We start from the raw sequence: 144,179 nt of genomic DNA, 5'->3' as shown, positions 1-144,179 counted from the left end.
TACTTTTTAATTATTCATTACTTTCTGAATAGGCTACTATAGAGTTTTGTCTAATGTCAATGCTAAAAAGCCACCCCCACAATCTTTTATATTGAAAGATAGGAATTGTTGTCTCTCCTTATATTGCTCAGCCAAGCCTGATCAGACATTGGAGATTAGCAGCACGGAAATCAGATTTTTGCTAGAAGAAATGCAGAAATAGCAATTTCACAACCTTCCAAAAAGAGAGCTACAGTATTTACACAAATGTTAAATAGATTTTTCTATTACTTTGATGGTGTTAATAGATTCCTGGACTACTGTAGTGTAATGTACACCCTGAAGGAATAGTTTCAGATAAAGAGAATTTACATCAAACTATATTAAAAATAGCTTTGTTTTAGTAATAATGTAGTACAGAACAGCAATTACCAAGCATGCTTAGTTACGAAAAGCAAAGAAGCTGCACTGCTGATACTGATTTTAGTGCTCTGTTGAATTTATTCTTTTCATATTTTGTTTCTACTTTTTATAGGGCCTCTTAGGAGTTAATAGGTTAGCATGGTGTTAGATAAGGGGTTAATAATGAGTAACTTGATTTTTAAGTGCTTCTTAGATTCGGAAGCACAAATTATTACTTAAAAGGATTCAGTAAAATGTGCCTGTTGCTAAATCTATGAAGAAAGATAATTTGCTATATTTTTAAAGTCATTCAAACCTATTAAGCTCTGGGGGTAGGTATCCTGCCAAACTCTGGCATTTGGGAAATAGGCTGATTCAGATGAAGTGTAATTGATGGGCTTTTAAGGGAGACACCAGATAGGCTTTAACAGGGCAGTATATCCACACTGTGTTTAAGCACAACTCTGGTTTTACAATATGTTGTCGGTACTGTAATATCCTATGATAAGTGTCATACTTGTTATCCACAGCAACAAAAGATCATTTGACCTTACTGGCAGAACTGCATAATGCTCTTCTGTGTCTACTATATACTGGGTGAAGACTACCAAGTTCATTCTACTTTGTGATGTTAGCCAGAAGCTTGACACAACTCTCTTGCTACATAGAAACTAGTTTAACATTGTTGGATTCACCATGAGTGATATGTTGGTGCTATTGATATCTACTATTAAGAAACATGGTGACACGTTTATTTTAGAAAAAAAGATGAAAAAACTAGAAAATATAATACAAATGCAGTTAAAGAAGATGAAAGAAGTATATTAACATACTGTACACTCTTAGATGATGCCAGTGTTTCATGTTGAAGTCAATGAGCACTGAAGGTACTCAGCAGCTCCCAGGATTGGACCTTCTGCTCATATCAGGAGAGATAAAACAGGATTGAAATAAGTAGCACCAGAGGTTGCCTAGAGATATCCCCCAAATACCTGGCTACTGCTTCACCAGGTACAGCATGATGAACTGTTGGAAACTGTCAATATTTTGATGTCATTCACTGGGCACTGCCAGGAAGGAAATCACAGTGTCAGTCAATCCACATTGTTAGACATTCAACATCATTTCCAGAAGCAATTTGTTAGGAATGGTGTGTAACAAGGTGATGGTGTCCCCCAGTTTAAAAGAGAGCCAAAATATCTGTATATTCTGTGTACAGAAAATGGAGATGAGATACTGTATAGCTGAACCCAAACTTTACTACTTTAAACTATTTATAGTGTAGACTAACATGAAGGATTAAATGAAAGTAGCTTCTAACTTCTGGATGCTCCAGAGGATCTCTGTCTAAATATAAAATCTTTGTTTAAGAAGGAGACACTGGTTTCTATAACACCCACTGTTATAGCCCTGCCAAACCAGAACAGCCAAACACCCCTACAGCCACACCATCTTCCATCACCTTCACTAGCTTCATAGACATCACTCAGTCTGATTCAGAACTGGCCTGACTGACTTCAATAGGAGTTATTCACAACCTGAGGATGGCAAATAGAGCCAAAGGGTTTCAAAGCTCAGCCTCGATTAATTGTACACATAGTCTCTATTCTCATAGCTGCCCCAGTCCCCTCTGCTCCCCCAGTTTTATCACTCACTCTATCTCCCCTGAACAGTGACTCTCATGTGTCTTTTTCACTTTGACTGCCTCCCTCCGGTTCCTTCCAAGTTTCAAATACCCCATTAAAGCTGTCTTTTTCTTCTAGGCCTCAGACTGGCTCCAAGCCCCACTCTTCGTTCTTTTTCTCATTACTACAGCCTGATGTTCTAACCTCAGAATAATTCAGCTGCAAATATACTTGTTTTTACCATGTTTAGCCTTCAACTTACTTTTCATTTACTCTACTCCCTTTGTACAACTTCCCCTTCATTCTGCCTATGTGAGCGTCACTGTTGCAGATGACTAACCCATAAGGGCCTTCCCAAATCTTCACACATCCCTCCCATCCCACAAAACCTTCTCCATATTTAGAAGAGGGCTGGCAATTCTCTACCTTCCCCTCTCAGTATGCCATCCCATTAGAATCATAGAATACCAAGGTTGGAAGGGACTTCAGGAGGTCATCTAATCCATGGTTCTGCTCAAAGCAGGACCAATCCCCAGGCAGATTTTTGCCCCAAATGGCCCCCTCAAGGATTGAATTTACAACCCTGGGTTTAGCAGGCCAATGCTCAAACCACTGAGCTATCCTTACCCCCATTGGCATGTACTCTTTATGAGGGAGTGGACATGAATCTCTTCTATTCTTCAGATGCTGGGGGAGAGCCATCATAAGCTACATAGCTGGATCCTGTTGCAGCAAGAAAGCCAAGCTGTGATGTTACCTGCCTTCTTGCCACCCAGCTGCTGCTTCCACAGTGATGTTAGTACAACTCCAAGCCTTGCCCTGGAGAGGAGTTGCCATTGTAGGAGGCAGGGCAGATAGCTACATCTTCTGGGAGGGGTGCAGGAGAGAAGACTTGAAATGGTTCAGTGTGCTCATATTCCATAGGCTTCAGCTGAGTACCTGGACTTTGTGATGAGTTTCTGAGCTGTAGCTCTGCCCTTTTTGAGGTTAGCTCACTGCTAGCTGTCGTGCCCAACTCTTCACCTCTCCTCTCTCTCTAGCATATCTCTCACACTACAGTGTTTGGTGGTACTTTGAGTGCAGGAGCCCCTGTACAAACAAGTCCTATTGTATTGTATTGCCTCCTTAAAAGGAATCACAACATCTCACCCTCGCATATTGCTCAGCCAGGCAGCATTTCAGCAGAGCATTTTTTTATTTTTTTTTGCCTTCAAGAAGCAGCCTCAGTGTCTGAAAGTTCTGTGGTTTGGTTTGGAGTTCACTCATCCCTACAGAGAGCTTGTTCTGCCAATCGCTACATACATGTCAGCCTAAACAGCAACAGATGTACAGTACCTTAGATGTATAAAATTTTCATAAAATATAACAAATGCTGTTTTTTCCATTTGGGATGAGTCATTAACCATATGCTTGCGATGCTGTTCTCTTCATAGGAAGATCTCAGTCCTACACAGGGTGCTAGACTGAACTCAGCCCTTGGCGGAGATTCAGGAGAAAGGGGTCTGTCCCTTAAGTCCCCTCATTCCCTTGCGCATAGGCTGGTCGCAATCCCAGTCCCAATCCTCATGTTTGGGGAGCGCATGGACTCTCTGAGTCTAACATCAGTCGCAGCATTGCACTGCCCAAAGTGCGTTGGTGAGGTAAGGATGAGAGGAGGGGAGTCATGGCCCCCCCAAAACCTGCCAAAATGTGGGTGGGTGTACATGCTGCACCCTTTACAGGGTGTCTGGGTGGCCATGGAAGGCATTGTGCCTCTAGCTTCTGGGTGCTCCCACTAGGGAACACAGCATCTCTACACAGCTGTCAGTGGGAGGGGACGGTGGCTTTACAACCTCAGTCTGTTTGGTCCTTTACCTTCCAATGCACAGTATCTAATTACAAATACCTTGATCTATTTTACATGTGTCTGGAGAGGGGCCTGATCCATTTCCCATTGCAGTCCACCATACACGTCAGCAGTGTGCCACTGATTTCTATGAGCATGCTCATCATAACGTCTCCAACTTCACAGTCCTGGGCCAGGCCCCACACACGACATACAAACTCATGGATGGTTTTGCTGGGCTGTGGGTGAGCTTGAAAAAACATTTTCCTCTTTAGCAGAACAGAATCGCCAGTCCCCAAATACTCGCTGAGGCGCTGCTCAGCCGCATCAAAAGAGGACTTGGGCTCCAAGAATCCATCATAAACATCACTGCCGTCTCAGCCCAAGCAGTTCTGCTGCAGTGATAACCTAGCAGCATCAGAGAGTTGCAGCATCTGCACATAGTTCTGAAAATTCCAAATACAGCATCGCCAGTCAACAACTGAAAGATGTGCAGGCAGTATGGGTTGCAGAATAGAAGCACTCGTTGCTGTAATGTTACTCATGATGCATCCCAGGACAGCAATCCCCAAAAAACAAGGACATCAAAGCAAAGCGCACAGGTAGGTGGTCAATCAAAACATGTAAATAACCATGAACCGGTTTGGCCAGCAACAATCTGAACAAAACATAACAACAGCCCAAATGGCTGGGCTGTAGCAGCAGGCCCTGAGTAACTGCACACACCCATTGCTAGGTACCCACACACAGAAGAATAGAAACTAGAACACTGAGTTTAGGGAGCAGGAAGCAATAAGCAGGAAGGCAACACACACTGTTCCCCATATAGCTTCTCTGCTATAGGTTGCAATAGTGTCTTCTGGCTTTAGTGGGGGTTATATTTTTTGCACATCTGCAGTACAGAGGATAAAATTGGTACAACTGCAAGCAATGTATTTAAAGCTGGAAATCTGGATAAAATGTTGTCATGTATTCTGCTGTCAGGTAACTATTATTTAGTTATTATTAGGTAGTGGGGTGTAGAGATGGGCCATGATGTGACAACTCTTGCCATTTTCCTTTAATTTTAATATGAACTTAAAGTCTCGCTTCTCTTCTGAGACCTGCTCCAGATGCCATTGAAGACAGTGGTAAAACCTCCGCTGACTTCGGTGAGATTTGGATCAGGCCCTGTGTGAGCATAGAGCTGTGTTAGGCGTCAGTATGGCTCACATGAGAACCTACTCAAGTACATTTAGTGGGTTTCATTAATTCCTCTGACCAAGGGGAGGAGGTTCTCCTGTCCAGATTATAAACAGATGGGCCTTAATTTTATTCAGCAGATGACTGGAAAAACAAGTAATTCTTAAGTATCACACATCCCAGAAGGACAAAGATCATCATCTGATCCAAACACCAGTGAAGAGATATGCCCAGGACAGCATTCCACAACTACGTGGATGTGCCAGATCTTTGCCCAGGTCGACCAGATAAAGTGCACTCAGGTGTTAAAATGGAGAGTGAAAGGCAGGAGGACTGAAGAAAAGGAGAGAGGATAAGCCTGCAACAGCTGTGTCTTCTTGGCAACTCCTATGAAAAGAGACCGAGACCAGAATGGGATGGTAGTGTGCCATTTTGAATTAAATAACTGCGATTAATGAGATCTCATAGCCCTCTTTGCAGGTGAATCTTCTTTATTAAGTGAGTGGGTCTCAAAAGAGATCCCATTTAAGGGCCAAAAAGAGAAAGTGGTCAGAAAGGGGCAGGATAGTAACTGGTCATCTGAGGATTTACATAGTGTAAGGAAATCCCTGAGTGGGATGCTTGCATATCAGGCTGTACGCCATCCCCTCTTCACAGCTGCTGGTGTGGGGGGTATGATCAGAACACTAGTGCTCCCTGGCTGGCATAATAGCTCCTTGTGGGTCATTTTGCCCACTCCACCCCACTGTCCTCAGCTCCTGAGGCCACTGCAGGGTTAGGACCCAAATGTTTAATTCTATTGCTATTATGTTATTGGCTGGGCACTGTAACACAGGCTATATTTTATTATTACTTCTTATTTCTTTTATTTATTACAGACACTTAGTGGGGCCCATCACCATAGATTCTAGGTTTATCTTTCTTGGCTTCTGCTGAGTCATTATCATGTTAACAGGAGCAAACTGTCATGCATCCCTGTTGCCCGAAGCTTTTAATCTGACCAGACAGCTCGGAACCTAGGATTTCACTGTTTAAACAGACTGAAAGGACTGAGCAAAGAGGTGTATCTTGCAGCTCCTTCTAAATACAGCTTAGTTCACATTCAAGCATATTTCTGAAGGTGTGAGCCTGAATGCCCTGTAAACCTCACCTGTGGGACATAGGGGTCCAACTTTCCAGATGAGACTAGATTGTATGGCAGATTGGAGATAGTGAAGCTGTTCCTAAAGATTCTGGCCTTTTGCATCTAGTGACCAGTACCTTGAATTCTACCTAGTTATCAAGGGGTATCTAGTGCACAGAGCAGAGCACAGGCATGGTATCATATCGGAGCAGCCCATCAGAGCATCATTCCAAGAATATTCTCCATGCTCTACAGAAATATCTATTAGACACCATAGCTGGAGAGTGTTTGGAATGAAACAGCAATACCTAGGGAAACCTTTGTCTCTCTCCAAGAAATGCCAGGACGATGGTACTACCAAGGTTCCACCAGGGCACCACCATCCCATCTGGAGCTAGTGGGGTTGAACAAGCAGGAAGCGTTTGCAAGCAGTTTCTGTGGCATCAAAGCCACCTTGAGTTATAGACCCGTGCATTCCCAAATGACTAGTTCAGTGGGATTTGACAGATGTTAATGAGGGCAGACTTAGGGTCTGTCCACACTTATAGCACCGCTTTAGCGCTTCGTGAAGAAGCTACCTACGCTGACAGGAGAGCTTCTTCCATTGGCATAGGTACTCACCTACCCAAGAGGCAGTAGTAGAGTGACCAGATAGCAAGTGTGAAAAATCAGGACAGGAGGTGGGGGGTAATAGGAGCCTATATAAGAAAAAGCTCCAAATATCAGGACTGTCCCTATAATATCTGGTCACCCTAAGCGGTAGCTATGGAGGTGAGTGAAGCCCTCCTGTTGCCATAGCACTGTCTACACTGGGGAGTTAGGTTGGTCTAACTGTTGCTCACAGGTGTGGCTTTTGCACACCCGAGTGACATATTTATACTGACATAAGTTAGTAGTGTAGACCAAGCCTTAGACCCAAGGTTGGCAAAGGGTTAGAATCTAGCTAAGGGAAGTACTTAGGCAACCAAAGTTAATTCAGTTGCCATAACAAGGTAACTGCCTTGCTCTCAGTGTTCCCAGTTCTGCCCTATTCTAATCCATTCCCTAATAACTAATGGCCAGTCAAGAGAATGTGGAAGAAGGCACCCGGGAGTCTTCTTTTATTGCGTCCTATAACACTGCCCTGCTTCATGTCGTTGACATATCAGTGTGGGCCTCCCTCTCGCTACAGAGGTGCTGAGTGTTCAGCACCACAGCAGTGCTGTGCAGCATTATCAAGGAGTGAAAAATAAATGTTGATTCTTACACAGACAACTAACTATGGACCATAGCTTGGGATCCAGCACCCAGTCTGAGCAGCAGGCAGTACACTGAGTGTCTCTTGGGGGGGGACTGAGGTGAAGTAGGCCTGCAAGGCCACAACACACTCTCCTGACAGGGCAAAAGACCGGAGGATCAACACAGTGGCGGATCCTCTGGTTGTGGCCCAGCCCTGTTCTACCCCCCTCCTCCTGCATGCTACTCAACATGGAGTTCCTGAAGACCTGAACTCCATACTGTTCGGGGAGCTGTGTTCCTTTTCTTCTGCCCTCAAATCCATCCTCAGTCCTGTTGCCAGGGGACTTGAATGTGTGGAGATTGGAGTAGGACTCCCCCGCCCCACGACTCCTACTGCGGGAGACAGCCGCTGTTGCAGTTCCTGAGCTCTCACAGGTGCTGGGAACGCTCCCTGCTGGTGTCCCCGGGACACAATATACCTCACCATGCCTCACTGCACTTTTGCTGGGGTAGTGTGGCTACACACTTCTCCAGACATGGGGTGATGGCTGCAAGGAACAATCCAGCCCCTAGTATTAGAGTAGCCACACACCAAGTTCTCCAAGGGTGAAAGGGTGTCTCTGATGCACTGCCATCTGTCTCCTCCAGTAGGCTGGCCTATCTCTAGTTAGAGATAACATCCAAGAGTAAAAGAGAGGGACTATGCTCAGGAGACAGGCATAAATAGATCACAGTTTGACACAAGGGTCTCACATTAATAGATGGGATGTGCCCAAGCTGTCCCACAAAAAAGAATCTGGCATGCACTGAAAAAGGGCCATTACATAGGCATTGGGTAGGTTCCAGCTATTGCTGTCTCTGTAAGCAACACCAACAGAAAGATACTGGATCCTCAGCAGTTGTCATGCAAAATCATTCTCAATCAATTTTGTCCTCGTGAGGGCTGTTGTCCTCTGCCTCACCTTCACAAAAGACAGTGATAGGGGGAGCATGACTAACCAGGGACACTTTTTGACTGAGACTGCGTTTTAAGACAGGAGAGGTCTCAGATCAACACATGCTTGTGAAATGGCCTCTAAGGTGGCAACAGCACAGACTAGAGCACTGCAGATTGGAGACGTAAACCCGAGAACGGCACAAATATTAAAAAAAAAAATGACAATGCAGGGAGAGGAGAAAGAGTGTATGTGGCGGGGAGGGGGGCAGGAAAGGAGTGGATGGTTTGTGAGTTCCTTCCCCTCTACTCAGAGTCAGCTTAAATGCAAACCAGGCACGAGGAGTATGATTCTTCGGGAGAGCTGTTGTCCAAACAGTTGAACAGAAAGGAAACCTGAGCTGGAGCGGGGTCTGGGCTGAGAGCTTTGAAGTGATTTCTTTTGGTAAGGAAATCATTTCCTTTGTCTGTACATATTCAGGAAAGCTGCCTCATCAGAGACTGGTTCTCAGGCCATTCAACTCACAATTGTTTTGTCCAGAACAGAACAGTTTTGCATGTGACTGGAAATGAGAAAAAAATTAGAGAGCCAAAAAATATTTGTGACTATATATTACATCACATACAGAAGGAGAAAACCAGAGAGAACAGTAAGAGAGGGAACAATAAGGACCTAATTCTGATCTCGGTTACATTAGTCTCACTCCACTGGAATAACTGAGATTAGAATCAGACTAAGGCGACAGTACTGAAGGTTAAAGCAGACACAGCTCATCTAGAAGACAATGTTCTGTTTGGGGTATTGCCTTTCGTAGTTTTTAAAACCATGTATTGTTGTGACACCTCTGCAACACAAAGGAACCAAAAAGTGAACAGCAAAGCTTTCTATAAAATAATCCTGGGTTACACATTGACAGATGTGGACTTGATAGATAAGACAGGAGAGGGAAGGAATATGCTGTATGTATTTAAAGGAACTGCAGATGTGGCCCGAGCTCAGGTTTCTTTTCTTTTCAGTCATTTGTTTCGACAAGTGCTCTCATGTTCTCTGTTAGTCAGAAGTTGAAAGTGTTTCCCCCTCTGCTTCTCTATTAATATATTGTGATAGGAAGCAGTCCTGTTTCAAGGCTGTGTATTTGTTGCTTGTTATGTTCTTTCCATTTACACACACCTAAGAGCTTTGGGTTGGACTTTAACTACTACTGAAGTCAATGTGAGGTGAGGGCTGCAGGATTCAATGTTCCCCAGGGTGATTCCTAATATTTTCTTTTCTAACATTTCTCTCTCTCTTGAGGACTTAACAGAATCATAGAAATCAAATATCCAAAAGGCCCGCCCCACTTCCAGGACGTGATTACTCCCTGCAGTACATTTTCCAGTGCTCTGTCTAGTCCAATTTCAAATGCATCAAGTGTTGGTGTTTCCACTGCTTCTTTTGGAGGACTATTCTACTGTCTAAGAGCCCAGACTGTTAGGAACATTTTCCTGATTTTCAGCCTAAACATTCTCTTCTAAAATTTCATCCCATTTGCTCCTAGTGTTCATCCTATTGGAGATGGGCTCGTATGAAAATTTCTTACCAAGTCTTTCCCTGGATATATTCACTAGAGAGACAAGGTATGTGAGGTAATACCTTTTATTGGACCGACTTCTTGAAAGCTTGTCTCTCTCACCAACAGAAGTTGGTCCAATAAAAGCTATCACCTCACCCATCTTGTCTCTCTAATATCCTGGAACCAACATGGCTACATCAACACTGCAAGCAATATTCACTGGGCACATTTACACAGTAAAAATATAGAATTATCCCCAAAGCAGAGAAATGTTGCTACAACTCTCACTTCATAAAAATAAATTTGAATCCTCAAAGGTGCTGGATTGATAGACTGGAGCCTGAAGGCCACTGTTTACATACAAAGCAGGCACATCATTTGTGGCAGCAGTGCAGGCTTCCTTTATACCACCCTGCCAAAAGGCTCTTCTAGAAAGACAACATCTAAAAGGGTAATTTATTCTTTATGTCTCATGCAATCTTTAATCTCTGCAGAGACGGCCGAGCTGAACATAGTTGGGTGAATATGCTGGCGATAATTTTGGCTCCTATTCAGCAAAGCACAGGAGCGCAGGCTTAACTTTAAGAGCGTGCTTTGCTGAATAGTTAGTGAGCAAAGTTCACTAACCTTTATTTAATGATCTTTCATCCTGAGACATATAACGATCCAGTGAAGTTAGTGAACTTTGCCTTTGTGCTGTGGACACTTGTCAAACTGGAAATGGATTAAGAGCACTAACCTGTTTCACACAGATCACCAAATGGTAGAGGAATTCAGTCACTCCCAATCTGTGCCACACAGGAAAATTTCAGTCAAGATCTCAGATTTGCAGTAAAAAAAAAAAAGAGTCATACCTATGGATGAATCAATGGGAAATTAAAATTCAAATTGTCTTTGAAAAGTGGTGTTAAAATATTATTTCTAACATGTACAGGTTTTGGTTTGTAATGGATTAGTTCATTGGCACCCAAACAATCAGTGGTGGGATTGTTTCCCTTTAAAAAAAAGCGATGTCAGACAGTAGAGGCAAGGGAGCAGCAGCAGCACCCATTCTCTAGTTGAGGGAAATGCTCTCTGTTCTTAAAGGTTTCAGATACATGGCTTCACTGGATCGTTATATGTCTCAGGATGAAAGATCATTAAATAAAGGTTAGTGAACTTTGCTCACTTTGTTTTTTTTCACATAAGAACGTCAGTTATTTAAACAATTTATTCCCTCACCCCCTTCTTTAGCTCCTTCTTGGTTTGGAGAGCTATGGTACAAATACCGGCCTGGAAAACGATGTGGGAGAGGGCTCTGAGGGAGGAAATCACTGTGAGATTCCCCTCACAGAGATCTCCAGCATCATGTCATTGGGAAGGCAGCATTTGCTCCCTGTGGTCTTTTCTACAGGTCCCACCCCAAACTTGATGGTTCTTCGGCAGATCCTTGACGGTCAGGGGGAGGCCCAGGGTATTCTGTGTGGAAGCCTTGCATAGAGACACCTGCTCTGGCCCCTGGAAGACCCCTCCGCCTACTGGCTCTATTGAGGCCTCATTACCAAAGATTCCTCCCAGCTGTGGCTGCCTCTGGGACTCCCAACAGTGTCTATGCAGAAAAGCCCTAAGCTACATTATATTTTCTGACTAATTTCCTCAGGTCCAGAGGGAAGATGATGTGCTCCCCCACCCCAGCCCCATCACCATCCCAGCTGCCCTGCCCAGAGCCCGTCCAGGCCCCACCTGCTCCCTCAGCACAGACCCACACCACATAGAGATGCCAGGGAGAGAGGAAGGGAGATAATGTCATCTAGGCAGCTGAGTTCTCCATCTGTGTGGAAGAGGAGAGATCCATGCGGGGAGGTTCTTCTCTGTGCATGGGTCTAGGGAACACTTACTAGTATTATGCAGAGAAACTACTGTACACATATACAAAACAAGCCCTTGAATAATGGGTGTGGACATTAAGAATCACCAAATTAGATATTGTTTGTACAGTACTTTGTAAAAATGTAAACAGCAACATAAGCATTAGGTGTTACGTTAGTGATATTACATAGGAGGCAGTGGGCTTTACATAGGAGGTGAGTAACATTGTCCCCATTTTACAGCACAGCACACCAGTGGCAGGGCTGGAAATAGACTCTAGGTCGCCTGCCTTCCATGCCAGTACTCTATCCAGTAGGCATCACTGCCTTCCTCTATGTGAGTGTAGTTCTCATACTTCTCTATTTGCAGCCTTTTCTGCTTGCCATCTTAGGAATCTTTCTATCAATGTCAATGGGCATTGGGTGAAGCCCTTAGAGCTAAACAGTTCATGAGATCCTCACCTCAGAACCCTGTTCAGCTCCCAAACTTAAAGTCCCAAAACAAAGCCTTGAGTTAGGCTGGTTTCCCAGAGCCTGACAGAAAATAACCACCACACACTGCAAGCCCAGCCAGCCCCTCCTTCCTCTTCCTATTTATATAGCCCAGTCCTTGGGTAGGTCAGGGCCTCCTTGATTACACCCCAGGGTGTTCCAGCTGTGGGCTCCAGGCTGTCCCTTAAAGAGCTAGTACACGCCTTTACAGGCCGCGATCCTGACTGAAGTCTCTGGGCACTACTTTAAAGTAAATCAATTGTAGGATATACTCTATGAATTACTCCTGTCACTGAACATCTTTGTCAGGTGCCCAAAGCTGTTGGCTGGCTATGGTATGTAGGCCCTTCTCGGCCTCCCTGTTTGGCAGTGGATATTTTCTGTGTCCGGGTGCCTGTGTGGAGTGCATCTGCACCTTTCAAAGAGTTAAGCAAAGCTTGGGCTGGGATCACCATCGTGTTGCTGAACTGTCTCTGCTCACTGAAAGTGTCCCCAAATGGTCTAGTGGCTGTACAGACAAGTGTGGACTGAAAGTGTGTTCACGAGATGTCCTGGGCTGGTTAGGGTCATTTGGGCATACCCCCACCCTGTGCCTACATATAGACACTGTTCTCTAGATCTTGTGGTAGAGTAGGGAATACCATCTCCTTCACAGCCTGTGGTACTGTTAATGCTTTACCAGACCCAGCTCATCTTTCAGGTCTCTTTTTAGCATGGGATGTAATAGGTACTGTGTGCATACAGCCTGAACGTTTTGGGGTGACTGCTGACATGTCCATGCATACGGATTGTGCATCAGGGTTTTCTCAGCTAGTTACCAGCTTTATTCCTTCTGGGTATGAGCCCTTTTCTCCTACATACCCTAGTATGGGTCTTAGTGTATTCCTGACATGAATACTTCCTCTGTACACACTATTGGTTGGAGATTTGGCTTTACAATTATAGGACACAGGAAGACTCCATAAATACTGTGGTAGCACAAAGACTTCCGTTCTGTCTATAGTCCTCACTTTTAGTTTACAGAAAAGGAGTCACAATAGAAAAAGGTGCGTGCACATGTGGGAGTGAGGTTTAATGAAGATACCAGATGATGAAATCTATTTTTCACTTTTTCCCTGTTTGGCCTGATTTATGAATAATATGTGTTCCATTACAAAAATGAGCTTTATGTGACTTGCACTGTGCCCTGAAATTGTTTTAGTGGCAGATCATAATTTACGGTTGGGGTTTCGGGAGTCTGTGCAGAGCACAATGCCATCTCCATATTCATATTTCAGAGCTGTCAGAACTCCCAGATTGTTCATGTGATCAGCTGGATTTCCATTCCAGTCCTTGAGAAACAAGAAAACTTGCCATCACAGTCAGATCCTTGACAATTAAAATGCATAAGAGCTGCCACTCTCAGGGGATATCTTCTGGGTTACCAGGGGGGACAGGGATTGGAATGAGGTTTAATCAGGCACTAACAGCACCTTGCTGGGAAGTCCATGGCTGATAAGGACAGCAGCATCAGACCACATAGCTCCTCTCTTTTTAAAGAGAAAGCAGCCTCTTTTGAAACGTAATAAATCCCATGAAATTTCCCAGTATTTGATAACTGAGAAGAAATAGTTTCTTTCAGGAAAAATATCACATGTCCTAGTTAGTTAAAATAGAGTGAAATATGAATTCGCAGTAGTGTAGCTGCATGTTAGAGGTTTACAGTGTGGGTTTTATTGCTTATATTTTGTCTGTGCAGTTGCTATCAGTATGATATTTGGATTTTTTAAAATTGATTTGGTAGTAACGTTGGTGCTACTGAAAGGTGACAGATTGGCAGCCTGAAGTCTGAAGTCTTTTATTTATCCCCAGAATGGTTATAGCACAGACAGTGGCAATGCAAGCTTCCCCACCCCCGTGCATCAGCTCTGCACCGGGAGGACCACAACTAGGCTGCAAATGCAGTCAAGTCTCCATGGTCTCTTAGCTGAGGCTGTCATTAAAGGAGTCAATTAGTGCCCTAGGTAGTGGAGTTTTTGTGATATAGGAGGCACCGTTGCACTAGGAAATGGATTGACACTACAAAACTTTTCCTCATAGATCACCAAACAGTCATTAGCTTGTTACAACATTCAGCCATTAATAGCATGGGCTGGATTAGAGGCCTTGTTCTTTATTTTAGCAAGGTGCTGAGTACTTCCAAGAGGTGGTGTGTGCCCTTAATTTCCAGTAAAGTCAGTGGGACTTCGTGGGGCCTAGCGCTTTGCAGGATCCAGCCTCACATCTCCTTATCAATCCAGAGAACCATTTACACAGTATTTTCTAGCTATTTTTAATTCCTATTCCTAAAAGCCTGCCCCATATTCCTCCACGTTGCTGACAATGTTTAGGTGTTGGGAAATGGAAGTATTAACACCTCTCTCCCCAAAATGCTGAAGGATTGCTCCCTCATTTATACATTTTCAGTGGTGTAATTTAATGGGTTGTAAAATATACAGTATGCAGTGCTTGGAGCATTCCTGTGTGCTAGGGTTTTCCTTCAAGAAGACTTGACGGTTACTGTACTGTATCTTAACTGTCAAGCTATTTTTTCCTTGCTAGGTTTCATTTGTGTTTTTCTTCACCTTTTGGAGACCCCTTACCTCTCCCCTCTTAAATCTACACTCACCACAGAGCAGACATAATCCCAGATTTTCAGTAAATCAACACTATATGCTCCCTACTGACTAAGAGAATTTGATACTGACAGATTGTTACACCTAAAAGAAAAATACTGCTATAGTTTCTCTAAGATTCTTTGCCTGGAACAGAGAGCAGAGAGGGATATGTGTGATATCCATTATGAGTGTAACAATACAGGTTATATATAATACAATTATTTTTAATTTATATTTCATATAAACATAGCTGAGAACATAGGTGCAGCCCTGAATCACTGTCCCTGTCTTTAACATAACAAAAACACATTGTCCGTAGTGTTTCAAAGGTACAGTTAATTCTTTTCCTCAAGGACAGTTGGGATTTTAGTCTTGAGCAGTTCCATTGTTTAGGCTCTGCATGTATATCGTCTAGCCAATAGAATAACAATATTTTGCATTTATATGGCACTTTTCATCTCAGTATCTCAACATGCTCCACAAACATTTAATTCACATCCCCTTTCCATGTCTCTGTGCGGTGGGTAAATATTATTATCCTCAGTTTACCCACGAGGAAGCTAAGTAAAGTACTAGGTTGCCATGTGGAGATGATATGATGACTCACCACTGCATAATTCTCCCATGCACTCAATGAAGCAAGTTAAATGGATTTCCCACCCCAAAGTTCCTAGTTTTCTTAAAGGGCTACCACTGTCTGCATAATATTCACTCTCTGACTGTAAACCCTTTGGCCGTGCTGGGGCTGTGTGGAAGGGCTGTATTTTGGTTAGAGACTCATCGTTCACAGAACAATCTCTTCATTTTAGTTTGGTGTTTTCTCTGCTTTATTTTGAAAGGGACCTGGCCCTCTTTTATCATTTTGCAAAGACCATGCCATGCTCTCTGGGCAAATCCTCCTCTACTGCCTGCCCCTCGATGAGAGCAGAGTGTTCCAGAGAGGGACGGAATTTCAGTGAATACCACAGAGCCAAGCTGGTGACTCTACCTGCCTCTAGAAAGGACAGATGCTAGCATCACGGAGCCTGTGCTGATCTCAAGGCTGTTGAAATGGTACTTCAGCCTCAGAGCAGATTCCTCCACCTTACACATGGTGAGGTCCACGCTGTTCAGTCTAGTTACTCAGTCTTGGCCCTGTGCGAGCAGCCCATCACTCATGAACAGTCCCTCCAATAATGAAATAGTGTGCAGGCATGAAGGGGAAGGGAATAGCCCCTCAGCTGGTTTTTCAGTGGGAAGAGGTGATTAAACACTTCCACTCGGTGCAGAGTATTTGTGAAACATAACACCAAGCGCTGGTAATACAATGATAACATAGACGTACAAATTCTTATCCCCCACAGCCACAGTAGGTTCTCAGCACTGCAGCACTGGTGGGAGCTGGTTCCGCTGGCACAGTGGAGCTGGATTTGGGTAGCAAACACCCTGTGCAAGGAACAAGAGTTGAAGTAGGCCAGAGGACAAGAAGGAGTTGGGCCAGTGGATCTGCAACTGCATGGACCCACTAGCCAAAGCATCACCCCACCTGGGAAGAAAGATAGGTCATAGTCCATGGGTGGAGAGGGTGTATTTCAGCTATGGGACTGCAGTAGAGGCTATGGAACAGCTCCACTGCTACTCTGCGGCCTGCTCTGTGCGAAGGAATCCTTCCTTAGATGTCCTTGTAGAGTAGCCCTGGGCACACCCCATGTACTCAGGCTGTGTACAGACCCCAGGATTTGCCCCTGCAAGAATAAAACTACATTGAATTTTTGACCAAAATACAACATTAGAACTTTTAAAATAGAAGGCAAACCCAGTAGCTGGACAGTAGGTTAGAGATTACATATGCAAATGTATAGGTGTTAAATTGGACACCAGAGGGCTTCCATATTGTTTCATGAAGGAATATATTGTGAATTACAAGACCATTCATACTAAACTGAATTGAAGGACAATAGTGCTCAGAAAAGCATGTTCTGCAGTCTGTACCAGGATCTATATGGATGAAGGGTGACAGGAAAATTACAGCTGAGTGGAACAAGAATTTTTCTACAGTTTGAGTCAGATTCACATTGAGTTTACTCATCATGGAAACGATGGCACCAGCAGCAGTTCACTGACATGTACTAACATACTAGGACATTAGTTAAGCCTGTTGTGCCACTGGACTCAGAGGGAGGAATGCCACTGATTGCTACACCAATGCCATCTCTTGTAGCACTTGAGGTTTTCCTTCCAGGGCCTCTGTCCAAATACTAACCAGATCCAACTTTTACATTGCTTACAAGATTTGACAAGGCCATCTCAGCCCAAGATAGCATGGCTATGGGCATCATGGTGTGCCGTGTAATTTAACCAGCTGTGCTAAAATAGTAGGAGCTAGGCTGTTAACAATAACACCCTAGACAAGCAAAGTGGCCAAAAAGAGAGGATGAGGGTGTGGAGAAAGAAGAGGTGGAAGCAAAAAAATGGTTCTGAAGTGAGGCTAAGCTTTGGTGCTGATGCTAAATGCTCTCTGTCTACAATAAAGTACTTATCTGCAAACACTGGACTGAATTTCAGAGCACAACCAAAACCTAGCTAACCATTGCTTGTGGGATATATTTAGCGCATAAACCCATAGGGGTCAGATTCAGCTCCAGAATGAGTAAATTTAACTCTACTAAAGATAATGGATTTTCACCCACTTATGCCATGAATTTTGCCCTTGCAGAAGGATAATGTGATTTAATCTCTGATTTCCTGTAATGGAGAGTAGCACAAGTAATCAAGATAAAAAGACAAGCAGAAAATCAGAAGTATGTTTTAAATACGACATACCTCCCTCACCCACGTCGCCTTCATTCCCAGCAGGTTTCCCGTTATTTCTAATTGTCTGAGGGGCTTTTCACATGTGTTATCATTGTTAACATTACTTGTTAGTGGTTATAGTACAGTAGTGTCCAGAGGTCTTGAGTGGGATTGGGGCCCCATTGGGCTAGGTGCTGTGCATAGGTGAAACCCCTGCTCCAAAGTGCTTACAATGTAAGGCCTTGGTCTTGCAATAAGCTCTGTGTGGGCAGCCCCCTGTGCCACCACAGAAGCTAATTGGAGTCCATGAGTTCAAAGGGTTAAACCACACAGAGCTCATTGCAGGATCAGGGCCTAGAGAAAAGATCATTTCTAGCTGCAGAACAATCATTTCTGGGTGACTCAGTGTGCAATGTTTGTATTTCAGATATACTAATCTCAGATTCAATATGATGAACAGGGCAAATGAAAAGATTATATATTGTATCGTTTCCACGTGTCAGTGTCTATAGAGTAATAAATTGATAGGGGAAAGGAACAATACAGAAATTAATAATTAGTGCTCATGTCTACAGTCTGTATTGTGCTTTGGAAAGCACTTTGAGTTCCTCAGATGAAAGGTGCAATATAAGTGCAAAGTATTATTATGATGATGAATATAAGATCATTTGGATTTGGAAGCTAACCTCTGCTGCAACCTGGCTTATGAAAAGTATAACTAGAGGTTTAGCTAATGACAGTTGACCTTCAAATTTTGATCTTGGAGACAAATTTGCTGATGTGGAGGCTGGTGATCCTTGCACAGGTACAAGCTCATATGTGTGTGTGTGTGTTCTCACAGTGATTATTGAATGGTGATTTGTATGAGGGGCTAATTAGAGCATTCCCAGAGTGTATGTACAATATCAAAAACAAGAATTAAACAAATTGGCTCAATGCTGATAAAAGATTGCTTTAAAAGTAACATTGGGCCAGATTTTGGCCTGTGTGTGTCCCCTTTGTATCACTCCAGAGGTACAAAGGAGATTTAAACCTGCAGTGATGAGGCAGCTGACGTCTCTCCTAGCATGATTGACTCTCAGCTGGGTTAGAGCCAAGATAGCCAGCTCTATGCCACCCCGCTTCCAGCCCCCTCCAGCATGGGTGGCATTTCAGATTCTTGCCAGGAAAGGGTAAGGACTGCTCTTAGAGGACTGCTAAAATCTGGCACATCTTAGAGCAGCCCTGAGGCTGTTCTAAGTTGCACCAAGACTTAAGCTAGCCTCCAGCCAGCCCCAGGATTGGGGCTGGAGGCACATAGATTATGGCATGGATCCACCTTTGCAAGGTGACATGCACATTCGCCCAGTCCACACACACAGTCACGGTTGTTGGAGCAGGAATGAAGGAAACGCATTTGCACTTTGACATGGGCCTCTGGTTTTGAAAATTCATTCCACTCTGTCCAGGACTGGATGTTTCTAAATCTCATTAATTATTACTAAAAAAAAGGGGCTAACTGGGATGGCATCGAGTTAAACATTTCTTCTCCTTGATGAGCTATGACTAGGGCCCTACCAAATTCACGGTCAATTTTGGTCAATTTCAGGGTCATAGGATTTTTAAAATTTGCAAATTTCATGATTTCAGCAATTTAAATGTGAAATTGTATGGTGGTGTAATCGTTGGGGTCCTGCTCCAAAAAGGAGTTGTGTGGAGGGTTGCAAGGCTATTGTAGCGGGGGGGTTGCGGTACTGCTACCCTTACTTCTGCACTGCTGCTGATGGCGGTGCTACCTTCAGAGCTAGGCAGCTGGAGAGTGGCGGTTTCTGGTTGGGAGCCCAGCTCTGAAGGCAGAGCTGCCACCAGCAGCAGTGCAGAAGTAACGGTGGCATGGTATGGTATTTCCACCCTTACTTCTGTGCTGCTGCTGGTGGGCGCTGCCTTCAGAGCTATGTGCCTGGCCAACATCTGCTACCCTCCAGCAGCCCAGCTCTGAAGACAGTGTAGAGGTAAGGGTGGCAATACTGTGACTCCCCTAAAATAACCTTGCAACACCCCTTCCCCCCCCCCGCAACTCCCTTTTGGGTCATGACCCTCACTTTGAGAAACGCTGGTCTCCCCGCATGAAATCTGTATAGAATAAGGTAAAATTAGGGGATTGGTCCTGCTTTGAGCAGGGGGTTGGACTAGATGACCTCCTGAGGTCCTTTCCAACCCTGATATTCTATGATTCTATGATTCTATGAAAAGAACACAAAAGACCAGATTTCATGGGGGAGACCAGATTTCGTGGTCCGTGACATGTTTTTCATGGCTGTGAATTTGATAGGGCCCTAGCTATGATGCATGGTACCCAAAGAAATATTGGGCAACAACCTTAGTTCAGCTTTCATTGTTCCCTTCCTATTGTACAAAAAAAGTATGTGGCCATGGAAATGTTATTGGATATGGCTGTTGTACTTCCATCCATGTACCAAATCCTTTGTGATGATGCCCGACCCAACAAAGGGAAAGATGATGAAGGTAAGTGTGTGAAAGTGAAACCTAGACACTAATGGATGGTTTATAGAGTATCTTATCTGGGTCACATGGCTGAAGGGAGGGAAATCCAGCTATTAGAAAGAGACAGGTATTAATAATGGGTGATTCGATCATTAGAAACATAGATAGCTGGTGTGACAGGGTCAGGCCAGATGGCTACAAGAGAGTGATAAAAGGCAGATATATTAGCTCCAGATTAAGCAGGTCCCTTTTCCCTGGGTAAGGTAACAGGGGCGGTTCCAGAACAATCAGGAACTTGCTGGAACCAATTAAGGCAGGCAGGCTAATTAGGACATCTGGAGCCAATTAAGAAGCTGTTAGAATCCATTAAAACTGGCAGGCTAATCAAGGCACCTGGTTTAAAAAGGACCTCACTTCAGTCAGTGAGGGGCATGCAAGGAGCTGAGAGTGAGAGGGTGTGCTGCTGGAGGACTGAGGAGTACAAATGCTATCTGGCATCAGGAGGAAGGTCCTGTGGTGCCAATAAAGAAGGTGTTGGGAGGAAGCCATGGGGAAGTAGCCCAGGGAGTTGTAGTTGTCACACAGGTGTTACACAAAACACTGTAGACAGCTGTGATCCACAGTGCCCTGGGCTGGAACCTGAAGTAGAGGACAGACCCGGGTTCCCCCCATCCCCTCAACTCCCTATTGGAGACAGGAAGAATTGACCTGGACTGTGGGTCCCACCAGAAGGGAAGGTCCCTGGCCTGTCCCCCGACCCACTAGGTGGATCATCAGAGACTGCGGGGATTGTTCTCCTCCCTTTCCCCCAGGCTGGCCAGTGATGAGGTTAGCTGAGTGAAGGCAGGTTTGAGCCACTAGCAGAAGTGGCCAAACTGAGGGCTGCCATGAATCTCTGAGGCAAGCAAATCTGCCAATAAGCGAAGGACCCACCGAGGCACAGGAGGAACTTTGTCACACTGGGTTTGCAATGACCGGGAGAACCGCATAGTGACTTGCCTGCCTGGTGTGAAGGTTGCAGATCTCTCAAAACATCTAGACAGACTTATGTGTGGTGCTGGGGAGGAGCCGGTGATCGTGGTACATGTAGGTACTAATGACATAGGGAAGGAAAGGAGAGAGGTCCTGGAGGCCAAATTTAGGCTGCCAGGTAAGAGATTGAAGTTCAGGACCTCCATGGTAGCATTCTTTAAAATGCTTCCAATTCCACACACCGGGCCAAGTAGAACTGCGGGTCTCAATGCATGGATGAGATGATGGTATAGAGAGGAGGGGTTTAGATTTATTAGGAACTGGGCAAACTTTTAGGAAAGGGGGAGCCTATACAGGAAGGATGGGCTCAGTCTAAACCAAAATGAAACCAGATTGCTGGCACTTAAAATTAAGAAAGTTGCAGAGCAGTTTTTAAACTAAGAGCTGGGGGAAAGCTGACAGGTGTGGAGGAGCACATGGTTCAGTCAGAGACATCCCTTAGGGGTGGATCTATTAATGGAGATTCTCTATGTCAGGTGTCGGCAACCCTCAGCACACAAGCCATCAGGGTAATTTGCTGGCAGGCCATGAGACATTTTGTTTACATTGACTGTCCAGAGGCACGGCCCCTCGCAGCTGCCAGTGGCTGTGGGCAGCAAACCACGGCCACTGGGAGCTGTGGGGAGCCATGCCTGTGGATGGTCAATGTAAACAAAATGTCTCACAGCCTGCCAGCGGATTACCCTGATGGGCCATGTGCTGAAGGTTGCCAACCCCTGCTCTGTGTCCAAGGAAGGTGGAGAGGATGGAAGATGATAAAATACAGGTAAGATCTGATGAGAAAGAGTCAAATACCAATGCTAGAAGTCTAAATAATAACATGGTGAACTAGAGTGCCTTGTATTAAATAAGGATATTGATATAATAGGCATAACAGAAATTTGGTGGAATGAGGATAATAATCAATGAGTCACATTAATACCAGGGTACAAAATATATCAGAAGGACAGATTGTGCTGGTGTGGGAATGGCACTATATGTGAAAGAAAGCATAGACTCAAATGAAGTAAAAATCTTAAATGAACCAAACTGCACCATAGAATCTCTATGGATTGTAATTCCATGCTCTAATAATAAGAATATTAGTAAGGATATATTATCTGCCACCTGACCAGGATAGAGATAGTGACTGTGAAATGCCCAGGAAGATTAGAGGGACTATAACAGGGGTTGGCAACCTTTCAGAAGTGCTGTGCCAAGTCTTCATTTATTCACTCTAATTTAAGGTTTCGCGTGCCAGTAATACATTTTAATGTTTTAGAAGGTCTCTTTCTATAAGTCTAAAATATATAACTCAACTATTGTTGTATGTAAAATAAATAAGATTTTTAAAATGTTTAAGAAGCTTCGTTTAAAATTAAATTAAAATGCAGAGTCCTCCGGACTAGTGGCCAGGACCCCAGCAGTGTGAGTGCCACTGAAAATCAGCTCGCGTGCCGCGTTTGGCAGGCATGCCATAGGTTGCCTACCCCTGGGCTATAAAAATAAAAAACTCAGTAATAATGGGGGATTTCAACTATCCCCATATTGACTGAGTACATGTCACCTCAGGACAGGATGCAGAGATAAAGTTTCTTGACACCTTAAATGACTGCTTCTTGGAGCAGCTAGTCCTGGAACCCACAAGAGGAGAGGCAATTCTTGATTTAGTCCTAGGTGGAGCACAGGATCTGGTCCAAAAGGTGACTATAGCTGGACCCCTTGGTGACAGTGACCATAATATAATTAAATTTAATATCCCTGTGGCGGGGAAAACACCACAGCAGCCCAACATTAATAGCATTAATTTCAGAAAGGGGAACTACACAAAAATGAGGAAGTTAGTGAAACAGAAATTAAAAGGTACAGCACCAAAAGTGAAATCCCTGCAAGCTGCATGGAAACTTTTTAAAGACACATAACAGAGGCTCAACTTAAATGTAGACACCAAATTAAAAAACATAGTAAGAGAACCAAAAAAGTGGCTAAACAACAAAGTAAAAGAAGCAATGAGAGGCAAGACATCCTTTAAAAAGTGGAAGTTAAATCCTAGTGAGGAAAATAGAAAGGAGCATAAACTCTGGCAAATGAAGTATTAAAAATGTAATTAGGAAGGCTAAAAAGAATTTGAAGAACAGCTAGCCAAAAATTTAAAAAACAACAACAAAAAAAAGTTTAAGTACATCAGAAGCAGGAAGTCTACTAAACAACCAGTTGGGCCACTGGATGGTCGAGATGCTAAAGGAGCACTCAAGGATGATAAGGTCATTGCAGAGAAAGTAAATGAATTTTTTGCATCGGTATTCATGGCTGAGGATGTGAAGGAGATTCCCAAACCTGAGCCATTCTTTTTAGGAGATAAATTTGAGGAACTGTCCCAGATTGAGGTGACATTAGAGGAGGTTTTGGAACAAATTGATAAACTAAACAGTAATAAGTCACTAGGACCAGATGGTATCCACGCAAGAGTTCTGAAGGAACTCAAATGTGAAATTGCAGAACTACTAACTGTCATCTGTAAAAAAAGAATTTAAATAATCTTCTGTACCAAATGACTGGAGGATAGCTAATGTGATGCCAATTTTTAAAAAGGGCTCCAGAGGTGAAACCAGCAATTGCAGGCCGGTAAGCTTAACCTCAGTTCCGGGCAAACTGGTTGAAACTATAATAAAGAACAACATTGTCAGACACATAGATGAACATAATTTGTTGGGGAAGAGTCAACATGGTTTTTGTAAAGGGAAATCATGCCTCACCAATCTGCTAGAATTCTTTGAGGGGGTCAACAAGCATGTGGACCAGGGGGAATCCATGGATATAGTGTACTTAGATTTTCAGAAAACCTTTGACAAGGTCCCTCACCAAAGGCTCTTAAGCAAAGTAAGCAGTCATGGAATAAGAGGGAAGGCCCTCTTGTGGACTGGTAACTAGTTAAAAGATAGGAAACAAAGGGTAGGAATAAATGGTCAGTGTTCAGAATGGAGAGGGGTAAATAGTGGTGTCCCCCAGATGTCTGTACTGGGGCCAGTCCTATTCAACATATTCACATATGATTTGGAAAAAGGGGTAAAAGGTGACGTGCCAAAATTTGCAGATGATACAAAACTATTCAAGATAAGTCCCAGGCAGACTGCAAAGAGCTACAAAAGGATCTCTCAGAACTGGGTGACTGGGCAACAAAATGGCAGATGAAATTCAATGTTGATAAATGCAAAGTAATACACATTGGAAAACATAATCCCAACTATACATATAAAATGAGGGGGTCTAAATTAGCTGTTACCACTCAAGAAAGAGATCTTGGAGTCATTGTGGATAGGTCTCTGAAAACATCCAATGTGCAGCGGCAGTCAAAAAAGCAAACAGAATGTTGGGCATCATTAAGAAAGGGATGGATAATAAGACAGAAAAAAATCATATTGCCTCTATGTAAATCCATGGTATTCCCACATCTTGAATACTGCATACAGATGTGGTTACCCCATCTCAAAAAAGATATATTGGAATTGGAAAAGGTTCAGAAAAGGCCAACAAAAATTATTAGGGGTATGGAACGGCTTCTGTATGAGGAGAGATTAATAAGATCAGAACTTTTTAGCTTGGAAAAGGGATGACTAAGGAGGGATATGATAAAGGTCTATAAAATCATGACTTGTGTGGAGAAAATAATAAGGAAGTGTTATTTACTCCTTCTCATAATACAAGAACTAGGGGTCACCAAATGAAATTAACAGGCAGCAGGTTTTAAACAAACAAAAGGAAGTATTTCTTCACACAATGCACAGTCAACCTGTGGAACTCTTTGCCAGAGGACACTGTGAAGGCCAAGACCATAACAGGGTTCAAAAAAGAACTAGACAAATTCATGGAGGATAGGTCCATCAATGGCTATTAGCTAGGATGGGCAAGGATGGTGTCCCGAGCCTCTATTTGCCAGAAGCTGAGAATGGACGACAGGGGATGGATCACTTGATGATTACCTCTGGGGCACCTGGCATTGGCCACTGTTGGATGACAGGCTACTGGGCTAGATGGACCTTTGATCTGACCCAGTATGGCCATTCTTATGTTCTTAAGGGTCCATGTCTCAGCTCTTCTAATTCTTGAATTAATGAAGTTATTACATCCATTATTTTGTTTTTGTTATCACATGCAGTTCCGAATCTTGAGATGCCAAGCTGAGTGATGGGCTTCAAAGAGATGCTTCTCCTTTCTCTGCAGGAAGGAGCTAGCGAATGTGATCCTTGCCTCTGTAATCCCAGGAATATGAAATATTCCAGTGATCCATTGTTTCTGACTCTCACTCTTGCTGTTACCTATTCTTCCTTGTCAGCTCCTATGCATGGAACTCAGTCCCCGATTTCATCTGCCAGCCTCCAATCTTTGTCCTCTAAAATCCTTCCTTAAAACACCACTCCAAAGTGTCCTATAAACCCCCCAGCCCTCAGAAAGCTGGCATTAAACTAAACGCACATCTTTGCAAAATTAAGAATATATATCTCATAAGTAATAAGACACACGCTATAATTCTCCCAGTCATGCCACTGCTTCTGTAAGCCTTGTCCCTCTTCATGCATAGATGTGCAGATACTGTGATGGTGAGGGTCATATAAGTACAGAGACTGACAGCTAGCAAGGCCAGATTGTTTACTACATAGGCTCCGATCCTGCAGGCAGATAGGTAGATTGTTGTCCACTTAGGCTCCAGTCCTGGACCCCCACACTGCTACAGAATTCTATCAATTGAGCTTCTGTGTGGGCAGATTCCTGAATAGTTTGTAGGACAGGGACCTAAAATTGTAAGCCAGGGGATAGGAAATTGCCTAGCACATTCCTGGGACAGTACAAAAATAAGACAACAAAATCATTCTTCAGTAAATCCATATGCAATCTGTCGCTCCGTACTCCTGTGAGTTTACTTATTTATTCAAAGATTTGGTTTTATGAATGATTTGCCATTAATGGAGCAAAGCGAGATTAAGAAACAAAAACAGTAGTTTCAATCCACCATTAGGGAATTAATCAATTGGCAGCCTGTGCAGACAGCTATTTAGATATGTGGCCTGAACAGCTTAATTGGAGGAAGTATGTTAAAAGGGCTAGATTGATGTTCAAAGTAGCATAAATTAGTACTCTTTGGACCCATCACCTGGCTTATTTTAACAACTTCTATACTTTACAGTTTGACAAGAGATGGCATCTCCTGAGCTCCATTGCAATTCCCTGCCCCAGGTTAATTTTGATGGGTAATTTCTAATTCCATCAGAAAAATGATTAATAAAATAACCACGAATGCTACACCAGGTCAGTAAAAGGGAAAAAGCATGACATTTCATTGAAACTGTCCGACGAGCTCTAAATATCATTACATAGAACCCTGTGAGATCATCATCGGCCCCATTATCTTGGGTGATTGCACCTCCCTACCACATCTCATTTACTTCGATGGAGCTATTCATGGGAGTAAGAGCCGCAGGTTCATACCCATTACCTTTAATTAGAGAGGAGCTCAAATCCATCATCCCAGATGTAAATGCCCTCAAAATTTGGGGCTGTCTGGGCTCTGACCGTTGATCCGGACTTGGATTTTGCAAATAGCCCCTGTCTTTTAATGGCTGGATCAAATGCCAATGAATTCCCCAGACTTTTAAGGTATTTGAAATCTGGGACTAGATCAAGAGCTAAAATGGTTGGCTTCGGCACATCTATATTGCTAATATAATCAATTACCTATATGTTACATTATTCCTCCAGTTGAAAATATAGTCTTAGTTCCTCATAACAAGATTACTTCTGGTTACCTATCACACACTGTCAGAATGAAGCTGCCTAAAGACTTGGAAACAGCACCGCTTAGCTATAGGGTCCTAAATGTTTCAACATCTCCGTGAGGCAGCACCTTGACAACATAAGTAAACCCAACTAACCTTATAAATATATCATACATGACGTTTATTTTGGAGCAGACTTGTTGCCCTGCATTCCAAGCCTCAGGAGGCATCATGCCATCCTCTTTATTCATCAAGAGTATGCCTAAATCCCAGAGTTGGCTGATTTGCAGCATATCCACATGTTTCCTGTCTCGGAAAGAAAATGCAGAACACAGTATTCAGGTGCTATCCCAATACAATTGTTGCTGGCTGAGTAGGATTTAAGGTGCTTCCCGACAGTGGTATTGATAATTGTATGTTATTTTAAGCGTTGACGGAGATTGTGCTTCATTCCGTGCAACAACTGGCCTTGATTCACGGCTCATGGGTAAGATCAATTCTGTCTGAGGGTTTTAAGGCCCCCAAGCTATTTTGCATTCTACTTGCACTGTGCCAGGTTGTGTAAAGTTAAGGGTGTGTCTACGTTTGGAGCTAGGAGTGTGATTCCCAGCTGGAGGAGACACATTAGCACTAACTCTCATCAAGCTAGCATGCTAAAAATGATAATGTAGCTACAGCAGCCACTCGAGGCTGTACTCATGGGGTCCAGGTGGGTTTGGACTCAGGGCCACTAGCCCCTCCTGCCATTCACCACCGCCTCTGCTATCATGACTACACTACTATTTTTAGCACACTATCTTGATGACAACTAGTGCAAGTATGTCTCCTCATGGTGGAAATCATAACCCCAGCTCCAAGTGTAGACACTCCCTTATTCACTGAATAGCAGATTCTGATCTCAGTCACTTTGGTGCAAATCCAGAGTTACTGATCTGGTTTCCAATCCCTATCAAAGTTGTCTCTGCTAAGACTGACACGCACGGCTTAAAAGCAGTTGGCATTTTTAATAGCCTTTGCATCCATTTACCCTCAGCTACTTATTTCCAGGTTGATATTTGTGACATGAGTCAGTGTGGTACTACACAGATTGTGTATTTTGATAACCAGACCAACAGCCAAGGCCAGCTGCAATTTGGAACATATCACTCTTTATATCTCACTCTTTATTTCTCCGGCACCGGCTTTAAAAATAGATTGCGGGTTGTTGTTTTCTCTTCACAACACAGTGGCAGGTACAAAGAAGCAATGACACCAAAGTTGCAGCAAAGTCAATACACACTGAAGAACCTATGCATTGAAAAGGCAAAGACTGCAAAAGTACGTCTCCCCATCTTGCCACTCAAACCACCAGGACAACAAACTGTGTTCATGGTCCGGTGGCAGTTTTTTTTATAATGTTTCTACAATCAGGAAATGACATGCAGGATGTGAACATCAGGCCCGATCCTGAGCCCAGCACCTACCTCATGTAGCCAAGTAGGATGCTGGGCATATGCACAAAAGGAGGGAGGATTCCAGTAGCAGGAATAGCATATGGCCACTTCCTTGGCAATGGATGACAAGAGGACCCACACAGTAACATATCTTCCGGCTCTACCCCACACCCAGTCCATCCATATCCTCTCCGACTTGTTCTCAGAGAGCAGCCCTCCCAAAATTTGACTGCCTCCTTCCCACTGCTGGGGGCCAGCCCCTCTGTGGCTGCAGAAGAGGCAATGAGAATTGCACCATCACACATAGCATCTATCAGCTCAGGAGTACATGTTCATTGCATGCATTGCTGTCCATCACAATGGAGTGGCCTTGTGGTTTGGACTCTGGACTGAGATTCTGGAGATGTGGGTCTGATTCCTGGCTGGCTCCATCACATATATCTTGTGTGACCTCCAGCAAGTCACTCAGCCTCTCTGTGCCTCAATTCCTCATCTGTATAATAGGGAAATGTTACTTCTCTGCCTTACAGGGGTGTTGTGAAGGCTGATCATTAATGGTATAAAGTGCTCTGATATTTCAGCGATGTTTGTCATGTAAATACCTAGGCAGATGATTGGATGACCTCACAAACTCTCACTGGGATGAAAGGGTATATTAATTCCAATGAAGGTTTGGAAGAGATGAATGAATTGTGGGTAAATTACCAGGAGGGCTGGGCTACAAAGGGAATCAGGAACTAAACTTTCCCCACCCCTCTTTCAACCCCATACAAAATACTGCACAATTCGCTGGGTGTGTTATCTGGGTGTTCCCCTAACGCTGCAGACTCAGATACAGTATTGGGTACTTCTGGAGGCAAACGCTTGAATTTAGTACTGTAAATGAACACAGTCCTTTATAAAGGAAATAAGACGACCAGGTTTATTCCCCAAAGAGTTTACTACCTAACCACATATATCAGTGGTCTGAGTCAGTAGCGCAAAATCCATGTTCCTATACTTTGGTAGGGCTTTTGGGGGAGCCATCTAAATATTTCAAAGTCCATTCACATTCAGTGCTGTTGCCTTAATATTCCAACTGCAGGAAGATTTGTCTAACCAGAAAAGTTACAGAAATAAAAACCAAGAGAAATTGGAGAGCATGGTAAGGAAGTGATGAAAAATGAAGTGGCATTTCATATTTTATCAAATTCCCACCTCTTCACATTTTTTTAACCAGCTATGTGTTTTCTGTTTCCCAGGCTAACTATGAAGCAATGTTCCGAAATATACAAGACAAATAACAACCTCAGTCAAAAACAGCTACTGAAGATAAGTGGCAACTTACTGCGCACAAAGATAGAGCAATAAAGTAAGTCACATGACACATTTCCTCTGTAGACTGTCTGCTGTATTTCTTAGCTTAAAGAGAAACACCACTGTTCTATCACTAACTTCCGTAGACTGAGGTAAAATACCCAACTTCTGTTGCACTACATTCTTGCCACTTCATTTTGCACACTTCAACCCCAGAATCTCGCTATGATCAACCATTTCCAGAAAACAGCTTCTCTTGTAACAAAGGCAGGCAAAAAATATGAATACCAATAGACCTGTTTTCATTCAGAGCAGATCCTTTTTGACTTAAAATGGCTGTATTTCACTTAAAAAAAATCCAAGCCAAATTTTTCATGGTAATGGAGTCCATTTTCAAGTTCACAAAGTGAAAATACTGAATTTTGAGTGGTTTGGATTTTGTCATCCTTATTTTGCCCACATCAGTATAGCACTACCCTACATATACAGTTCCTTCAAAGATATATTTCCCTCTAAAAGTGGTGTTTACTCAGCTCCCTGACTCTGAACAACATGAGCAAGAGATATGCAAGTCTTAAAACAGAATGGTACCTGGTTTATAACACCACTGCTAATTGAAGAAATGTCGTCAACGTCTGAATAGTATATTACCTTCAGTAGTCCAGGAAAATTGTATGGCAGCTACCATTTGATTTTCTCTATATTAGCAATATATACTAGAAGGAACCATTCGGTAGCCAAATGCATATTATTGTGTTGTTTGTGTTATGGTTGGTGACTAACCATTAGACTACATAAATATGCCACTTTGAAAATGCTCCATGAAAGCCGACTGACTGTGCTTGGAACCTTGGATAATCCTTGAAGAATCCAGGTCCAGTAGGATAGATAATGTTTGCTTTTCCTTCTACATTTTCTTACCTGTGAGTCAAAAGATTCTTTGAACTATTTTTTCAGTTGAAGACGTATGAGAGTACTACAGGAAGAAATCAGCCAACACTTCAAGACTTTATCAGATAAATACAGGTTCATGACCTCTCTACCCTCAGACTACATCTCTGCTCCACTATAGCAAGTACTAAATTATTCCTGGCTGAACTACCTTGGACCATGAATCACCTTATTAACCAGGCATGTCTCTAGTCAGCTTCAGAACTCAGTACATACTGCTGTGAAGAGCTATCAGCCATCACGCAACATGTCTAGGACAATATAATTCATATTATGTGCCATGCATATTATATATATACAGCCTCTCTTTATCAGAGATAGTGCCACCAACTTGTGTGTTGATTGGCTCAAATGGATGAAGCAAAGCAGAGGTTGGGAGGAGCTATCTGATTAGTAATAAATAGATACAATGATTTATGATTAAAATAGAGCATCTTAATGATTTACCATAGTTATGAAACCAATAGGCTGGTGTTCCAATCCGATAGCCACAAATTTGTATAATCCTCAGGGTAAAACAATTTAATGTGCTGTCTCTTTTATAGTTACAAAAGGCCTTTCATATGATCAATTATACATAAGAGTGTAATAAATGTAACTTTCTTCATACTAATCACATCTAACTTACATTCTCTTGTTGGTCTTTGGAGTGTATGTAGCATTCCCCATAAAGTTTTTAGTCTAAGCTCTTAACAAAAGTTAATATACCCAGAACTTCCAAACAAATCATCAGTATAAGGGTCTTCAAACTAGTAAAATTGTTCAAACAATGAAGTTTATTACCAAAGTGCAGCCTCCTCCTATGCAAACTCCTTGCTTAATACACCAAACCTACTGCTTCCTATGAACTGACTGTAGGGGGTTTGTCTAATCATTAGGGCTCTGTTTTGCTGAAAAGGCCACAGCTCTGGTGAATAACAGGATTAGCACCATCAACTGGGATAAAACAAACCTGGATAAATACTATAGGAATGGAACCACCCACAGACACACAGGCTAGTGACTGCTCTCATGAAGCACATAGACTGTCCTAAATTCTTATACTTTCAAAATTGCTATTTGTTTGTGTTTCATTTTTTTCTATTTCTGTGTTATAGTAAATGATAAATGATAAAATGGACCAAGAGTGTCATCCTCTTAAATGGGCTATTTGAGCTTTAAACACGGGATACAACACACACAAAAAGGAGGCTTAAATCTCTGAGGGCTATGTTGTAGGATATCAATAACTCTCAGAGACAAAGAGGTAGCCAGAGAGAGAGAGGTCTTTGTACTATACTCTAAATGTTTTGGATAGGCACTATTCTTTGGGGTACACATCTCCAGTATGACATGTGCACTCATTGCTAACCCCAGCTCAGCAAAACAACTGCCAAGCCTACTCAGTCCCATAACAGAGTATTCAAAAAGGAATGAAATTACTGGTAGGAGGCAGATGGAGCCTGTTGGACAGATGCAAGAAAAGGAAAGAGGTGAGGATTATTACAGGGCTGAAGGGAGGAGATTTGGCAGCTGGTTGGAGGTTTCTGGGGTGGGAAGGAGGAATCTGGGAGATGGGTCTATGGAGGGTATTAGAGAGAGATGCTCAGCATTTTGGAAAAGCATTCATCCATCAGGATGCTTATTGAACAAACCTGCAAACTTTAGTCTTAAAAGTGCTCTGTTCCCTGTGCTTCACCCTTTTCAAGAAAAAGCAGCAGCAGCATCTGGAAAAACAAATAGGTCCAAATTTTCACAGCTGAAGCCTTGAGGTCTGTGTGCAAATATGTACACACATAAAGTGTTTGTGAATGCAGTTACTGCAGTTGTGCACAACACACCAAGGCACCTGGGCAGGCCTGTAGATAGATAGAAGTCTGTCTTTTGCATGTGTAGTTACAAAGCAGTGCTAACTTCAGGTGTTACAAAATCATAAGTCAGGGCCCCAAACATCATGAGTTTGGCTTGAAAATCATGGTACTTCAAAAAATAATACATTTGGCATTCTTTTTATTTGCCTTCTGGTCTCTGAGTCTTTTGAATTCATGTTTTCAAGCTTTTCTCTGCAACCACAAGGGCTAGAACTTTCTTTCTGAAAATAAGAGCTTAGATTCTGATGTATTCATCTGACTCTGGGAGCCGGAGCTTTATGAAAAACATCAAGTATTGCAAGACTCATGACAAAAATCACACGAATTAGCAACACCAAGTTACTTAACTAGCAGAAGCTTTTGTGGTAGCTGTATGCCCTGTCATTGGTTTATTGTTGTGAGTGGACCTGGCTTTTAAAAATGTTGCCTTTAAAGTCTGGCGCATTTTTGGAACCAAGCTGTCAGTGAAGGAAAAATGAACTGGAACATCATAATCTGCTTCAACCACAGTAAAGAGAGAGACATCTGGTAGGCCACTTGGCAGTCAGCCAACAATGAAGACTTCAATTAAAATAATGAACATGTTCTCAGGAGTACATCTCTGAACTCAAGAAGTTACATGGCTAGCATGCTGCTTGAAAGTTCTCTACAACTGGAAGGTATGGGTCTAAGCAGTGACATGGCAGTCCACCTATTCACTAGCTTCATTTGTGACACAACACGTCATCATAATATCATCAGACTAAACACACAGGTAGGGTGCTAGAGAAAATAGAGATGCAAGTCACAGAGATGGAGCTGGAATTGGTCTGGCACTTCTTATTGCTACCCATAACCTAGGGCCAATTGATGTTCTCAACAGAGAATTGCTCTAACACAAAATTTGGGCTAGAAAGCAGCCCATTTCTGGGTGCAGGAAAAAAGTACTGACATCGGCTCTGATAAACAGAAGTTTCAGGTATCCCAGACACCCTTGTGTGCTTCCTAGGGAATCAAGGTGTTCTGAGATTTATGATTGCAAAGGGCAGGGCTATGTGTGTAGTGGCCCTCATTCCCTCCCCCACTTGCTGCCTTTGATGTATAGAAAGGAAGGAAAACTGGGCTGGCTATTGCCTCCGGGACAATCCTATTGAAAATTCTATTTATCTAGTTCAAAAAAGAACTAGACAAATTCATGGAGGACAGGTCCATCAGTGGCTATTAGCCAGGATGGGCAGGGATGGTGTCCCTAGGCTCTGTTTGCCAAAAGCTGGGAATGGGCAACAGGGGATGGATCGCTTGATGATTACTTGTTCTGTTCATTCCTTCTGGGGCACCTGGCATTGGCCACTGTCGGAAGATAGGATACTGGGCTAGATAGACCTTTGGTCCCCAGTATGGCCGTTCTTATGTTCTTATGTAATGGAGTGGGAGCCCAATCTACCAGCCCCAAAGAGGCAGTGGGGTGAAATGGCTAGCCAGTGTCTCGCTGGGGAAATTGGGGTATTAGGCAGTATAGGGATATGAGTCCTCTCTCAGATGACAGGAATGAAGAGTGGCATATTACTGCTATCTTGGTTTAGAGGCCAGTTCCAAATTCAGATCTTGGCTATTGTTGGGATTCAGATAAATATCCCAGTGCTAAAGTCTAACCTTGGGCAACATCCAGATCTGGACACTTCCAGGCCTTCCTATCGCTAACAAAAATGTGCAGTTGTAACAGATTCTCAGTAGGTCATTTACGAGGAAAAAGACAAAAATGTCATGTGTACATAATAAAATATTAGCCCCTTCCCCAGCTTTGGACTTTTAAAAAGCTGTAGATCTCCAGTAAGGATGATATATTTAGATGAGGGATTGGACACAGCAAAATATGTTAGCTAATGAGCCAGCACAGAAGTTCCTTCTTAAGATCATTTAGAATTTGTAATAGTAATTGCTTTATGGCATTGTGAGGTCATTAGAATGTGAGATTAAGATGGCCACATTATTTCAGTGCAGATCTTCAGAGACCCTGTTACAAAGCTATTATGAGGCAATGTTACAATGGAAAAATGATTTCAGTGAATGCCTTGGAGAAGACCCCACTATAGTGCTGTTAGGGTAAAATTGCACGGTGAGATTACAATGAGAAGTAAGAGTGCAGTGCAAGTCTGTGGAGATTAGACTCAATTATGATGTCAAAACAAAAAGGAAACAATGTCAATGCAAGTTATGCCATTCAGGTCGGGAGTTAAACCTAGGAAAGCAAGGAAATTCTGAATTAAACCTGCCACATTACCTTTAAGTCACACCTTTGTGCTAAGGTGTTGTAGCATGCAGAGTCCTTTGTTAAACTGTCTCACAGCTCTGGTTATTGTTACGCACCACAGATGATCTCTGGATCAAATCATTGTAGTTGCTTTGTACAGACACATAAGCGATTAACCTGAAAAGCATAACCGGTAACCAAGGATTCAATTAAATTAAAAGTAAACGGGGGAACTCCAAGCTAACAATTTATACTCTAAAAGAACAGGAGTACTTGTGGCACCTTAGAGACTAACAAATTTATTTGAGCATAAGCTTTCGTGGGCTACAGCCCACTTGTAGTCTCTAAGGTGCCACAAGTACTCCTGTTCTTTTTGAGGATACAGACTAGCACAGCTGCTACTCTGAAATTTATACTCAACTCACCATTGTGCCTGGGTGTTACAGGTGATAGTCCCCTGAAAAGGCTTGGTCTTGTACATTAATAAATTGAAATATTGAGACCTGATGAGATGAGTTAAGAATTTGCACTCTTTAATAATAAGAAGAAGAATTCTTATTATTATTATCTGTATTGTGATAGTACCCAAAAGCCTTAAGCTAGATCAGGACATTGTTGTGCCAGGTGCAATATGCACACACCAGTAGACACTGTTCCCTTCTGAAGAGTTTACAATCTAACTTGAAATGAGAGGCAACATAGAGTGTGACAAAGTCCCCATTCTGGCACTGTGTTTTGCAAGGCTGGACCCCTGTTGAAGTCAGTGAGGCTCTGCACAGGTGCAGGGGTCTGTCTGAATGCAACATGCAAGGGCCGAAAGGAGAGAAGGCAGACAGGAGGGTGAGGGTAAGGAAAATAAGACTGTGCCATTACATAGATGCACTTCCATGGAGAAAAACCCTGAATTCAGTCCCTTCACATAGTGATTGCAACTACTTCACCTTGCTGTTTGGCTTATTTTTATCATTTCATCAGAAGTTTAAGGGTGCAGAGTGCTTCATGAACCCTAATGAGCTGACAGTTTAAGGCAGAGGTGGGTGAACTATGGCCTGTGGGCCCCTCCTGCCTGGCCCCTGAGCTCCTGGCCTGGGAGGCTAGTCCCCAGCCCCTCCCCTGCTGTTCCCCTTCTCCTGCAGCCTCAGTTCACTAAGGTAATAATTGAAGATATACCAATCTCCTAGAACTGGAAGGGACCTTGAAAGGTCATTGAGTCCAGCCCCCTGCCTTCACTAGGAGAACCAATTTTTGCCCCAGATCCCTGAGTGGCCTCCTCAAGGATTGAGCTCACAACCCTGGGTTTAGCAGGCCAATGCTCAAACCACTGAGCTGACTGCGAGCTCTTGCCAAGCACTACAGCTGCAGAGCCAAGGCCTGACATGATGATCTGTGCTGTACAGTGGCGTGGCTGGCTCCAGCCAGGTGACATGGCTGCCTGTCCTGGTGCTCTGAGCTGCGCCGCCAGACACCGATGCTCCAGGCAGCATGGTAAGGGAGCAGGGAGCAGAGGGGATTGGATAAAGGGCAGGGGAGTTCAGGGTGGTGGTCAGGGAGTGGGGGGTGCGGCTAGGGGTCGGGGCAGTCAGAGGGCAGGGAACAGTGGGGTTGAATGGGGGCAGGGATCCCAGGGGGGCAGTCAAGAAGGAGTGGGGGGTTGGATGGGGTGGCAGGGGGCAGTTGGGGGGGGATCTGGGGTTGGTCAGGGGACAGGGAGAGGTGGATGGGGCAGGGGTCCTGGGGGCAGTCAGGAAGGAGTGGGGGTTGGATGGGGCAGCGGGGGCAGTCAGGCTAGGGGTTCTGGGGCGGTCAGGGAGAAGGGGTGGTTGGATGGGGCAGGGGTCCTGGGGCGGGCAGTCAGGAAGGAGCAGGGGGTTGGATGGGGTGGCAGGGGGCAGACGGGCGGGGGATCTGGGGTTGGTCAGGGAACAGGGAGAGGTGGATGGGGCAGGGGTCCTGGGGGGGCCATCAGGGGACAGGGGGGTTGGATGGGGAAGGATTCCCAAGGGGAGCCATCAGGGGGCGAGAAGTGGAGGGGGTTAGATAGGGGGCAGGGGGTGGGCCACACCTGGCTGTTTTGGGAGGCACAGCCTCCCCTAACCGGCCCTCCATACAATTTCGGAAACCTGATGTGGCACTCAGGCCAAAAAGTTTGTCCGCCCCTGGTTTAAGGATTCAGTCCAGCAGGATGCTAAGCAGCTTCTGCAGGGTGCTGAGTACCCTCAGCTCCCATTGAGTTGAATGAGGTTTGAGAATATTCAGCATCTCTCAGGAGACACTCAGCACCAGAGAGGATGGCATCCTACATTAGCCATGACACAGTAAGGAAATGCAAACAAGAGGACCCCTTCCTCACAGCCCTTGCTCGTGTGACTAGTGCTTACTCACCAAACACTCGCAGTGAACAGGACTAATCTTGTGAGTATAGACTGCTCAGGTGACCAAGGGCTGATAGGATCAAGCCCATAGTGTGGTAGCTGGAGGACTGGCAAGGGAGGTGAGTATGGGAAGGTTGAGATAACAATGGTAAAAAGGCATATGCTTGCATCCGAAGAAGTGGGTATTCACCCACGAAAGCTCATGCTGCAAAACATCTGTTAGTCTATAAGGTGCCACAGGATTCTTTGCTGCTTCTACAGAACCAGACTAACACGGCTACCCCTCTGATACTTTAGTTGTGTGCACACCTTGTTAGTTCCTTGCTCTGTGATTTGTGTATATGCATTTTATAGATCTTCTTTATGTTAAAATACTGGTTCTTATGCCAATTTACACCAGGTGAGACTGTGCCCCAGTAACTCTGGCCATGGTTCTTTTAGAGCCCCTCAGTTGCTCCAGAGCTGATAACTGCTGTCTTACAGGTTGTTGTTTTTCTTGATACCATGCGTAGCAGAGGTGCACAAAACCCACTGGATTCCATTTGCTGCGGTTCCACTGTTTGTTTTTTACTCCTGTTTTCCTTCACTTGTGTTTGGCAACTCTTGAGGTTTCCTCTGAGATTCGGGTTCCTTAGAACCACAGCATCCCATCCCCCCTTATAGCAGCTCACTGCAGGAACGACCGACTTCGAATGGTGACCATTTGAATGATAAAACCAGAAATCACTCCAAAGTCAGCTAAAACTTGTCCCACATTCACCAAAACACACGTGAGCCTGGCCCAAAGTTTGGGATTGTAACGAAGGCCTGGGTCCTCAAAAGCATTTAGGTGCCTAACTCACTGTGGGAGTTAGGAGCTTAAATACCTTCAAGCCCTTTTAGGTTTTGTAATGAAAGTTTCACATAGTTCTAAATACACTTCCTCTGCCAGGGATATGCAAAGAGTTAATCTTTGTTGTTTTAGATCAGTATTATCCACTGGGATAATTATACTGGTATCACCATGAACATATTGATACCATTAATTAGCAAAAAGAGTTACTCCTCAAATTCACATGGCAGTGTGTCTCTGTGACTCATTTGCCATGAGGGTAATATAAGTGAAGTACAGCACAGTAATATACCATATTTAGCTTCTGAGGTGTAATCATCTTTATTAATTGCCTAATGTAGCAATGCCTGGAGTAGTAAGTGCCATCCTGCAAGGTGCTGAATGGCTCCTCTGAGGTGCTGAGGCAGCGGCGGCTCCAGGCACCAGCGCACATGCCTGGGGTGGCAAGCCGCAGGGGGCACCCTGCCGGTCCCTGCGAGGGCGGCAGTCAGGCAGCCTTTGGCGGCTTGCCTGAGGGAAGTCCACCGGTCCCGTGGATTCAGAGGCAATTTGGAGGCAGGTACACTGAAGCCGCAGGACCGGGGACCTCCCGCAGGCGCGCCACTGAAGGCAGCCTGCCTGCCGTGCTTGGGGTGGCAAAAAAGCTAGAGCTGCCCCTGTGCTGAGGGCTCGTAACTCCCGCTGAAGTCATTGGGAGTTCAGGGCACTCTGGCTCTGTGAGAAGGGGCTCAGGATTTTGCAATGTTCCAGCTCTTGATGCTGTATGTACGAGGCATCTCTGCTCACAGGAACACAGCCCTCTTGTTTTAGGTCACCTGGGTATGGACACTGAGGTGAAAGGTATTCAAATAACTTTTAGTCACCGTTGTGCCTGATGATTAACAACCGAACAAAAGTAGGTGCTGGTTATACCAATTAACCCTTGAGACTCCCATGGAAAGGTGAGTGATCTGAATTTAACAGTAATAAATGCATGAAAAACAAACAAGAATGCCATATTACCTGAGCTGCAATCTCCATTAAATCCTCATCAGGCTCAAGAAAAAAAAATTAGAAGAATGAGGAAAGAAAAGAGAGAGCAACAAGGTGAGGAGGAAAACGAGGGGGGAGACGGGGAAAGAGGAGACAGGAACGGGGGGCGCTCTCAGATGGCACAGTGAGGTTCATGACAGATAATAGATAGAATAGGATAGAATAGACAGAAACTTGAGGAAGGGAAAGAGAAAGAATGATGGGCAAAAAACAGGATGAGAGATTGTTGGAGAGCAGGAAGGGGATAGAAAATGAAAGAGAGAGAGAGAGATCTTGAAATCTTTTTCTTTGTGGATGAATAGCAAACTGGAAGGCACAGCATAGATCAGAGGTGGGCAAACTATGGCCCATGGGCCACATTCGGCCCACAGGACTCTCCTGCCTGGCCCCTGAGCTCCTGGCCCGGGAAGCTAGCCCCCCGGCCCCTCCCCCGCTGTTCCTCTTCCCCTGCAGGCTCAGCTCACCGCGTCGCTGGCGCAATGCTGTGGGTGGCCGGACAGCGCAGCGACCCGGTGCTCTGTGCTTCGCGGTAAGGGGGCATGGCTGGCTCCAGGCAGAACCGCACCGCCAGCCACCGGTGCTCCAGGCAGCACGATAAGGGGGCAGGGAGCATGGGGGGTTGGACAGAGGGCAGGGGAGTTTGGGATGGTGGTCAGGGAGTGGGGATGAGGATAGGGGTCGGGGTGGTCAGAGAGCAGGGAATGGGGGGGTTGAATGGGTGCAAGAGTCCCAGGGGGCAATCAGGAAAGAGGGGGGTTGGATGAGGCAGCGGGGGGCAGTCAGGGGCAGAGGTTCCGGGGGCGGTCAGGGAGAAGGGGTTGGTGGAGGGGGCAGGGGTGCCAGGGGGGCATTCAGGAATGAGAGGGAGGTTGGATGGGGTGGCAGGGGGCGGGGATTCTGGGGGTGATCAGGGGACAGGGAGCGGGGTGGGCGGATGGGGCATGGGTCCTGGGGGGACCATCAGGGAACAGGGGGGGTTGGATTGGGCAGGAGTCCCGGCGGGGTCTGTCAGGGGGCAAGAAGAAGGGGGGGGAGGATAGGGGGCAGGGGGCCAGGCCATGCCTGGCTGTTTGGGGAGGCACAGCCTCCGCTCACTGGCCCGCCATACAATTTCTGAGACCTGATGTGGCCCTTGGGCCAAAAAGTTTGTCCACCCCTGGCATAGATGCATTTCCAAGCTAACATTAAAGTACTGAAATTGGTTCTCCATACATTATTTCAGATAAGGTTCCTGAGTATGGAGGCACCAAACAGGCCATTTGATTCCTCACAGCTGCTGTGTTAGTACTCAGTAGGGGATGCACCCTGAACTTTTTTTATTATTTTACAGATAATGGTTCAGTCAATGGTTGGACTGGAGAAGCCTGCAGAGCTGAAATCACAGCTGAATCTATAGTTTAAAGGCAGCATAGAGAGAACTAGAACTCTATAACTAAGTATAACTTTTTCCGCTAGATTTATGTGCTGATGATCGGAAAGATATTCTTTTAAGCAGATGTCACAGACAATGCAGATCTTCCTGTGCCTCAGTGCCAAGACCCATCCCACTTACTCCACAGAAAGGAAAGTTAATGCTCTGAAATGGTTTTTGTGATTTCAGGCCCAAAACCTTGATGTGCCTGAGCAAGAAGAAAGTTTAGGTCATATCCCAGCTCTTGGCTCCACACAGGCGCAGCATGGAAAAGCCTTGGCAAACAGTTTTCTGCCCTGCTCCTGCCATTCCTCCCCACTCTAAAATTCCTCCCTGCATAAGACCATAATTGAGCTCACCAGGGCAAGTTCTAAGCCAAGGGGAACAATCTGACATTTAAGCCAGTATTGCCCTGCTCTGGCCTCAGGCATACTACTCAGTCTTCTGCATGAGTAATTATCATGGGGAGACCGGAGCCATGACCAGCTCTACTCAGTGTCCCAGTCCTCTAAGCGATACGTACTTTTACTTGACTTGACATCAAGCTGGAAAAATAGACACCTCAGTCCAGATCCTGGGTGCTCGGAGGTCGCGTGGTTCAAAACTTACTTTGGCACACACCTACTCTTCAGGGCCTGTGTATGAAAGGCTGGTACTGTGGGGCTGGTAAGAGCAGCTTCAGGTTCCTCTAATTTACACTACCCACTGGCAGGGTCCAAAAACACCCCCAGGGAGTGTTTCTCTTGCCAGGGCCCTGGTGCTGGCAGCAGAAAGGCAGTGGTACAGGAGGTTCTACATCACCAGAGGTTCCCATGTGTAGTGAGGCTGATCCTCTGAGGGCTGGTACATTCGCTCTCGTGGCTAGAATCTGCAGGTGTTGCACTGGAAAGCAGCCACACTGCACCAGAGAATCTGGCCACTTGATTTCTCAAGTCCCTCTTACAGCTGAAGAAAGCTAACAGCTAGGCCTGCCTGGATCCTCGATGCTCTGGGGTAAATGCTCAAAGAGCTGTGTAAAGACTTAGAGTGCATGAGGAAGTAACATTAACAACAAGCATAAATCCCTGTGCACCACTTTGAAAATGCATCCTTATATGTGTTTTATCATTTTACTTAAGGTATCATTAATGTGGAATAAATACATCTCCAAAGTAAAGAATTGCTTCTAAAACAGTACCATAGTTAATGTTTCCATTATTGATCTGCACAGAGCCATTTTAAATATATGGAGCTGCTTACTCTCTCATTCACAGCAGACTGCATCTGCTTTTGGCACGTTATGAACTCACACATTTTAGGCAGCACTAATTTGAAGTGAATGCCTTATAAATAATCCACGCAAACAATCTTTGACATTAATATACATTTAGTGATACTAAACCCAAGCAGACAAAGTTCACAGTGGTTCAAGAAGAAGACCTACATCATTTCTGGCCTTTAAATCCCGTGAGGGCTGAAGCAAAACAGAGATGAACAAAGACTATGTTCTTGCCACCTCCAATTACATTTTTGTTCCTGTTTATTCCCCCCCCCCCGATAAAAATAGGCAGTTTGTTTTTACATTGGGACTGTGGAAGTGAAGGAGATCTGTAGAAAAGCCAATTCTCTTTTCATGTGTTCTGGAGGACTGGGTTGGCCTGGATAACCAGAAGCAATTAAATAAACAAAAAATTAGGTTGATGTATTTAATCTGAGGGTATGGCTTAGGTTATAATCACATTTCTCAGACAAATAATTGAAAAATTGAAAGTGTACAGTCACACCGAAAGACCTCTGTGGTCTACAAAGAATGTGGTGATTTTTGTGACCCGTACCCCAGATATTCTGTGTGTTCATTTGTACCGCTGTGCACAGTGTCTGCAATGAAACCAGCACCATGCCAAGATCACCTACTTTGGGGTTTTGTAATAAGGTCAAAAAGTTTACACCTTGTTTGCCAAAAAGGTCCCAGACCTTATCAGAGAATGTCAGTCGGTTTATGCTTTTGCATCAGAATCATGCAAAATTCATAGTTCTGCATGGTTCTAATGCAAAACCACATGAAAGCCAGATGGGTTTTGACTATATTTCACATTGAGAGTTTGGGTTCATTTGAACATAAAACTCTGAGTTGAATTTGGGACACGTAATCCCACATGGATTGAAACTGAAGTAAATATTTGTGAAGTAAAACTGCTGAGTTAAACGCACCTCTGCTTGGACGGTCTCTAGAGTCGGTCCCTCAGAAACTACAATGAAAGAAGATTGCCCATATCTGCAGCAAAGGGAAATTGGCCAGTTTGGGGCAGAAGGGGATGGATTCGGGGTTAAATCCTGATCCCATTGTAGTCAATGGCAGTTTTGCTGTTGACTTCAGTGGTAGAGCTGAGTGAATTATTTGCAATGAATAATTAATCTGATTAATTCAGCCTACTTTTCTGCTTGTGGAGTATCTGAGGGCAGATTATGCTTTCTTCAAACTTATTTGCTATTCAGAATTATTCAACACGGTTTTTATACCGTGGATTGGGATGGGGGTGGGGCATTAGGAATATAAGGAAAAAAACCCAAAATTGTGACTGTCCCTATAAAATTGGGACCTCTGGTCACCCTAATTGAGCACGACTGATTCTCTGAGTATATTTATCAGCCACATTTTACCTCTCTTACTCACACTGGTACTCTGTGAGTAGCCCCTGGGCAGCAGACCTCTCGGCCTGAGTATTGTTTCAGTTCTGTGGGTCAGGGCTACATTTTCAAAGGATTTGCACCACTAAGCTAGGTGTTTGCAGCCACAGAGCCAGGTGTTTGTGCCTACTGGGCATTTTCTTTCTGGGAATTGCTCGTGAGTAGGGTGACCAGATGTCCCATTTTTAAAGGGACAGTCCCATTTTTGGGGATTTTTTCTTATATAGGTGCCTATTACCCCTCCACCCCGTCCTGTTTTTTCACAGTTGCTATCTGGTAACCCTACTCTTCAGGCCCATCCCATATGCAGCCCTTTCTTGCTAAGTATCTATTGGGTTTCCGGGAAGCTGGGCAGGCGGAAGCCCGCCCAATGCTAAAGGATCCCCCCCGAACCCAAGGGGAAGATCCACAGGGCCTCAGAAACCCACTAATTTCAGGGGACAACTAATAAAAGAACAGGGACAGGAGTGCGTAGGAAGGTAAGTACCTTGATTTCTTTCATGTGCTTTTCTCCTGCTTCTCTCTTTCTGTGTTTTACTTCATTACCGTGCAACTGTGTCTTCTTCTTTCTTCACAGACATTGAAGATGAAACTTCTGTTTTGTCACTGGTGGTTCCCTGTTTAAGGTTGGTTATTGAACTGTTTTGTCATTCTAGGGCCCTTTCTATTATGCAAGGGTAGCAGAGACAACCACATCCTGCTGTGGGCTGATGTCAGGCCTGCAAATGTATTTCAGGATTGTGGGATGAGGGTTAATTCTGTAGGTATTTAGCAGCCATTTGGTGTGTAAGCTTCTCCCTGAGAGGTATTTCCTCCAGGGGAATACCTCCTTTTTCACCCAATGTCCACTTTCATTCTCAGCTACTTCCTTCCCTTTATCTTTCCTTCTGATTCTGTAAATATCTGGGGCTGTATTCTGCACTTCCTGGTGGCCTTGGGCATAGGGTGACCAGATGTCCCTATTTTATAGGGACAGTCCTGATTTTGGGGTCTTTTTCTTATATAGGCTCCTATTACCCCCCACCCCCTGTCCCGATTTTTCACATTTGCTGTGTGGTCACCCTACTTGGGCATAGCCAGTCAGCGCCAGTATGACTAGAAGCTGAGCACTGTGATTGAAGAGCTGGGGGAACATCCCGTGCCCTGACCGTGCTGAGCTGCCCTGTAACTGCACCTGCTTCCTACTGTAGCCTGGTGTGGGTTTGAAAATGTCACTACTACTAGCAGATGTGCCCATTGCGCCAAACTGTCAATCAGTCTAGTCCATGTGCACTTGCTTTTGTGTGCCTTATGAGTGTGCTCAGACAGGCCTAAAACCAGCAGGCCCAAGGAGTAGGGGCACACAAGTGATTTGATTGTGTGCACAGCTCAGGAATTTTGAAATGAGGCTTCAGATTGCCACGCCACTCTGCAGGTCATGAGAGGATCATTTTCAGACACTCCAGGGTGGAGTAGCCAGCTCTGTCCACCTAACATGTGATAACTGTTGTGGCATACCCCAAACCAGGCAGCAGGGATGAGGAGACTAACTCCAGTTGTGTCCTCTCTCCCTCTCTTTTCTTTCCCACGCCCTCTTAAGACCAAACAGATGCAGCGTTGCTGCTTATTCTTGGGTCTTCCTCAAAATCCCTGCCTGTCCCTTTCTCCCACAAGCACCCCCATTACCCAGCTATCTTCTCTGTTTTGCCTGGGCAGCAAGAGCAGCAGCTAATTGAAGTCTCATTGGAAACCTTCTCCACTTGCACCTGCCAGAAACATGGCTAACTAATGAATGCCTATGTAGACTTGGAGGGGCCAGGCAGTTCTCAGAATAGGTGCCATTTGGCACTGCATCCAAAATCCAGCCCATGCATACACATCCTTCTGCATGCACGTTCTGCTCACTTCCGTCCACTACCAATCTCCTACTTGCTCCCTGTAATACATACGCATAAGGGGCTGAGCATCCATGCAAGCTTTCAAAATGTCTGTCCCACAAGGGGTCTTTGTGTTGGAAGGGGTAGCTGGTCATTCATCAGATTGCTTCTGTTCCAAGCTTCTGTGCCTCTGTCTACTTCCAACAGTTGGGCTTTGTACCTCTGAGTTGCCGGGCAACCACTTTTGCATGGTCTGTAGGAATATAGGCCCACATTAGACCTGGGTGGACCATAGCATTCAATTGGGTTTGAATCTTAGCATGAGTGGTAGGCCCAATGTGTGTGATCAAACAGAATGAACTCATGAGAAAGGAGGATTGTTTGTGTTAAACTTGTAGTGACCCTGGAAATACCAGTGTTATCTTATTTAAGGCTTGGGTTAAGCAACAGAAACAAAGAAATCATGGTTAATTGGGCACCAGATGCAGTAAATAATTGGTTAAAAACACTTTGCCCAGTAGCAAGAGGAAAATATGGCAAAGTGAGAAAAGGGGGAAAACCTTGGAGAGAGCAGAGTACAGCTCTAAACCAGCTTCAGCTGATTTTAACTAAGGTCCAATAATCAGCAATGACATCACGTGTTTGTTACAGTGTATGAAAAACTGGATTGTAGCTAGGATATAGACTAGAGAGGTGTATATGCTTATATTTGTATTTTGGATGTAACCAACACTAAGTAGCCTTTGAACTATTAAAGGAGGGCTTGTGTGGGAACAGAATCATGGTAAACCTTAATAAACATATCAGGGAAATTATTCCCAACAAGGTCTTTAGAAAGCATTTGTAGTGAAATGGAGGTGGGGACCGTACCTTCCCAGCACCCTGTGCCCAGGCCTGCCAAATCTTTTCAATGGGACTTGCCTCCTAACTGTCCTTACAATGGCTTTTAAAAAAGAAGGTGGGGGTGGTATAGCTCTATCGCTGGTGCTATATTGTTCAGCCCAGCTTTTGCTGCCACTCTGTGACTTCCAGACTGCTTCTTCACCATCTCCTCCCCTGCCTGACACTCCAGTACTCTGACAATGAGGATATTCATTCCAGCTCTGCAAGACCAAAATGTATGACAAAGACACAAAAAAGGGACACACTGGAAAAGGGTAGAGGAAGGTTACAGGTTCACCCTTTCTGATATTATTAATTTACAGAGAAATAATAAACAGAGAAAGAGAGCATAGGCTTTTATGGGGGATGGAGGTAAATGTGGATCTGTAAATGAGTTATGGACCTCGTAATCAGGTACAGATGAGAGGCAGGCAGATGTGCAATAATATCTGCAAAGGCAGCCAGTCTCCCCCTTATGTTTGCATAGTGCACAGAGAGTCAGGCATACATGGATGCACATATTTGCACCATTTAAAATGTCATGTGCATCTATGTGCAACTGTAGGCTCATTCACATGAGCACTCATATCTCATTTTCTCTATGCACACGTGTCACTTAAGGCTTTGAAAATATTGCCTTGTAAGAAAATATTGTGTCATATTGCACTATTTTGTCATTCCAGCCTTACCAAAATAAAATAAATAAATAAATGAAGATTTCATACACAGTAATTTCATCAGCAGAATTTCTCTGTCTCCATTTGCAATATGAAATAAATAAATACTCTGTGAAGTTATCTGTCTGACATTGCCCTTGGAGATAGTCTCTAATGATCAAGTCGGTATAACATAAGATCTGTATCATTTTTTCCTCTAAGACTCACTGTAAATGAAAGAATTGTGCAATATATGACTTTTAGATGATAATATGACTTTAAGATGTACAAATACATAAGACTGCTTGGAATTATACACTTTACATATTTCAATAAGAGATTTTAGAAAGAATCAAGGAACATTTCAGGGAGATTATAGGGAACACAGGGGAAATTTTTATTTAAAAATTGTATATACGGAGCTGATGGTAGGCACCTGAAGAACAACTATTAAAAATTAAATTACTAAGCCTAAACTAACTAAAAATTCCTAATCCCCATACTCTCTCCAAACCTCAGTCAGCCCCATGGGTTCTCAAAGAGACAATGTATTTAAAGCACTGTACTAATTCTTCAGGACTCCACATTTAATGACATCTACAGATTGGACTGGTCCCATAGTTAGTACTGTGCACTGTGACACAAGAGTGGATTTCAATCTCCAGACCCAGTTTCTCATTCCCTAAACGAGCAGATGCTTAATGTATTGCAAAGGCCAAGCTTGTTCTAATGTGGAAGACACTGATGAAGGATGCACATTACTTTTACTGCTAATCCCTCTATCTTAATTTGGCCCTCAATGTTCTTCCCCATACCCAACAGAGGTTTGGATTTTAGATCCTACTCCTTACTCTGGCTCCATCCGTTACTGGGCCATACGGTAATACTATCTTATTCCCCGGCCTGGAGTAAATCATTGTCACTTTCAGTTGCTATTTGCTATGAAAACAATGGCTTCTGGATAACAAGGGTTGACGTGACACACTCTGCAAATACCACGTTGTGGCAGCAGGGAAGATAATGTGTGTTACCACTGAATTCACAAGGGAACGAAATTTGAAACATTTTAAAAATGCAGGTGCACAAATTACTCATGCCAGGAGCAGCAGTGGCATTTTGTAATAAAATCTTATGTTTATTCTCTGCTATTGAACACACATACCTTTGAGTTCCCAGAGAGAGACTCGTATTATGCTATCCAATGAAAAGTTTGCAGATGTATTAAATACATGTACAAAAGGAAATCAAACTTGCAGATTTAGAATGGACACCATCAATGCTTGTACTGTGCATGGAATTCCCATTGATGTCAATTGGAGTTTGGTACGTAATTGAGTGTAGAATTGTTGTAGCTTTCCTAAGGTGGACTTTTAGACCATTACTGCAGGATAGCATAGCATTAAAAATACCACTGTATCCTATAGTAACGGTCCAGAACTCAAACGAGTCAGCTCCCAAAAGGTGACGAGCACTGCCTTTAGTACGTAGCTTGTGAGAGCCAAAAAACCATTTCTTATATCTTTTCTATTTTGACTAGGGTGACCAGAGAGCAAGTGTGAATAATTGGGACAAGGGGTGGGGGATAATAGGAGCCCATACAGAAAAAAAGCCCCAAATATCAGGTCCCTATAAAATTGGGACATCTAGTCACCTTAATTTTGACTGCTTGGCCTTTCTGATATTTTCCGTTTTATGGTACTGCTGCTGGAACCAGGAGAAGAGGGGGATGGGAAGCAAATGTAATAACAAAACTCCCAATAGTCAACGCTGAACGAATGCCGAGTCCATGTTCCTGTGTATCATGAGTATAAATGGGAATGGGACATGGCACAAATGTAGTCCATCCACATGGTGATTTGAAGGTTGTAATACCAGTGTCCAAGTACTTCTAATCTGATTGTTATCTGGTGATCCCTATGGAATGCCCAGCCTCCAAGAAGTTATTTTCAGGCATATTCTTTGAGTAGAAATCACCCCCAAAAAACTTTTTTTTTAGAAAGCTGGTAGGTCAGGTTGCCTCATCATCCATGGTAGTTCTCTTATTTCAACACCTGACTGTCTTTAATTTTTATTTGAAACAAGCGCTCATTATAAGAAATCTGCAGTATCCTGCAGTAATAAATCAGATATTTGCAGTCCTCATTCATTACTCAGTTAAAACTCTCATTGAAGTTAATGGGCCAAATTTTGTGAACTGATTAACAACCTACTGAGCACCATTCATTTAAGTGAGTTGTGAGAGCTCAGGGATTGGCATGGGGGGGAGTTTTGCCTGAGGCTTTGCCCCTTCAGGAACACTCTGGGTACGTTTACACTGTAGCTAGATGGTATCATTCCCAGCTCAGGTAGATGTACACGTGCTAGTTCTACTTGAGCTAGCACACTAAAATAGCAGCTTGGGCTAGTCACCCGAATACAGACCTAGGGTCTCAGATGGGGTTGTACTCGGGTGGCTGCCCCAAGCCATTGCCTGTGTCACCATGACCACACTTGAGCATGGCTAGCATTCATATGTCTACCTGAGTTGAAAATTACATCTCCCAGCTGCAGTGCAGACTTTCCCCAATATAAATCGTAGGGTTATATCCTGAGAGGTGAGGAATGGAGAAGAAAAGAAAAACACTAAAAAGGAAACAAAAGCATTTCCTAACTATACTGTGAATTTTCTCTCCCTTACTATATGCCACTACTAACTTCAAGCAATCGGCATGAGTAGATTGATCAGTCATCACGTAGGGCATGCTGAGCTGATGGATCAGCGGTGGCATATGTACAGCTGTGCAAGTCTGGTATAGAGGTATTTCAGCCTGTCTCTGCTAACTTGCTACACATCTGCAGCCATCTTTTGTTTCTGTTGTCATTTCATCAATCAGGCATGCAAGAAAGAGGAATTGCCTGCCCTCCATAATGGGCTCTGTGTCTTTCTCACTTACTACTTCTCAACTGAGAGCACTATCAGACCCTCTCCAACAGGAACGTGGGTTGTTTTGGTATAATAATACCATCTGCTATCTGTTCTTTAGTTCTTGTTTCTTCTAAACAAAATTTTGGTCTTGAGTTGGTGCACAGTGGACTTAGGGGAGGAAGAAAGGACATTACACTTGTGGCCCCTGATTCTCCTTATTAAGCAGTTTTACATGGGTCTTACTCCATTTTCATCTCGAGTTGCTCAGGTCTGAGAAGAGAATCAGGCCTTTAATATTACTGAAGAGTGTCAGCAGTGGCTCTGCAACTGACATATTTGCCTGGTGCTGCTTTTTTTGCCAACTTCTATGTTTATTTTGGCTGTACTCAGGTTTCATTTGCTGTATGTTCCCACGCATAATACTGTGTGTTGGTTTCCTGCACACTCCTACATGTATTTTGGCACTACTGGAAGATAGTTTATTGCAAGCTTCCATATGAATTTTGCTGACACTGGAGGCTGGTTAGCTGCATGTTACTATTGAGCATTCAGATTTGTAATGTTGAGTAAGATTTTTGCATATAACAATTATTTTAATTTCCTCATAATGGAAGGAGGACAAGAGTTATTTAAAGGAAAAAAGTTTGTGATTTTAGCTTGATAATGACACAAGTGAGCAATGGAAACTTAGAAAGTATATAATATTCCATGTTCCTTGAATCCAAAACAAAACCCACAGGTGACTTTGGTTTTGCCGTTGAAAAGGTAGAATAGAACCACTGAGGTTTCATTAAAATCAGAACCAACACATGATCACTTTGGCCCTTCTCTAGTGTATGGGGATATGGACAGCAACACTCAGTTATGACATGGGGTATGTCTACACTACAAGACTATTTCGAATCAACTTAAGTCGAATTTGTGTATCCACACTAAATACACTAATTAGACTGTGTGAGTCCACAGTAACGGGGCAAACGTTGACTTTCGAAGCGGTGCACTGTGGGAAGCTATCCCACAGTTCCCGCACTCCTCGCTGCCCATTGGAATTCTGGGATTTCCCCCCCAATGCATGCTGGGGGAAAAAATGTGTTGAGGGTGGTTTTGGGTATCTGTCATCATTGAACCGTCAATCACGCCCTCCCTCCGTCCCTCCCTCCCCGAAAGCGCCTGCGGGCAATCTGTTCGTGCACTTTTCTGCTCAGTGACAGCGCGGGCGGCACAGCACTGCGAGCACGGAGCCCGCTGCAGTTATGGCTGTTGTCAACTCCTCGCACCTTATCGTCCACCTCTTCCACAGTCAGCTGCTGAGAAATAGGGCTACTTTTCAATGGTGCTGCGAGCACTGGTGGACCATGGGGGACGTTTTACCAACATCAACGTCGGGTGGCCAGGCAAAGTTCATGACGCGCGTGTTTTCAGGAACTCTGCTCTGTTTAGATGCCCGCAGGAAGGTAGTTTCTTCCCGGACCACAAAATAACTCTTGGGGATGTGCAGATGCCTATAGTGATCGTCGGGGTCCCAGCCTACCCGCTAATGCCCTGGCTTGTGAAGCCCTATGCAGGCGCCTTGCACAGCGACAAGGAACTCTTCAAGTACCAGCGAGCAGCGTGACCTGTGACTGTTCAGTTTCTTTACAGAGAAGCTGAACCTGCCCCTGTTTCTTTACCAAGTTACTGTTGACTAGCATCTGCAGTTACATACCTCGTCCACCCTGCTTCCCCCACTTCCAACACACGTTTAAAAATAAAATACATGTTCCACTGTAACTTTACAAAGGTTTCTTTATTGAGGACTTTGCGTTAAAGGGTTGAAACTGGGACGCGGACTGTGCTGGGTAGGGTGTGCGGTGATGTAAAGACCACCTCTAAACTCGAGGAATGACAGGCTCCTGCTCCCAGAGTGGTCTGCAGCGCCGGACTGGTTGTTTCAACGGAGCCTGCCATCCCTCCTTTTTGGGACTCTGTGTGCGGGGGCTATGTGGCCTTTTGGTGGAGGAGGACGGATACAGATTCCTCTGCTGCGTGGCTCTGTGGTCCAGGACAGGGACCGTTGCATGAGATCTGTAACCCCCCTCCCCCGCTACAAAGTCATGTACCCCCCCACCCACACAGAACCTGCAAACCACCTCCCATACCGACCAGGGTGCCTACTGACTGCACTGTGTGTGTGACCTGCTGCTGATCCTGCCCCCGTGTCTGTACCCTGGTAAAGGTGATTGTCCTGTCCAATTACCAACCCCCTTCTCCCCCTTCAAACACAGTCTCCTCTAAAAGAACATGACGGAAACAGTAATTAACAGAAAAGTATTTTTTATTATCAACTATCCAGTTAGGGGATGAAACTGGGACGGGGGCTTGGGTGAGGCGGGAAGGAAAGGACTTCTTAAATTTTAGGGTATGAGAGCTTTTAGGTACTTGAGCACTCTGCTGGGGTGCAGTGACAGTTTTCACGGCCTCTGGCGCCCCTCCTTCCGGTTATTTTGAGTGAGGGGGGTATGGGACTTTGTGGCGGGGGAGGGCGGTTGCAGATACACTGCAGGGGGGCTCTGTCCTCCTGCCTGTGGTCCTGCAGAACATGCACAAGGTGCCGGAGCGTGTCCGTTTGCTCCCTCATTAGTCCAAGCAGCGTCTGAGTTGCCTGCTTGTCTTCCTCACGCCACCTCTCCTCCCGTTCGCTGTGTGAGCGCTGGTACAGAGAGAGGGTCTCCCTCCACTGGCTCTGCTGGTCCGCCTCACCTCGGGAGCACCCCATAAGTTCAGCGAACATCTCGTCCCGGGTCTTTTTCTTTCGCCGCCTAATCTTTGCCAGCCTCTGTGAGGGGGATGCTGTGGCAGGTCTGGAGACAGTCGAAGCTGTGTGATGGGAAAAAGGGAGTGAATTCCTTGCAAAGATACATTTTTGCGAACAATGAACACAGTCTAGTCTGTCTCTGTGAATTCTGGGTTGAGATCCCAGTGCCTGATGGGGCAAAAACCATTTTCGCGGGTGGTTCTGGGTAAATGTTGTCAGTCATCCCTCACAATCACTTCAAGCCCATTTTCCCTGGATTGCCCTGGCAGACGCCACAGCGTGGCAACCATGGAGCCTGTTTTGCCTTTTGTGCCTGTCACCGTATGTGTACTAGATGCCGCTGACAGAGGAGGTCTAGCAGCGCTACACATGTTGCGTGAAAGCCAGCACAAACCAGGGGCCTATGCAGCCATGCTCGGGGAGGCAATGCTCCCTGAGTACCTCATGAAAGCCTGGCGCGGAGCACCCAATAAGGCAGCTCTCCCCAGGAACCTCCTGTGGAGGCTTTTCGATTCACTCCTGGAGAGCTTCGTGGAGATCTCCCAGGATGATTTCAGTTCTATCCCCATATATATAGAGACCTCCTTTTCACATACTTCAGATTCCTGTAATATTAAGAATAAAAGTTTACATGTTTAAAGCACTTACCGACTGCTCCTTCCCCTGATTCAGGGTCCGGGTTAACGGCCGGGGAGGGTTGGTAGGGGATCTCCGTGAGAGTGATGAAGAGATCCTGGCTGTCGGGGAAACCAGCGTTGTAAGCGCTGTCACCTGCCTCGTCCTCCACAAACCCTTCCTCATCTTCCCCGTCCACGAACATCGCTGAGGAACTGGCTGTCGACACTGTCCCATCGTCAGAGTCCACGGTCACTGGTGGGGCAGTGGTGGCAGGCTCCGTAGCGTCTGTTTGCTGCTTTGATTTTTTGGTAGCCTTGTCTGGGGTCCTTGATTTTCACGCGGCGCTGCGTTGCATCCCGCCTGTATCCTCTGTCTCTCATGGCTTTGGAGACCTTCTCGTAGGTCTTTGCATTCCGTTTTTTGGAGCGCAGCTCCGAAAGCACAGACTCCTCGCCCCACACACCGATCAGATCCAAGACTTCCCGGTCAGTCTATGCTGGGTCCCTCTTTCTATTCAGAGATTACATGAACTCCTCTGCTGGAGAGCTCTGCATTGCTGCCGGTGCTGCTGAGCTCGCCCTGATGTCCAACCACGAAATGAGATTCAAACTGTCCGGACAGGAAAAGGAATTCAAATTTTCCCGGGGCTTTTCCTGTGTGGCTGGTCAGAACATCCAAGCTCGGACTGCTGTCCAGAGCGTCAACAGAGTGGTGCACTGTGGGATAGCTCCCGGAGCTACTAAGTTCGATTTGCATCCACACCTAGCCTAATTCGACATAGCCATGTCGAATTTAGCTCTACTCCCCTTGGGGAGGAGTACAGAATTCGAACTAAAGAGCCCTCTATGTCGAATTAAACGGTTCCTGGTGTGGACGGGTGCACGGTTAATTCGAATTAACGCTGCTAAATTCGAATTAAAGTCCTAGTGTAGACCAGGCCTAGGACAGAAGGATCTTACAAGCCCTCCAAAATGAGCATATATCCATTTGCAATTTAGGCATCTAGTTTTAAATTTTGGCTCTATGGCAATTAGTTAATCCCAAAATAATCAGGAAGTTTTCAGGTCTATTGTACACTTGATACTCTATGTATATTAACTCACATTAACAACAATACTATAATTGTGAGCTATTCATGGGGGCTGAGCATGCTTATCCAAGGAAGAATGATCCCCTAAAAATTTACTCATCAGTACATAAGCACAGTGTGGCATCACCCCAGTATAGCTCTGCTGTGCATTAGTGTGGAGATTTTTGGCCTTATTTTTTCCTCTCACTTATGGTTTTAAACAGGGGAAGCTCTACTGACTTCAGTGGAGTTATTTCTGGTTTATATGGGTCTGAGGGGGAAATCAGGCCCTCAATCCTTTATTGTGATTTTCTTTGCTGTTTGTCTCACTTGTTTTAGGCCCTTTCGATGTAGTTTTCATTGTCAGTTATTTATATAATTAAAGAGTAATTGGCTTAATGATGCAATTAGTGTAAATGTGTGTAGTATTTGCAATGTTAATGACATAATTTCTTTAGTAATGACATAATTATGACGTTTAACCATGTTGTACACATCCTAATTAAACTCTGAGGAAAATACATACTGCTCTTCGGTTTTGCTATTTCAGGTATTCACAAATATTTTTGTTTTAAGACACGTTAGAAAAATAATTGACCACATTAGACTTAGAGAGCTTGGATGTTTGGGGAGGAGGAAGGTGAGGAATCAGAGCTGACACCAGCGTCGTATTGACTTTGCTATCAATACAGTGCAAGTGAGGTGAGACTGACTCTCCGTTTCCTTCTGGAAAGGTCACGGAAATCCCTGTCAGAAGCACAGTTTGCTGGTCTGCGCTACAGGGTGCACACAAATATCTACACATGTGCATATAACAGTCAGGCAACTTCGCTGTATGCCAGGTTCTAACCTCAGAGCTTTAACATACCTTGCCATGAAATTACCATTGTTTCAATGGCATTACTGTTAATTACTTACTGTGAGCTTGATTCTTCAGCCCTTGCTCATGTCATGCATCACTTGTTCACTCAAACTGTCCCATTCACTTCAAGTCATTGAGTAAGGATTGCAGAATCAGGTCCCATATCGTAGGAGAGCTCAGACAATATGGTGATGGGCACTATAGAAAAAACCTACACTAGATTACCGCACAATATCCTGGTTTGTTTTACTTTAGAACACAGGCAAGACTGTCAAGCAATCAGATTACTGCTTGACTGATGAATATTTATTTAGGTACATCATAAAATTGTAAAAATTCACCATTCATAAAATAGCTTATTACCAAAACATTCTCCCACCTAGGTACCAATAGTCCAACTGAAATGTATAATACTGTAAAGCTGTACTTTATGACTATACTTTTTTTTATTGGCTACAGCATAGAAAAGAAAATCCCATTTCTGATCCATCATGCTATAAGGACACCAAGGGCACTCTACTCATTATATATATTCATTGTGTACTCCTGTATTCATTACATAAAGCGACAGTGTATTAATTGCAGTGATGACTTCTTTAGATTAATTTATTTTAAGTCATTCTTTAATTCAATATTAATTAAAATGAACAATTTATAGTGCCTCGTTGCCTGGTTGTAACTTCTCCTCTCCAGCTTGTGCAACTGATGCAGATAACACCAGGTCTGCTCTTTCATTTCTGCTGATTTAGGGCAAATGTGAATGCACTGCATCCACATAAAGACAAAGTGTCCAGGATTTATTGCAGGGGAAGTCCATGGGCATTGGCCATCAACTCAAGTTCAAGACACAGGGTTGCATTTTAGTTCCCAGCAACTGCCATTCCAGTCAATACAGAATCTCAGAACCACATACACAAGCTGTTAGGGTTCTGTGCAATCTTGAAGTCAGTGGACCCTCCTCTGGCCCACAATGCCCCATCCCATCATGAGTCTCCATTCTAGAGTAAATGGGGACAGTGTGGAGACCTCTTCATGACACCCAGAATCTCCCCTGTGTAGCCACTCTGCTGGCAGCGCCACCTGTACAGCCAGACTTTATATTTGTCATCTGTAGCAAGGGAAATGCCTCCCTTATTTTTTATGCATTTTAATATTAAGTATAATATTGATTCACAAAATCTGAATGTCTCTTCCTATTGGCCCAATACTCCCATATTACAGCCTTTGCCTGATTTTGCTTCAATATTTCTGCGTCCGTGGTAAACTGCCAGCACGATGCAAACTCCGATTGCACTGCTGCATAATTATTAATGAACTGAAAGGGAGTTTTGCCTGAGTTAGGAGGCATGAGGGACAGATTGTCTTCTAAGATGCATGCACGGAACTCCCCTTGAAATCAACGTGAGCTACACGAGAATGAGAATGACAGGGGTTTGGGTCAGGACTGCAGGATTTGACCCTTACTTACACTGTAAGCTCTTTGGGGCCAGGATCATCTCTTTGCTATGTGTTTGACCAGGGCTTAACACCATAGCCCTGACCTATAACTGGGTCTCTTAGGCGCTATCACAATACAAATAGATACAATAATAAAAATGTGGTAACAAGATTTGGCTGTAACCAGGACATTTTTAAATATACTCTTTTTTTGTGCATTTGTCCCCCACCTGGGGACTTCTCCCTACAACATTCAGTTAAATAAAGCCTTTGGGGACAGAAAACTTTCTGTAGATACCAAGAAATAGCCACTAGTGATGAGCAAACAACAAAATATTTCAGTTTGGGTTTGGAGGCACACCCACAATTTGGACACCATCCCAAACAATCAGAAATTCTTAAGTCTACGGCAATAGCCTGGCAACTTTATTTATGGCAATTTCTATTCCTGAGCAGGCTGGAAGTACCACCAAAATAGCTTTTATCACCCATTTTACTTCAGGACTTCATCTTTGGGACTTGGCTGGAGTCAGCAAGCGCAGAGGCATTAAAAATGGAGAAGAAAACAAATAAATGAAATGCAACAACAAAAAACCACAAGGATGGAAAGGTTATACACATTTTGATCCTCAAAAAGGGTTTGATACATTTTTCCCTGAATCCAAATTATTTATTCATCCCTAACAGCCTGCTTCTTCATCACAGAAATCATAATATATCTATAGCACTTTCTACCTGGAGATACTAATATGCTGCACAAACACCCTTGCAAAGAAGGTAATTGTCTCCCATTTCTCAGATGGAAATACTGAGACAAAGTGTAGCAGTACAGAGCTCATTTTTCAAAGGAACCATAGGTGGCAACTGTCCTCTACAAGAGGGGGAAGGTCATTGCTTAAGTAGCTTCCCCCCACGCCCCGGCAGCATCCTCCAACCTCTCAGAGTCTTCCATGGTTCTAGAAATAATATGGGGAGTGAAGATCAATACTGAGGCAGGCAAAAGGTGGGCCGGGGGGTGGTGTTGGAATTCTATCATCCCCCTCAAGCCCTACAAGAAACTTGCCAAAAAGCACATACAGCCTGAGGCTGCACTTACAATTGTGCAACCAACCCTCCTTCTCCACACACCACCACCACCCCTCCCTTTCATTTGTGTAATTCACAGGGCCTCCAGGGAAAGTTTGAGTGGAGGAGACCCTAGCAGTCCATCTCCACTGGAGCTATTCTGACTCAGAAGAGGAGGCAGAATAGGGGAGCCCAGAGCAGAGGCACAAGATTTCTGCATAGGTGACCCTATGCCTCTAGTGGATCCACATAGATTTCAGGGAATCCTGTGGATTCTAGAGACAAACCCCCACTACCAAAAGAGAAGTGTCCCTTTGATTAAGCCACAAAGAGAGGTAATTAGCAACCTCAGCCTTTAGCTGCTAGTAATATTGCCACAGTCTCCTTGATGGCACCTGAGCAGTTTCCAGTGAAACATAATACTAATAAAACAATAAAAAAAATAACCATCGTACCAGGGCCCAATTCCACAAAGGGACGTAGGTGTTGCAATGCCTAACTTTTTAGGCACTTAACCACCCAGTGGAATCCACAAACTCTGGGTTAGGCGCAGAGGCGCCTTATGCACAATCCCAATGATAATGGGATCCAGGAGAGCCAGCACACTAGGCAGAGAGCTGCCTAAGCTAGCCCATGGTAGACAGTGAAGAGGGGGTCATGCCCTAAGCCCCACTCCTCTCAGTGAGTTTGGGTGGGAGGAAGGTGACTATCTCTGCATGGGATCCAGAGCTGTGAACCCTCTCCTTAAGTCAAGCACCTAAGCCATTTCTTGCAAGAATGGCAGCGGCACATGCCAAACTCAAATATTTAATAAAGGGCTCCTCAGGCAGCAGAGAGACATAGAACATGATCCAATGGCTGGGAGATGAAGCTAGGCAAATTCAGACTGGAAATGAGGTGTACATTTTCAGCAGTGAAAGTAATTAACCGTTGGAACAATTTACCAAGGGTCATGGTGGATTCTCCATCCCTGATCATTTTTAAATCAACAGTGGATGTCTTTCTAAAAGATCTGCTCTGGGAATTCTTCTGGGGAAGTTCTATGGCCTGTGTTACACAGGAGGTCAAACAAGATGATCACAATGGTCCCTTCTGGCATTGGAATCAATGAATGCCACACAAAATGGCCAGGAAAGGGGAGCAGGCAGGAGGAGAAGAAAAAGAAGACACCCATATAACTTTAGGGAACTCACTTAGGATATAGGAGACCCCAGTTCAGTTCCCCCCCTCTGCCTGATGAGGAGAAGGGATCTGAAGACGGATTCCCACCTCTCAGCTGAGTGCTCCAACTTCTGGATAACAGTCACTCACCCCCTTTATGGCCCAATTAATATTAAATTATTTAAGTATTTATGCAAAGTAGAACAGGTTCTACAGGAGAGATGGAATATCCAGTAGTTTAGTGGTTGGGGTACTCCCCTGAAAGATGGAACCCCCCCTTCTCATGAGGTGGAGGGGGAATTGAACTATAGTCTCCCACACCCCAGATGAGTTCCCTACAGATGAGATAGGCAGAGCAAAGCCTACCTTCACCTGGTTTAAGACTGGGTGAAGTGGAAAATAGGTGTCTGGGTGCCTAGAGTGAGACAGCAGTCCTCGGAGCAAGTGCACAGGCAGAAACTTAGGCACTTTGGGGACTTTTACAGCAAAAATTTAGGCAGGGAGTGAGTCTAGACTCCTACAGGGTTAGAGCAGGGGTTTTGTAGATTGCAGTGGTGCCTAGATCTGGGCCCAGGCTCCAACCTGGTAAGCCTAGGATTTCTTTCAAGCAAATGTCTTGTCTCAAAAGCAATAAGAATTTCTTTCTTTATAAATAGCTAGTCACTACTGAAATTCCCCAGTATGTGATCACTGCTATATAAACCTTTCCCAGCATGCTTTTTAGGTAGCTGGCGTTATATATTTGGAAGAGACCAGCAGCTTTAATCCTAAAATGGCCACTTTCCTCCCTCTCCCCCTTCTGTCTGGTGAGTTTTATCTTTTTCATTTTAGATTATATGCTCCTTGGCCTTGGGGTAGGGGCCATGTCTCTGGGTTTCTGCGCAGTTCCTAGAACCAGTGAGCCCTGATCCTGAATGGAGCCTCTTGGAACTACTATAATATAAATATTAAACAATAATAGTTGAGGAACTAGCACATCCGCCAATTCAGGAAATATTTTTTCCTCTTGATGAAGTATCTTACTCAGATTGTTCTCAGGAGCAGTTGGTCCTGGCTGTTACATACACACAAAAAAGAGCATGACCTAGACATTGGGAGCAGGTTGATTTTAAAAAACAAAACAAAAAAACCCTAAGAACAACTTTTTGGAACTGTTATATGTAGTGCAGGGTGAAATGAATCAGTGGACAGTGCACAGATGGGAGAGGCAAGTTACATCGTGAATGCAACTGATCATATGACTATCCTCCTCACACGTAATGTGTATTTATATTCTGTCCAAAAATACACATTAAGTTTGGAAAGTGAAGCACTCAGTAGGTAGGCTGTGGCAGAATTAGGGTTGCCTGTGCAACTTTTAATTTGGGCCCCCTAGAGTGTATGCATTATGACTAGAGTGGATTGAAAAATAGGGACACTTTGTGCAAAAAACAAAACACAAACTTGGTCAAAAAAAACTTTGGAATCTGAAATCTTTCAGCCAGCTCTAATGATGATACAGTCTTTCACTACAGGAGTGCATGCTTTTTTTCCCCTCACACCCCACACTGTGTTTATCACAATGGGGCCTTGGTCCTCACTGGGACCTTTGGGTGCTACAATAAACAACATAACATCTCCTGCCCTACTTTATTGCTTCCCACCCCAAAGGCTCCTCTCAAAAACTCAAGCAAATGCATTGACACACCCACCTTCCCCAGAATCTGCTCTCACTTGCAGGCCCCCCCCTCCCCATCTCATTCTGCACACATGGGTCTTGTTACACAGGTTCCCCTATAAAAAGTCCTCCCACACATTCAAACTCCCCTTCTCTGCTCTTCCCCCATTATCCCAGACTTTCCTTAACCCCTTCCCTCCCGCCCCCAGCTCACTTTCTCTGCATCCCAGTGCTTTCTCTCCCCTCCTCCTCTAGGCCATCCATTATCTCCATGTGCTGCCCCCTCAGTGTCACACAGGAGGGTCTGTGCCAGCTCAGGAGGGGGGAAGTGCTGGAGGAACTAACTTCCTCTGGACTGGAAGACTGAAAGGGCATGTCTGCACTGTAGCTGGAAGCGTGCTGCTCAGCCCAAGTAGACAAACACACTCTCTCTCTTGAGCTAGTGTACTAAATATAGCAGCGTGGACGTTATGGCATGGGTGGTGGCATAGGCTAGCCCCTAACAAAAGCCTGCCCCACCTTCTGGGTCCATACGTGGGTGGCTACTGCTCGCTATGTCACAATGTCCACATTGCAATTTTTACCATACTCACTTGAGCAGACCTAATGTTAGTGTCTATCCAAGCTGGTAGTCCCAGCTGTGTTGTAGACCAGGGGTTTTCATCCAGGGGCCACAAGCAGGTTTTAGGGGTTTGCGAAGCAGGACCAGTGTTAGACTAGCTGGGCCCAGGGCAGGAAGCCGAAGTCCCACAGCCTGGGGCCCTGAGCCCTACCACCTGGGTCTGAAGCAGAAGCCTGAGCAACTTAGCTTCACAGTGCCCTCTGTGCATGGGGCCCTGAGCAACTGCCCTGCTTGCTACCTCTTAACGCTAACCTTGGTTTTTATATCAGAAAACCAGTTATTGTAGCACAGCAGGCCACAGAGTTTTTATAGCGTGTTTGGGGGGCCTCAGAAAGAAAAAGGTTGAGAACCCCTATTGTAGACTGGTTTGGGGTACCTACCCCATGCAAGGCCTGAGTGGAGAGAGAAGGCCAATTAACCCTGTGATGAGCTGCACCTGGAGGAGATTCAGGGCTTACAGACTTTAACTGGTAATGAAGCCCACCTGGACAGGCTAAGCTGCTATAAAGCCCAGCAGCAGAGAGTAAGAAGGGGGCTGTAGTCACTATCAGGACTTAAAGAGAAATGAAGAAATTGGGGAGAATAGAGGCTCCGGGGGAAGGGAATATCCAGAAGAGGCTGGAAAAGGAGCCTGATAGAGGCAAACTCAGAAGCAACCCAAGGAAACAGCACCAAGGTTTGGGACACTGTGGACCTTAGCTGCTGGTTGTAGGGTCCCTGGGCTGGAACCTGGAGTAGTGGGTGGGCCTGGGTTCCCTTATAAGCCACTAGGGAAGTGACACAGTCTAGGCAATGGACTGGAAAACTGCCTGAGACAGATTGTCTGGTGGGACTTTGATACCCTGGAAAGAGAGGACTAAGAAAGAAAGAACCAAGCCAGGAAGAGGGAGTACCTTGAATCCATAGAGAGAGAAACAACAGAGCAAGTGACTAAAGGAAGGGCCATCAGACCTGAGTGGTGCTAATCCCCAAGATGTGGCCAGCAGGAGGCACCTAGCCATGAGTGGACATACACACACCCAAAGTGATCTGGCAATGGGGGTATCAAATGGTGATAAACAGCAACAGGGGGAGGCATGTTTTAAAGGAAGAGGGAGAAGTCTTTTCATTTCTAACTCTCCAGCTCTAGGCAGGCAGATGTTTGGGGGTTTTGCAGCGGCAATATTGCCACGCAGGAATTAAAGGGCACCTGTGGTTCTGCATGCCTGCCTCAGAATGCCGACAAGCACATGAAGAGGCTCAGTAAGGGCAGAACATGTTCTGTGCAGATGGGACATTCTGAGACTTAGCACCAAGGTTCTAGCAGGTTCTCTTGAGCCTGACACAGACTGGAAATGGTGACTTTGAACAGTTTATAACCTGGCCAAATCTGGACAGGATTCACAGGGACTGCAAAAGGCTGCTAAATTTTGAGGTTTTGATATAAACTAAAGGGGCACTGGCATTCTTTAAAATAACAGTTGGAAAAAGTGTAACGTAGTGTGTTAGGCAATATACGTAGAGCAGGGATCTCAAACTCAAATCACCACGAGGGCCACATGAGGACTAGCCTGAGGGCCGCATCACTGAAACCTTTTCATACAACGATACAAAAGTATAGTCAACAATGACAAAAATGAAGAGTAATATAGTATGTTATTAAAAGTCAATTGTATTAACTTTTTAAAAACTGTAATGTGAAGAGAGGTTTTAATAAAATATCCACACCTGTAACTGGGCTTTTCCCAATGACTGGCTGCTGCTGCTTTCCTGGCTCCCTTCTCCCCCAGCATTTCACACTGCACATGGGATCAATGGGGACGGATTTCAATGGTGGGTGTGTTTGGCCCTCCCTTGAGGGAGGGGAGATTTGAAGAGTGGTGAAGGGGCTGGCTGAGGGTTGGTGTGAGTTGGGGTGTAGCTGGAGGGGAGGACTGGGGATGCAGGAAGAGCAGGCTCAATGGCTTGGGCGGGAGCAAGGAGCTGCAAGGCTGTTTACCCAAGTCAAACTACCCAAGCTTGACAAACTTCATTGAAATGCACACAGCAGACATCCCCACCCCCAGAGCGAGAGTGACTATAAACACTGCCTTAAACAGCAGCTCCCAGAGCTCGCTTGCCCTCCTCCCCAGATCATGTGTGTGGGAGCTGGCAGCAGCAGGGCCAGAGGTGGGTTATGGGTTGCTGATCCAGCTAGGGACATCTGCCCTGCCCTGCCTCTCCCCACACCCTCCATGCCCCTATTCCAACCCCTTCCCCAAATCCCTGCCCCGGTCCTGCCTCTTCTCCGCCTGAGCACACCGTGTCCCTGCTTCTCCCCTCTCCCTCCTGGAAAGTCCTAAGCACCACCAAACAGCTCTTTGGTGGCAGGAAGTGCTGGGGGTAGGCAGAGGAGTGGAGACATGGCACGGAGGGAGGGGCGGGGGGTGAGGGGAACTTGGCTGCCAGTGGAATTGGTGCCTATGGCAGGCTGCAGGAAATGGCCTGCGGGCCATGTGTTTGAGACCCCTGATAAAGAGGTTATCACTCCTTCAATAAACTATAACACTGCATATTAACAAGCTCTCTACAAATCCCAAATTACGTAATTTGGAGGAGGCTCTTACGTAAATTAAGCTGTCATGGGATAAAAGGGAAGGTCCTTTCATGGATTGAGAACTGGTTAAAGGACAGGAACAAGGTAGGAGGGAATTAATTATTCTCAGAATGGAGAGGGTAAGTAAAGTGTTGTTCCCAAGGGTCCAGTCTAAATCCCTCCTAAATTTATTCATAATAATGAATGAGAAAGGAGAAAACAGTAGTGTGGCAGTGTTTGCATGATGATAACAAACTACTACTCTGAAGAGTTAAGAGCAGAAAGCAGATTTGTAGAAAGAACTCAAAAAATCTCTAACAAACTAAGTGGGCAAATGAAAAATAATGAAATTAAATGAAATGTAATAAAATAATGAAAATGAAAAAAAAAAAAACTATACAACAACATGATGATGATGCTAATATGGGCTAAGCAACGAGGAAAAGATCTTGGAAAAAGTTAGTGGATAGTTCTCTGAAGATCTCTGATGATGTGCAGAGAGCAAGGGAAAAAAAAAAAAAAAAAGGGGGATAAAAAAAAAAGGAAGGAGAAGAATACTGAGAATATATTATATTATTGCCCTTAATATATCCATGCCTCCAACACATCTGTGTACTGTGGTGTCTCTCAGTCTCTCAAAAGAAAGAAAAAAACTAGAAAGAAAAAGAAAAAGGAAAGAAAAAAAAAAAGGTTTAGAGGTTTGTTTAGAGTAAGAAGATTAGAGAGGCTAGGACTCTTCAGAGGAGAAAAAAAGAGAAAGGGAGACAGGAGGGAGGTATATAGAAAATAAATCATGAGTGAGAGTGAATGATAAGGTGAAGTTATTTAAGTATTTTACTAATTCCAGAACACAGGGGTCACCAAATGAAATTAAAAGGGCAATAGGCAAAAAAAAAAAAAAAAGTAAAAGGAAGTTCTTTCTTCAGCAACTGGAACTTGAACTCCTGGTTGAGAAGGGTGTGGAGGCTTGGACTGGAGCTGGGACTTAAAAAAAATTAAAAGGGATAAATTCTATAAATGGCTATTAAGTGGGATGGTAAGGATGGTGGCCAGTCTGTTGTCTGTGAATGAGATGGATGAGGGAGATGGATGGATGGAGATGGATGTCACTGAGGATCATGATCTGTTAGGCACACTGCATTGGCCACTGTGGCTGGCACCACTGTCGCTAGATGATGGGCTACTGGGCCTGATGGACCTTGTTTCTTATGTTCTTATGTTCTTATCATAGCTACTGTAACCCTTCTGCCAGGTGGAGACAGCAGCAACCAGGGCCAGGTTCAATATCTAGGGGTTCCCCTTCAACAATACAACACAGAACTGGCTCGATACCCCACCCAGTAACCTGGGAAAATTACTCCCCACCCCTGGGCACCTCTGAGAGGGAGGGAAGTCACCTGACATTAATTAGGGAAAATGCCACAAGCTGTATTCATAAACCTAAAACTGTGAGCAGGAAACCTACCCCAGAGTACATGGGGCAGAGTCTTCTGCCTCATGTTCTTGAGTTCTACAACCAGAAGTTCCATTACTGTGTCCCACTCTGCTCCCTCACCGTACCCCACTTACAGTGGTTGTTCTTGGTCAGTGAGGCCCCAGGGTTCAGAGGTACATCTGTGTGAGGTCACCTCCCACTCAGGGAAGAAGACACCTGCCTTGCTCTACCAGCTGAGCACTTGCTCTGGCTGGCCACCCTGCCAGCTGCTGAGCCTCCCACAGTCAACCTGCTCGCCACTTTTGCCGGTCGCTCCTACTGGCTACCCATCAGCCACCTCCTGCTGCCACCTGCCTCTCTGCTGTGATCTCTGCAGGTCAGTCTCTTAGTGATTTTTAGATCTCATTGGGCTGGGCAGAAACACTGCCCCACCACAGGTGATTTCAGTTCTCATTGAGTACTTAACATAACAAGAGGCTCCTAATGGAGCCTGTTTAGCTCTATCTTTGAACAGTGGGGAGGAACAGGTTAAACCAGACAGGGGACCCTTAAGGAGGGGCCACATCTCCTGGCTGTATCTGCCCCTTTTACTTTCATGGGGGTCTGGCATTCGAGCCCCTAGCTTAACAAGGTCTTTTCAGCTGAGGTTGACCCCTTCATTTCGGACAGGTTAACTACAGTTCTGCTCCCCTTTATTCATACAATAAAGACAACAACATTGATAAAAGCATTTCACTGTCCCCACATTCAGTACTAAAGTGATTTGTAACCCAACACCAGCCAAAGTTGATCACTTTGAGCAACAGGGCTCTATCTGCTGGATATCTAAGCAGAGTAGGTGTGTTCCATTCTATGCATCTGAAGAAGTGAGCTGTTGCTCACGAAAACTCATGCTGAAATAAATGTGTTAGTCTCTAAGGTGCCACAAGTACTGCTGTTCTTTTTGCAGATACAGACTAACACGGCTGCTACTCTGAAACCTGTGTAAATACAGTTTGCTCCTGAAGTTTCTCTCCTCCCAGCTAGGTCTCAGGGGAGAGTTCATTCAGACCCTGCTTACATTAGTTACAGATTTCCCAAGTCTACTTATTTTCTGATGGCACTAATAACTGCTATATTTACAAATTAGGAAGACACTACAGTGACTGAGGCCATCCAAGTGTTGGGAGACAAATTTATAATTATCCAGGTCAACTATCTGGCAGCTGTTATAAAAGTGCTTTAGGTTTTACCCCCACCCTGGGTCTGACTGTGCATCTTGCTGCAACACTTCACGTTGCATCACATCAGGTTGCACCAGTCATATCTTATGTCACTACAAATCACTTTGTTTTTGTAATGCAACTCCATCGACAACCCCAATGTGATGTGCCACAGGCCAATTTGTCAGCCAAAATGACAGATGCAAAGAAACGTTTGTTTGTTTGTTTTGTTTAAATAAATAGAATTTGCTATCCTTAATGGTGTTGCAGTAGCATCTAGAGACCCCATCAAGACCAGTGTCCTATTGTGCTGGGTGCTATACAAACACCTAGTAGGAGACAGTCCCTCACTTAAAGACTTAATAATCTAAATACTGAGAGTATGAGGGAAACAAGGATTGAGTGACTTGGCCAAGGTCACACTGTGAGTTAGTAGCAATGCCAGGCATAGAAGCCAGTCCTTGCCCAGTCGAGTGCCCTTGTCACTAGACCACTCTGTCTCCCCATGACCATGCAGCTTCCCCAGCTTCTTATGAAGCTATGAGAATATTTTAAAAAAATCTGCTCTGCTTTAGTTTAGGATTGTGCCAGGTAACCTACACACTGTGATCCACCAGTAAAGCAGTTTAGTATAATCTTTCTTTTCTAGTATGGATTGTCCATCATGGATAAACAGCAGCCTCTCAGACTGGCTTGCAATCAATAAGCAATACCAAGCCCACAATGTTTAAAAAGATAAGAGTCAGCCATATCAAAGCCAGTGTAGGAGTTTTACTTCAGTGCTTTATAAAATGGGCAGCTCTATTTTCATCCTATCAAGGGCAGCTATTGGGTTTCATATTCAGGGGAAACCTAAATTCCATAAGAGATGCAGCACTTGGCCCTCTTAATTTACACACACACACAAAATTCTCCCTCCCCTTGCCTGAGGAGGGAAATTACCCCTGTGCTTTGGCTGCTTTGTGCTACCTATGCTTGTGTACAGTGGTGGTAAAGGGGCCATCAGGCTGCTCCCTCAATCCTGGAAATATTCTTGACCCATGGAGCCTCTGTTGCAGGAGCAGAGCTGGCTACACTGGTTCTGCACTTCCCCTGCAGGAGCCTGCAGTGCTTGAAGGGTGGAGGAGTAGGGATGGGGATGGTATACCAGACGTGGCAGGAGAGGTGGCTGTGGAGGTCATATGTTTCAGTTATCCCATGGCTGCTACAAGGCCATGGCACCAGGGATACAAGCCAGGAGAACCCTGAGGGATACCCTAAAATGAGCAAGGGGACGAACAAGCCCATGGTAGTCCTTGGGTCAGCAGGCACAAATCAGCATCCCCACCATCCCTCAGCTGTTCTCCACAATGTGCTCCACAAATCACTTGCCCAGGGTCCTCACATCTTACCTCTCTCTTCCCAGCTATGCAATAGAATTTGGCAATTCCCCGGCATTCAGACAGCGGCTTATTATCTGGATTTGGGCCATTGTGCAGATATTATTTTGGTTTTTCATGCCAACTTCGTTGTCACCATATACAGTGAGCCAGTGTCACCACCATCAAACAAACATCGCACCCCGCCCCTTCCCTCCCACCCTGCAACAAAGAGAAGAAAATGAAGAGCAGGACTTGTCGTTTAATATCTGTGTCAATGTCAGAATGAAGGCATGCATTATTCTTTTGCCTTTTGCAATGAATGTGTGATACCTGATATAGTAGGTATTAATAAAGTAGAGTGGTTTATGCTATTTATATTGGTAATATGATTTCAATAAAATCCCCAGCTAAGAGTGTAGGAATGTAGATTTTCCTTTTATATTATTGCCCAGCAATGTCTGATCAAGTATACAACATGCCCAAGTTTTCTGCTGGTGTATGCTTTATTTTGGATTTGCTCTAATTAAAACCAGCTATCTGTCTTTCTCAAACAGATGAAGTGGTAACGGGGCACCGGAGTTGTGGAAAACTCCAGGATCTATTAATGTGTTTTAGGGTATGTCTACACTGCATCTGTGAGTGAGCCTCCCAGCCCAGGTCAACAGACTTGTGCTAACAAACTACAACTAGCCATGTAGACATTCTGGCTTGTGCTGGAGCTCAGGCTCACAAGTCTGGAGGGAGAGGCTCGAGAGTCCCAGCTCCAGCCTATGCAACAAGCAGTGAATTATGTTCTCATAGGTGATTTCATATTAAAACACTGAGGCAGATCCTCTGCCCTGCGCTGCTTGGGGAGGGAGCAGAGGCAAACTCCTACCTTGGGATTCTCCCAGCATGAAGGATTCTTCAATGAGTCTGGTGCCTGCTTCACCAGCTCTTATGCTTCCTTCCTTACAGTTCCCCAGTACAAAAGGTAAAATGTGGGTGTATTGGGGTGGAAAGGGGAATGGCTGGAATGCTAGGTGCTCCAGAAATTCCTAGTTTAGGCACCATTGCCAGTCAATACATGTTACAGCACCCTGCAGACTCCTTTAACCAGGGTCAGGGCTAAAGCAGGCAGAGAATCAAGGAGTTCATTACTGTGATGGGGTGAACCAGGCCCCCTGCTGGAGGCTTTGTGGTCCTACCGCACTCCACTCCAGGGAAAGTGAAGCAGAGGTGGGTCCTCCAGGACTGCCTAGAAAGGCTGCAAGGAAGCAGCCAATCAGAGCACAGCAGGCTCAGTTAAAAGGAGCTGCAGGACTAAAGCAGGTCAGTTGCTGGCTGAGACCAGAAGGGTAAAGGAGGATTAGAAGGTTGTGAAATTCTGCAGGTAAAGAGACTTGAGAGAGACCCTACTCAAGCAGGGGTAGGACTGTGAAGCTCTCTGGGCAGAAAGGTCTGGGACAGGGAACCTTGAGCAATCAGTACCAAGGCTGAGAAACTCTTCTGGCAAGGAGGCTTGAGGGAGACCCTGCTCAGACATGGAACAGACAGAGAGCCCCAGAAGGTGATGGGACAGAGTGGGAAGCAGCCCAGGGAATGCTGCAGCAGCAGCTATTAAAGAAAGCTACATGTGGCTGCTATTTGGAGGATCCCTTGGTTGGGACCTGGGACCTGGTGGGCCCAGATCCACCCACCGGGAAAGTGGCCTATGCCCCAAGAAGGGGATAAGACTCAGTACTAGAAGCCAGAGAAAGAGGCTAGAATTTAAATAGGCCTATAGATGGTGCTTAAGACTCTGGAGAGGTCTAACCATTTGGTGGACTGCTACCCTGAAGGGATTCCTTCATGAATTTAGACTAGCTGAAGGGGTGAGCCATTGAAGACCCAGCTGGCGAGGGGAAACAGCCAACAGACGGTGGTGGGAACAGAGAAAGGAAAGAGTGCAGGATTGCACCCAGCTGATAGGAGGCGCTCATGAGAGGTGAGTGCACCCTATCACAGTTGCACAGTGTAGGCTAGATGTGGTAGAGAATCTGTGCTATTGTTTCAAATTTATGGCAGCAAGCTATTAGCTAGGGATGAATGTTCATGCTAGTGCAGATGACTTGAGTCATGAATTTTCACTCCAGAAAAGGACAAATTTATTTTCATTTGAAGTTCAAAAAAACTTGGTCAGTCTTTTGGGAAAAGAAAGAAGTTTGTTTTTTGCCAGGACAGGTGCTTGGTCATCTTGTTTTAATTTTCATGTACTTCTGTACATTCTGGATTTAGCTGGGACCAGAAACTACTAGCCATGTAACACAATAGGTCTGTATGGTGTTTTGGATAACCTTCAGATGAGGCTTGGCTAGGCCACAGAGAAGCACCCAAATATTTATCACCAAACTTTTTGAAATTTGCCAGTCTCTGCTATTGGGGAACTACTTCCAGTCAAAATCCATGACTCTTACCATTTAAAAATCTCTGGGAAGAAATCTTCATCCTTTTCTATCTCACGTGACTTGTCACGTGACTTTTATTATGAGTCAGAGACCACATTACCATGAGCCTCAAGAAACAATTAGGGTTGTGGTCACAGAAAGTTGCAAAGTGTGAGATGCATTAATTGTACCTTGTTATAATGTGATAATGATGCCATGTCACAAATTTAGAATAACATGGAGGGCATGTCTTCTAATACTAAAAATGAACCTGAAAAACAACTTCAAAATATTCCCAACCTTTGAATGTTGGCCCCTGATCTAAATGTTGCAACGGGCTAATATTTCTATAATAAGCTAAACCCAAATCTTGGATCTTGCCACCAACTATTTTTGGACATATTCAGATCTAGATCAGAGGTCTTCAGTTGGGGACCATCGCTAGTATTTACTAAATAATTTCACAATATACAACATCTTTCACTGAACTGCAATTAACTGAGGTGAACTGCTATCTGGTATTTTCAATGATATTGCCTCTAGTGGCTGGAGGAATTAAAGCAGTACCCAATAGTGTCTCAATAATCCCTATTGTGAGTCATCTGACTTGTTATTACATATCCACAGAAATGATATGTCTGCCAAGTACGAGCTCCAATGGAATAGGTCCACATGTTGGTGTACTAATGGTTACATTCCGTTTGGTGTAGAGGAAGTACTTAATGTGTCACCCACTAGTGACTGGAGGACTGAAATGCAACTGATTCTGACCAAAAAAAAGTTCTCCTTTAGCTTCAGCTTACCAGTGAAGCTACAGGAGAACTTTTTTGGTCAGAAGCAGTGGCATTTCAATGAAGCTAAAGGAGATCTGAGGGTTGTCACTTTAAGTCCAGGTATTCATCATATAGTCAAGACACAAGCAGTATCCAGCTACTATTAAAATAGTGATATCATCATGCACTAAAATAAAGCTCCTTCTTACAATCATTACTCATAGCATTGCTTTTTTCCTTCTTGGCCCATATGACTACACATGCAACCCACTCTAAATGATTTCTTCTCCTTTTGTCTGAGGGGTCAGAACTTGCTTTCTGCACCGTGTTTCCCTCTATAGGTGTAGCTCCCCTACACATCCTGTAGCCAGCTGGCTGAACCAGTACCCTCTTCCTTACCTCCAAGATGCTCAAAAGTTATTTTATAGCTTGGTGAATATGAGAGAGTGTCAATTACTCCTGTAGCCCAGGAACTTCCCCTCCATGACAAACATGAGGTCTAACCAGCCTGACAACTGCATCTATGTTGCTATTATCAATTTAGCAGGGAACAACTTCCTGAACTGCTTGAAGGTAGTGGGACACACGAGCACATTTTTCTCTTGTCACTGTTGCATTTTATTTTTTTTAAATGCAGAAAATCAGACTGTAAGAACTAGGGCTGGGCCTGACTCACAACATATGTGGCCTCTAGGGAAGTTTGGATCTGGATCCAGATCTCACTCTGAACTCAAACATCTCTAACAACAAAGCCCTTCACTGACCACCCCAGTTCTTTGTTTATACTGCCTATAGCTCCCCTCCCTAGTGTTGTCTTTTGGATTCCATCCTACAGACATAGTGTCAGTATTTCAGTGTTACTACTCAGCTTGCATTTTGTTTAAGATGTATGTCAGCTTCAAAATGCAACGACAGAGGACATGAATTACAAATATTATGATGCATTAAGCTGTGAAAAGACAATGGTTAAATAAGGAAGCTGATCAGCTGAGACCAAAAGAAAATAACTGGAATTTCATCAAAAGGAAAGATGAATGAACAGAGCTACAGTGACATCTGCTGGTCCGTTCATTAGTATTAGAGATGGTACTGAAAATTGGCACAGCGAGGGGGAAGCGGAATTACATGCTAAACTTAATAAATCCTAAACTAAAATCTTTTTGATGAAGATACATCATGTTTAACTGCCATAATGTATAATTCTGCACCCAGGAGAAAAAACAGTGATTGGAATGGCAGGTTATTATATTTATCATAAAATCATACATAGCAGGGTTGGAAAGATCCCTTTGCCATTTAGGATAACTACTACCCATGATGGCCTAATTTTTCAGAATTGAGCAGTGATTTCAGGTGTCTCAATTTAAGGTTTGACAGGATGAACACCTACAAAGGGGCCAAATTTCTGGTAAGTGCTGAGCACCTACCCTTTGAGAATTTGGGCCTTTTTAAGGTGTCTCAGTATGAACAGCCAGAAACTGAGGTACCCCAAATCTCTGGTGCCTGTATATGTGTGTTTGGGGGGAGGGGTGCTGGAGTGATTGCTATGAAGGAAAAATATCAATTTACAAGACATCTGGAGAAGTGGCTTCACTCTGATCTGTACCTTTAGCCTAATAACCAGGAAGTCCCTGATAAATACAATCTTTGCAACTGAGATGAAAAAAATTCCTCTTCTCCCACAATCTAGAAGATCGTACTCAAAGCAAATAAAAACATTGTAAGGTATATTTCTTAACATAGAGGGGAGGTTTCTAAAGCAGCATATACTTTAGCCTATATAATGATTGTCAGATTTCAATAAATAAATAAATACATGTTTATTTACTACTTACCATAACTTCCCAAGCAAGATGCCTTCTCAGCAGGACCTCTTTTCCTCAAATGAGATATTAATAATACTTTTCTGTTGCCATTACTAAAAAATTAATAAAGTTCTATTCGTCTGGAAAACAGCTGAATTATTTAAAAATATGCAGATTTTCTTAATCCAGATGACAAGGGGGATAGGCAGACAGACTGACAAAAGGAACTTTCCATTTCATGTCTAAAATGCTGCTTTGGGATTGCTTATGGTGCACAGAGCATCCTTCTTGCACATCTAAAAACCTGAGGAAAAGAGATCATATTATTGCAGTTTGTGAGAGGGAGGAGATATATAAATAACAGAAGTGCATAAAAATAAAGACATGAATGATACCATTGGACGCCACCCTACCTTATACCTATATTAATCAGTCAAAGGAACCAGTAGCACTTAACAGCAATAAAACGTACATTTGATAAAACAGTGCTCAGAGGAGTATCCCTAGGTCTATGCAACTCACCCAAGGTTGTCCCCATAAACACCTCACCTCACCTGCCACAAGACCACTAACAAATATAAGGAAATTGCATGAGACTTCCACCCTGTCTTCATAGCCAAGTGCTATCGTTGTTGTTGAGTAAGTGGTTATGGAGCTCACTTTCCAAATAAAGTAGGGTTTGGGGATTTTGTTTTAATTTCCTTTGTTTAATCAGAATGTTTCTCTATTGCGATCCATACATGGTCAAGATGCTTATTCTCTGGTTCAGATAACAAATAATCCAAACCTTCCGCCATCTCGGGCAGTGTCCTAATCCATGTTACATGCAATGCATGCTGGGGTACTTAATGACTAGGGAGTCTCTAAGTGAAGTATATTTGTGGGGAGTGACACCAGGAGGGCTGTCAAAGAGGCTGACTACAGTACAGTTTTTAAAAGAGAGAGGCCTATTAGAAGATTACAGAGTGGAAGGGAGTGTTGTGGGACTATTGGAGGGTTAGTGAAAAGGAAGGGAAGGGAGAGCCTAATTACTGCTGTAGTGTTGGCAAAGAGAGAGAATGAGTGAACTATTGGAAGGTTGCAAGAATGGACCTCAAAAGGTTTGGATAGCAATCTAACATTGGGGTTATGTGAACCATGTTGTACTTCCTAGGCCTTTGAGGTTCACTTATCCATGTTGCCTGGCTATTAACATCTACTCTAGTTTCCTGTCCCAAATTTTGAATTTTCTGGAGTAGGGGTTCTATTTTTTACCACTTTATAATTATGCTGCATTGAAAATGCAATGTGCGTATTGTTCAGACCTGCTCAGTTCCTACTAGAGCTGGGTAAATAAAGCATTTTTTTTGGTTCACTGGCAATTCTGAAAAATCAGAAGAAAAATTGTTTTGGGTCGAACTAAATATTTTGTTCGACCAGAAACAAAAAGTTTCATTTGGATTTTGAGCAATTTTTAATGTTTTGATTGTCTTTTTGATAAAATTAAAAGAAACTTTGAAACAATCATTTTGAGCTGATAAATTGAAACATTTTTATTTTGAAAATATCAAAATGAAGGTTTTTTTAATTAAAATATTTTTTGTTTCATTTCAGTAAAAAAATAATTTGGTGAAATTGACACAAATGTGTGAAATCTTTGTGTCACTATATCTGCATTTTTGTCTGAAAAAAGTTTAGTGCGAAAAATTTCATCATGCTCCAGTTCTTATCCATTTCATTGACCTACAGTCATCATATAATGTTGCTCAAATGGTTAGCTCAGTTGAACAGGGCTTCCCATCCACTCTCACTGTGTTATAGTATTATTATTTAGGGTGGCCATACGTCCCATTTTGGCCAGGACAGTCCCTTTTTTTTAAGCCCTGTCCTGGCTGTCCTGACTTTTTTGGCAAAACTGGCATTTGTCCCATTTGACTTGCCAACTTGATCAGTGGGGTGAGGGGGGAGGAGCGGCGATGCCAGCCCCGTGGGGGGGGGACGACCTTGGGCGAGCAGTGAGGCCAGTCTTGTGCAGGGATGGGAGGCCTGAGATGAGTGGCTTGGGTCGGCCCCATGTGCAAGGGGTACAGGGGCCTTGGGCCAGCACTGTGTGGGGAGGAGGGAGGAGGGCTCAGGCTGGTCTCGTTACAGAGGGCAGAGGGCCTGCGCCATGCGGTGTCCTGTTTTCCATTGGGAAAATATGGTCACCCTATTATTATTACTAGGCAGAGTTAAGTCTAATGTAGAATGGAAGAATTACATTGAAAAGCCAAGAGAAGAGAGAGCAAGACAAGGTAAGAAACTTGAAGACTGGGAATAAGCTAAAAGGGCTGATAATACTGGAAAATGGACTGTACTTACAAATATGGTGTAGTGAATGAAAAACAGAGCAAAGGTTATTGGCCAAGGAAAGCATGAGATCAACTGCAAAGCTTAATATGTGGTCACCTCAGGACTGAAGGACCCCAGTGGTTTTGTCACCCATGCTGATTTTGATGTGTCTGTCCCATGACCCAGTTATTCCAAAATTCTTCCTGAGACTGGCAGAGTTACTAGATGATGATTTGGTGTTGTGCCATGATTACTTTGCATTGTGATTTGAGGGAACAAATACCATGACAGCTTGACACAACAATCAGAAGATAGTTTAAAAAGCAGCCATGCTATTTCATGGTAATGGTGGCCTTCACCCTCCATTGGCTAAAATAAGGCTCTGAGGGTGACTTTTTTACCTCTGTGATGACTACTAGGAGTTTTGGACCTACTGTGTTTGCCAATATCTTTGTACTTATAATCTAATCAGAGGCAGATTTTATTATGGGTTGTCTTTTGCTTTATATTCCACTCCTTTTCTTTGATAAGTTGCAGCTTTCAAAATTAAAACACACCATACTTTATGCATCTGGAGTTAAGGCCAATAACATACCCTGCCCATCAGATATATGCCTATCCTAAAAAAAAGGCAAAAAGTTGGGGTGGCATGTTTTAAAATAAAATAAGAGGCTCACACAGAAATAATGTCACATGTGGATTTTTAAAAAATAAGAAAGAGTAACACACAAATATCTCCAAAGAGAAAATCAGCCTTCCCTGGGCCATGAGCCACATGCTTGGTTTGTCGTGTTGCTTCTAGGTTGGCCTATCTTAGCAATGTGCTCTATTTAGGGAGCATCCTTGGAAACTACTCAGAGCCTTCAGCTAGTGTACAACATGGCTTTCCGCTTGCTTAGCTGAACGAGCCATGACAAGCGCACACAGACTAAACTCTGTGTGCGTACTGGTTTCCTATGTGCTTCTGAGTGCAATTCAAGTTGTTTTAATCTATTAAGCCCTATGTGGTCTGGATTCTGGCTACTTTAGACAGTGCTTCCCTTTTACGTACCCTCTCAAAAGCTGAGGTCTGCCAAGGCACTCTGACTAAAAGTGCTAAGATTTAAGGCTGACTGTAGGGCATTTTTGATGAAGGGTCCATTACCCTTGTAGTCATTCCCCTCACCAGAGTCAGAATTTGTTGACCTTCAGGATTCACTCCATGGCCCATCGTGTTTGTCCATACAGTTTCCTGGATAAAAGTTTGGAGGAGAGATAACTCATGTCTAAATGGTTTGGTGGGGATGGTGTTCTGAGTTCCTTTAGATTAGAGAAGTGGTTGTGATTGATCTAGGAAGTGCCTGCTTACTGCCAGTTCGATGCAGTTTGTCATTTTAAAAACAGTAAAGATGCAATGGGACCTTGTCTTATACTGGAAATTCTGAGAAGCATTTCTAATAATAGCAAGAAAAAAGAACCTTGAGTCATACTGATGAAGGGAAAACAAGGTAATGTGTTTGGACCCTTTCTAGCTCATTTGAAGGCTCTAGGTTCAACAGAGAGAGGCACTCTCTGGAGTCATGGGAAGAAGCCCATGGATGAGTGAATGAAAAACTTTAACCCTGAAGCAAATATTTGCACTTGGTAAACATTTGGGGGCAGGGATTGTCATTTACTATATGTCAATGCAACGTCTATCACAAGGGGGCACTGACATGTCCAATAATTGTGGACTTGGGATAATTAGAGTTCAAAGAAGTTTGTGAAATTAAAGAGAAGTGTGTGAAATAATGGCAATCCTGGTTTGGTTAAGTCAAGAAAATCCTTAGGCTCATATTTGCCTATTTCCGTGTAAAATATGCAGAAGGGCGTAATTAAAAGATCTTTGGTTTGTGGATTGCTACCACTTTAGAATCTTCACTCATGGTGAAGAGTTCTACTGACTTCAATGGGGCTCCTAATAGAAGTGACCCATGGGGTTAAGTGTTTGCAGGATCAGATTCTTAGACCCTGACCCCGCAATCACTTACGTACATTATTAACTTAAGTATCTGACCCTACTGATTGTCTGCAGGATCAGGGACCTCCACTGTAAGTTCCTTGGTTCGAAGACTGAGCACAGTATCAGCAATTACTGAGTAATTAATAATAAGAATACATTTAATATATGGAATTTGATAAAGCAAAATGTCTGAGTTTTTGTTAAAAACATACACAAAAATAAGCCTATAAATCCAATTGAACAGGCTATATGTAACCTTCCTCTGACTTGACACTGTAATTTATACAATTTCCAAATCCATGTTGTAATTGAATACAATAGGTAATCTGCAAATGCTTGTCTTACAGGTGACTCAATCCATTTGTCTGATTCTTGAAGCCCTGCTCTGTATGCATATCACAGGCAAGATCTTGTTTCCACATACGCAGAAAGATTTGATGCATCTTTTGTGCTTTTGACATCCAAACAACCCAGTTCCCATCCTGACACAGCAATTGAAGCGTGTCAACCTGGCGGCCCTGAGTGTTTACTCTTGAATATATAAATCAGTTATTTCACCGCGCGGTTGTATTTCCTCGAAAATTATATTCTGTCCAAGTCTAAGGCTTTTAAAAAACAAACAAACAAAAGACAATCCCACATAGGCAGTAGAGAAATGAGCTGTGTAGCTTGTCACCCCCTTACGAAGTGTTCATTTTCTGCCTGCAACAGTTGTCCTTCAGCAGGCGGCTAATGAAGCAGCAAAAAGAGGGGGGGTAAAGGCTTGTGCTCCAGTGATGTGGAATTCTGAGACCTGTAGATTTAGTCTACCAAGGTTTTTTTTTCCCTCCCTCTGGAGTATCAACAAAGCTGTATGACACTCCAGGCTCCTAATTCATGGGCCAGTAGCTGTTCATTCTGCTACCTGCTGGGCCTCCGTCATAATGATGAGTTCCAGCCTTCAAGGGTAATATTTTACATACTGTAGCTACTTACTCTCTACACACAGAGGTACAGATTACATTGGGAGAGTAGCATGTTCTATACATGCACATACCGATCCGAATAAGCATCTTGATGGAAAAACAAAAGTCACTATCTAGGAAACATCAATAGATTATAGGAGGGGTGAATTACTGAAGTTTGGAGATAAATGTAAAACACATTAAACTAATTGAAAACCTCACAGGCAATATATGCCTAATGTATTTCTACTGATTTTCAGGGGTGTTGAATACTCCCAGCTCCCATGAATATCACTTGGAATTGTGGCTTCCCAGAGCCTCTGAAAATCTTGAATTTGAAAAGACTGTGTTACTACCAAGTAAGCTGGTAGCTAGACTAAACTAAACGGACACTCAGCTCAAAATCTACATTTCAAAAATACTTTTTTCCATTTATTAACAACTAGAGCTGGCCAAAATGTTTCAAACCATTTTTTTCTTTGAAAAGCGTCCATTTCTCGTAATTTGGAAGTTTTCTTGAAAAAGTTGTTTTTTTCTGAAATTTTCTGGGATTTGGGGCTTTTTCTGTTGTGATTAAATTAGAAAATGAAAAAATGTAGCATGATCTTCAGATTATGGTATTGCCTGGTTTCCCTCCTTTTTTTCCCCTTTTTCTCCCCTTTTCAGTGACAAAACAGAAAGAGGAAAATGGCAGAAGGAAAAGGAAAACCAAAAACTGAAAACATGTCATATTTGATAATGTTTGATTTTGAAATATTTCATATGCCCAGAAATTTTGTTCCTTTTCAAACCCTGGAAAATGACTTCAAAGTTTTTGAAAATTTTCAGAACATTTTTTTCTATTTTTTGACCAGCTGTAGTAACAACACATTAGAAACCTCAAAGTCAAACGTGTTTCTAGATTTGCCATCCTCCACTTTAACATGCAGAGGGGAAGGGATTGTTGACACATCCTGGTAGTTTCTATTCACATGCCCTGGTATTGTAACAGCATCGTGCTTAAGAACTGCTCTTGAAGCTATGTCCTTTCCCATCCATTCATTCTATGCTGTGGAGAAGGGCATTTAGGAAGTTGAGGGGGAAAGAATTCCATCCCAGATACAGTGTGTTATGAGAGGGACCACACTGGACACAGCTGATATTAAGAGGATTTCCTCCTATTCTGATAATCTCCTTATCGTCCATAGCTTCCCCAATACAGAGACTTATCCTGATAATTGAAATAAATAAATACTACTGTTCAATGTGCAGCCATTTTTTTAAGGGCTGATCTGCCAGACAGTAGAACACAGCTTCTAGCTGAGCATTGTCTCATTTTTTAAAATATCAGCAAGGTAATAAAACAAGTAAATACTTTAAAACTATCCCAAAATTAGAGCTAGTCAAAATTTTCCAAATTTTAATTTTTAAAATAATTTTTCCCTTAAAATTTCAAATTTTGTTGAAAAAGAGAAAATAATCAACCGTGTTCTCAGGATTCCCACCCCCAAAACTTCAATGAGCTCTACCTGAACTTAATAATGAAACAAAGTTATTGTTAAATATAGCCGTTGGGAAGTGTTTTACTAATAACTGTTACGCTTTTTCTTTTTCTTTTTCTTTTTCTTTTCTTAACTACAGTACTAAGAGGAAGGGCTAAATTGATTCCATTTTAAAAAGCATCATTCCAAAACTTCAGCAAAGCTTAATCTGAACCAAACCTTACTTGTGGGCAAAGTTCACCTAAGTTTTTCCCACATTATTAATCTTTTTTCACATGCCTTTGAATATCCTGGTACAATTCAGGACCAAAAATAGAAATATTGGATTCCTCACAAGAATTCTAACCAGTATGGCACTCTCAGAAAATGTGAATATTTTGGCTAGTGTTTGGATAAGGAACCAAAATTTTGAATGCCTCTCCAAACCCAATCCAACTTAATTTGTTTAGGTCTAACTACCAATTTAAAACATTTGACTTCTATTTATTTTGATTTACAGTAGTGACTAGAGGCTCTGGCCAACATTTGGGCCTTACCTGCTAGGTGCTGTTCATACACATAGCAAGAAAAAGTCCCAGCATCATGGAGATTACAGTCTAAATAGACAAAACAGCTAAAGAAAGTAATGTTTTCCCCATTTTACAAACACCGAGATAAATGACTTGCCCAAGGCAGAGAAGGGGAATGAAACCCAGATCTTGTGAGTCTTAGACTAGTGTCTTAACCTCAAGATTACAAAGCTTCTTCTATTTGAATTATTCTTGAAATTTGGTTTCCAGCTTCCATTTATGGTGGCAAAATCAAAATTACAGGGCATTTCTAAAGAGAGGACTAGGGATTTGTGCGTCACAGAATTACCAAATGGCATAATGATAGGAACATAATTACATGTTCAAAGAGAGAATGTATTATACTACTTAGAACCTGAATGTCTGAGACAATTGGGTTCTGAAACAATTAGGTCCATCGATTCTCTGGGCCGTCTACATGATGCGTTAATCTGCATTAGAGGGGCATGAATTCTAGTGCACAATAATGTTTGCTGGGTCCACATGGGCCAGTTAGTATGCAACACGCTAGAATTTACTTCCCCTCCAGTGCAGACTAATGGACTATATAGACAAGCCCTTTCCTGCTACCCACCACATCCTCCCCTGAAGCTTCTCTTCTCGTTCTTCCCTTGCCTTCCAACACTTGCTCTTCTACACGATTCCTATAACCACACAGCAAAGTTCTATCAGTTAATTCCTTCCTTGTGACCCACTTTCTGATTCTATTGCTTCCTCTTATGATAACTGTACACACACACCACTGATTTCCAAGGTTATAGTTGAAGGTACTATGACTGAGATTCTGTTGAAGATCCTCCCTTCACTATACCATGTATTTTCAAATATTTTTACCTCAAAATAAGTTGTTTGAGAGAGGATGAGAGCCAGAGGTTGTATATTGTATTTCTGTCTTGCAAGCAGGTGCCCTAAGAAACATCTATTTGTAGCAACAAGATCCAGATGCTGTAGGGTACTCCTTTACAGGACAGTCTGGTTCTTTCCCAGGAGTTTTGCCTTCCCCCCTCCGAGCGGTAACCTCACAAAGTTTTCTCGTCCTGGTCTGGCTCCTCGGTACTAAGAAACTCATAACTAATTACTATGACTTCAATTCTTAACTTGACCAGCTGTGTCAAAGCAAGAGAGCCATAGTCTCACAAATGCTGTAGGATCTATAATTTATCTTCCATATAAAAAAGTCAATATTGGACAAAAGAATGACATTTAAAAATCATAAAATAAGTAGCTTGGTATTTACCTAAGATGCTTTTTTCTTCCCCTAGTTTTATATAACATGCACTGCTCTGTTTATATTCCTCTTGCGCCTATTTGTGAGCAGAATAATTCTCTTCCTGCTTTAGAAGACTTCTGGACAAGAGAAGAAACTACTAACAAGACCACTGAGGAAAGATAACAGAGGATGGGAAAGCCTCTGAAGATGTTGCATTTGTAATGCTCTGAAAGAGGGTAGGACTGTGTAACTTGTGTTTTTCTTAATTCTAAAATAGTGTTTCAAAATAGCGTTGTTCTGCAGGTATACAAAGGGAAACACTTCATTGTACACTGTCACATTGCCCCTGTGTTTGTTTGCAGGCAGAAAGTCACAGTCTCACAGCAGCAACAACAGCATCAGGAAAAACCACTCATTCTTTTAATGTTAGAGCAGCAGCAGCAAACACTTCATCAAAGATTTAGGCACCAGTTCTGCCTTACTCATGTGTGTAGTAGGGGCTGCAGGATCAACCACTCTATGCTGTCTTGCCCCAAAATGGAGCCCAGACTACAATTCATGTTAGAGGATCTTGTTCTCTCTGGTGATCTCAGTAAGCCAAAGGGTGGGGGGTATTAGTAAATTAGGCCCCTATTCTACTAACACTTAGGCATATGCATAATTTTACTTGTGTGAATTGCCCCTTTGACTTTGAGGCTACTCACATGAGTAAAATTATGTATATGTTTACATGATCCATGTGGGACTTAATTAGTATTGGGGGACCCCAGGGATTGGTATTAGAACTGCTGATATTTAATAATTGTTTTGAGGCAAATGGATACACTTGGATACCAAGGCAATAAGCACCTTAGAAGTAGTTAGGAAAGACAGAATTAGACAGCAAGTTGGTGTGGATTGCTGATAACAATAAGGAACCATTGTGGATCGTTCAGTTAAGATATCTATTCCGTGTGCAGCCTGATTTACACACACAAACATGTTTTGCACATTTTAAAAAAGGAAAAGAAAACAGTACATAAAAATATTTTAGAATGACGTTAAGTCTGCCTCTCTGCTTCTTTACACCAGCCTTTTGCACACCAGTGTAAATTTATTGACTTCACTGTGGTTACTACTGGTTTTCACTGCCAAAACCAGAGAGTCGGGTCTGTTCTATGAAAAAATGATAAACCAGGATTTGGAGCACTCTTTTTAATTTTGTCCACTTCACCTTCAGAAAGGTATAATGGAGAAAGAAATAGGTCAAGACAATGAAGATGGTTGGAGATACCAAGGTACAGCATGATGTACACCCAAGAGTCTACATAAACTAGGATTATTTAGCCAAGAGTCTGGAAGAGTAGGAGGGAATTTGACCGAGATATTAAAATTATCAAGAGTATAATGAATAGGGTTCAGTTTCTTGGTTTTGATCCTATCTCCTTTTATGAGAGCAAAAGGACACTTGGTGGAATTAAGGGGCAGTAAAATAAAAACAAAACGAAATAGTAATGTACAGAATTCACAGGTCATTGAATTAAATCCTCTGGCAAAATTTATAAAAGGGCAGTTTCATGACCACTGGATACATTTGTAACTTTGCTCATATTTCAGAATATAAACTGTTCAAAACCAAATGTTTTAATTTTAAACTCTATTTTTGTAGGGACCTGAGTGAGAATTGCCAATACTACAAACTCCATGGATCGTACAACAGCATAGGAATGACATTTCCAATTTACATCAGTGCAGTGAAGATCAGAATCTGGTCCAGTGGGTCCAAAAGGAATAAAAACGGCTTCCCCACAAATATACCAGGTGAGGGGAAAGGGAATGAAATACTAGAGAGTAAGAAATAGGGAGGGAGTTTGTTTAATGATTATTCAAAAAAGGCTTAGTTAATGAACTACTGTTTTAATACTGGTCTCTAACAGGAAAAATAAAGGAGAGGAATGTGACTAAGCAGGGGATGTGACAACTGTCAACAGATATTTGGGAGTATGGGAGAGGAAATGTGAAATATGGCCCAATAGCTTATAAATAGAAGTAGAGGGATGAAACTGAGCCAAAAAAAATCAGTGTAAAGAAGTTGACCTGAAAAGAAAAGATATTAGCAGCGATCAAAATACTTATTTTCTCTGATATTTTGTTTTGGTGCAGTGGTATTGGCATGGTTGTCTTGTCTTCTTGCTTTTGCTGTTTAGTTTTGTGTTGTGTATGCAATTGGGTGGGAGGGGATGGATTGTAGCCATTTATTTCATTTAATCATCAAATAGAGGATTTATTGTTGTGGTTAAGTAAATTAATTCATGTGTGATGGATAGGTTTAAGTAGGATAGTATCATCAGAGTGTAAGGTTAACAGCATTTGTGAGGGATGAGTGTGTATTAGGTATATAAGCAAAGTAAGGCTATAATACAAGACCTATAGGTTGAGGCCTGTAATATTTCAGCATAGCCATACTGGGTTTTAGGCCTAAGGAGAGTTGACAGAAGTAGGTTACCCAGGAATAACCTTGTACCAGTAAAGTTACAATTTATTGTAAAGAATGTGCCAATGGGTGATGTTTGTGAAAATGTCAGAATGTACTTGTCTAGATTGCAAGACACCAGATTGTAACGTCATGAGAAGCCCATACCCAATGCCAGAGGAGAGTCTTGACATCATTATTCTCATCTTTGTCCTATCAGCTCTTCTCCCAGAAAATGTGCTCCATCCCTGTGCCCAGTGGGCTGCATGCTGTTGGCGGACCTGCGGGCGAGGCAAAAAAACAAAAACCGCCCCCCCCCGGGGGCTTCTACACCACACAAGCCGCGCCCCAAGCTTGGGAAACTGGGTTCTGTTTTATCTTTTCTCATCTAGATTCCTGCCCAAACTCTCACAGGACATCTAGCAGAATGGATGGAGAGGAGGAGGAGAGCACGTGAGATCCTGCGTACACTCTCATGTGATGCCATCTTATGTGATGCCATCTTACAAAGACAACAAGATAAACAAAGTTATAGTCATAGTAGCGCCCCAGTTTATTTATCCAGACAGCTGACACAGCCACAGCAAAACCACAGCAATCCCCACTATATACCCACAAAAAAAAAAAAAATAAAAAAAAAATCATAAAAATGAGAATTTTTTTTTTCAAGTTTCTCATAAAATAAAAGTCTAAACATAAAAAAAAAAAAAAAAAAAACTTCTGCAGTAACTGCAGGTTACCACTGGGATTTGTCTTCATAGATGCTAAGGGGAACTAAGAAAAGTGAAGCACCTCAAAGTTCATGGAGTGTGGAAGTGCAAATAAGGATGTCAACCCCTTTTTCCCTATGTGTATGTATGAGCCTTAGGAAGTATAAGCATAACTCAGATAAAAGGTATTGCCCAGTGTATGTGCTGGGGGAAGAAAGGCACAGGGAGATGGCAGAACAACCACTGTGGGTAACAAGGAGGAGGGCAAAAATGACTGACTCTCTAGGGTCCCCCAGCAGGAAATGGGAGTGATGCTGGTCATAGGACTAAACTCTCTGCATTCTCTGTCTGCTATTGTATTTTAGTATTTGTAAGATTGTTTCTCTGCTTACGGAATTTGTTATCAAAGTAACTTGTAATAAACTGGAATAGTTTCTTCTGTGCTTCTAGGGTCTCTTAATACTAATAATAATCCTGATTCTGTTGCCCTCAGGAGACCAAATCTTTAACCAGAGCAGTGTAAATGATTAATCAAAATATGCCCATCCATCTATAAGGCTACAGTGTGTTTTGGGGAGATTTTAGCGTGTGTGAGGGTTGTGCAACTTTGTTCTTTACTGGTTCTTTACTAATACAAGTGAAAGTATTTTGTACTGGACAGACAAAGTTTTTCTAATTCTAGAACTTCATCAGATATTGGACCTTAAAACTAAATCATTCTGATTGCCAGTTTGCTATCTTTTCTCCATTTCAGTTGCTACATGATTTTAGCAGCTGAAAGCTTGTGAAAGAGGTTAATGTTTATAGTTTTTATGGTATAAAGCACTGATTTCTAGAACACTCATTATATAAGATTAACTTCTAAACTAGCATGAGAATTCAAGCAGGGGGAAAAGAAAGATGCTATTTAGAATTATATGACTTTAAAGGTCTGATCTCACAAGTTACTAGAACTAGAAGTGAATGCTGTGTACCATTAGGAAGCAATGGTTTGCAAGACAGCTGTTAAACCTTAAATCCGTCACTCGTTCCTCATCTACAAATACTTTTGCTCATGGTCCCGGGGCTGAATATAGCAGGTCCTAGATTAGTGTAATTCTCCATCCATGATAAAACTGTGGATTAATCTCCCAAAAAGAAGGGGTAGAAGCTGTTCATAACTAGATTGTAGCCTTGTATGCTTTGCCCAGAGGATAATCCAGCAGCCGGACGAAATGACCTAATAGGTTGTGAATGTCTCTAATTTCTGTGATTCTATGACTTGTTAAACACCAGTACATTATCTCTGTTTCTCCAGTGGATTTGTGAAATATGAAAGATAACAAGGAATTTTCTGGGAATTGGCAAGCAAAGATTTTTTTAAAAAGCTATACACTTCCCTCTGACAGACATTGAGGATTTTCTGTTATATAGGCAAGCTTCTTCTCATTGATTGGAACCTTTTAAATGGGTATCCACTATCCTCCTGTTGTCCAATCTAGCAAGCAATACAATATCCTGAAAGCCACAAAGTATTCTGATTCTGCATTCACATTTGTACTGCCAGCATATCTCTGATATTCATTAGCATTCTGACCCTTCTTTCCTGTTCATGTGCACTGCAGCTGACCTTCACAAAGATACAAATTCCAGTTTACATCGCTTCAGATGCAAGTGAGTGAGTCAGCACCCTCAGGGAATAATGAGGAATTCATTAATACCACACAAATGAATGATGTAGAGGAAGCAATGTGTGTTTCTCTTCCCACAAAGAGAGAAAGAAATAGACGACAAGAGCACCAAGCAGAAACCCAAGAATTTTGGGAAGTAATCTGACATGATAGATGGGACTTGAATCCTTACTCTCTTGGGCTGTGTGATCTCATTAACTTTCACAAACTAAGACATGTCTGGCCTGGTCAGTACTTGGAGACCTCTAAGCAAAGCAGGGATGCTACATGGAATGGGACTGATGATTTCTCAGGTGGCTATCTTCACGAACAATCAGAACCACTGAAAGCACTGTGTTGTTGAAGGTGAGGTCTTTCAGATCAATGTAAAAACCAAGATTACTCCATTATAGAAATTAGAAATGGAAAAGACATAGTAGAGTGTTTAATCTATCCCCCTGTTGGTGCAGATTATTCCCTCTGGTCCTGTCAGTTTAGTTGTTTGTTTGTTTTTTACTATCCCAAGTGATGAAGACAAAAGATTCTTCTGCACCCATGTAGTCATTAAAGATCCCATCACATTTTCCACAAAGATAAGGGTGTTAGACTTCCAATTTTAGTATGACTATTTAAATTCCTCCTGAAATCACTTCATCCTCTTCACTTTCTGTCCCATGCTGTTGGGTAGTGCTGCTGTGAATTGTTAAAAGGTTGTCCTGTTCCACCAGAAGAGAGGTGGCTGCATTTAGAATACATATTGCATTTGGGATCCTTGGGAATGAAAAGAGCTATATACATGAAGGTTTTTGTTATCAACTGCTTAGGATGTAAATGTAATTGGAAGGAAGTAGAGAAACTCTAATATTAAAGAGGCAATGTGCATATGTATACCTGGGGCATGGAGAAGCACCCCTTAAAAAGTTTGCATAAATGTCCAGTATATTGTATACTCACTCACACATTCATTCTTATAGTTATAAATGGAAAATTCATTTGGATTTAAAAAACACACCCAGGAGAGCAGTGAAAGGTTAAAAATTGATTGGGAATAATTAATTACTTCCTGGTTTTCTTTTAGTTAAAACTGAAAAAATAAAGGAAAATTTAAAATGTAAATATATTCTTAAAATACTTTACAATTGTTTGTGTAATTGTTAAACGGTTGATATACTTATTTTGGGGGGGTAACAAACCATTGGATATAACTGAAAATAGTTTGTGGGGTTATCCTCATTTTTATTATTCTTTATGTTAGATTTCCATAAACCACAAGATATAGCCTTATATGGACTTGCATCCGAAGAAGTGGGTATTCACCCACGAAAGCTCATGCTGCAAAACGTCTGTTAGTCTATAAGGTGCCACAGGATTCTTTGTTGCTTTTACAGCCTTATATTTGTTTTCTTGCCATAAAAATTTTGCATTAAACTCTGAAAAGCCACTAATAGTTAAGAATACTGTACTCCATACATATTGACATCTATGGCCAATATTATAATGCATAAAGATGTCTTGTAAATTATAGTCAAACATCTTTCTCATTCACAAGGATGAATTAGATCCAGTACATAATGCCAAAGTCTTGAAATGGATGGATTTAATGATGATCAAATACTGTGTGGAATTTTGTTCAAAATCCCCATTTCCCAGAAATTAAGGGATTTCTTCAGAGCATGTGATCTAGATTAACCATTCTGCTTAATCCAGTCATAATACTCACTGCTTTATTGCCTTTATAAACATGTTGACTTGGGGGTGTGCTGAAAAGTGCAGGTTTTTTTGTGTTCCATGTATTACAATAAAGTTTTCCTGTCAAGTCCTTGATTCAATCTCTCAGTATAATTAAAACCTTTCTCTGGAATACAATGAAGTGTAAACAAATATAGTATAATTCCAGTTATCCGAATTTTCTTTATCCAAAAACCCTAGTTATCTGAATCCACAGTGTGTTCCTCATGTTAAATAATCACCTGCTAATAAGGTCTCAATTAGTCTCTTAGCACCTGTTAGCACTATCAATGGTTATGTAGTTGTATAGCGGTTCTGAGTGCAGCAAAGAATCCTGTGGCACCTTATAGACTAACAGACGTTTTGCAGCATGAGCTTTCATGGGTGAATACCCACTTCTTCGGATGCAAGTAGTGGAAATTTCCAGGGGCAGGTATATATATGCAAGCAAGAAGCAAGCTAGAGATAACGAGGTTAGTTCAATCAGGGAGGATGAGGCCCTGTTCTAGAAGTAGAGGTGTGAAAACCAAGGGAGGAGAAACTGGTTCTGTAGTTGGCTAGCCATTCACAGTCTTTGTTTAATCCTGAGCTGATGGTGTCAAATTTGCAGATGAACTGAAGCTCAGCAGTTTCTCTTTGAAGTCTGGTCCTGAAGTTTTTTTGCTGTAGGATGGCCACCTTAAGATCTGCTATTGTGTGGCCAGGGAGGTTGAAGTGTTCTCCTACAGGTTTTTGTATATAGCCATTCCTAATATCTGATTTGTGTCCATTTATCCTTTTCCTTAGAGACTGTCCAGTTTGGCCGATGTACATAGCAGAGGGGCATTGCTGGCATATGATGGCGTATATTACATTGGTGGACGTGCAGGTGAATGAACCGGTGATGGTGTGGCTGATCTGGTTAGGTCCTGTGATGGTGTCGCTGGTGTAGATATGTGGGCAGAGTTGGCATCGAGGTTTGTTGCATGGATTGGTTCCTGAGCTAGAGTTACTATGGTGCGGTGTGCAGTTACTGGTGAGAATATGCTTCAGGTTGTCAGGTTGTCTGTGGGCGAGGACTGGCCTGCCACCCAAGGCCTGTGAGAGTGTGGGATCATTGTCCAGGATGGGTTGTAGATCTCTGATGATGCGTTGGAGGGGTTTTAGCTGGGAACTGTATGTGATGGCCAGTGGAGTCCTGTTGGTTTCTTTCTTGGGTTTGTCATGCAGTAGGAGGTTCTGAGTGGTTATCTGCAGTTACTGGACCTAATCCTGTTTCAGAAGCAACAATTGTCTGGAAGGATCATGTCCAGTATTAGTGCTAATCAATGGTTTTGTATTTGTATAGTGGTTCTGTTGCATCAACTGCCTCAGAAGGCTGTGCAAAAAAAGAGTTCTCAATGACAACAGACCGTGATTATTCAGTTTTTTTTAAAGAAGATATAATATTCAGAATTAAATTATGCCCATGGTGCTTTTAATACAATTTTGGTGTTTTATTCAACTCAGGAAAGTTGGGTGTTTTTACTTTTTAATAAAGTATCAAGTATTAAGGAAATATCAGTATTGCTTCCCCATATTTACATACATAATTGGAGATATACCAATCTCCTAGAACTGGAAGGGACCTTGAAAGGTCATTGAGTCCAGCCCCCTGCCTTCACTAGCAGGACCAATTTGTGCCCCAGATCCCTAAGTGGGCCCCTCAAGGATTGAACTCACAACCCTGGGTTTAGCAGGCCAATGCTCAAACCACTGAGCTAACCCTCCCCCCAACACATCAGTGTGAAACTGCAGCTCAAAAGAGTACCTCCATTTATCCAAATGCCCACTTATCTAAAAGTCTGGGATTTCCCCCAGGTCTTTTGGATAAATGGGAGTGTACTGTATTAATAGTTGTGCAAGCTACTAGCATATCTGATTTTTCACTCCTTTGTAAAACAGACAGAAGCCATACAACCTAAGTCATAGAAGTTAACGCAGGAAAAACCTACTAAATTACCTAGTTCCTCTTCCTGACAGTGCAGGATTATCCCCAACTGTACATATTTGGCCATGTTTTATCCATACTAGAGAAAATGTCCCATAGCAATTTGTTCTTCCACTACTTCCGCTTGACACTGGGGGTTGAGCAAACTGGAGTTGTTCAGATTTGGAGAACCCTCTGAAGGGTTTGGATCAGTCAACATTTACACACTTGATTGTAAGCACATAATTTATTATGGGTTTCTTTAAATGAATTTAGTAATTATATACAGCATAAACAGCTGCAGACATAGGCTTTCCCTAAACAACCTACAAGTTTGGAGGTGAAGAACTGGTAGGGAAGCTCCACAGACTTTTTCTTCATATCTGGTATAATAAGAAGATTCCAGAAGACTTGAGAGATGCTAACATAGTTACAATCTTTAATAAAGGCAATAAGCCAGAGTGTGGAAATTAACGAGGCATTGCCTTGCATCTACAGCAGGGAACATTCTTGCCCGTATCCTCTTAAATCAATTACTTCTCCTTGCTGAGGAAATATTGCCAGAATCTCAGTGCAGTTTTAGACCATCCTGTAGCACAACCAACATGAGCTTCATTGTCTGCCAAATCCAGGAAAAGTCTGGGGAGCAAAATCAGGACCTGTATATGGCTTTCATCAATTTGACAAAGGCCTTTAACTTTGTCAGTTGCGAAGCCTTGTGGAAGATGTTGGCCAGATTTGGCTATCCTCCAAAATTTATTAAGGTCCTAAGGCTTCTCCATGATCAGATGACTGTTATGGTTCTCTGTAATGGCCTTGAGACAGAACCTTTCATCATCAAAACTGGGGTTAAGCAAGGATACATTATTGCCCCAACACTGGTTTCCATCTATTTAGCAGTCATTTTGGTCCTCGTTAAAGACCACCTCCGTAGTGGAGTTGACATTCAATATAGAATGGATGGGTGGCTCTTTACCCTTTGATGTCTCCACTCGAAGTCTAAAGTCTTCATGGCATCCATTAATGATCTTCAGTATGCTGATGATTGTGTCATCCTCCTTGCACACACTGAGAATGACCTTCAGTCCACACTGGATTTTCTTGCACAAGCTTACCGAAGCCTAGGACTCTCTCTCAATATTGAGAGGACTAAAGTGCTCTATCAACCTGCTTCAGGCCTTGCACATGACTCACCACAAATCACCATCAAGGGTCAGACTTTGGAGGCAGTTGAGCACTTTGGTACCTCGGTAGCCAAGTTTCTCAAAACGCAAAAATCGACACTGAGATCCAGCACAGGATCCAGTGTGCAAATGCTTCCTTTAGAAAATTGTTCCAATGCGTTTTCACAGACCGTGACCTACGGCAGGACATCAACATCCAAGTCTATAAAACAACTATTCCTACACTCTTCTATGGATGCAAAACCTGGCTGACCTATCGACAGCACCTCAAGCGTTTGGAGAGGTACCACCAATGATGCCTCCAGAAGATCCTTCATGTCAAGTGGCAGGATCACTGCACTAATGCCAGCATCCTCACTGAAGCCAACATCACCAGCATTGAATCAATGATCCTCATGCACCAACTTCGCGTGACTGGACATTGTGTGCGGATGCCAGACTCTACTCTCAGCTCACCCATGGTCAGCGATCCCGTGGTGGTCAGAGGAAATGCCACAAAGACACACTGAAAGGGTATCTTAAGAAAACTGATGTGGACATCACAAGCTGGGAAGAGCAAGCTACCAACCGACCCCAATGGCATCATATCCTCCATCAGGCAGTGGCCCGCTTTGAGGAGAAGTGCCTTGCCCTCAAAGCTTAAAAGAGAGAGAGGAGGAAGGAAAAAGAAATAACTTTCTCCCAGAAGGCTGCTGGCCGGCCACAAAATGTCTGCACCTACTGCGGGTGAATTTGCGGTTCCAGGATCGGACTCCTGACTCATCTCAGGATCCATATGTAAATCCGTGGTACAGGTCATCCTCGAATCAAGAGATTGCCAATCAATCATAGGCTTCCCCAGTTTATTTTCATTGCCACTGCATTGCTAGCAGTACTTTCTGATGGGTACTTGTCCTGGGAAGACCACCTCTAGGGGTGAGAAGTACAGTCTATCACTCTTTGCTCTCTAAACTGAGATGACCAATAGGAAAGAAAGGGTAACTTGTGTTCGTTATGGTGTCTGTGGGGTGGAGATGTATATCTTACTAGAAACCAGGCTTAGAACATCATCTCATTTCATATATGCTACAGAACAAACAACACATGCTAGCAGCCTTCAGTCTCAAGAGAATTGGGGTCAGATTCAAATCAGCAACCTAGAGGTGAAAGTCTCCTATCCCATTACCAAATCCTGAGACATCCAGTCCCCCATGCACATGTTAATAGTTGATCATTATGAATTCCATGTTGGGATAATTAATTACTGCATCTGAACTCTGCCTTAGGATTTATGAGATCATCTGGGGCCTATAATTTATTTTATTTAGTGCTGTATGAAATTTGCTTCTTTTTTTAACTGTACTTTATGCTTTCAGAAGTGCATAGTGTTTTATACAACATGCAAGCCACAACATAAATATCTCATATTGGGTCTAGAGTAGCCCTACAGGATTTGTTAGAAGGCTATGATGAACAGCCATGCATCCAGCTAACAAGCTGGCCCAGGGGATAAAAAACTCACCATGTCACCAGAGATGGATGCAAAGTGAGAGACAGGAGGATGGCAAAGAATGTTGCCATCTGATGAGCCTTAGAGGTTGTTTCACATATGAAAGTAAAGTTTTTTTGCAAAAGACTTTTTTTTTCCAATTAAACCCCAGAACAATAAGTGAAATTTATTTCTTAAATGTATATGCTACTGGCCTCATTTATTTTTATTGACAAGTGCACCAACTGAAAGCCAAATTCTTCAGACATTACTCAATCCAACTTTCTAAGGGTACGTCTATACTACCCGCCGGATCAGCGGGTAGTAATCAATCTATCGGGGATCAATTTATCGCGTCTCATCTGGATCCGTGAATCAGTGCCCATACTCCACCTCGGCAGGAGGAGTAAGCAGCCTTGATGGGGGAGCCGCAGCAGTCGACTCGCCGCCGTGAGGACAGCCAGGTAAGTCGAACTAAGATACTTCGACTTCAGCTACGCGAATAGCAAAGCTGAAGTTGCGTACCTTAGATCGATTCCCTCCCCCCCCCCAGTGTAGACCAGTCCTAAGAGACTTTGGTAAGAAATTACTTCACTGAGCATTTGCTTTAAATAAGGACAGAGTCAAGGACTGGAGGAATTTGGCCCTTAGTGTACCTAAGCACAATTCCAAGGAGGTTGCCAGAAGCCCAATTCTATATGTAAATAGTTAGGGAAAAGCATTCACAACCTTTTTACTACTAAGAGTACTTGTTATTCATCCTCTGCTGCAGGGATTTCTCTCAGTTTATGCTTAAGTTATTTCAAATCTAAGCGCCAAATTCTGCCCTCAGGTTTATATGTATGATTTATCCCTTGAATTATACATATTTGTTTGATTGGTTGTTAGTTTTGTTTTGATACGTTAGGCTAAAAATACTGAATATTGACTTTTCTCACCAGCCAGGGCACTTTGTGCTGTTTTCATTGGTGCCAATAATTGGTGGGTGTCTGATCATCAGATGAAAATTCTCTCTGTAGGTATAAAATACCATCCACATTTGTTAATAAACATAAGCCACTGTAAAACCTCAATTTGTACAGTATTCGTCTATGCAGCAATATTAACCCCTACATGTTACTAAAAGCATCTACAGACCTTCCCAAAAAAAGTGCCACGCCAGAAAAATTGCCTGCATGCACTGGAAATCAGAAACACTCATTCTCTTCCTTCACCTTTCCAGGTGCTAGGAGCCACATTTACCCAAAGCTCTAGTAAAGTCCCTGCAGATTGCTTCCAAACCAGAAAGATTTCCCAGTATTCTAAACAATAATCTCTAGCTCATCCGTGTATTATGTGCTTCATGCAAGAATCACTTGGTGAAACTGAAGGAGGCCATAATGGGCCATAAAATCTATGAATCTTTGATCCACTGAACATCTGTGTGGATCTGCACTAGCTCTGTGTGCATAGTACTGGCTCTTTAGTTCCTCAGTCAGTGGCAGCCCGAAGGTCTCTTTCACAGGGCAAGTATTCCCTGTCCAGTGCAGGGTGAGTGCACCCACACTTATGTCTCTGTAGCCAAAGTCAATGTATTTGCCCCAGTCAGCAGGGCAGTAAGGCCTACTGGCCACAGCCCACTATTGGCAGGGAAGTGGGCCGCCACTCATAAAAAGGGGGTGGTGGCAGCCCGGGTAGGGGGGCCTAGGCCCTGCCTCTCCACCAGGCCAAGCTCAGGGCCCTAGTAGTGGCCAGAGTGCATGGCACTGAGTCAGCGGGGGCAGTCTGACCAAAACACGCCGACTCAAAGTTCTGGTTCCCTAACCGCGCTACTACCTAATTCCCCTGGGCTGCTTCCTACCGTGGCTCCTGCTGCTGCAGTCGGAGAGTCTCCACTATCTCCAGGTTACCCGCTCTGCGCTGTCCCCAGCAACTCCAGACTCTCCAGGAAGGGCCTCCATGGGTATCCTGGCATCTGCCTGGCTTGTGGCATCTCCGGCTCCCACGGCTTTGGTCTTTGACTGATCCTCGTCTGGAGCCTGCATTAAGTGTCCTTCCCCTCTGTCACTCAGTCCCAGTTGAGCTGAGCTGCTCCCTTTTATACTAGTGCATTCGGATTATGCCCAGTAGAGCTGAGGGGGCATGGCTTCCTCAGCTCACTGTGCGAGCAGCGGCACAGGAGGCAGCAAACAGGGCTGCCAACAGGGGAGTTAGCGTGGGAGTTGGCAGGGGGAGGTGGAAGGGGAGGCCCCACACGCCCCAGGGAAGAACACCAAGCGGAGCCAAGACAGCAGCAGCCATGAGCCAAGCAGCAGAGGACACACCGAGGATGAGAGCATGCAGCAGCTGTGGTATGTACCTGGTCCTAGCGGGGGACCCAGAACAGTACTATATATGCATGAAGTGTCGCCTAATAGAGCTGCTGGAGGAAAAGATCCAGGGCCTAGAGCTGCAAGTCGTCGAAGTAGCACCAAGTTTGGGCCCAGGAGGATACAGGATTGATAGGAATGCTGTCTACCGGGTGCTAAAATATGTGGACCTGAGGTTGAGAACCCTTTAATCATCCTTCATGTAGGAACGAATGACACGGCTAGATTCTCGCTAGAGAGGATCAAGGGAGACTATGCCAGGTTGGCTAAGACGCTCAAGGAAATTGAGGCTCAGGTGATCTTCAGTGGGATTCTACCTGTCCCTAGGGAGGGAGGCTGGCTCATCTGATTAAGAGCTTTAAACTAGACACTCAAGATAACAACAGATATAGCCACAGAGTCTAGATCTACAAGTCATACTGGAAGTACTGTGTCCCTACCGAGTGGGGAAAGAGTGAGAGGAGCCCAACAGGAAAAATTAGGATGTTTGTTCACCAATGCTTAGGTAACAAAATGGAGGAACTGGAGCTCCTGGTCTGAAACCAGATATTGACTGGAGTACAGGTATGGAAGGGTATGTGCTGTTTAGGAAAGACCGATGCAAAGGTAAAGGTGGGGAGTAGCACTGTATATCAATAATGAGGTAAAATGTAATGAGATAACTAGCACTGCAATGGACAATAGTCTGTTTGGGCAATGGTCACATTGGGGAAGAAAACTACCAGAGCCTCACCCGGGATAGTGATTGATCTAGCTTAGAGATGGATAGAGAGCTCTTTAATGTTTTTAAGGAGGTAAACACTAATAGGAACTGCTTGATCATGGGGGACTTTAACTTCCCGGATATAGATTGGGAAACAAATGCTAGTAATAATAATAGGGCTCAGCTTTTCTTAGACGTGATAGCTAATGAATTCCTTCATCAAGTGGTTGCTGAACCAACAAGGGGGGATGCCATTTTAGATTTGATTTTGGTGAGTAACGAGGACCTTGTTGAGGACATTGTTGTAGGGGACAACCTTGGCTCGAGTGATCATGAGCTAATTCGTTTCCAAATAAATGGGAGGATAATCAATAGTGCATCTGAGACTAGGGTGTATGATTTCAAAAGGGCTAATTTTACTAAATTAAGGCGACTAGTTAGGGAAGTGGACTGGGCTAACATATTTAGGGATCTAAGGGCAGATGACGCCTGGGGTTACTTCAGGTTGAAGTTGCAGGAGTTGTCAGAGGCATGTATCCCGAGAAGCGGCTCATAGGTAGCAGTTTTAGACCGAGCTGGATGAGCAAGCGTCTTAGAGATAATCTTGGAATGGCACAATATCTGAACGAATACTTTGCCTCGGTCTTTAATGAGGCTAATGAAGGGCTAAGGAATAGTGGTAGAGGGACCGATGGGAATGAAGATATGGGGTAGACATTTACGGTATCTGAGGTAAGCCAAAACTGAACGGCTTAAAACGGTAGTAATCGGGGCCGATAATCTTCATCCTAGAATATTAAGGGAATTGGCGAGGATATTGCTAGCCCGTTAGCGATAATCTTTAATAAATCCCTAAATTCGGATTGTACCGACTGACTGGAGATTAGCTAATGTAGTTCCTATATTCAAGAAGGGAAAAAAGTGACCGAAATTATAGGCCTGTTAGTCTAACATCTGTAGTATGCAAAGTCATGGAAAAATCTTAAAAGAGAGAGTGGTTTGGCAACTGGGATAGATTACAGCATGGAATTACGAAAGGTAGATCGTCCCAAAACAACTTGATCTCCTTCTTTGAGAGAGTAACAGATTTTTTAGACAAGGGAAATGCGGTGGATCTCATATATCTGGATTTCAGCAAGGCGTTTGATACGCATGAAGAATTACTGGTTAAATTGGAAAAGATGGTTACCAGTGGAGTTCCTCAAGGCTCGGTTTTGGGTCCGATTTTATTCAATCTATTTATTGCTGACCTGGGAACCAAGAGTAGGAGTGGGCTGATAAAGTTTGCGGATGACACCAAGTTGGGGGGTATTGTCAATTCGGAAGAGGATCGATATTCTCCAGGGTGATTTAGATGACCTTGTAAACTGGAGTATTAGTAACAGGATGAAATTCAATAGTGAGAAGTGTAAGGTTATGCATTTAGGGATGTCTAACAAGAACTTTAGTTATAAGCTGATGACTATGAGTAGGCAATGTGATGTGGCCGCTAAAAAGCTAATGCGATCTTGGGTTGCATTAGGCGAGGTATTTCTAGTAGGGATAAGGAGGTGCTAGTCCCGGGATATAAGGCGGTGGTGCGACCTCATTTGGAGTATTGTGTGCAGTTTTGGTCTCCCATGTTTAAGAAGGATGAATTCAAACTAGAACAGGTACAAAGAAGGGCCACTAGAATGATCCGAGGAATGGAAGGCCTTTCGTATGAAAGGAGACTTGAGGAGCTCGGTTTGTTTTCCTTAACCAAAAGAAGGATAAGAGGAGATATGATTACACTCTTTAAATATATCAGAGGGATAAATACCAGGGAAGGAGAAGAATTATTTCAGCTCAGTGCTAATGTGGACACGAGGACGAACGGATATAAACTGTCAGTCAGGAAATTCAGGCTTGAAATTAGAAGGTTTCTAACCATCAGAGTGCAATACTGGAACAGCCTACCAAACAGTGGGGCAAAGGACCTCCATGACTTTAAGATTAAGCTAGATAAGTTTATGGAGGATGGTATGATAGGATAACGGGCTTAGTCAATAGGTCAATTAAGTGCCACACTAGTAAATAGTACAATGGGTGAATGGTATGATATAACCTTTTCCAGAGGGTTTGGCTGGAGAGTCTTGCCCGCATGCTCTCAGCTGACCGCCATATTTTGGATCGGCTTATGTGGCCTGCATCTTGCAGGAGGTCAGACTAGATGATCATAATGGTCCCTTCTGATCTTGAATTCTATGATTCTATGATTCTATGACTATGTGTACTTACGTGTTGGTATGGTATCTATCCCTATGGGGCTTGTGAAAGCTACCACAGTAGAGAATGTAACTACATATTCAAAACTTCCATGATGGGTTTTTGAAGAGGAAGTTGATGCTGTTTTTTTACACATTCTATTTGCTTTTGGCATGTTGTGTGTTTCTTTTTTCTTTTTTGAATAGCACTGCTGGAGTTATTTGGCTATTTGCAGTGGTGATTCTGTGCTTTAGGAAATGTGTTTATTACATGTAAGTATTTGAAAGTGGGTTCTGGCATGTGGCACAACAGAACCTCACTAATAACTGGGAGTACCATTGCATATTATAGAGCTTGGCAAATATGTAAACAAATACACAAGCAAGGATAATATCTCTCAAAATATATTCTATGTATTTTGAGAAGATAATTGTAGTTCAGTTTTAATTACTTGATAATACATAAAATGCTAAGTGGACTTGTTGCCTATTTTGTAAAACGAAATTCTTAGTAATATACATGCATTCCATACAACACTGTCTGGCATTACATCTTTGTTAAAAAGTGGGAAGTGGCTACAATTTTTTGTTGTAAGAAAATGTGTCGATTAGTGTGGTTCTGCTTTATATGAGGGCTTGCCTGTTTTATGTTTTTTGCTATGTTGAGCCTGTGTACTCGAGAAAGTTTATGTATCAGAATCAGATAGAAATGTATAAGAGTTATGAGCACTTATTGTGACAGTCTTTGACTAGTTGTGGGTCCTCTGGTTAGATTGGATCTGGCACCATTTAGTCTCAATCCACCAAAACTAAAGTAGCATTCCATGATGCTTCCAGGCCAGTTGTCTGCCTATTAATTGCTGAATCCATTCCGAGTCTACTAGTGGGGCTCTGTATTTTCATCTATCCTGTTACACTGTATACTTCAATCTTTCTTTACAGTGCTCAGAGGTCTCCTGGCCACATGGGACAGCTCCAGGCTCAGGTCTATGACATTTTTCAGTGCTGGTGATGATCTAACCTCAGATGGTTCATAAGTTCAGCCCAGAAAAAGCACTTTAAGGTTCAGATGTTTATCAGAACCTTCTCTGAGACATCTGCACTCTCTGCAAAACTGGATGAGAAATCTAAAAAGAGACACATTCTCTCTCGAAATTGGTGGTACTACTTGTTTGGAGCAAGGCTTGAAATTCCACAGGAACCAACCTCCCTTTTTGTTGTCTAGCACTTTTGTGTCTGCTTCTTGCAGAACTAGGAAGGTCAGGAGAGTATAACAATGAAAACATGTTTTTTAAAAAGTAAACCTAATATTTTAAAACCTCAAAACAGTTGGGTGAGATAGGATAGGTGTTTTGGATGAATATTCAGGCCAGTTCTTATGTTACATGAATCAGTTCATTCATCCCTGGACAACAACTTTTCTTCTCTACATTCAATGGTTGTATCACAACTTTACAGGACAGCACAACTCTATATGGAGACCAAACGATGGCTGAGTTAACATCCTCATTTGCTTTTGCAAGTGTAACCCACAGCCACTCAGTGTGGCACTCTGTCTGCCTCTACTTGTTGCTGGGCCACATGGAGAGGTTGTTGAACCTGCTACTGCCTTGTCTAACGAGGGTGAGTCTTTTAGCTCAGGCAGTAGGGCTCACGCTTGGAGATCCTGAGGTCCCATGTTCAATTTACACTGCTGACCCACCCAGGGGCATGGTGTTACATAAGTTGATTTTGCAAACCATGAACGACCTTCCTGCCCTTTCCATGCCTAAGCAGTGGCTGTACATTGAGATAGGTTTTGTAGAGCTCCTGGGGAGACTGCTGAATAGTGCTCTACTCCACTGAAGAGTCTGTAGGAAATATGCACCATACTATGTTTCCTCCTGCAGTAGAGGCGGATCTCACAGAATTCACAGAAATTCAAGACTTTTCAAAGGCTGTCAGGGTGCACAATATGACTGTTTCACCGATAATCAACCATAATCCCACTTGGAATCAGGAACAATAGCACTTAAATGCAATCAAATTATCAGAAGTCTCTTTCTTTACCTGTACTACCCCTTCACATGGGCAACAATAATCACACTTCTTTTGTAAAATTAAAATAGCTGGCTGATTTAAACATCTACCGCTGAGGAGGTATTTGCAATTTGGAATTAATAGCCTGGACAGGATGTTCTGTCAAATCACCCTGGCACTTAATAGCATGTGGCACTTGGTATATTGAATGACCCTGGCACTATTAGCCCAAGTTGGCTGGTATTTCAGTCCACCCTGGCACTAATGGTCTGGAAGTGGTACTTGTTTTTCAGATTAATGAGTACCCTAAAATCTGCACAAATTTGAATAAGAAAAAAATGTTTTGAAGGGGAGAAAAAAGGCAAGTTGGAACTGCCTGCTGCCTTTTCTTTACTCACATTCCCTGTCCTCCTCTTTTCTCCTTTAACAGTCTGCTCTGAACCTTTTTAAATAACTCTATCCTTGAAGTTTAAGCCCTATAGTCTGAAGCCCTAGAATGTGGGGGACTTGTATTAACACCTGTTAGTGAATGACTGAAGAGAAGCCCAGAGTTGCTCGAGAACTCCAGCTAGACAGAAGTTCCATCCAGGAGAGAGGTCTCTGCCAGCATCTGTTGGTGAACAAGGTGGAAATGACCTAATGGGTCAAGCCTCGTTTGCATTTCTATTATGTGACCCTTTGGGGTATTTTGGTCAAAGTTCAGTTGTTTTTTTAGGTTTGCAGTAACGAAATGTTGTTATCCCTGTTGGGAAATGAAAGTACCCAAGAACTGCATCAAATATGCCCTGAGGTGAGAGGTCACCCTGACCAAAGGCTCAGTCTTCCACTGATGTGCTGTGGAGCCAGAGATGAGAAAGAAAGAAAAAAGCTTGCTTCCTCCAACCCTGGTGGGAGAGTATCCCAAATAGTAAGGACTCTGGTCAGGTTCCTATATGCCACTGATGCCACACTGAAGATTTTGTGAAGAAGTGCTTTTGAGGTGTGTGACAGCACAGAGAACAGCAACATAGTGGGAGGAACTCTGGTGAGGGCCCACCTCCCCACCAGTCAATAAAGCTGTAATCAGAACAGCTGTGTTACTTCCCTTAGAAGCTGGAGATGGACTTTCCTGAACTCTGGACTCTCTGTGAATCCTGAACAATAAACAGTGCATGGGGGTGCAGGGGAGTAGGGAAAAGAGGACTATTGCAAGAACAAATTGCCCTATTGAAACCCATGCTGTGAGAATAGGACTGAGTTTAAGACTATTGCCAAGACGCCCTGGGAAGAGGAGACTTTCACTTAATAGATCTATAAAGATATTATTGATTAATTATTACTGCCTTTCTCAAGTTTATTCTGTGTCCCTGTAACAGGCTGTACTTGCCCTACACTGAAGGGGTTTAAGCAGCATTCTTAGCAGCAGAAGCCATGCCCCCCCGACCCTGCTGGGAATGCTCCAACTGCTGCTGCAATATAAAAGGGAGAAACCTAGCTTAGTCTGAGCTGGCTGCCGAGGAGGAAGGATGCACCTCTCTGGCTCCAGCTGAGGAGCAGCCGGAAGCCCAGGCCACGAGGGCGGGGGATGCAGAGATCCAGACAGGCACCCAGGTACCGGCAGACACCCCAGAGAGATTGCTGCCACCGAGGACTGCACTACCCAAGAGGCCTGGAGACTCTGGGGACACCCTAACTTCAACTGCAGGAGTCAAGGTAGGAAGTAGCCCAGGGAGACCCTAGCCAGTGTCCCTGCAGTAGTCGGCATGTTACGGGCAGATTCCCCGCCGACTTCATGGTGAACCCCTTTGCCACTACCATAGCCCTGGGCTGGGACCCGGTGGAGCAGGGAGGGCCCAGGTCCCCCTACTCAGTTGCCCCACCAAACCCCCTCCTATTGACTTTGGCCATTCCACCGCACTTCCCTGCAGCCAAGGGGAGTCCCACTGACTCTGGCCATTAAGCTGTGCTTCCCTGCAGTCCAGGGGAGCCTTATTGACTTGATTGTCAATCAAGATCAGCATTTTAAGGATCTTTAACAGGGGAGCTCTGTTGACTTTGGCCATTGGGCCGCACTTCTCTGCAGCCCAGGGGAGTCCCACTGACGTTGGGCATTGGGCTACGCTTCACTGCCACCAAGGGGAGTCCCGCTGACTTTGGCCAGTGGGCCGTGCTTCCCTGCAGTCCAGGGGACTCCTTGCGACTCTGGGCATCAGACCGCACTTCCCCACAGATGAGGGGAGCCCTAGTGATGCCGGCCATTGGGCCACGCAGCCCTGAGGTTGAGCCCAGCCATACTGACTTAACCGTGGGGCTGCCATGCCCTTACCCCACCCCCAGGGTCATAGGGTTTACTTGCCTTGCGACAGTCCCCTTTTCTCTCCAGATAACATTTCCTTTGTCTTTTACAGTGCCTCCAGTGCTTGTGCTGGGGGAACCATTACCTATCAAGGGCGCCCAGAGGGTAAGTTAATTTTCCTTGGTTTCCAGGTGGGAGCTTGAGCTGGTGGTGCTAAGTTTTGAAAAGGAATATCTAGAAAATTGAACCTGGCCCTTTTTGTACCAACAACACCTGGCAGAAGGGTCACAGAAGACTTTACATCTTTAGCTTCACTGTGCACTTTTCCATTCACTATTGATGTTATTGATTAATTACTTATTTTGGATTTTTTTAAAAAATCTAAAGGGGAAAATTGATTATAATGTGCATAGCAATTGTGGGATGAGGCAGAGCCAGCTCATCTTCTGGTCTATCCATGATCTCATTTGTGTCCTGTCACACTTTGTTCGCATTTCCACTCTACTCCTGGGTGATCTTAGGGTTTTCCAGGCCATGCGCAAAGTCAGTTGCAGAGAGTATTAGACAGAATTCTGTATCCTACACATCTAGGAGGTGAAGCACAAGGGTTCTGCAGGTTGGAGTGGTTGGTCTGATCACTCGTTACGTACCGGCTGATAATCAGCAAAGGTTTTGCAACTGTATGGAGGTCCTGCATCAGTTTATTTGAAATGGCTGACTCCCTAACCATTCTGATATCAGATCTGCCTACACCTATCCTCACTGAGCCCAATTCAATTCCACGCAGGTGCAAGCGTTCACCTGCATGGACCCTATTGCAGGGGCTCTGGAACAATTTTTATAGTGGGGGTGCTAAGAGCCATTGAACCAAACTGTAAACCGTGTATATAATGGAAACCATTCCAAGCCAGGGGGTGCAGCAGCACCCCAAGCATCCTTCATTCCAGTACCTATGGACCAGGGAGGTCTGTGTTTGAATCTTCCAGTCCAATTCCTCAAATTCTTCCTGCCTCCTGCAGTCCTAAAATTCTTCAGTTATTGACTCTTGCAGCACTTCTAAATCCCAGAATCTGAATTCTTTATATCTTCTCTATGTGTCAACTGGGATTCTGACTGACTGCTGAACCATCCTCCTTTTCAGCTCATGTGGAGTTTTTAGCCCTCTGTTAAATGTTCTGTAGTTATATTTAGTTATAAAAAAATTTACATAGAAAAGTAAAGAACATTAAACTGTTCAATTCTGATTAGCTTATTGCAATTATGATGCAAGTTTTACATTTACTATAAATCATTACAAAAAGTGACATTTTTTTATTAACCCAAAGCAAAACTGCTCTGCAGTGTCATGATGATGCAAGCCTTAGAACCAAGCTGAAGCTTTCGCAATAGCTCTGCCACAATACATAATCTAAGCAGATGTTCCATTTTGCATTTTGAAATGTTGTCAGTAAAAAAGTTAGAGGGTCAGTTAAAATTAATTTGACAACTTTCTTAGTTTGGAAGAAGAGGGGGGAATCTGGTGGGAGTTGACACCCTGGCCTTCAGTCCTGATCTTGGGCCCTGTCTAATGTTCTAGCAGTTGTCTTTGAGAAGAAAACAGCAGGGACTTTGCAAGGAGTGGTGTGGTTTGCGCCAAAATAAAGCTTCATATTTTTTAGCTCTTCCTTTTTGTTCTACCACAGACTCGATGTCTGCTCCCTACTAGAAGCAGCGGTTAGCTGTTGCCCAGTCTAACAGATCATGAAAATAAGTGAAAGAATGTTGTACAACCTTCCTGTCCCTCCCCCCAACCCTGCCACATACCTATAAACTCTATTAGCAGAAAAGAGCTTTCCTTAGCACATTGTTACCGATGTAAGTTACTGACGTTATTAAGGAAAGCCAAAGCAACTTTGTTTTATTAGTGCTATTTTCTATGTCTTAATGTTTCACATTTTAGACATGCTGCCAGTCTACAGGGAAATTGCCTCTCTAAGTGGTTATTTGTTGTTGCTAGTGTCAGAGGTAACAGAAAGGGGAAAAAGAAGATTGAGCTAGTAGTAACTAGCCCTAGAGAGGATACATTTTTTCTGTGGCAGCTTCCAAAGTACTTTGTGACGAGAAGTGATTTGGAACTGTTATCACTGTGGTTATGCTACACTGGTCATCGAAAGTGGATCATTATTAGAAAATCTTCCTTTCTGGAAAAAAAAAGGGCAGGGTGAACTTACGTACATCCTAGAGCACCATTACTGGGAAAAGGTCTGATTCAAAAACCATAGACGTTCATGGAAAGAGTCTTATCATTGACTTCAGAGGTCTCTGGCTCATGCTCAATGTTTGCATAATTTATTAACACATAGCAGACTTCTTTAGCTGTACAATAATCAGAGCTCAACCAAACCTTGGGCTAAGGAGTTGAGAATCCAAAACTCATCCACATCTGTAGTTTGTGAGCTGGAGTCACATATAATTATAATAATGCTTTTCACTTCTAGAACACAAAAATACAAGTTACAGAACACTGTAATGCTATTGTAATGTTTAAGTTGTTTACAGCTAGACATCAGTATTTAATTCACATTATTTAATAATGGTGTGGTATGGAATAAAGCATGAATTTGGTATTACTCATCAGTGGCCTTGCCCTAGAAATGTTCATTTTCTGTTGGTGTAGAAATGTTTGGAGCTTCTGTAAGTTTGAGTTAGGCACCAAAAAGTGCCTCACCTTATTGGAATCTCGTGGACCTGAAAATTAGGATGGACATCTTACCATAATAGGCTGTCTCTTGGGATTCCAAGTACTCCTGGTCCTATTGGGCTGGAATTACAGTAAGAACAGTCTTTTTCTGGGTATTTTCTTGTTCTGGGTAGAGCAAAGAATTGCAGCAACATGCAAAAACTACAACTAATGGGCAAGTTGTGCTCTGTTGAAGACAGTGGCAAAACTCCCATTGACTACAATAGGACTAGGATTAGTCCAATGAAAAACAGAATATGGGAAAAAAGTTAATGGAATTGTTTTGATCTTCATGAAAGTTCAATTTAGTTTGAGCTTTGTAAGTAAAAGTTCAAGAAGGTGTTCTTAACACATCTGAGCTGATGTATTCATTAACAACACAAAGGTGGCACTTTGGGTCGCAATACGATCTGCGTAGTGTAGGGACACTGGCTCATGGCCTTATTCCTCCTATCTGCTACTTGTGAAGTACTGTTCAACCTTTGCTGCCTTTTTGCAATGCATTTATATAATTTAAAATGGGGACAAACCCCGGCAAGATAGAGGCTACTGATGCATTTCTCACAGCAGAATGACTCAAATAAAAAACCTTCCATGCCAGCAATCCACAGGCATATTTCAATGAATAGGTTTAATGGAGATTTTTACAGTAATACCTTGCTTTTATGTAGTGCCTTTCATCCCAGAGTACTTTACAAACTTCAGCATGGCCTTCACTAAGGGCAACTTCCAATACTCCATCCCCAGTCTTAAGCGTTTAATTAGATTTAAACTGTGCTTCAGTGTTGATTTTTATATTTAAACACAGTTTAAATTATCCCTATTTTTTTTCATTATAATTTTGTTTAAAAAAAAAATCCAACCTTTCCTAGGCAACTGATTTTTGCTGGTCTCTTGAACAGTGGCTTCAGACAGGCTTCATTCGAAAGGTACAGACCACCACTGAAACGCAGCCACATCTGGGGTGGAATGACAACCAGCAGCATATGGCCTTCCGCATGGCTGAATGTGGAGGAAAATGTATTGATCAAGAACACCAGGGTAATCCTGACTCTTAAACTGTTGTGGGATCCTTAATGCTCACACAGGGAAAAATCTGGCCAGCGGCCAATGGCAAAGCTCCCATTCTCCCATTGGTTTAAAATGGGGCCAGGGTTTCACCCAGGGAGTAGAGAGAGCCTTGTCATTTTAGGTCTCACCTGAAATTCTCTCACACACAACAAAATAAATGAACCTTGATTTATTTACCAAAGTGTGATGAAGGCCTAAGTTGATCCTTCTGGGAACTGAATCTAAGTATTTCAGACTTGTTCCTTAGACCACAAAACCAGCCACTCCTGAGGAATGTGACCATAGCTCTGTTTTTAAATACATTTCTCCCAAGGTTCCCCTGTTCATCTGCTATGTAATTAAATGTGTTTGTTCTGAAGGAGGGGTGAATTTTTTATTTATTTATTTTTTTTTACTGGTAGCTTTAATGGTGTTGAAGCAGGTAATCATCTATTCCTTAATCTCTGGCACAATTTATCAGAGAGATTGTTTTGCTTCTTAATGAGTGCTCATAATAGTAGAGGGGCTTGGTGGTTGGTTTTTTTTCATACTTATCGAGGTATGGTGTATTGCTAGGAACAGCTGAAAATAAGTTCAAATGAATGGATAAAATCATAAGGTGATGAGCTACTATACAGTAATGAACTCCCAGTTTTGTAATTTGGCTAATAATGACCTAGGACCTAGATAAAGTTTGCTGAAACAAAAAATAAATGCAGAAGCTACTGCGGGTTATGAATACTCTTCAGCTGGAAACCAACATCTCCAATATATCAGAGGCAACCATATGTTAAAGTGAGACAGGCCAGCCTTAGAATGTGCAAAGTAAGATGATCTCAGGCCTTAGGGACACATCTACAAATAGCAGGGTACACTGGAAGAAAGGAAGCAGCTTGGGTGTAAGAAAAGCTCTGTGTTTCTGAGGTAAGGGCACATAGATCTCTGTCATTTTGGAGACAGACGAGGGTGCTTTTTCCTGGGGAGCCTTCAACGGCTGGTAGAAGGCAGTTGAATTGGGATATCTGTCACGGCTGAGACTTGTGTATGTGTGGTTGTGGCTGTGTATTAAGTGATAGGTGGCAAGTTGGGGGGTAGTACTCATGCACTGTGGTGAAGAGGGCCATATAGGAAGATAAGCAGATAGCCAGGTATCATATGCCAACAGACAGGGAAAGGCGCTCTTAGGTGTGTGTTCAAAGGAAAAACTGACAGAGGTGAGCTGATTCCAGAAGTGCAGGGTCCAACTTGGCATATGCAAGGGCTAGCCCTACAGTGAAGGGGACACAGAAACATCCTGGGTAAAAGTAATGGACTTCAGTGGATATGGAAGGAAGGGATCAGGAACTGGTTTGAGTTAACTACCACCTCCCTTTTTCCTTACGACAGTAGGAGTTTAATTGTTACTGGAGATTGGCAAACTCAGACCAGAAACGAGTAGGTACAGTATCACTCCACGCAGCAGCTGGAGCAGCCATGTGGAAGGCAGGGCTTGCTGCTCCCCTCCCTCCCTCAGAACTTCAGGAGGGCTGCAGTTGGCTGAAGTGCTGAGCAGGAGTAGGGGTGAAACTCCTCCTGAGCTGAGTCTCCAGGTCTGGTGCAGGATTCTCCCTCTTGGAAAGCAGAGAGAATGAAGGGAGCACTGAAAAGCCATATGATCTCTCAGTTGTTCGGTGAATCTACAGTCCTGTGAAAACAGGCTAAAAAGTAAAGACTGAACCCAGTCAAAACACCTGCCTTATTATTATTGTTTGTTATTGCACTAAACTGTCCCCACCTTACCACTGCTCCCCACAAGCACCTTGACTTCTCACTTTGGACATCCAGTTAAGTTATAAATATGGGTCCTGGGTAGGCATGTACCCAAGTTGACCTTGGACATTTAAAATACACCTTTGAGCAAAGACACTAATATTTGTAAGGTTTTCTGACCCATCCCTTCTTCAAATATCAAATATTTAGTATATTTTGTGCCTTTAGATTGGCTAGTTTTTCATGAGGACTTCTAGCAAGAAGCACCATTGAACAAGGAACATAGTTCTTTGAACTGCTCTAAATAATATAAGTTTCACTTTGCACAAAAACACACCAGAAATTTTGTGCTAGCACCAGTGATTATATTACTTTCAAAAGAGAAATAACATCTCACCCTGAAACTCAGAATTATTAGAAAGAACAGCCAGAATCTATTATACTATAGAAATATCACACAGAGAGCATTCATGAAAGAATTTCCTAGGCAACCTGCCATGGTATGAAATTTTTCATCTTGTATACATTATCTCATTACTTACTTTCCCCCTTGTTAATGATAAAGTCATTTGCTGTGATAATAGGTTTGTAAATTAAAAACCCTCTACTGTAAAACAAACAATTTCCATTACGGAATCATTTATAGGGTTTTACTTAAACTTTCAGAACCCAGGTATTCAGTGCTATGGCTGCTCCTATTGAGATAATCTTGTGTGTGCAAGAAGCAGACCAGCATTTACACATGTAATTCAGTTAGCTGTTCACCGAACTATTGTTTGCATATGCTATTACCCGCTTTGTCCAGACAAACCCAGGGTTTTTTTGAGGGCACAGTGAGTACTCTTGTATTTTTGAGGTTGCATCCACATTTAAACTTTAAGCCATCTCTATTCTGTCTGTTCAAATCTCAAACCTTTAAAAACTATTTATTCTGCCAGGTTTACCAACTAATTTTCCATTCTTGTGTAATTCATTTCCTCATACATTAAATTAAAATTTTAAAACTAATATGAAATTCAATTTGCCACTAGTTTCTGCCTCTTATTCACTCGGGGCAATTATGCCCCTGGGGCTGGCCGCCCCCGCCCCCCCCTTATTTTCTGCTGTCTTAGTCACAGCTCTCCATGTGTGGCCATCAGATTGTCTGTAAAGTTTAGACCTAAGGCAAAGCAATCTAAGTGTGTTGGGTCATGGATCTTGTGTTAAATTTTCAAAAGCACCTAAGTGACTAAAAAGAGTATGTTTCACTGAAGCTCACTGGAAAGTCACTGAAAATGGGACTTGAGTGCCTCAGTTACCTTTGAAATTTTACCCCTTGTCTTTTAAAATGTGTTTGGAATTCACATTCATAGATTCCAGAGTCAGAAGGGACCATTGTGATCATCTAGTTTGACTGTATAACGCAGGCCATAGACCTTCCATAAAATAATTCTAGAGCATATTTTAATGAAAACCAGCCACTCTTGATTTAAAAATTGTCAGTGATGGAGAATCTACCATGACCCTTGATAAGTTGTTCCAGTGTTTAATTATTCTCACTGGTAAAAATTTACACATTATTCCCAGTCTGAATTTGTCTACCTTCAACTTCCAGCCATTGGATCATGTTAGCCCTTTCTCTGCTAGACTAAAGAGCCCATTATTGAATATTTGTTCCCCAGATAGATCATTATAGACTGTAATCAAGTCACTCCTTAATTATCTCTTTGTTACGCTAAATAGATAGACTCAAGGAGATCAATCACTATGAGCCATGTTTTCTAATCCTTTAATCATTCTCATGGCTCTTCTTTGAATCCTCTCCATTTTATCAATATCCTTCTTGACTTTTGGGCAACAGAACTGGATACAGCAGTCTAGTGGTGGTCACACCAATGCCAAATACAGATAAAATAACCTCTCCTACTTAAGATTCCCAGTTTATGCATCCCAGGATTTTATTAGCTACTTTTTTGGCTATAGTGTCACATTGAGAGCTCACATTCATCCACCAGATTATCCACCCCGGCCCGCAAATATTTTTCAGAGTCACTGCTTCCCAGGATAAGAGTCCCTCATCCTGTGAGTCTGGCCTATGTTCTTAGTTCCTAGATGTATACATTTACATTTAGTTATATTAAAACACACATTGTTTGCTTGCACCTAGTTTCCCAAGCAATCCAGATTGCTCTGAATCAGTGACTTGTCCTCTTCATTATTTACCAGTCCCCCAATTTTTGTGTCATCTGCAAACTTTATCAGTAATGATTTTATTATTTCTTCCAGGTCATTGATAAAAATGTTAAATAATGTAGGGCCAAGAACTGATCCCTGCGGGACTCCTCTGGAAATGTAACGCCTTAATGACAGTTCTCCGTTTACAATGACATTTTGTGATCGAACAGTTGGCCACTTTTTAATCCATTTGATGTGTGCCATGTTAATTTTATATTGTTCTAATTTTTTAATCAAAATGTTGTGTGGTACCAAATGCCTTATAAAAGGCAACAGAATCAATTGTGGCATTAGACAGTACAAGTAATAACTCTCTTTAAAAGACACTGCAAGAGTTAAGTGTGCCTCAAATATGTGAATCCCATGTAGCTTCCTTTGAGAATCTGTTTAGCAAAACATTTGGTTCCTCAATGGATATTGTTTAGTTACCAAGGACCTGAACAGAATTTTTTTTAAAGATGTTGCTTAAAACTGAGATGCAATACTAGGTTTTTTTGCTGCCTTCAATACTACAGTTGATCTTAAAATGTGTCAAAATTAAATATTGTCCAAAACAGGAAATAGTTAAATAATAATAATGAAAAATGCTTTCAGTTTTTCAACCAGTCATGTAGGTGGGTTTTTTTTTCATTTTAACAAAAAAAATTTGAAGAAAAATAGAAAAATTCTGATTTTTTTTTCTTTTCCTACCACAGCTTTAGATCTGAGTGGACTGATGATTAACTGACACCATTTTTCTAGATATACACTGCCTGCTCCGAAACCTCCTGAAGTCAGTGGTTCGCTAAAAATGAAGTAAGAACCCTTAATTCTGCACATCCTGGTCCCTGAGAATTAAAATCAAACCCTTCCCGTTATCTCAATATATTTGTGATCTGCATCTTTTTATTAACCCTTTGGCAGTGGGTGAGTGCATGCGGCCAGGAGCACGCTATGCAAACACAGACATTTAAATTGCTGGAGAAGAGAGTAATACTGGAAACTCACATGCTTAGCTACTGGACTGAAGGCGGTAAGCTGGGGTTAGTCATTAGTATTAGCAACCACTGTCTTTTTGTTTTAATAGAAGAAAAGTTTTGTTCCCTAAATTGGCTCACATGTTGCTAATGAATGTATAACAAAGACCCTTTTGTGTAAAACATTATCATTTTACACAGGTGATATCAGTCATAATCTTGGAAGGGCTGATGCACTGGAGTTCTTTAAAATTCCATTTTTTTTCCTAGAGTCTGTACTCCATATATTACTTGTCTGACCTGAAAAGCAAAAGGACTCCACATGCTGTAGGGTTCAGTAGAAATGATTGCTGGAATTTTGGAGTACAACAGTAGGACCGTGATCCTCACAAGTCACACTCTTTGTTACTGTAACACACAAAGAGTGCATAAGGATCAGATTTCCAAGCCAGCTCTTCTATTTTGTTCTGTCTTTGTGCTACATTTTGTTTCTCCCTTTCTGTCTGTATGAGGATCACCTAGTGCAGCCGACATTATTATTAGCCAAGAGTTTTGTGGTAATTTGAACAGAGGTTACTATATACTGTTAAAAAAATACTTGCACATATAAGGTGTGCCATTGTACTTAATCAGAAGTGCTGAAAGTCAATGGAAGTATGCAGACTGATGTATATAAAAACATCTCTACTTATGACAACCAGTTCTGCATCTTCAGTGCATTACAACACTCTATCAGAGGAGACTCAGGTATTAACAAACAGCCTGCACCATTGTCAATAGTTCTGCGGTGCTCAAATATGTGCATTTAATTTTACCTTTCTATAAATAAAAGAGAACACGTTTTCATACAACTGGAGTACTCCATATTTGAAGTCAACGAGAGCCTTGTGCCTCTGAAAATATGGCCATTTTTATTTAGACGCCTAACTGTTGGCCCCCACATTTGAAAATGACGTCCAACATGCTTGTTGAGGACTAGCACCTTTGGGCTGATTGTTACTTTACAAGCTGTGCTGAGTAAGTGGCGGCGTGTAGCTGTTAGAACTGTTCAGGAACTGAATTCCCATTCTGTGAGAAACTCACGGGTTTGGGGGGGGAGGAGGAGAATGTTCTGAATCAGAATGAAAAGCAGAATTATTTTTAATATGGGACCACCAAATGTTTCATTTTGACTTATTAAAATATTCATATAAGTTAAAATAATATAAAACTCCACATCTGCCTGTTGACACTAACAAAATGAAACGAACCCTTTGGCCTTTTCCTGCATAAGAATGTTTAGATTTTGATAAAACTGCATTTTGATGGAAAACTGTTCCATCAAACTTCTTTCAGCCAGCTCTAGCATCTGCATCACCCACGCAGAGCAGAGAATGATTGTGACTCAGAGTCCCCCTTCCTTTGAGGAGAAGTTAGCTTACCCTCTTCATGGAGAAGCTCGCTCCCCTTGTGCACCAGATCAGCTATACTGGCTATCAAATAGGAACAGGAGAGTAGAGCCCACTTTCCACCTCTCAGCACCTCCCTCATAACCCATTTTCTCATAGCAAGGAGTATCAAATGACTTTCTCTGCTCTCTCCATCATGGCTAGAGTTGCAATCTGTCCAGGCCAAGAAAGGGAGCAAAAAGGAACTTATTCCCTTTTACTTCCTTGCATGGATCAATAAGGGCTGTGGCAATACAGCCTTGTGGTTGATTTGGCAAGAGAGTGAGATTTTAAAAATGAAGCAATCAGAAAAGTAATTTCTAGGCACCTGCTATTTTATTTAGAAGCACAGCCTAAAGAAGACCTGTTTCTTCTTGTTGTCACTGAAGTTTCTCCTGCCCAACTTTGACCGGTAACAGAGGCTGCTGCTCAAACAGTTTACACAAGGGAATTTGTAAATGTCTTGTTCAAGGCAAACGTTTCCCCGCAAAAGCCCCTGCCTTAACGGAACTAGGATAAAGCTACGTGCATACAAAACATTGCAGGGTTTATTATTTTAGGGTTTGATCCAAAGGACCCTGAAGTTAATGGGGGTCCTTTCTATTAACTTCAGTGGTTTTGAGGTTAGATGCTTAGGGTTTCTCTTTCATTTTTACTGTATTTTGCAATAATCTGCAAATTAAGGGTTTGGTTTTTTTTAAGGAAATTCCTGCTTTCTTCCATCATGAAGCTATCATAAGCACAACTGGGTCAACTCTGAGAGTTGATAAACAGCTGCAATTCCCATTGACTTTGACAGAAGCTTCAGGAGTTTGGTAGCTCTCAGGATTTGGCCTAATGTACATACATGTGCTACTACCCATCTTAGGGAAAACAGATTCTAGTATAACAATAGCAGCAGCAGGAAACCCATACCCTCTCCATCACAATGTTCCTCGATGAAATAAGAAGAAAGACAAAGTTGGGACTCGAGATGTGGGCTCAGTTTCCAGCTCTGTCACAGTCATCTTGTATGACCTTGGGCAAGTCACTTAGCCCGAGATCTTCAAAGGTAGTTAAGTGCGTAACTGATTGATTTCAATGAGAATAATAATACTTCCCACCCTTTGTCTGTCTTGTCTATTTGGCTTGTTAGCTCTTTAGAGGAGGGACCATCTCTTACTATGAGTCTACACAATAGGGCCCTGCTCTCTGGTGCGTCTAAGTGCTACTGTATTATAATTAATAATAATGACGTGTAAATAACATCAAAAATATGGATAGTATTATAATTCTAACTTTATTAAGCATAAGCAGTCTTTCCCTTCCCTGCTCCGCCCTTTTTACTTTTAGCAAAATAAGGGAAATAAATTCAAAACAAAATGTTTAATGACCTCTAAATTTTCTATTCCAACAGCTATGGTAACTTGGCAGCATTGCACACAGGTAGTATTCGCTAACATTTTTCCAGGCTAATAATGGAGCTCAGTGCACAATATGCACATAAAAATTACAAGACCTCCAAGTTAATGGTATTGTTGGAACCTTAATTTTTGCATGTCCTGAATGTTTGTGTTTTAGCTGTACAGCTTTAACACCGTATTAATGTAGACGTTGGCACATGACTATGAATGTGAGTGTGCATGGATGGGGTGGGAGTGTTGTTATATGGCTAGCTGTAAGGAAAGAAACAGCTTGCATCAAAATGATGCTTCATTCTAGGGCTGGTTGGGAAACGGGCACAACAGAGACTTGAACTTGGGTCTCCCACACCCATAACTGTTGAGCTGTTGCCTGGTCTTTCTCTCTCAGAAAAGCCATGCTGGACCTATGAAACCTTTTTTCAGAACTGGTACATTCCAGTGAAAAGTTTTGGTTTTGGCAAATCGACATTTTTCCAGATGAAAAGACCCGACCAGTTCTACTCTACTCCATCCCTTAAACCTGCTGCTTGCTCTGGGCCTGGAGGCTTTGTTGGAAACTATTCACTGCTCTTTGTAATGCAGAACAGGGTTTGAACAGAGTAAAAGGCAGCTTAGTTTCAGAAACTTGCTCCAGACTGTATTCATTAGGGCTGTAACATTGAAGAGAAAGGAGACTGTTGCTCATGAACACATTTAAAACATTCGGCTTTTTGAAACAACTTACTTTGTAATCATTGTCTTGGCTTCTGTCCCTCTTTCATTTAACCTCATCTGCCTGACTTTAAATTCATGGAACAGATTTGCACTGCCTTGGACTCTGTGCAATTGGCTGCTGTCATATTCTTGAATTTTTTTTTTTAAGCATTTGATACCATTAATCATATTGCCATATGTAATAAATTGGCTGCCTGTGGTCCATTGCCTGAAACTGTCACATGGTTCCAATCACAATTCTGCCAACTGAAAGTGGTTATTGGAAACTCTGACTCTTCCTTTCAGCCACTTCTATTCTGAGTTCCACTGGGTTCTATCCTGTTTTGTACTGTACGTTAATGACCTGCTGGCTGCATAGCTACACAAAGGCCAAGACTTACAAGTATGCACATGTTAGTAAGTGCCGCTGTACATAAGCAATAATCTGTTTGATATCAAAGTCACATCATTACAGTCAGCCTTTGACAGCATTTGCAAGGCTTGAAGGCTAATGCAATACATTTCTAATTTGCAACTTAAACGTCTGCCAGAATGAAAAACAACAGTATTAAATTTAGCTGTGTAAGATAATTCAGAGAATAAGAACATTTCTGTTATGATTCGGCTCTTGTCATCTCACAGCTGGAATGCTGCAGATTTGTAAGAACCATAGAATTATTTTGGGGAGAAGAGAGTACAATGCTATTTGTAGCACTTCAACTATCACTTTGCCACAGGCTCTTCACATTTGCTTTTAGTAGGGATGAACAAGCTGGTTTGGATAAAACTTCCTTTGACCTTTCCCTAAAAGCTTGAACCACACTTTCTTCTGAGCTGGGAAATCTGGATCGGAATATTATTTATCATTTGCATTGCTGTGGTGCCTCAGGGCCCCGAGCGCGGATCAGGGTCCCTTTGTGCCAGGCACTTGACAATCAGAACAAAAAGAGACGGTCCCTCTCCTAAGCAGATTGCAATCTAACATCCAGGGCCGGCCCTAGGAGGGGTGCAGGCCCGGGACAAATCAGCCTGTATGGGCCCCCCTTAACATTTTTTTTAATACAGGTGAAATCTGGTGTGGGGAGGGGAAAGCAGTGGTGGGGGGAGCAAGGGACGATGGGGAGTCACAGGGTGGCACTTGTGCTAGGGGGCTCACTATGCTGGGAGGTCCCAGAAAAGGGAGGTGTCCGGGGCAGAAGGACAATGGATGGGTTCAGCCTGGCACTGGCATGTTCCAGCAGCGCTAGGACGCTGGTGACCGGTGCGGTGGCAGGTGACACCAGGAGCCAGCAGGGCGGAGCAGGGAGGGCTGGGGTCACTGCTGCCGGAAACTGAGCCCAAGCCCCACGATGTCACACAAGAAATACAACACGCTTCCCCCCAGTGATTGCGGGCCTGACCCCTGCTGCTGGCACCAGGCCCCCGCAAGCCGCCCTGGCCCTCCCCAACCACTAACCAGACCTTCAGACATAGGGGTGAAAAACCTAAGCCTGGTCTACTACAACAGGCAATAGCAGCATCACTGACGGTAGAAAACAGATCCAAAATGAGCAACCTCAACTCCTGATGCAATTGAAGGCACTCAGCACATCACAGGAGTGCCCAGCACCATATAAGATTAAGCCCTAAAGTTGCTGCAGGGTCTGTAGAAAAATCTCAATGCTACCCTTATTTTCTGTGTTCCCCAAAAGGGAGAATCCTGGGTATAAGGAGATGAGGCTGAGTGGAGTCCTTCTCTTCACCCCTTCTTTGTGCTTCAGCCAATCACTGCCCTAGTAGGAGAAGAGCAGCAGATTCCAAAGCTGCTCTGACTACTGCTCAGAACAGTTCTATGGGAAAGGAAACTGGAAGAGCCAAAGGAAACAGGCCCTGGTTCTCATAGGGGACTTCAGTCACCCTGGTATCTGCTGGAAGAGCAATACAGCGGTGCACAGATAATCCAGGAAGTTTTTGGAAAGTGTAGGGGACTATTTCCTGGTGCAAGTGCTGGAGGAACCAACTAGGGGAAGAGCTCTTCTGGACCTGCAGCTCACAAACAGGGAAGAATTAGTAGGGGAAGCAACAGTGGATGGGAACGTGGGAGGCAGTGACCATGAGATGGTTGAGTTCAGGATCCTGACACAAGGAAGAAAGGAGAGCAGCAGAATACTGACCCTGGACTTCAGAAAAGCAGACTTTTGACTCCCTCAGGGAACTGATGGGCAGGGTCCCCTGGGAGAATAACATGATGGGGAAAGGAGTCCAGAAGAGCTGGCTGTATTTTAAAGAATCCTTATTGAGGTTGCAGGAACAAACCATCCCGATGTGTAGAAAGAATAGTAAATATGGCAGGCAACCAACTTGGCTTTACAGTGAAATCCTTGCTGATCTTAAACACAAAAAAGAAGCTTACAAGAAGTGGAAGATTGGACAAATGACCAGGGAGGAGTATAAAAATATTGCTCAGGCATGCAGGAGTGAAATCAGGAAGGCCAAATCACACTTGGAGTTGCAGCTAGCAAGGGATGTTAAGAGTAACATGAAGGGTTTCTACAGGTATGTTAGCAACAAGAAGATGATCAGGGAAAGTGTGGGCCCCTTACTGAATGGGGGAGGCAACCTAGTGACAGAGGATGTGGAAAAAGCTAATGTAGTCAATGCTTTTTTTGCCCCTGTCTTCACGAACAAGGTCAGCTCCCAGACTACTGCACTGGGCAGCACAGTATGGGAGGAGGTGACCAGCCCCCTGTGGAGAAAGCAGTGGTTCAGGACTATTTAGAAAAGCTGGATGAGCACAAGTCCATGGGGCCTGATGTTGGCTAAAGGAGTTGGTGGATGTGATTGTAGAGCCATTGGCCATTATCTTTAAAAACTCCTGGTGATCGAGGGAGGTCCCAGACAACTGGAAAAAGGCTAATGTAGTGCCCATCTTTAAAAAAGGGAAGGAGGAGGATCCGGGGAACTACAGGCCAGTCAGCCTCACCTCAATCCCTGGAAAAATCATGGAGCAGGTCCTCGAGGAATCAATTCTGAAGCACTTAAAGGAGAGGAAAGTGATCAGGAACAGATGCATGGATTAACCAAGGGCAAGTCATGCCTGACTAACCTAATTGCCTTCTATGATGAGATAACCGGTTCTGTGGATGAGGGGAAAGCAGTAGACGTGTTATTCCTTGACTTTAGCAAAGCTTTTGATATGGTCTCTCTCAGTATTCTTGCCAGCAAATTAAAGAAGTATGGGCTGGATGAATGGACCATAAGGTGGATAGAAAGCTGGCTAGATCATCGGGCTCAATGGGTAGTGATCAATGGCTCCATGTTTAGTTGGCAGCCAGTATCAAGCAGAGTGCCCCAAGGCTTGGTCCTGGGTTCAATATCTTCATTAATGATCTGGAGGATGGCGTGGATTGCACCTTCAGCAAGTTTTCAGATAACACTAAATTGGGAGGAGTGGTAGATACGCTGGAGGGTAGGGATAGGATACAGAGGGACCTAGACAAATTAGAGGATTGGGCCAAAAGAAATCTGATGAGGTTCAACAAGGACAAGTGCAGAGTCCTGCACTTAGGATGGAAGAATTCTATGCAGTGCTACAGATTAGGGACCAAGTGGATAGGCAGCAGTTCTTCAGAAAAGGACCTAGGGGTTACAGTGGACAAGAAGCTGGATATGAGTCAACAGTGTGCCCTTGTTGCCAAGAATGCTAACAGCATTTTGGGCTAAGTAGGAGCATTGTCAGCAGATCGAGGGATGTGATCATTCCCCTCTATTCGACATTGGTGAGGCCTCATCTGGAGTAGTGTGTCCAGTTTTGGGCCCCACACTACACGAAGGATGTGGAAAAATTGGAAAGAGTCCAGCGGAGGGCAACAAAAATGATTAGGGGGCTGGAGCACATGACTTATGAGGAGAGGCTGAGGAAACTGGGATTCTTTAGTCTGCAGAAGAGAAGAATGAGGGGGGATTTGATAGCTGCTTTCAATTACCTGAAAGGGGGTTCCAAAGAGGATGGATCTAGACTGTTCACAGTGGTACCAGATGACAGAACAAGGAGTAATGGTCTCAAGTTGCAGTGGGGGAGATTTAGGTTGGATATTAGGAAAAACTTTTTCACTAGGAGGATGGTGAAGCACTGGAATGGGTTACCTAGGGAGGTGGTGGAATCGCCTTCCTTAGAGGTTTTTTAAGGTCAGGCTTGACAAAGCCCTGGCTGGGATGATTTAGTTGGAGATTGGTCCTGCTTTGAGCAGGGAGTTGGACTATATGATCTCCTGAGGTCCCTTCCAACCCTGATATTCTATGAAATTGGGGATTCTCACATAATCACATGACTCCATAAGCCAGGACCAGTAAAACTTCTAATATGTGAGTTGGTAGCACTGTAGAGTGCTCATAGGAGAATGGTCCTTTTGCAAACCTCAGTCAGATAACATGGAACAAAGGCTGTCCCCTGTTGAAGGGCTGGAGTCCGTATCCATTGACTGCAGAGGTTGCTATTACAACCCTGCACTAGCCCAGGGCTGGACTGGTATGCATGAGCAGCCAGGGCACTATGTCATAAATAGGCATAAATTCAATTGGAACCACTCCCCTTAATTTACCAGCACTCTTTGTTGTGTATATGCATACACAAACTGAAGTGTGTTCTGGGGAGTCCAGTTTTGTGGTTCGCTGCAGAATAAAATGTCGCCCACTGCCATTTCTGGGAAAATGGGACTGTTAAGCAAAAGTAAACAGCAGTTAATTGGCCCTGCTGACTTATGCAGACACTTAAGCCTGTGGTTGGAGAGGACAAGTAACTTGAGGTTCTCTTCCTTCTCCAAGCATCACTTTCCCTTCTGATGGTGAAACAGTGAGAGACAGGATAGAACTACTCAGTTCAGCACGTGTATAAATCTCTGCAGGACTAGAGCCTAAAGCCGATTCAGTAAGGTACTTAAGTACATGCTTTATTTTAAGCATAAGTTGTTCAATTTAGGTCAAGGAGCCTGTTCTGGTGCTTAAAGTTAAGCATGTGCTTAAGTGCTTACTGCATCGGGGCATTAGTGCTCAATCATTGCGCAAAGGCCTCTAAACAAAAAAAGTAACTGGAAATATAAGCTCTTTGGGGCACAGTTTGTTTCTTTTTCTTTGTCTGTAGGGTGCCTAAACAGTGGAGCCTTGACCCTGATTGGAACTCCTAGGCACTACAGTAATAATAATAATAGAAGCAAGACTAAAATATTCTTCTAAGAAATGAAGCTGCAAAACTACTTAATTTGCTTGTAAAGATTGTTAACTTTTTATGTAAGTTGTCAAATAATGTAACACAAATAAGTGAAATCATTAAACAAATGGAGGTTAACAACAGGTGCTACCCAAACCAGATAGTCAGTGATAACAGTATAGGAATACACACAATTCTCTAGCTTTAGGGCCAGAGGGAAATCCAGCACTAAGCAGGACTTTACTTCAAAAGACTAAGGGTTTTTCTCCCCTTTTTATTTCCAAACTCCACCTTGTTTCTTTTAAATATCTCCAATATTATCTTGGAAACTGAAAATCTGTTCCACTGGTAATAGCTCATTTATTTAGCTTCACCAGGAGAACATAGCCAAAATAGGCTAGAGAGTGCCTGACATCATGCCAACAAGAGGCATTTCCAAGTACCAAGAGGAATAGAAAAGATGATTAATCTGTCTCCTGAAGATCCCGTTCTCCAGGAATTTGTTTTCAGAAATTGTGTTCACATGATCAGGCTGGGCTATATCTGAATCCAAAATCCAGGAATCTTAATCCTTTTTTTTTTTTAAAAAAATGGTTTGCCAGTGGCTAAGTAAAGGAAATGTTCCAGTCTGAGACATTCACATTTCGATTTGCATTCTACCACACACAATGTCACAAAAACAGGAGGAGAGAATTGAAAAAAGTATTCTGAAAAAAAGGCAACGTGAACACTCAATTGCACTGCAGTTTTTACCGGTGTCTGGGAGCTTTTTTTAATACTGTTGAGGGGATTAAGTAGACAAGGTGCTCTAGCTGTCTCATGTTGTGCACATAACAATCTGTGGCTGCATATATAAAGACATCATTGTGAGCTAGCCAAATATCTGTAACATTGGGAATAGAACTTAGAAATCTGGATCCAAAAACCAAAATCAGCAGCCAGCAAAGAAAATTACTGATATGTAAACAGGTTTTGAGTTTAGCTTATCCAACAAGTAGTGGGTATTAGAAACCACTGGCTTCTATGACACATTTTCTCATATTTTTCTGTATGAGTCCTATCTTAGTACATCTCTAGGCTTTCAAAAGGGATTATAGTCACCCCAAATTAGACTGAAACACCCTTTCTCCAATTTTTATGCAATATTAGTACTACGAATGTTCAACCTCTCAAGAATGCAGCAAGCCTATTGTTTCCTGTTCCTAGATCTGCTTGCCAGTCCAAGAGTCAGTTTTATACTTGATATTTACTGGCTTGAAGTTCTCTGAACCAGTCTTGCTCTACTATAAAACAGAAGTCTGTTTTGTTACAAGTTGTAAACATGCAAACTGTAGTTTGCATTTCTAACAGGTTTGGTTTCACTGAGTATCTCAGGACTCTTATGCCCTCTTAAAATAGTTTTCCACCTGCTGGTTAAAATTCTGAGAGGAATATTTCTTTAGAGTATTTAATGGAGTCAGTAAATACTCCAGTGCAAGCCCCCTTGGAACCCACTTATTGGCAACAGATGCCAAGAAGCCGGTAGCCCTAGTATCTGGGACACTGCTGTCACAATCTATGTCCCGGGGAAGACATTCCTCTCCGTCCAGGGGGCTTGAACTCTCCTCCTGATCTGAGACTTTTGCCCCTTTCCGACCAAGTGTGAGCTGTAAGGGGATGTGGTCTTCTTTTGTAGACGAGCATGGCCTAGTACTGCCCCTGGCTCCACATCTGGGTTTAAGTAGTGGTGAAAAATTGGTAGAATCTGCCAGCATTTTCACAACGTTTCCAGTCTCAGACAAAGAAGTCCTAGAGGGTCCCTCAAAGTTTTCATCACTGTTCTCTGTGAGAGTAACTGTGGTATAACTTGGCAATTCCAGCACAGGATACAACTTGTTTCTAAATCTGCAAACTAAAGACACAGAGTCAGATGCATAACCCATAAATTTGCTTTTAAAGAAAAAAAAAGTGTTTCTCAATTTATATGGCCCTTATCTCCACAGTATCTGAACATCGCAGAATCATTGATTAATTTTATTCTCTTCACAGTCCTTTGAGACAGTCAAGTAGTTTTCCCATAGGAAATCTGTGGCTGAGCCAGAAATTCAACTCAGGTTTCCTGAATCCCAGTCTCTTACCCTACCCACTAAGCAATCCTTCCTGACTCTCTCATAACAATAGAGAGATCAGTTGATTTGAAATGATTGGCCTAGAATTAGAGCTGGAAGTCTAGTGAGAACAGACTCAAGAGATTTCTGCTCTTCCCTCACCCCAGCCATGTCACACATATTACAGGAGCTTTCCTTGCAGCAGTAAAGTGCTTACTGGTTTTGATGGGGCTGAACGTGGAAGAGCAGAGGCATTAAAGTTTGAGGGGAATAAAATTTAACCCAAAACCTTCCTGAGCCAGACTCAATGCTTCATTTCACACTTGAGTTCAGCAGCCCCTCAGGTGGGCGCAGCGGTGTCTCATATTTATTTACTTCTTTCAGAATTCTCACTTTGCAATTCAACTATCTTTCTCTGCATTTATTTCCTCTCCCTTCTTAGCCCCCGGAGTTCTTCCCTTGTTGGTAGCTGTTGCTCCTGTGCTGACCTGTGAACTGGGAGCCTTCGCTGATTTGTGCGTGGAGCCTTCAGAATGCCCAGCAACTCGGTCTATCCTCCCCAGCAGACTCTGCACTGCTGGTGCCGGAAGGCTTCTAGAAGGCTGGCTGAATGGGAGTCTCATGTAGCAACCATAGTGATGTTGTGAGACTCTCCCATAGTTTAAGCAGCATTACCACCACCTGTGTCAAAAGTGCTCAACATAGCTGAGTCGTGAATTTGTTCTGGATGCCCTTGTAAAACATGTTCATATTTCAGCAAGGTCATACAGTGCACCAGTTACCTTGTGCCTATGTTGCTCTTGTGCTCTCAAAAGGCTTACAACCTGCTGGAGATGAGGTATGGGGATGGGAGGCTTCCTGCAGTCTACTCCTACACAGCAACCCTGGGGCTCCATGAGAGGAGAACTCTTCAACATGGGGTGGGGGAATCAATACACACTTCCTTCTGTATCTTTTCTTTAATAGCACTGGACAGATGCAAACCTAACAGGTCTTGTGCACTTGCTGGACGGGATAACATCCAGCCCTTTCCTGTACTGTCACTGCCAATGATAACTCCCCTACCTCAGTGGCTGCCTCTTGTGATTCCTCTGGGTTCCCAGTTCCTTACTCAAGGGCAAAAGTTGTTTTAAAAGTCTCATGATTCTAGTTTTACACTTGCACATATTTCAGCCAGGGAACTGAGACTGAATTGCAAGTGCTTCGGAGGGTAGGATTAACATTCAGAACGATCTGGACAAACTGGAGAAATGGTCTGAAGTAAATTGCATGAAATTCAATAAGGACAAATGCAAAGTACTCCACTTAGGAAGGAACATCAGTTGCACACCTACAAAATGGGAAATGACTGCTTAGGAAGGAGTACTGTGGAAAGGGATCTGGGGGCCATAGTGGATTACAAGCTAAATATGAATCAACAGTGTAACTCTGTTGCAAAAAAAGCGAACATCATTCTGGGATGTATTAGCAGGAATGTTGTAAGCAAGACACGAGAAGTAATTCTTCTGCTCCACTTCGCACTGATTAGACCTCAACTGGAGTATTGTATCCAGTTCTGGGCACCACATTTCAGGAAGGATGTGGACAAATGGGAGAGAGTCCAGAGAAGAGCAACAAAAATTATTAAAGGTCTAGAAAACATGACCTATGAGGGAAGATCGAAAAAATTGGGTTTGTTTAGTCTGAAAAAGAGAAGACTGAGAAAGGACATGATTACAGTTTTCAAGTATGTAAAAGGTTGTTACAAGGAGGAGGAAGAAAAATTGTTTTTCTTAACCTCTGAGGATAGGACAAGAAGCAATGGGCTTAAATTGCAGCAAGGGAGGTTTAAGTTGGATATTAGGAAAAACTTCCTGTCAGGGTGGTTAAGCACTGGAATAAATTGCCTAGGGAGGTTGTGGAATCTCCATCATTGGAGACTTTTAAGGTTAGACAAACACCTGTTAGGAATGGTCTAGATAATTAGTCCTGCCACAAGTGCAGGGGACTGGACTCAAGGTCCCTTCCAGTTCTATGAATTGTAACAGCATTTGTTATGTTTAAAAATACATTTTCCTATGCATATTCCTATGCCACGGTGTGCAGTGATGGGGATGCAGGGAAGTAAGGAGGGTGACATGGAGCAGCATTTTGTGCAGAAATAAAGGTGAAGGAGTAGTGCATCCCACGCTCTTCAGAACTAACGGCCACAGGAAGGGGAGTGTAGTGTAACTTGGGGTGACCCAAGCAAGAATTTACACATTCTCAAACCTCAGTTACTAGTTCAAATTAAGGGTGTCATACATAGCGTGGGATGGGAACTTTGCCAGGGTCTCAGAAAAGAGTATTCTTAAAACCATGATTGTAATTATATAACAAGTCAATCCGTTTTCTATAGGTGAAATTGGGAAAGATTTGAATTCTGATTCAAGAACAAGGAACCAGGAACTTCAGCTTTCACTTGTGATCCTGCTTGTACAGTACCCTCTACTGTCTACAAGGCAGCAAACTTTATATCAGGGGTTCTCAAACTGGGGGTTGGGACCCCTCAGGGGGTCACAAGGTTATTACATGGGGGTTATGAGCTGTCAGCCTCCCCCCCCCCAAGCCCCACTGCCTCCAGCATTTATAATGGTGTTAAATATATAAAAAAGTGTTTTGAATTTATAAGGGGGTCACACTCAGAGGTTTGCTATGTGAAAGGGGTCACCAGTACAAAAGTTTGAGAACCACTGCTTTATATAGCCCATACCATCTCCCAACCCCACAACACTCAGTGCAGGGGGGGCGGGGGAAGGCCAGGGGAAGAAGTTGGAGGAACAAGAGGACAACCCTACCCAGGAAAGAGCCCGAGATACCTCAGTCCCCAACTTCCTTTCTTATAGACTGACAGCAGACTTATGACCACCCACTAGGACAAAAACTGAACTCACCATCACCTGGTGATACTGCCACCTTCCTCTTGGTGGTGGGCCTCTTAGAAGGCCCTGGCTCTGCTTCCTCCTCTGCAGAAGGCAGTTGGTTGTCTGCATTCCTCTCTGAATCCTCTGTCACTGACTCTGGCTCCTCCACTGCTAGCTGAGGTCTGGGGACCCGCTTGATCTGACCTCCTGGTGCCCCACTTCCCTGATCAGAGGGAAATAACTTTGGAAAGCTCATGTGATGCCACACTGTGGCCACAGGGGCAGCCTCAGGATTTGGAACCACCTTAGCATTGGGCTGAGTCCCAGCCTGGGCACACAGAGTAGGGGCAATGCTGGCTGTGGCAGCAGTAAGCCCTTTAGGAGGGCTATGTCTCCCACGTGAGGGTGGAAGCCTTGCACCAGAAGCTGCATGAGAAACCCCATCCAATTGTAGCAAAGGTAACAAATTTTCTCCAGCAGCTGAACTTCTTGGGAAGAAAGGAGCTGCAGGCTGCAATGCTAAGGGAGCCCGAAGCTTGGAATGGCGCTTTCTGGGCATTTTAAGGATTTACCGTAAGTCCCGCCAGTGAGACGGGGTGGTACTAAAAGGTCAATCTACCTGCAACCCTCCCTTCATTTTAGGAAAGAATAAAGGGGCTGCCTAGCCCTTTCAGGCAGTTCAGGGCTAGGATGTGCCAGAATGAGATAATCCATCCACAATTACTCCAGCCAGGAGCAGCTGGGTAGGAAAGGAGCTAGCACTGCAGCTGGATCACTGAGTGAGCAATTAACACCAGCAGCATACAATCCACTAGGCTGCTCGCTAGGGCTGCAGCAGTCCCTGGGGATTAGGAGGGGGCCCAGCCAGTAAGGCTGAATCACATGGTTGGTTAGATCAAAGAGTTAGGTCTTAAAGAAGGCACAGCAAAAAAAAAAAAGAAGGCTGTTTGGTTCTTAAAGAGACAGTGCACCTGAATCTGAATTTTTGTTCCAGCTGAGTTATGCGTATGTAAAGGGACTATTGTCCCGTTACTAAAACTCAGTGGGGGTGTTTTGGTTGGCTGGCTTCCAGAACCAAAAGAAAGGGGAAGGGTCGATGGGAAATCAGGACCCTGAGACTGACAGTCCCCAGGAACAATGGGGAGAGGCCAATGCTCCAGGTCAGCCTGACTGACAAGGCGGGCAGGCAAATCAGGGAGTCAGGAGGGTCCTGTCCTCTGTGTGACCTGGAATTGCCTGGGTCAGACAGAATGGGGCTGAGCTAAGGAGAAGGAAGGGGCCTAAGCTGGCTGGGGAGCAGAGCCGTGCCAGCCAGAGAAGCAGCCCAGGAAGCAGGTCAATGCTGGGAGCAGAGTCACAGAAGCAGCCCAGAGAGTAGATCTGCGCTGGGAGCAGAGCTGCAGCAACCAGAGCCAGAGGGGCCAGAGAAGCAGCCCAGGGAGCTGGAGGCAGAGCAGCAGCAGTGCTGACACAGAGTGGAGCTGGAGCCGGGTGCAGTGAGCAGCTGGGGAGAGCGAGGGGGACCCTGGGTCACGGGTCCAGCACAAGGAGACACCCCCAGCTAAGAGGCCTTGCAGGCCAGACTTGGAGGGAGATCATAACCCTGACAGGGCGGGGCCCACACTGGGAAGAAGGATCCTGCCATCTAAAGCCTGAGGGCGTGTGGCCACCGCCAGAGCAACTGTTCAACCCGCAGCATCCCTGCAACACAGCCAGGGCCTGAGAAGGGGCCTGGGTCTTGTGAGGAACAGACTGTGAACTGCCTTTACATTCCAGAGACGCTGGTTGTGATGTCCCCGTGCCAGAGCGGGATTATGTGTTTTCCTTTAACTTTTCCCATTTTTTCCTTATGTTTTAAAATTGATTGCTGTTTAATATATTGTATTTGCTTTGAACTGTATGTAATGATCAGTGGGTCAGGGAAGCATCCAGTGCAGAGAGAGCACCCCTCCTCAGTGTGATAGATATGCTTGCTTTGATCTGCTTAGCTCATGGAAGTCCAGGGGCTCCGGGCTGCTGGCCCTGTGCTGCCTGGGGTCCCTAAAGACAGCTCTGGCTGCCATTAGGGAATTTTTTCCCGAGAACCCCCGATAACATTTTGCAAACCCTGAGGGGTTCAGGAACCCCAGTTTGGGAACCACTGTCCTAAAGTGAATGGGAGAGTGTGCATGTGGTTTCCTATCATGCCCGAATAAGCTAGGCACTATAGAAGCAGAAAAAAAGGAACAGCCCCTGCCTTGATGAAGTTCAAACAAAGGCCAAAACAGAAGAAAGACTTGTGTGTTTTTTAAACAAGTATCACTTTGTGTTAGATAGTAGTGTGGGTGTGTTATACACAGATCCACAGGTTGAGAGAAAATCCAAAATGTGTGTATGGTTTACTTTTTCACACATACTGGCTCCTATGGCCAAACTTTTTGGTATAGGCTGGTTATTTTCATGCATGCACTAATAATCACCAACACAAAGCTTTGAGCTAGAAATTCATCTGTCCTGGCAAATCTTGTGTTTGCTTCTTCTCGTCATATTTCACAAGCAGCTAATTGAACGCAGACCTATTAAATGAATAATGTTAGACCACATCTAGCTTGCTCAGTTGTTTGACTTCAGCTATGTATGTGTTCAGCAGCAAAATGCTTCTTGCACTTCCTTTTCTGTGAGAGACCAGGGCATCATACCAGGAGTTACTGCTTGAGGAGGAGGAGGAGGGAGTGGGCGCAGGATAGTGGCCCAGAACTCAGGATGGGTGAATGTCTGATGATCCTAGGGTTGCCAACAGTCCCTTACTACATGAGGCATTCCTTATTTTTTCATCTCTGTACAACGAGATCAGGAGTGTCTGAGTGCTGCAAAATGCAGCAAGAAATACCCCTGGTGAATGTAGGTGAGTACTGCTTATTAATTAATAATATTGGGAGGAAGGGTGGGGTGGGGTTGCTAAGAAAACAGTCCCTTATTTTTGAAATATAATGTTGGCAGCCCTCTCCAGCTCTTCTGACCTAATATACTGTGTCACTGCCTTTGGGAATTAAGAGCCCCCTTGACACATGCCCTTGGCTGGAAGGTCAGCATAGAAAAACCCAAGTTCTGAAACTGGAGCCCTCCAGCTGAGAAAAATAATCCAGCCATGATTTGGCAAAAAGCTTTTTTCTTCAGATTTTCTGCCTTGGCATGTTGCTGTCGTGCACTTCACGTCTGATTAAATTAGTCACATTGCATTATACCATATCAAATGTGACATGATGCAATGGAATGTGAACAGTGCATAAAGATGTACTGGCATCAGATAACTGCTACCTGCTTCTGACTCAATAGCCATGCTACCAGCAGTTAAGGGAGGCAAATGATGTCCAAATCCTTCTTTGCCATTAAACCATGTCTTTGCAGCTGGATGTTCTATTGGTGTTTTATTCTTCTTTTAATTTTAAATCAGGGTAGTAATCAGATGCACCTGGTTTAACTATTTAACTATTCCTCCAAAGCATCTGCATATCCTCAATGCCATGAATTATACAATCAACCCATCTTTTAAAAACTTACATATATAGTAACCAAAAGAAGACTAACAAGATGACACACACACACACACACGCGCGCGCCTATGGAAAGAATGGCAGAGATATAACGTTATTGTCTATATATACATAGTGCATGTTATTTTTAGGTTGCAAGAATCACACAGCAGTGGATTACAAGAATCAGAGAATCCCCTTATTACAAGGCGTTTGTACAAAATTGCAGTTTATTGCTTCAGCACTTTCCATCCGTGTCTTCTGCCAGTGGAGCTCCTCTGGTCAGAGGGAAACAGAGAGAGAGAGGACAGTGCCTGTCTTTTCTTGGAGTAAATCCCCATGCATCACAGTAGGGCCTTGCTTGCACGGAAGGGTATCATCTACACCTCCATAGGCAAGTTTTACTTAATCTCTTAAAGGACATGCTATCTAGACTATACCTACAACAAATCTGTCTCACTAACTGGCAACTGGTTGGAATTGAGTGAAGTAGGAGAGACAGCCTTAGCGGGAGGTTCATTTTAATCCTCACTATTTCACCTGTCCAGGAAATGAAACCTTTTCCCCATTTTCCTAGGGTGGTCTATATTTGAAGTACATAATACTCAGTCAGTAAATCACTTTTAACCCTTTCCTAATGATGTTCTAAGCAATTATTAACTTTCTATGCTTGCATAATCAGCCATGGAAGACCACAAAGGGACTGAGTCAGGGGAAGTGCAACAGATCTGCATTTCTGCTGATCCAGTGGCTTCAAATCTCTTGCACCCCTAGTGTGGAAGAACTTGCGGTACTATTCCATTCATAGACTGGCACTGAAGCTATGAGAGGAGTAGCAGGGGCTGGTCCCTTTAATTATTCTGAACCCCGCTATGTCTACATGTTTATCTAACCCAAAGTCATGTGCCTTTGTTTTCAATTATATACTGTATATATTTTTCATATTATGGTTGTCTGATTTTAGTAAACCAGCTCTCCTGTGAGCATAGGTTCTAAGGCTGTGCAATAGCTCAAAAAGCAATTGTTTGGGATTGTTTATTTCTGATTATGCCACATATCTCCAAATGTTCCCTAAAATACAGAGGTTGGTATAATCCACTTAGAGGCTGGTATAATCAGCAACCAACTACTTGTTAGTAGTCTGTTCATTTTCATGTTCCTATGACAGGGTTCTCAGACTTTTGTACTGGTGACCCCTTTCACACAGAGCCTCTGAGTGCGACCACCTCTTATACCTTAAAAACACTTTTTTTATATATTTAACACCATTATAAATGCTGGAGGCAAAGCAGGGTTTGGGGTGGAGGCAGGAGTGGCGCCAGGGTTTCTGGCACCCTAGGCAGAATTCGGGGGGCGGCATTTTGTGCGCTCCCCACAGGGCGCATGGGAGCTTCCAGTTCCGCTCCCATCGTGCTGCCAAAGAAGGACCCTCCGCCGAAATGCAGCAGGCGACAGCGGCAGTCATTGAGCTGCTCAATTGCCTGCCGCTGTTTTCTGCGGCGCGTTGACAGAAGGTCCTTCTTCAGCGGCGCAACGGGAGCGGAACCGGAAGCTCCCGTGTGCCCCGTGGGCAGCGCACAAAATGCTGCCCCCCGAATCCTGGAGCCTGCTGGCCCTGGGTGGAAGCTGACAACTCATGACTCCCCCCATGGAATAACCTCGCAACCCCCTGAGCGGTCCCGACCCCCAGTTTGAGAACCCCTGTCCTATGAGTAAAGCAAGTACCATACTAGGAAATTTTAGAGGTACTAAATTGTATTTCTCATAGTTAACTCCTTGAGGACCAGGACAGAAGTGGCAAAGTGAGAGCAGGGTGTCACCAAAAGAGGAGCTGACCACAGCCAGTGGGAGAAGAGGTGTCTGGTTAGAGTGAAAGAGAAATATTAAGATTGAAGGACAGGTTTCTTTCAGGAGAGGGTCTCATAAGAAAAACGGCGTGCCCTAGTAGTGCTGGACTGGGCCTCAGGAGACTTGGGCTCTATTTCCACCTCAGTCCCAAGTCATTTCACCTGTCGGTGCCTCTTGTCCCTCACGCCTTTTTTGTCTGTCTTGTCTTTTTAGAGTAGACTGTGAGCTCTTTGAGGCAAGGACCGTCTCTCAGAATGTTTGTACAGTGACTAGTGCCATGGGGTGATCTCACCTGGGGTGTCTTCTAGGCACTGCCATCATAGAAGATAATCAGAATAATAACTGAAGAAAAGATACAATATGGTATTTTTAAAAAAATAATAAATAAATATTGTTGTCTAGTCCCTCAAAAACAAGTTCACTTTGGCTTTTTGGCCTTTATTGGTTGTGATACCACGATGCCAAGAATCAGTTTTGACTCTCCTAATCCAGTTATCAAACTGGGGTTCACCTCAGGGGGATCACGATATATCACATGGGGGTCACAAGCTGTCAGACTCCACCCCCAAACTCCACTTTGCCTCCTGCATTTATAACGGTATTTAATGTAAAAAAATAGTGGTTTTAATTTATAACGGGGGTTGCACTCAGAGACTTGTTGTGTGAAAAGGGTCACCAGCACAAAAGTTTGAGAATCACTGTCCTTATCTACAACAGAGGAGTAAAATCTCTGCTTCTGAAGACTGATAGGAAATTCATTAGGTTTCATCAAATTCATGCAGTTGAAGTGGTATATTTATAAAGGAAAACCAATATGTGGAGGAGGAAGGATTGCACTCTTGCAGGCCTTATTCAGGCAAAATTCTTACTGAATTCAGGGGATATTGCCTGAAGAACTGCGGGACTATGCCCTTTTACTCCTTGGAATGCAGTAGTGGATATTTTGTTACCATTGCAAATAAAGCATTGTACATATGATGTTTCATTTTCCCATCCCCATCCTGAGCTCTAGTGGTCTGTTTGTTGGATCTTTAGGTAAACTTTCTTCCAGTGTGTGGTCCAAAAAAGAATTGATATTCCTCTATGAATTTTCCCTATGGCCCTATTTCTGTTTCATCTTTTCATGGATCCTTTTCCTTCTAATCCAAATCCATGCCCAGAAGGATTTTAGCAGTTGAAATGACTAAAGGTTTCATTGCTGTAATTAATGCACATCTACAAATTAATAATTGCTGAGTCAAATTTTTAATTTGGCTAAATTTGGCAGGACGTAAAAGGAGATGCCAATACAACTTGCCACTGAAAATGATAAATCTATGACTGTATTATACTCTAGCTCCTCCCACTCTCTGATGGTCAAATGGATCCTTGATCTGAACCAAAACCATGCCTGGTACTTTTTCAAAAGTTTGAATCAGTTCCAAGAAAAGTTGTCTTCTCCCAAACTCTCCCTGTGTTTAGCTGTTAGTTATTAGTACTGGAGGACTAGTAGCCTCTCATTTAGGACCTGAAAACTCTCAATATATATTGCATACTCTGCCATACAGTGTATTCTGGACCTGACAGAGAAAGCAAGGGGCAGAAGGGGTGGCCAACTGGAGAAGAGACAGCAAGGAGACAGCTTTCTTGCAAGAGGGTGGTCCTAGGAGGAGAGAGGGATGCCACATAAGAATGTTTGTGGTTTTTAAAAGTATTGTTATCAACTCTCCCTGAGCGCCAGGCCACAGCAAAGCAGCTGCTGAAAATCTGATAAGGTCAGGGAGCAGTCTGCAGCTACAGAGTATTGCTCTTGTAACCCGATCCCTAACTCAGCAACAATTTTCCTCCCTGCCTCAGCCACACTCAGTTTGCACTAAAGGCTGCAGTCAGACAAAGACAATGCAGCAGATGCTGAAAAAGCCTGGGGCTCTGTGCATGCTCATCAAGTCTTTCCTGAGCTATGGACACTACAGCCCTGATCCTGGGCCATGTTCCAGCCCATTTATGCTGTGTGAGCATCATACTGGGGCTATAACTCACCTAGATGACCCCCGAATGGGAATTCCCCTAGTTAATTCAGGGGGTTTCCTGGACAGCATAAGTCCAAAAGAACAGCCTAGCCCTAAACCATGTCCCCTTGCAACATAGGGGAATGGTTGAGGTGGGACAGGTGTATGGATGGATGGCTCTAACTTGTGGCTACTCTGGGAGGAAGGATAGCTCCATAAGGAGCTGATGGCAACAGGTGTATTTAGAGCAGCCTCAGGGCTGCTCTAACTTACACCAAGGGCTATGTCAATGCCTAGCCTAGCCCAGAGTCTAGGCCCGGGGGTGCATAGTGGTGTACAGCCAGCTTTGCTCTCCTGGTTCATGGGCTTCATCTCTCCTTACTACACTGGCAATAAGGATTGGGTCTAAGTATCATTCAGCCATTTGATTTGTCAGGAGACCAAACCAGCGTCACTCAGTGCTGGGGAAAATGGAGAAAAAGCTTCCAATTTAATGTTGCAGTCACTTGAGTGGACAAACCTAAGACATCAATGAGCCTCTCTTAAATTTGGTTTGGTCTGCTGTGCAGGACATTTATGAAACACTGCAGAAGATTGGGGCAGGGGACCATGACTAGGACACAACAATAGTCATATGGAGTGAGTACTTCCAGCACAAAATAAAAGCATTTTCAGATGGGCAACCTAGGCAGTGGGAGAATCCATATTTGCCCTTGTCGCAAAATTATAGTGTCGGGAAAAAAAAACATGTGACTCCAGGACTCTTATTAATGTTATTAAAACAGATGCTGAAAACAAGCTCCCCAGTGTGAGTGTGTTCAGTCATTCCAGAGCTAGAAACACTACTGCAGCAGTGAGGGCTGCTATGTGTTAGGAGATTGTGTGTGGAGAAGGAATTACAGTAACTAGGAAACTGTTGGGAAATAAATCTCAATAGAAGTTCATCAGAAAAGCATCCCAAATGTTTAGTGACTACTGCTAACACCGAACATCTTCAAAGCATTGCACACTATGCCAACAAACCCTCTTAGTGTCTTTGTGAGACAAGCAGGAGTTAGTATCTGCATTTTACACATACGGAAACTGAGGCAGAGATGCTAAGTGACTTGCCCAGGGTAACACAGTGATCAAGTGACAGCGCTGGAATTAGAATGCAGGAGTTTCTGATTTGCAGTCCCCTGCTCATTCATCTAGATGAAGCATCTTCAGAATGACATCCTCTTCCTTACTTAATAAGACTATCTTTGTATAAATCACTGCAGAGGAAAAGAAAGCAAGACCAGGCAGTTGGTGTGTGAATTAAGGAGAGAGCGAGAGCCTGAGGTGTTTCCTTTAGCTACAAGTAGGGTTTTTTAAAGAATAAGCTATTTAAATAAAATGCTGTCTGTTGGTGTTCTCTGAAACTGTCTCTCTTGTCCCAGTTAGGAACCCAATAAAGAGAAATCCAGTTCAGAAGAGATTATCTCACATGCTTGTCTGAACAAAGTGAGTCATCATTTAAGCTTCATCCAGTAACTCCCCAGCCCCCTTTTTTTGTACTATGTCCACTACATGTTAGGGGATTCCAATTATTTTGACAGGTGAGTTAATTACAGGAAAAGCATATTGGGAAATTCTTCTCCTTTCCATGATTAATCATCAAAACAGATTACAATTTAGACTTCCGTCCCTGGAATTTGCTTATACATGGATTTTGATATCAAACAGGATATACTTTGTATCAATTCTGTAGCACTTATATAATATTTTTCAATTAATTTGTTTCTTGGTTTGCAGAGGTTTCTCCTATTACATTCATGAGCCTGCGTGGACTCCCTCTGTTAGCTAATTAATACCTCTAAATTTTTTGACCAAAGACTTTGCTTGTCTGCTGAGTATATAACTTTGATTCACCGGGCTTTAGATCCAAGTATCGGGGGGGGGGGAGGGGGCATGTGCCCATTAACAATGTAGCTTTTAATATCAGTTTTTCTCTCATATTAAGGGTTCAGGGTAAATAATCTCTCACAATGTCATTTTTTATTTTGAAAATAATCATTTTATTTGTGCTTTGATATTAATGATGCCACTTTCCTTTTATGTGGGAAAAGAGGAGATAACTAAATGTGTCCAACTAGTTGAGTGCTCAGAAAGACTCTTCCTTCAGCACACCGTCTGGTTCTACTCACATTAAATATATGGAACCATAACAAACAAGGCTGTCTTGCCTAATGAGTGAGATTGGAAACTGATGTTATGTGCTGTGGGATCAAAATGATTACTGCAATTAACTACTGAGAGAGCAAATATAAAATTTTATATCATGCTTACCTTATTCTGCATCCCCATAATTGCTGAATGGAGGGCTGAGACCAATTCTTCAGTGGCTGTTTACAGCATTTGGCAATTGAAAATCTGACTCTTTAAGAATGATGTCCTATCACAGGTAGCACTGAAAGATAATGTCCCCTTTCCCTTTTTAATACATAGAAAAAGTGCATCTTGCCACACAGTGTACAACTTGGTTTAATTATTCCTAAACTGAGTGACTATATGACACCTTCTACAATTTGTTTTCTTGGACCCAATCCAGAGCTGGCCTTCACATGCTATACTGAGCTTGCAAAATAATTTTCTGAGACCCCCTCCAGACTAAACTGACTCCTCACGGTGTTGCTAACTCCTCTGAGTTTTGCAATATTTGGTGTCCTTCTTAAAGCTCTGCTCCTGGAATCAAGTTATTAAGTGAGAATTTCAGTTTTCATTTTTTTTTTAAAAAAGGAAATTGTTCCTGTGCACCGCACACACAAATGAGAATTTGCCTTGAATCTCTCATATCCCAAATCAAGGAAACCATGCCTGTGGATTTTCTTGGGTGCCCAATGCCAGTTCTAGGCTCTTGTGGGTACCTATTAATAATCCATTATTTTTATGGGAAATCACAGCCACAAACCTTCAGTCCTAATGCCCCGTTTACACTGACAAGGCTCTTGACAACAAAAAGGACTAGACATCTCTTTAAAAAAAAAAGTGAATGCTGAGCTCAGTCTTGTTGCCTATAGAGTCTCAAAATCAAGGGAATTTGCAGCTAGATATTCCAGAGGCTCCATTGACTGGTTCTGACAACATGGGGTTTTTACTACATCTCTTGAAATGTGCAGACTTGCTCTGATACAGGACCATTGAAGTTCCCTAAAGTGGTTTTATAGCCAGCAAAAATGTTATATGAGTGTTGTGTCATTCTGTTGCAAATTTGCTACCTGATGGTGAGGTAATATATTTTATTGGACCAGCTTCTGTTGGTGAAAGAGACAAGCTTTCCAGCTACACTGAGCTCTTCTTCAGGCCTGGGAAAGGTACTCAGAGTGTCACAGCTAAATACAAGATGGAACAGATTGTTTAGCATAAGTAGTTAACACATATTGTAAGAAAGGTGACGTGGCAGTTAACATCTCTGCTGTCATAGGACAAAAAAGAGGGGGTTAGTGGGTTACAGATTGCTGTTATAAGCCACGAATGGAGTGTCTTTATTAAGACCATGATTTTTAGTGTCTAGCAAAGTTATGAATTTAAGCTCCAAGGCTTGTCTTTTGAAGATGTTGTGCAGTTTCCTTGGAGGACAAGGACTGAGAGGTCAGATATGGACTGATTGTTTTGTGAAAAGTGTTTGCCCACAGGTGATAGGGTGTTTTTATCTTTTATCATTTTTGTATGTGAGTTCATCTGAGAGCATAGTGATTGTCTGGTTTCACCCACATAGTTGTTACTGGGCATATAGTGCACTGGACAAGGTACACCACATATTGTGATAAGCATGTGTAGGACCCATGTTGTGGGGGATATCGATCATCTTAGCAGCAGAGATATGTCTACAGGTTTTGCATCAGTTGTTCTGGCAGGGTCTGGTGCTGCTTTGAGTTGGTGTGTCCTGGTCTGTGGGGAGCTTGCTTCTGATGATGAGCTTGGTGACGTTGGCAGATTGTTTGAAGTCTGGAAGAGGGAGTTCAGAAAAGATTATGGCAACTACATCCTGAAAGAAATAATTGTTTAAAGAAACCTCCTATGGGTTCCAGCCTTTTGTGGCAGGTGACAACTAGGGGTGTGCAGTCAAAGGCTTTTCCCCCCTGTATTGAAGCAGGTTCTCTTGGAGTATTTGGGTGGCCCACTCCATGATGAGATCTACTTCTCTGATGAAGTGTCCTTGTTTGGTGAAGGTGTTTTAAGTGTTAAGATGTGTATCCCTGACTTTCTCCTCAGAGCATGTTCTGTGGTTTCTGAGTGCCTGCTCTATTGATGACAGATTTCTTGGTATGTTTGGGGTGGTTACCAGATCTCTGATGGTAAGTAGTAATCTATGGGTTTCTTATATTATTCCATTGTTTTCTGTTGAAACTGATAGGAAGTTGAGGCTGGTATGGAAGTGTTTTAGAGAAAGGTTGATGGATAGATGGTGGTTGTCAAAATTGTGGACTTGAACTTCTGGAGAGGAAGAATATGAGGAAGGAATATGAGGATGACAATATCATTAATATATCTCAGGTATATCATTGGTTTCACGGTGCATTTATCCAGAAATTCTTCCTCAAGGTGGCCATGAAGAGGTTGGCATGTTGGGGGGCCATGCTAATACCTATGACTGTTCCCATGATCTGGACAAAGTGTTTGTTGTTGAATGTAAAATGTTCATGGGTGAGGATGAAATGAATGAGTTTGGCAATGTGTGTTCGGATGGATATCTAAGTGTTGTCAATATCTTGTAGGTATCTGAGGCAGGCAGGGATGCTGACATTGTGTGGGATGATGGTGTATTAGGAAGGTGGCATCTATAGACTGACAAGACTTGTGTACTTAGAGAGGTTGTTAATGTTGCAGAGTTTCTGGAGAAAGTTATTTGTGTCCTGTAGGAAGGTGGCCCTTTGTGTGGTGAGTGGTTTGAGGATAATTTCTATTCCTCCTTATTCCTTCAATAAGAGTGCCAAGGCCAGATATGATGGGTCTGCCTGGGTTCCCTTCTTTGTGTATATTAGGGACATTCTACTTGCTTCCCAAGTGGGATCATGGGGAATAAAGTTGTAGAGATTCTCGTGGAATTGTTTGGGGAAGGATTTGATGATATCCTTAAATTCCTGTGTGAGTTGTCATGTGAGGGTCCACTTTCAGTTCATTATAGTAGCTGGTGTCAGAGAGTTGATGGCCTCATTAGTGTATTCATCTTAGTTGGGAACTACAATGGCATCCCCTTTGCATATCATACATATGTTTCTGTGAGAAAGACAAGCTACAATGCACTAGATATTAGTATATTCCCACATAAAGATTAAACACACCACCACCACCACCACCACCAAGACCATTGGCCTGCACATTGATATTGTTTTTTACATCCAAAGAAAAAATATGCTTCCCTAAATAAAGTTTCAATAATGGCCTTATTATAGTCAGGGATGGTAGCGCCACCTATTATTAAGGTAGTTCAGAAGTTCCTATGATAAGACCCTGTTTTCAGTTACTTATAACTAGGACTGTCAAGCGATTAAAAAAAATTAATTGCGATTAATTGTGCAATTAATTGCACTGTTAAAGAATAATAGAATACCATTTATTTAAATATTTTCTACATTTTCAAATATATTGATTTCAATTACAGAGATTGCACTGCAGGACTTGTATGAGGTGAATTGAAAAATACTATTTCTTTATCATTTTTAAAGTACAAATATTTGTAATAAAAATAATATAAAGTGAGCACTGTACACTTTGTATTCTGTGTTGTAATTGAAATCAATATATTTGAAAATGTAGAAAAACATCCAAAATATTTAATAAATTTCAATTGGTATTCTATTGTTTAACAGTGCAATTAAAAGTGTGATTAATCGCGATAAATTTTTTAAATCGTGATTAACTTTTTTGAGTTAATTGTGTGAGTTAACTGTGATTAATCGACAGCCCTACTTATAACCTTGCCAAACTTTAAATGTTTGGGTTGAATTTTTCCATGCTGGATATCTGCTTTAGGCTGAATATATTTTTTTTTAATTTCAGTTCCGCCATTTTCTAGAATAAGGCTAGGGGAAAATAAGTTGTTTTGCCCAAGTAAAACATTCTTGGGGTTTTTTCTATGGAAAAACTTGAAATATGGCAGAGGCAGAGCCGGTGCAACCCATTAGGTGACCTAGGTGGTTGCCTAGTACACTAACATTTGGGGGGCGGCGACCGCCGTGGCCAGATGTTCGGCCACCGCTGTCGTCAGCAGTATTTCATGGGCGGGACCTTCCGCTGCCTCCGTCAGGAGCGCCATTTCAGGGGTGGGACCTTCCGCCGCCCAGCGCACCAAAAAGGCTGCCAGCGCTTCTGGGCAGAGGGGAAAAGGGGAAACATACCTGATAAGGAGCCGAGGTGCAGGGGTAGAACTAGGACTGTCTGGAAAAAGAGCCTAGGACAAGTAGACTGGACAAGGATCCTTCGGAGGGAAATTGGGACTGAGACTAAGTGGGGATGGAGAATGTGTGGGGGGCAGGAAGTGCAAATGGAGGCTGGGTGGGAGAGAGTGGCAGATCAGATGAGAAAACAGGAGGACAACTGGGACTGGCTGAGCAAGGAGACTGGAAGTAGGATTGGAGGACACTGGGATGGGGGTTCAGAGGGCTTAGAGTAGAAATTGTAGGCACAGACACTGATGGAAACCCTGAGGAATGGACACTGGGACTGACTAAGTGAGGAGAACGGGACTGAGACAAAGGGCAAGGAGTGGGGAAGAGGCAGGACTGGGACAGGGGCAGGTTGGAGAAGAATGGGCAGAAGGGGTCATGCTTGTAGGGAATGGACAGGAGAATCTGTGCCCACGAGCGCACACACCCCTCCAGAGCCTAGAATGGAGACCAAGATTCCTGAGTCTCACCATTCCCCTCCTATCAATAAATATTTGTGAAACCCATTGGCAAAGTGTCCCATCCCCCTCTCGTGTGTCCACATAAAGTATGACAACCTACTACTGCTATCAGTTACTCGGTTAGCTGTACCAGACATCTGGGTGGTGGATCTAATGGTCCCAAACCTACTGATGACCCATGTGGCTGTCAATATGATGACATGTGATGAAATTTATATATTTTCTTTTTTTCCCCCACACACAAACTATGTTAAAAGAATGTTATTAAGGTTGTAAAGTCAAGCATCCAAAAATTAGGAAACACCAGAATTAAGGTTGTGTGTGAGCATTATGATAAACTGTTTAATTACATGATCACATTCTATTTTCCCACAGGACCCCTTCCTGATTCAGTGCACAGGATGCACCTGCTCTGGGGATGAATCGGGGTTGTGTAGTGAAAGAAGGCTGTGCTCTGTAGGACGCCCTACTTTATTTGTTGCTGAAATGGGAAAGCATGTAGTGAATGAGGCAAGGGACTGAAGGAAGAGAAGGGAGAATCTCACAGTTATGACAATTGAATGCTGCTCTGGAAAATTAGATTCTATCCCTGCCTCTGCCACAGAGTTCTATTTGATGTTGGGCAAGTCACTTAACACCAGACTTTTCACAGGTGGTCATTGGTTGTGTGTTCCTCATTTTCTGGGGGCCAATTTGAAATCCCGAGCACACACCCTTGCATCTGAAGTCAATGGAAGCTGTGCTTTGAACATATAAAGTGCTATCTTTCTGTGCCTCAGTTGCCACTCTGTAAAATGCGGATAATACCATACCCCCTTCCCAACCTCGCCGGGGTGTTGGGAAGATAAATTAATTAATATCTGTGAAGCACTCAGCTACTGTAATTGTAAGTACAATAGAAAAGCCCAGGAGTAAATAAATTCTGTCTTCAGAGCAAGATATGGGGCCACACACTGAACAACAAGGAGAAAACAAAATATGGAATAGCTGCTCAGTAATAGAGCACGGTACATTCTGTGCACTGAATGACCCTAGGGTACTGTGGAAAAATAAACATAATCACGTAATTACAGACTGTTTCATAATGTATTCACAGAAGTGGGGACAAGTTTAGGTTACACAGGTGCTTTAACTGGCATTTCCTATCTTTTGGGTGCTTGACTCTGCATCTTTAATAATGGTATTTTAATATGTGTATCTGTGTACTTCAGTAATGTGCTGTATGTTGGGGGGAGGGGGAGAGAAAGGATCTAGAATGCAAAAGGCAATTTCTGGATCCAAGTGCAGTTCATCAGTCTTGTAAAAGTTGTGCCATCCCATTTCTACTGAAAACATATTCAAATGCAATGAACATACTTCTAAAGTTATGTCAATATAAGACAACCTTAATACAGGTGATATCTACAAGCATCACAGTGAAAGAAAAATATGGGGAATTTAAGAGACAAAGGGTGGGGGGCAGAAAATGATGACCACAAATCCATGCAACCTGAAAAATAAAATCATGAAATAGCTTGCAGAAAGTATGCCAATGAAGTACTAATCTAGTCAGGCACAGGGCTGAGAAAAGCTATTGAACAATTTCATTATGTCATCCTTTTCAAAGGGAGAAGAATCCTGCTTTCCTATTTCATGATAATTGGATGAAGAAATGTGGGTGGAAGCCCAATTCATTTCAGAGGTTGATGAATTATTTACTAATTAAGGAGAAGAGCAGAGAATAGGGTATGCTATATTACTTTCATATGAATGTTCCTTTTATTATTTTATTTATACACAAGAAAATGTTGCTTTTATTAACTAAGAGGTTAATCACTGGAATGGGTTGCTTTGCATTCTTTGCAATCACATACACTGGCAAATTGGCTAATTTTATGTGAAGAAAATAACCTGGCAATTTTTTGAATACTTATCTGTACAGTGCAGTTTAATATCATTTGCACTGTATAAAATGAATAAGCCAGCTGGCCTGATATTTTGGCAGTTGCACGGCATATTGTAGGATGACAGACTCTCAGGTTCAGGAGCTGCTTCAGGGCTTGGATGAATTGCAGAGGTGACAAAACTGAATGGAAGAAGGTGAGCTGAAGGGATGGTGACTTACTGCAGCTCCAGCCGGACTAGTTAAGGAGCAATCTTGAGGATGACCTCAAAGAAGGCCACCCAGTTGTCCTCCCAACTTATAGTGGAATAGCGCAGTGTCACTGCTATATTTTCATCTAGTGGTTTAATTATCGTAATGAACTAATTACTGCATATTACTGGGTGAAATCAAAATTACTTGACTGTGTGTCAGAAACCCAAGTAGTGCAGCAGCCAAAGAAAATTCTACGTGTCCTCAATTGGTAAGGACTTGAACTTCTGGAGAGGAAGAATTTGAGTTCTGTCCCGATTGCTGCTATGAAGTCCTGTGTGGCCTAAGTGCACAGCGTAGTGATAACCTTGAAGCTGGCCACAGAATATTAAATGTTAATGACAGATGAATTAAAATGACAATCCCTTTATAAGTTACTCTGCTGTGAGGTTGCTCCAACCAAGCACATTCATAGAATATTAGGGTTGGAAGAGACCTCAGGAGATCATCTAGTCCAATCCCCTGCTCAAAGCAGGACCAACACCAACTAAATCATCCCAGCCAGGGCTTTGTCAAGCCAGGCCTTAAAAACCTTAAGGGTGGAGATTCCACCACCTCCCTAGGTAACCCATTCCAGTGCTCCAGTGCTTCACATTCAGTTGTTTACACTTTCTTCAGACGTCAACATCTAGTAGAATCAGCGCTGTACAGACAGGATCAGAATAGAGGAATTGTGTGCCAGAAGGATAATGATTTTTTGTTTGGACATCTCTACACATCTAACCAAACTACAAAAGAGCCTGTACCATAAAAGTGCATACCATTTAGAAGTGCATTGGTTTTTCTTTCATTCAGATTGTTAAAAAACATATGTTCCCTAACCAGAAACACCTACCTCTATTATATATGTATACATAAAAAGGAATCCCTTTCTATAAATGAGTCTGTTTAGATTCCCCTCATGTGCAAACCTCCCATTCTCCCCCCATTCATGTGAAGCCGTAGATGTATGTAAACTCCTGTCACCCGACATTAAAAAGGAATAAATTCCTTCAGAACAAGACTTGGGTTGATGATGTAATAAACCATTTAATGATTTGTATAGATTTCATGAAAATGTATCATTGCCCATCACATTTTTTTGAAGTAAATGGTTTTGTTTAGGTAGAATTAATACAGTTTTTGAAATGTTAATGGGATTTTTGCTTTAATCGTAACCACATGGGATTTTATTAGAGACAAGCCCAGCCAGCTAGAGTACATCATATCTTCATAACAAAGAGCACAAGCCAGCCAAATGGAACCCTTATGACTGCAATTTTTAGAAGCTCTGGAAACTATCTGGGCTCCACAGCTAGGGAGGCTGTTTCTTGATTTTGAGGAATAAGTAGAGCTCTAGCATAATCATTCCACAGACTCCCCCTTCCTGGGGCACCATAGCCCAATCCATTCCTCTGTCCAGCATGATCATCATCTATGCAAATCCAGCTCTTGAGAATATTATCAGGGACTCAAATTAACTTGATCAGGAAAACCCCAATATCCAAAGGCAGTGGATGCATTATTTAGGTTCTACAGCCTGAGTTTACTGACCTTTCCCTTGGGTTGGCAGCTCAGTTCCAAATTTCAGCCACGGAAAAGTAGCAAAGGGCTCTATGGTCCAAAGATTAACATCCAACCTGTCTAAAATGTGCAAATTAGAGGGAAAGCGTAGTGAAGGCTGGGAAGCCCAAGCAAAACCAACACGATGGTAGTGGGAGAGAGATCTTCTCTGTACTTCCCCAGTGATTGTGAGAAGATTTGCTCTATTGCATTTATGGGCTATTGAGCTTTTAATTGTTATGAGAGCTGGTTGGAAGATGGAATTTCCATCCTATGGGAATATGACATTTTGAAAAAAAAACCTTCATTCCAAGTTGCTACAAAAAGTCAATTTTTGAAAATTCTCATGTAATGAAAATTCAAAAATATGTTGATTCAGAAACATGGAAACATTTTGCTATTGTGAAGTTATTTTGATAATGTCAAAACATAATCGATTATATAATACAATGTTAAAATATTAGATCAAAGTTGAAACAAAATGAATTGAAGTATTTGTACCTTTCTGAAATGAAGTGTTTCAACATTATCATAACAAAACAAGAAAATCAAAAGAATTTGTTTCAACTTTTTCCTGTCTAAAACTTCATTGAAATTAACAGGGTCACGTGAAATGTTTTGTTTTCAACAAAATTTCATTTTCAAATAGAAAACTGTTCTGTCAAAAAAAAATTGACCAACTCTAAGCATTATTTTGTTTAAAATCTAACCCAGAAGCCTCCATCCCCTCTACATGGAGCTACATAGGGGAATGATTCCAGGCTGTGTAGGGTATAGAACTCCCCAAAAATAAGCACTATAAAGTGCAGGTGACAGGGAGGTCCCCTCCTCCTCAGACACAGCTGTAGATCACTTCCACAAAGCTTTTCTCTGGTTTGATTTGGAGCATCAGTAGCAGCAGTTTATTGTTTGAGTCCAGACTCCTGACCACACATTGAAGATTGCTGGATTTCTTCTACATCACAATTACATGTAGCTCATCTTAATGTTTACCTTTTTAGCATCTAAAAGAAATAATACTTTGCAATTAAATATCACTCTTCAGAGAGGAAACTCTCAAGGTGCTTTACAAACTATGATCTATATCCTGCCATAGATTTTTACACAGGCTTTTCCTTTATTTCAGTGGATTTGTTCCACACATAGATTAATACATTTTATATAGCACATTCCATCTCAAAGAACAGCTTAAGGACTGATCAGAAAAGGTGCTAAGCCCCTGCAACTCTCAATGAAGTTAATGAGCATTGCAAGTGCATATCTCAGGACCGGGCCCTAAAGCTAATATACAAACTACACAGCTGGCTCACTTCATCCACCTCAGAAAGGCACCCACCTCTGGCTAGTGAAACATGCTAATTCTCAACAGTGTTCAACCGACTCCATGAAAGCTTATAGTAGGATATTCAGCATGCATTATCCAACTGAAATGTAAATGGTCAGTGTCACATTCAGGGCCGGCTCCAGATCCCAGCGCGCCAAGCGCGCGCTTGGGGCGGCATTTTGCCAGGAGGGTGGCAGGCGGCTCCGGCGGACCTCCCGCAGGCATGACTGCAGAGGGTCCCGCTGGTCCCGCAGCTCCGGTGGAGTATCCGCAGGCATGCCTGCGGGAGGTCCACCAGAGCCACGGGACCAGCAGACCCTCCGCAGGCACATCTGCAAGAGGTCTCCCAGAGCCGCGGGACCGGGCGACCGCCAGAGCGCCCCCCGCGGCCCACCGCCGTGCTTGGGGTGGCAGAATTCCTAGAACCACCCCTGGTCACATTCTGGGGTGCAATCCAGACCAGTGAGGGGTTGTGTCGTCACCTGCCTTGTAACCTGGGTGCCTTAAAATGCTGTACTGCTATAGCTTCCTTGTCTGGGTGCTCCCTGCCAGCATACCAGCATGTACTGAATGTACATTTAATAAGTAACTCTGGACCAGCAACTCCGACTCCAGCAGCCTGCTTGTTATACCACAGCCATGCTCTGGTCTCCACTAGCCTTGCTTACATCTAGCAAGATGACTCGAACACCCCTCCTGTCCTGAATTTTCCCAAAACCGTGTGCTCTGCAGTGCCCAGCCTTTTTCAGGGCCCTTCATAGGAACTGAAATGTTCGTTTGCTCCTCTAAAGAGACAAAACGCACAGTTTATCACTTTAACTGGCGTTAACAATCACTTCAGTTCAAGCACAGCATTGGTGTGGTTCAGTTTAAAAGTAAAACAAGTTTATTAACAAAAGGAGTTAGGATTTTAAGTGAATTCAGGTATAAAGGCTAGAGATAGAAATGGTTATGTTAGCTCAAAGGGGAGCCAAGGTAACTCTAGATGTATAATAATGTAGGTATCAAGATGTAAAACAAGCCCCTTTTACTCAGAAGACCAGACCCGCCCTCTGCCATGTGTGTCACCGGTGAACTGGTGTACAGGTCTCCCTCCCTCTTCCCTATGTGTAGCGCAAATAATAAAAACTGGCAATAGGTAAAGGTAAAAACAACAGGCAAGTGTATTGGGGGGATAAATTTACAAAATCAGGGAAAGGGGTAAATGTAAATGAACAGTAACTAGGTAAACAATACAAAAACAGTGAAACAGCAGCCTTAAAACAGGAGCATGAAGCTCAGGCCCAAAATACAAATCACCCTGGCAATAACACATATAAACCCCCAACTGAGAAAACCCTATTT

The 144,179-nt window shown here is 43.2% G+C and overlaps 1 protein-coding gene and 2 long non-coding RNA genes across 8 annotated transcripts; 2 read left to right on the top strand and 1 right to left on the bottom strand.

The window, feature by feature from the left end:
- Positions 1 to 33,175: 33,175 nt before the first annotated feature.
- On the top strand, positions 33,176 to 40,258 carry LOC120399253. Its single transcript, XR_005595053.1, has 3 exons — positions 33,176 to 33,342; positions 38,853 to 38,904; positions 40,181 to 40,258. It is a non-coding gene; the product is annotated as an uncharacterized LOC120399253 (long non-coding RNA).
- A 24,301-nt stretch (positions 40,259 to 64,559) lies between these two features.
- Positions 64,560 to 110,691, top strand: LOC120396791. 6 transcript variants are annotated; one of them, XR_005593389.1, is made up of 8 exons: positions 68,395 to 68,436; positions 80,673 to 80,778; positions 82,191 to 82,342; positions 85,309 to 85,719; positions 100,332 to 100,668; positions 101,364 to 101,416; positions 104,873 to 105,011; positions 109,679 to 110,691. It is a non-coding gene; the product is annotated as an uncharacterized LOC120396791 (long non-coding RNA). The 6 variants fall into 6 exon arrangements; XR_005593393.1 differs by lacking the exons at positions 68,395 to 68,436; positions 104,873 to 105,011 and adding an exon at positions 64,560 to 64,877 and having other exon boundaries at positions 80,676 to 80,778; XR_005593390.1 differs by lacking the exons at positions 68,395 to 68,436; positions 104,873 to 105,011 and adding an exon at positions 64,560 to 64,877.
- An 8,007-nt stretch (positions 110,692 to 118,698) lies between these two features.
- Positions 118,699 to 124,408, bottom strand: LOC120396790. Its single transcript, XM_039521872.1, has 2 exons — positions 123,647 to 124,408; positions 118,699 to 120,538 (listed from the first exon to the last, which is right to left on the bottom strand). Exons 1-2 carry the CDS (start codon positions 124,173 to 124,175, stop codon positions 120,027 to 120,029), a joined length of 1,041 nt encoding a protein of 346 aa, XP_039377806.1. The 5' UTR covers positions 124,176 to 124,408; the 3' UTR covers positions 118,699 to 120,026.
- Between the last annotated feature and the right edge of the window lie 19,771 nt (positions 124,409 to 144,179).

Source organism: Mauremys reevesii, linkage group 2 (assembly GCF_016161935.1).
Source record: "Mauremys reevesii isolate NIE-2019 linkage group 2, ASM1616193v1, whole genome shotgun sequence".
NCBI classification, from domain to species: Eukaryota; Metazoa; Chordata; order Testudines; family Geoemydidae; genus Mauremys; species Mauremys reevesii.
This window is presented reverse-complemented; position numbering and strand designations above follow the sequence as displayed.

What these genes read in the sequence shown, in the direction of transcription:
- LOC120396790 (XM_039521872.1), bottom strand. Translation starts at nt 124,175, where the DNA reads ATGCCCAGAAAGCGCCATTCCAAGCTTCGGGCTCCCTTAGCATTGCAG. An exon ending in GGCAGTATCACCAGGTGATG is followed by an intron (nt 120,539 to 123,646) that starts GTGAGTTCAGTT and finishes CTGTGTCTTTAG; the next exon opens with TTTGCAGATTTAGAAACAAG.